Raw genomic sequence first — 120,836 nt, 5'->3', positions numbered from 1 at the left:
GGTCTCAGTGAGAGCCAGGAAGTCAAGCGACTGCTCCACAGCAAAGCCAGAGATGAAGTCGGCCTTTGGCTGACTGACTGTTCCAGAGGCCTCCTGTGACCAGGTGCTGGGTGTGAGTAGAACGGGGAAGGATAACAGAGGAGGGTTCCGGTACATGAATGAGCGAGTCCTATAGTAACTCTACGAGAGAGAGATACGTGGTATGGAAAAGACACATATTCAAAAAATGGAAATACTCAGCCACTATGTCTTTGTCGGAAGACTCCTATGAGTCTTGACCCAACGGAAGACTCCTATGTCTTTGTCCTCCGAGTCTTGACTCAACGGAAGACTCCTATGTCTTTGTCCTCCGTGTCTTGACTCCAACGGAAGACTCCTATTTCTTTGTCCTCCGAGTCTTCGTCCGATGAGTCACGCTGCCGCTACAGCTGACGCGAAAAACCCACCCGGTTATGAGCCCAAGTTAGTGCCAATTACCTCCAGCCGCTGACACCGCCCTTGGCTTTTGGTATTCAAATGACACTCAATAGAAACCAGGTGACGATCGTCGTCCAATCAGTGAAGATTCAGGTGTGGAACACAGGACACCTCTCTACCAAAACAACTCCTTAAAACAGGACAGACTAACAATCTAGCAGCTTTAATCAACAAATACAACAGTAACTTTAGCAGATAAAACTAGTTTAAAGAAGATACTTAGCAGGATCCAAGTAGTCAGTAGTCTCGCCTCACAGGTAGAAAATGCTCTCCAAAGAAGCACAGAGGGCCCTCATCAGCTGGGAGCCCATTAATTCCAGGCTTATTACAGCAAGATTCAAAACTACCCATAAAAGAATCAACCTACAACTCATACAGTGTTATGCACCCACCAACAACACAGAGGAGGAAACGAAAGACATTTTCTATAACCAACTACAACAGCTACTCCAGGCCAGGAAAGAAAAAGACATCACTATACTCATGGGCGACATGAACGCAAAGGTGGGAAACAACAACGGTGGACACCAACTGGTGATGGGGAAACATGGAATCGGCTGCATGAATGAAAACGGCGAGAGATTTGCAGACACCTGTGCTGACTACAATCTGGTCATAGGAGGGACAGTCTTTCCACATAAACCCTTCCACAAAGCCACCTGGATGTCACCTGATCACACCACCGAAAATCAAATCGACCACATATGCATAAACAGGAAGTTCAGGCACTCTCTCCTAGATGTCCGTGTGAAGAGGGGGGCAGACGCTGGGTCAGACCACCACCTACTGGCTGCAAAACTCCAGCTCAAGCTGAAGCGATGCAACAACCCCACCAACACAAGAACAAAGTTCAACACCCAGCTCTTCCAGGACATAGGAATAACTGAACTGTACCAAACCACCTTACAGAACAGGTTCCAAGCCCTGCAAGAAGAACAGCACAAATCAGTGGAAGAGCACTGGAGCAACCTGAAATACATATGGAAGGAGGCGTGCCTAGAAGTAGTGGTGAGAAAAGCAACAAACCATAAACCTTGGTTGTCAACAATCACACTGAAGAAAATTGAAGAAAGGAGGACAAAAAAAGACACACTAAACAAAAGCAAAACCCGAGCAAAAAAGGCAGCAGCTCACAAAGAATATGAAACAGCAAATAAAGAAGAGAAGAAAAGTGCAAAATGTGACAAGCGGAATTACATTGAGAATTTGGCACGGGAAGCAGAGGAAGCAGCTGGAAAAACAACATCAAAGAACTCTACATGACCACCAAGAAACTAGCTGGTAAGTTTAGACAGACAAACACCCAGATCAGGGACAAACAGGGACGACTCCTCACCACCAAAGAAGAACAACATCGAAGATGGACACAACACTTTAAGAGCTGCTCAACAGACAGCCCCTGCCCAAAGGTAGATCCCACCAGCCACACACACGCTGGACATCAACTGCGGCCCCCAACAAGATCTGAGGTGAGGAAGGCCATCAAGGAATTGCGACGTGGTAAAGCAGCAGGGCCAGATGACATCCCATCAGAGGCTCTACAAGCAGAGCTCGACGCCTCAACCACCATGCTCCACCAGCTAATAAAGACCATATGGTTGGAAGAAGGAAACATACCAACAGACTGGAAGGACGGGCTCATTGCTGTCATACCAAAGAAAGGAAACCTCAGGGATTGCAACAGCTACCGAGGGATCATGTTGCTATCAACACCAGGCAAAGTGTTCAGCCGCATAATCTTGGAGCGACTGCGTAAGGAGATTGATGATGAACTGAGAGAAAACCAAGCTGGTTTCAGAAATAAAAGATCGTGCACCGACCAAATTGCTAGCCTCAGGATCATCATTGAGCAGTCTATAGAATGGCGAACACCTGTTCATGTCAATTTCATAGACTTTGCAAAGGCATTGGACAGTGTAGACCGTGAAATGCTATGGAAACTCATGGCACACTATGGAATCCCCCCAAAGTATACCAACATCATGAAGAACATGTACTGGGACATGCAATGCAACGTACTCTTCCAGGGATGCGCACAAGAAAAATTCAAAGTGCTCACTGGCGTGAAACAGGGCTGCCTGCTTTCCCCTTTCCTCTTCCTTCTGTGCATTGACTGGATCATGGTACAATTCAATTCAATTCAGTTTATTTGTATAGCCCAATTTCACAAATTACAAATTTGTCTCGGAGTGCTTTACAATCTGTACACATAGACATCCCTGCCCCAAAACCTCACATCGGATCAGGAAAAACTCCCAAATAACCCTTCAGGGGGGAAAAGGAAGAACCTTCAGGAGAGCAACAGAGGAGGATCCCTCTCCAGGATGGACAGATGCAATAGATGTAATGTGTACAGAAGGACAGATTTAGAGTTAAAATACATTCAATGAATATGACAGAGTGTATGAATAGTTCATAGTAGGCATATTCCACGATGGAGACCTCCACGATCCATCAGGCAGATGGAGGTAGAGAGGAGGAGTGGGCGGAGTCTCAACAGTGGGCGGAGTCTCAACAGGACAGTGGCGTAGTCAGGAGCAGGAACTCCACGACCCAGACCTCGATGATCCATCAGCAGATAGGATCTATGTCGTCTCATAGGGTCCAATGACCCCATGAGACGTGAAGTCAAAAGGTCTCCGGGGAGAAAGCAGAGTTAGTAACGTGTGATTGAGAGATGAAAATTCATCCCTAAGGAGAGGGGGGGGGGGGAAATAAAAAATAAAAAATAAAAAGAGGAGATAAGTGCTCAGTGCATCCTAAAACGTCCCGCGGCAGCTATAAGCCTATCGCAGCATATCAAGGGGCTGGACCAGGTGAACCTGATTCAGCCCTAACTATAAGCTCTGTCAAAGAGGAAGGTCTTAAGTCTACTCTTAAACGAGGTGACTGTGTCTGCCTCCCGGTCTGAAGGTGGAAGCTGGTTCCATAAAAGAGGAGCTTGATAACTAAAGGCTCTGGCTCCCATTCTACTTTTTAAGACTCTAGGAACTACAAGTAGTCCCGCATTTAGTGAGCGTAGCTCTCTAGTGGGGCAATATGGTACTACAAGCTCCTTAAGATATGATGGGGCATCACCAATCAAGGCTTTGTACGTTAAGAGAAGAATTTTAAAAGTGATTCTTGATTTTACTGGGAGCCAGTGCAGAGCAGCTAGTGCAGGAGTGATGTGATCTCTTTTCTTAGTTTTAGTGAGAACACGAGCTGCAGCATTCTGGATCAACTGGAGGAACCTAAGAGACTTATTAGAGCAGCCTGATAATAAGGAGTTGCAGTAATCCAGTCTCGAAGTAACGAATGCGTGAACCAATTTGTCTGCATCTTTTTGAGACAAGATGTGCCTGATTTTTAAAATATTACGTAGATGAAAGAATGCAGTCCTTGAGATTTGCTTTACGTGGGAGTTAAAGGACAAGTCCCGATCAAAGATAACAGAGATTCTTTACAGTGGTGTTGGATGCCAGGGCAATGCCGTCTACAGAAACCACATCACCAGATAATTGATCTCTGAGGTGCTCAGGGCCGAGTAAAATTACTTCGGTTTTGTCTGAGTTTAACATCAAGAAGTTGCAGGTCATCCATGTTTTTATGTCTTTAAGACATGCTTGAATTTTACTTAGTTGGTTGGTTTCCTCTGGTTTTATCGATAAATATAGTTGAGTATCATCTGCATAGCAATGAAAGTTTATGGAGTGTTTCCTGATAATATTGCCCAAAGGAAGCATGTATAAGGTAAATAAAATTGGTCCAAGCACAGAACCTTGTGGAACTCCGTGATTAACGTTGGTGGTTATCGAGGCGTCATCGTTTACAAATACAAACTGAGATCGATCTGATAAATAGGATTTAAACCAACTTAGTGCCGTGCCTGAAATGCCAATCGACTGCTCCAGTCTCTGTAATAGGATGTCATGGTCAATGGTGTCGAATGCAGCACTAAGGTCTAACAAGACCAGGACAGAGAGGAGTCCTTTATCTGCTGCCATTAATTGGTCATTTGTAATTTTCATCAGTGCCGTCTCTGTGCTGTGGTGTTTTCTAAATCCTGACTGAAACTCCTCAAATAAACAATTATGATGTAGAAAGTCACACAACTGATTTGCGACCACTTTCTCAAGGATCTTGGAGAGGAAGGGGAGGTTAGAGATCGGTCTGTAGTTAGCCAACACCTCTGGATCCAGAGTGGGCTTCTTCAGGAAAGGTTTAATAACAGCCACTTTGAAGGAGTGTGGTACGTGGCCTGTTAGCAGAGACACATTGATAATATCTAATAGAGAGCTGCCAATTAAAGGCAAAACGTCTTTAAGCAGCCTCGTCGGGATGGGGTCCAAGAGATCAATCACAACAATCAACCCACAATAAAAAGACTGGCATCCAGTGGAGTCTAACAGAACATCTGGAGGACCTCGACTTTGCGGATGACATCGCACTACTCTCCCATAGCCACCAACAGATGCAGGACAAATCCGAACTGCTAGAAAAAACGGCAGCTGGACTTAGACTCAAAATAAATGGACCAAAAACCAAAGTAATGCGGATAAACACCAAGAACACGGACCCAATAACCATCGGGGACCAGACGCTGGAAGATGTCGACAAATTCACCTACCTGGGAAGTGTGATAGCTGTTGATGGTGGGACAGAGGATGACGTGAAGACGAGAATTGGGAAAGCAAGAACAGCATTTAATATCTTAAACAAAATTTGGAAAAGTAAAAACATCTCCCTCAAGACGAAGCTTCAAATCTTCAACTCCAACGTCAAAACCGTGCTGCTCTATGGCTCCGAAACCTGGAGAACTACCACTAACATCACCAACAAACTACAAACCTTCATAAACCACTGTCTAAGACGCATCCTTGGAGTCTTCTGGCCAAACACAATGAGCAACATCAACCTATGGGAATGCACAAAACAAGAAACAGTAGATATACAGCTGTTAAGGAGAAAATGGAGCTGGATTGGACACACACTACGAAGAAACACAACAGCAATAACAAAACAGGCACTGACATGGAACCCACAAGGCAAACGGGGTAGAGGACGACCCAAAAACACCTGGAGAAGGAGCACAGAGCAGGAATTCAAGAAGAAGGGGCTGACGTGGAAACAGCTGGAGAGGATGGCTCAGGGCCGACGAGGGTGGAAACAATGCATCAATGGCCTATGTTCCGAGAGGAATACAAAGGCCTAACTAACTGTTCACATTTGGCCTCCCTGACCCAGAGCCTGACCCCTGACCTTCAGACCGGGTACCAGTAGCAGAGGGGAACCTAGGAGGCGGAAAAAAAGATGTTGGCGTCACTGACAGAGCGATGAGCAAATTGCATCGCTTCTTCAAAGTGGTCCTTCCTGATCTCTGTGACTGGATCAATGTCTTCATCCTGCAGGCATAGACAAACATTATGAGGACCTCATGTGGCAACAGTCCACTGTGTGTGTGTGTGTGTGTGTGTGTGTGTGTGTGTGTGTGTGTGTGTGTGTGTGTGTGTGTTAATACATTAAAGCATGGTGTTAATAAGCAAGTATGCAGCGCTGTAACAGCCTGGTATTCTGACCATGAGGATGTCTGGTCTGTTTTGCCTCTGACGCTCAGCCTTGAGCTCGGCCTTGATGACCTCACGGATGGCCATCTTACAGGCCCGCTGGCAGATCTCGGTCAGGTCAGCTCCGGAGAACCCCTCTGTGATGCCGGACAGGTAGTCCAGGTTCACATAGAGAAGGTTCATCTCACAAGTTTGAAAAACCATTCTGCCTCACTCTGGGAGCTACTGTCAGTCTGTCGTCTGGTTTCCATCTACAGACTAATGGAGAGACGAGAGAGCGAATCAGGATCTGGAGTCCGCCATACGTTGTGTTGCCGATTCAAATACAACTTCTTGGAACGCTCACCCGACTCACTCTCTTCCTCTGCCACAGGTGTTTCTCCATTTGAAGGTTCATTGGGCTCTCTGCCCACAGATCTCCTGTAATTCCTGCGATACATCAGTCCTGCACTATCCTTCCCTCTGTCTGGCAGCAGCTGAGGGAAATATTCAGATCACAGTCTATCTGCTGTTCCTAAATGGTGCCTAGAATCCATACCATAGCATCCTGTGGTATTTTCTGTATTATAAGATGTTGAATACATATAATTCATGCAGAAGGTTCCTATCATTTGGTCATGGATAACATCTGTGTTTATAATATAACTATTGTGTGGCTTTTGCAGGTTCACAGGGGAGGTGTATATTGTGTTATATTCATTATAATGCATCGGAATAGTCCGTTGTGGAGATGAAATGAAAATAAAAATATCTTGAGTAAACCTGGAAATATTCTGGTGTCCATGTGATTGCTGTTTAATTTTAAGTTCGCAGACAGGAGGAAAGATGAACTCATTCATGTTTTCTCCAGTAACATAGGCCAACTTTTTTAGATTGACTATTTATGGATTTAGTTGTAGACACTGAAGGTCTATTTTGTTACCTTTTCTATTAATATATATACACAGTGCTGTGGTTGTGATTTACATGAATGAATGCTGCACTGTCATAGTTGCAATCCATACATAGCCTAATATTACAAACATCTAACAGTTACCCATTTCATAATGATAATATTAAACATATCTCATACTAATTACGTGCCGCCGTCAGGTGACTTCCGGCAAAAAAGAGGCGTGGCCTCGAGGCGTGTCCTCGCGACCGTTCAAGTCTACACGTTCCAATGGAACATTCTGAGAGCTCCTAAGAGATCATGGATGTTCCAAAAAGTGACACGTCTCACTCGCTTCTCCGGCTTTCAGCTGTGAACAACGATTTTTATCCTCGGAGAAAATCATCTCTACGAAGCGAGCTAGCAACCTGAAGACTCAGCGAACAATAAGGTAAGAAATCAAACTGCTGATTAGCGAGTTGCTCGCGTGTGTTTTCACCCAGAGTCCAAGTTAAACACTCACGAAGTCGCTAGCTAGCTTTCATTATCTTTTAAACTTGACTGAAACATATTTCCTCTAGTTTGTTCTCAAATTGTTCACCTCAAATAATTGTTTCATCAAGTAAAGAAACTCATGTTCAGACGTATTATCAGTACAATAACTATAAAATAACTTCTATATCATATTTTATACTGATGGTTTATGAATAAAACAAGTGAGCTGTATTTAAATGTAGCTTCCTGTGCAGGTAAAAACATGTACAACTTCCCATGTATTGTTGTCTATCTTTGTTCACTCTTTAAAAATGCTTCATGTTTTATACAAGAGTTAACTAAGTTGTGTAAAACGTTTCTCTGCAAAGTTAGTAGAAACTGTAGCTGTGAAGTGAAGTCAAGTGTACAGTACTTTCCTTAAACTGTAGTACAGTGGAAGTAGAGCAAACATAATTGTATTTTACATTGGGAACTTTCCCTCCAGAAATAGTGATTTATTTATGTATTTATATAATTATTATAGCAATAAGTAAATATTAGTCTTCTCAATATTTGCCACAGGATCAACAGTTTTAGGACAATACATTAAAAACGACTTCCGACATGGACTGTTTGAGACTGGCCAGACCCTCAATGTTTACCACCATTGAGCATGTGGTTAGTGACCCAACACGACCTCCACCTCCACAGTCAGTCGACCTAGACCCCCTGACCTATAGCCAGCCCTCTAGCCAGGGACAGGTAAGATACTGAGAAGAGGTTAGGGAGAGATATCATTTAGAGCTGAAAGCATTGCTCCGTAAATGAAATGTCGATCTAGAACTATTTGTATAATCAATGAATTGAATTGCAGAGTTTATCAACTCGGGACTACAATGATGACCTGGACGACCTTTTGGAGATCTTTCATGGTATGATCGGTGATCTATCACCACCTACATCTCCACCACCACCTTCACCTCCGTCGCATCCAGGGTCCGTCCAATCAGTCGACCTCGAACCCCTGACCGTCGTGCAGTCGGGTCCACTGTACAACCAGGCAGCGCTCGGTAGGCAGGGACAGGTAAGATACTCTGGAGGACCAGTAAGATCGTCCTTAGTGGCGTCTTCTGATCGACGGGTGACACTGTGGCAGCTTCTCTAACCAGCTACTCTGTTGTTTGTGTCTCTAGCATAACAGTTATCTGACAGCACAGCAGATCCAGACCCTGCCCTTTTGGGGATACCTGTAAGTAACACACATCGTGAATACACACACACACACACACATGTACACAGATATTGAGCTTGTGCTTATTTCTTTAAACACAATCTTTCGATGAACTAGGCCAGATGGACAGACGGTGCACATGCTTCATGCACCGACCGCCTCACTGACTGCACCGACCTCCATGACGACAAAGTAAGCGAGCTCTGCTGTTTTGGCCATGTTCACCTTTTATTTAATTTCTCTGCAGCTGTTGTTAGATTAAAGTGTCAGTTATTTGTCTACCAAGATTCCTGCATGAATAATACAATCCGTCTGTCTAAAGGAACAACGGCACATACAAAGATGCATTTCGCTCATGTCTTGTATCATTCTGCTCACTTTAGTGTCTCTTCCTAAAGTGCTTCTGCTTTTGTTCTGTATTCCCACAGAAAGAGGAAGCGTGTGGAGCTGCATGACGCTGGGCCCTATGTGAAGAAGCCACCCAACGCCTTCATGTTGTTTATGAGAGAGCAGAGGCCCAATTACGCGGGCCAAATGAAGACTAGCGGGAGTGCCGGCATCAACCGAATTCTCGGACAGAAGGTACGTGTGTTTGCTCTGTGAGACTCTCAATGCTACACGACCGTCATGACAGTTTGGTAAAAGACTCGGCAGATGTGCTTGAAAACTCTTTCCTCTGACTCTAAATCTTCACATCTTGACAGCAACTTTTGATCACTTAATGCAAACTGTTAGGACACAAATGCATCGTGGGAGTTTGTGGAGTTCGCTCTCATTAATGTTGTCCTCTCGCCACAGTGGAAGTCTCTGTCCAACGAGGAGCAGGCTAAATATTACGAACAGGCGGATGGTGAGAAGCGCCTCCACGCTCAGCGCCACCCTGGCTGGACCTCCTGCAACAATTACGTATGTACAACTCATGTTAACGCCAGAATACTAGAGCGTGTGAAGCTAAGTCACTGGAAGAGTCTTGTTCTGATCGGCACACGTCGGATGGAAAGTCTAACGTGTTTGTTTTTGTGTAGGGAGTAAAGCGAAAGAGAGACCGGAGCACGGCCGGCAAACTGTCCGCCAAACTGGCCAAAGTTTGTAGTGCAGCTTCTGCATCGGGAGAGGTCCCCCCGCCGGCCAGGACGCTGTGTCCTCTCTGTGTCGCTGTGTCCTTGTCACATGTCTCATTTTAAGAATATCATAGTTGTTGTGTTGCATCACTTTTGTCACCGCATGTTTGGCAGAAGTAGATTATCGTGTAAATAAAATAAATCATTCAAATGTTGTTGAAACGTGTGCACTTTTATTGAATATGTAGGTAATAGAATAGTCTTAGGTAAAACATCTTTTTACAAATATTGTTTACACCAATGACAAAGAAAACCATACATGTATTATTGATTTGAATAAATAAAATAATATATATTAACTAACTTTTTATAAATGTATCAACTTAGTTACAAGTTAGTTAATATTATTTAATGAGTGTTAGTTATGTAAGGAGAAATTCATTTCAGAAGATCTGTAAACTTAAAAATAAGGAATAAATATACACTAAAAAATATACTTCAGCAATATTGTAATGTATATGAGTTTTTGTTTTTTGTTTTGGGGAATTAAATGCAAAAGTAGCAGACTTCATTACCCTGTGTAAATACATGCTAAGACGTTGGTGAACCGAGTTATTCTACTATAACATACTATATTCCATATGATAATATACTGTTCCAATCAATTACAGTAGCTGCACAGTAAAATAACTACATTATTGGCGTCTGTTGCCAGTACTCTACCGTCATCTTACCGTGACATTGAGGGTCAGGTGACTCCTGGAGTTTGCTTCTGTGGCCTTCTTCCTGGCAGCCAAACAAATCCCCCGTTCCCCAATAAAACATCAGGTCATCACGATGTCCTCTCACTTTAAACTGAGCATTTATCCAACGACTGAGTACTTTGTGAACAAAGCAGATGTCTCTCATAGATCACAACTACATCCTCCACCTTCCGCCTAACTTATAAGGACGTTTCAAGGTGACACTCCTCATATTGGACGCATATGCATCATTTGGTAACGGGATGAATGGGCTATTTATGATCAAGCACTTCGATCCTTCAACAGTAAAAGTACCAATACAACAGCGTAGACTTATGCAAGTCCTGAATTACAAATGTTTGTAAAAGTACAAATGCAATCAAATCTAAATCTACTCATTGTATGAATAGTAAAAGTACTAATTAGGCAAAATGGCTCATTTCAGAAACATATTTATCATATCATTGGTTTATAAATATTGGTCATGATTGGTTCATTTAAAAATTGCAGCTGTCAAAGGTTGAGCTATTCTAACTAATGTGTATACTGCAATCTATACTAATATGTCATATTTATACATGTTTTTTTTGTATTAACAATCTCAATCTGCTAAGTAACGAATGACGAAAGCTTTAAAATCAATGTAGTACTGTACATTAAGTCACTATACTATAAGTCAAATAGCCCATTTTTAGGGAAGATCCAATGTAATGGCATATATTTAAACCATCGGACATGTACTTGTACATCTCCGTCCGTCCACTAGATTAAGACATCGATCTGTCTAAATATTTAGTTCCATAATACCTCAATGTGCCCATCTTGCCCCAAGTGTTCCTCTCTGCTATCCTCTGCTCTTTCCCCTGTTGCCTAGAACCACCATGTTTGTGGTAAACTGCAGTCCATCTATATTTATCAGTGGAGGTATAAATACAATGTATTTCTCACATCACGTGTACACACACACACAAACACCCACCCACACACACACACACACACACACACACACTCAAATCCCAACCTCACCTCTTACCTTGGAGGTCCCAGGACTGATATAATGTGATATTTCCTCCTCCCCCTGCTTCCGACCAGCAAATACAAGCACACGGAGAACACTTTCTGACTTACTGTGAAAGATGTATTGTCAAAATAAATATACAAATAAACGGTTGATAGAGCTTATTTTCCAAAAGAACACTTATAGTCTTTTCTTCTCTAAAACTCAGTCATTCCTCCTTCGACTGAGGGGAACCCGGCTCCCTCACACACATGTTATGCACATGTGTGTCATGGTACACACAGACACACACACACACACACACACACGTGCAGCCCCCACATGAACACGATCATACACACACACACACACACACATACACTGTTTGACAGGGCATGAAACGTGTTCACAAACAACTCGGAACAGACACATTGTTGGTGTTTTGATTCAAACTTTTATTACTAAAATTGTCTTTTCACATATAATCAGCGACCCAACGAGGGCGTAGACCTGCACTTTCCCCCTTGTGAGAATACGGACTCAAACACAGCCGTCCCCTCCAGACAGATTCAACGAATGACAATGACACAGAAACATGCAGCGTAGACGACGCGTAAAACTAAGAGGGTCATGGAGGTTTCTAAGAAAATGTGAAAAGCGAGGGGAGAGAGAGGTAGAGAAGGTTTGAATGCACAAAGAAACGTTGATGTGACCGTCAGTATTAAATTAAACCAATATGCTGAGTACAGGAATATAAACGTCATTTGATGACGCACACAAGAGATGTCAAGCCTGGAATGTATGCCGCGAGTGATGTTGTGTGATCATCTGTCGGCTTTTTGTTTTTTAAAAAAGTTTGACCGGTTCAAAACTTTTTAACATGTTTACACTTTCAACATAAATTGATTGTTCTGCTGATTTCAGACCAGTTGGCTGGCGTGTTTGATCAAAATATCTGTGTCCCAAAGATATGTCAGACTGGAGAGTGAGACTTTACTTGGATGCATAATGTAAGCCTAAAATCTTAGCCATGCTAACCCCGGGCTAACCGTGGACTAAAAGGTCATTTTTCCACGGTAACAATCAGTGACACCTGCTGACCAGTGGCACTAAACGACAGAAGAAAGAGGAAAGAATCTCGTGATTTATCCACAATTCATTGCAAGTTTGTCCCTACTTAAGCTTTGATGAACTCTGATGTCTTTCTGAAGTCTGACACTTGATGTGGGGATGCATAGGAAAACACACCATGCCACACACTCTGCTTAGAAACATTTACAAAAACTGAAATGTCATAATTTTTTCTCTGAAACATTAAGATATACACAAAAAGAACCTGTCCATCTCAAAGCTCACAAGATCCAACAAACTCTCAAACATCCAGGAGGAGCCATCAACGTATTGCTTTGACCAGCAACCGTTTGCAGGTCGTGACCCCTGCGCTGGATTTCATCCCCATACAGGACGGCTGTGACGGGTCCATCCAATATCTAATATGTTTCTGCTCCATCCAACATGCTCCGTGATGCCTTTAAAGTGAGAAACCATTGAATTAAAGCATCAAAAAAAGAGAAAATGTACTTTAACACAGAATAACTACGACCTCTTTTAAAATGTGCATAAAGGTCCGCACGAAACAAGTTGAAAAAAAAAAAGTATTTGCACAGTATAGTCAAGAAATGGCAAAGTGCTTGATCGTTGTAGAGAACAAAAAAGAAAAATTGCACTTTTTAATTTTTTGAAGCCTTTGCATCTTAAAATTGTACGAGTCTGCTCTCTCCCTCCGACAGGTGTGCTCTGCTTGGCAGGTAATCCTTGTTGTCCATTCGCTCTCATTTCATTGTGTCTTTTCTGGACCAGAACAGTGTGTGTGTGTGTGCGTGTGTGTGTGTGAGTATAACAAGTTAGAGAGACACAATTATCAGTCTCCTGTTAAGCAAGTAGGTAGCGCTGTAACAGCCTGGCAGTCTGACCATGTGTGTGTGTGTGTGTGTGTGTTTGTGTGCGCTGATTGACATGAGATGAAAAGTGAAGCGTATATTTCATGCATGCATTTTTATAGGATAACTCGAGCTACATGTAGACACAGACGTAACCGTCGTTAACAGTCGTCGTCCTCAAAGTGTGTTTTCTGCAGGACCTTCACGTGGCGCTCATAGATCTTGAGGGCGGGGCCGAGTCTGATTGACAGGCCCGTCAACACATCGCTGCGCTGCATGAGGAGAAGGGACTTGCCATCGATTTCCTAATGAAGAGAACAAAGCGATGTGGGAGGTAGACGAAGGTGACAGTGAAAGGTTTCAAGTACAACCAGCGGTGCTGCCTCTGGCGGCCTCTAGCGGTTGATAAAGGAATTACAGGCTCACCTGGGTCCTGAAGGCATCAGCCTGTTCAGGGAAACCTGCGGTTGTGAAATAGCTGACCACATCAGACACTGTCCAGTCCACGAGGCCCCCGCTGGCCCCCTCTGACTTCATGAACCTAGGGAGATGAGGAAGAGGGCGGTTTGCTCATTACAATACTCGCAGGGGATGTTGAAATCATAAACTCGTTAGCGTTATGTCGGAGCTGACGGTTTAATTAAGAAATGTAGTTTGGTTTTTATGTCGTGTTTAATGGCCGTTCATTCCCCTTTTATGGCATTCAGCTCAGTCCTATTGGAATGGGACATGTTTTTATTGATGGATAAATCTAACCATGAGGATCAGATATTAAGTTCTGATTAATATTCAACGGACAGTCTTTGTTTCACTTTATTTAATAGTGTCTGCAGTCAAAATATTCACATTAAAATGCACCAAACTGCAGACAGACACAGTTTGCTGAACATAGTGGAGCATTCCACAGCCAGAGTTGAATTTGTATTTGGATTCATCAGGTGGACACACACACACACACACACACACGACTGCAAAATAAATGATGACTTTGTAACTGAAGGGTGAGACAATAAGCAACTGTTTGCTGACAACGTTGCCGTATCGAATTTGAAGGTGATGAGACGTCCACGATCTGTTCCCAACTTGATTTACGATGCCCCAAAGCGGCCTCTTAAATCTGTTATTTAATTATTATTAGTTGAAGGTTATTCAGTCAGGGGAATGAGTCATCTTGGATTTCACGTGGCGGAAAAAACATGAAACGCCCGATGGTGATTTATCGGATGTCAAAGATGGAAATGAACCTCACAGAGCCGGAACCTCCGTGAAGAGAGAAGCTCTCTTTACTAGAAGATCCAGTGAGTCTGAGTCCTCATGTGTCTTCAGCATCTGTGTTGTACTCACCCTCCTCCTCCTCCTCCTCCGTTCATCCCTGGTTCCTCAGACATGCCGGAGTCTCTGGGAGACGCTGTGGGCGTGAGCAGGCAGGACGACACGCCGACCTCCGCTCTAGACTCAAAGTCTACGGCGGAGGCAACAAAGCAGTCCGATTAGTCTGATTACGCGTCACCATCAAAACACACAAATACACACAAATACACACACACATTGTGAGATCCGTAAAGCAGCACTCACTGTTAAAGTCTGAGGCGGAGTGGTTGATCCTGTCCTCCTGCATCTCGCTCTTGACGTGGAGAGAAGAGTGTGTGTGTGTGGGGAGAGGGGCAAACAAAGAAGCAAATAATTGAGCGTGACAATAAAAACAAAGATGATACCTGCACCCGAAGGAGTCAAAGTCATGTTGAAAGCATCAGAGCGATGCAGCCTCCACCCAATCTCAAGGATTAAAGGAGTCGACCGTCAAGACGCATGGAGACTAAACTGCAACTGCAACGTCGGCCACCGGCTCACGTGGTGATTATCAGTGTCTGAGTTCATGATGGAGAGGACCCAACAGAGGAGTATGCACGCTTTTCTTCACCCTTCACTTGGTCTGTTTGTTGTTGCGTCATGTGACTTGTTGTTGCCAGAAGACACGACGGTGTAAACGTGAATGAGAGTTGGAGAGAGAAGTGCTGGTTGTTGTGTTTGTTGTGTTGCGCTGCAGAAAGTTCAGTCTAGTGTGAACATAGAATGTGTGTAATGTCACGACTGAATCGTCACTTCAACCCAAAACATGGGGAACTAAGGACCATAAAAGGAGAAATCCCAAATGTTCCCTGAGTAAAAACCTTTAACTCCAGCATATCAACAAAAATGAAACCTGGCTTTATCCAATGCTCAGATGTCTATTCTGGATATGTCTGTAAATTATCACATATTTGAGAAGATAATGCCAAATTTGCATAAACCTGAGATTAAAAATAAAGAAATCCCTAATCTACGTAATCATGTTCCACTCTATTCACATGTGGCGTCTCTCGAGGTGACACAATGTCCCGGCCTCTGGCGCCGTCCCTGTGCTGTTAGTATCGTGCACACGTGGGAGACGATTCACAGTTTGGGTTTCACATAACGGATCAACAGCTGGTGGCAGTAATGCGCCAAGAAACAGTGAACCAAAACAACAAATGTTAGACGGGTGCTTTATGTGGAAGCAAATGCATTCAACGCTGTGGGAGGCCTCTGGAATACCCACAATGCATTGTGGTGGGAAACAGTTCAAGTAAGTAGAATTATGTTTGTTTAAATATGTCCGTCAATATCCCAAGATGCACTTTGCTCACGTACAATAATACATTTTATTCCACGAAACCGGGCACTAAATGCAACATGTACTTCACAGATAGAAGGCGTATACCTAACAAACGAAGGGCGGCTGATCTGGTTACTTATATTTTTCAATCGAAACTAATTTCACAAAAAAAGGTTTCTTCCCGTTTTTTCCCCGTGAAAGGGTTTTTTATATTTTTCGGGAGTTCTTCCTGATCCGATGTGAGGTCAAAGGTCAGGGATGTCGAATGTGTACAGATTGTAAAGAGGCAAATTTGTAATTTGTGACATTGAGCTATATAAAATAAACTGAATTTAATTGAATTTCCTTTACAGATGGAGCTTGTGTGTGTGTCGGGTGAATCGCGGCTGTATGTTAACATTTCACAGTATATGGAGGTAAAATGAACATTTGAGAGTGAAACAGGCAGATTACTGGCATCAAGAACACTGTCGACCGGTCATTACCTCATCGAAATGCATTTTTAACATTCCTCTCACAGTGCGGTTATAGATAAAGCAAGTGAGCAGAAAATCATAATTTAAAAAGTAACGATGTATTGAAAAGAGTCCTTGGAAAATCTTTCACACAGAATACATCTTCCAAGGCGGCTCACTTTTATATATTTATACATATTTATATATATATATATATATATATATATACACTACCGTTCAAAAGTTTGGAGTCACTTAGAAATGTCTTTATTTTTCAAAGAAAAGCACTGTTTTTTCAATAAAGATAACATTAATCAAAAATACACACTATACATTGTTAATGTGGTAAATGACTATTCTAGGTGGAAACGTCTGGTTTCTAATGAAATATCTCCAGAGGTGTATAGAGGCCCATTTCCATCAACTATCACTCCAGTGTTCTAATGGTACATTGTGTTTGCTAATCGCCTTAGAAGACTAATATCTGATTAGAAAACCATTGTGCAATTATGTTAGCACAGCTGAAAACAGTTATGCTGGTGATATAAGCTATACAACTGGCCTTCCTTTGAGCTCAAATATTAATCATTATTTCTAACCTTGTCAATGTCTTGACTATATTTTCTATTCAATTTTCAATTCATTTGATAAATAAAAGTGAGTTTTCATGGAAGACACAAAATTGTCTGGATGACCCCAAACTTTTGAACGGTAGTGTATATATGTGACTCTTGACGGTACATTTCATGCTGGCTTCTGAGTCATGTTGACCTGTTTTGATAATGTGCAGAACATTGTTCAACAATAAAAAAACAACCGGGCCGATGCTCATTCCCACGCTTACTTCTGCCTTCACGTGTTTCTGATGAGAGACGACGGTGGCGTCCTCCAGGTGGGCGCTGCTCCATTGTGACGGGGAAGCTCCCTGAACAGGTAGACGGGGCGTCTTGGTGCGGGAAACACACATCCAAGTGAGACCAGCAGCCCAACCTAGATGGAGAGGAGCAAAGATTAAAGGCTAGTTTTAACTTTTATTATTGTAATCATCATCATTATTATTGTTATAATGATTATTATTATAATCATCATTATTATTATCATCGTTATTATCATTGTTGGTAGCCGCAGTAGTGGTTGTCAATTTGTAATTTAGAATGAATGTCAAAATTATAACTGTAATTTATTTAGGTTTTCCATTCGAACAAAATATAATTTAAAAAACAGGGAATTTGAATAAAGCCAAAATAAAGTTTGTGTAAACTTATTATTGATATAAAATGTAATATATTAGTTAACGTTATGAATAATTTAATCTAAAAAGCACACTCAGCAAACTGAGCGCTCTGCATGCTATAGTAGTCAGATTACCAGTGTAACGTTACTCAATTAGGGCCTTAATCAGCCGCTCCAAACCGGGCGCACACACACCCACACACACCGTCCACACACACACCATCCACACACACACACACACACACACACACACACACACACACAAACACACACACACACACCGTCCAAAACACACATACACACACACCGTCACTCTGCTGCTCTGACGCGGTCTGGACCTCAACGTCTTCTGTGGGTTTCTCAATGAGCTCTGGTTCGGTTGTCATGACTACCGGGGATAGTCCTCCCGCCTCCTCATCAGAACTCCGGGGATCCTCCTCCTCCTCCTCTTCCTCCTCCTCCTCCTCCTCCTCCTCCTGAGCTGTTTCCATCGGCTCATCCTCCCCAAGAGAAGCGGGCGGCGACTGTAATGACAGATAAAGTTATGTGAAGGCAAGTGAGATCAATGTTGGGCTCTTCTCTTCTCTCGTTCTCTCTCTCTCCCCCCCGCCCCCCCTCTCTCTCGCTCTCTCCCCGACCCCCCTCCCCCCTCAAGTACGAAATGATACAAAGGATTTAATGGGGCTCGAAACGAGAGCTGCGGAAATAAAAGCGGGTGGAGAAATAAAAAGGGCTCGTGTCTCACAGGTTTATATATAATATATATAATAAATATATATATATGCAGCCTATAGAATAGATGCGACACGCGCACACATGGTGCTCAGCTGAGTCCTTCGTCGGCCCGCGCGACGGAGCTTCGCCCACATGAGAGCGACACGTCTCAAGTTGAGACGGACACCGCCTCCCACGCGCGCGCGCACGGCCCCCGCACCCCGCGGGCTTTAAAGTTCCTGAGTGTGACACGAAATGTAGTGTGAACAACCCAAATAGTGACGCGGCCGCAACAACGCAACCAGCTCGCGCTACGCAGAGAGCGCTCCTTATGTTGCGCGCGCGCGCCCATCCTGGGAGCCGCGGGGAAGCGTCTGCTCGCGTAACCCCGCAGCTTACGTGCAGCAAGCAGAGTCACGCGCGTGCACACATACACACGCGTGACATATGTTAAAACATCGTGGTTGACCAAGAAACTGAAACGTGTTGCCAAGGGGCGGCTCGGCGCTCGGTACCACCGGGACGTGTCGGAAATATTAAGTTCTCAGAGCCCACCTTCCCCCCGGTGTGCTCGTCCTGCAGTGCGCTCTTCGCAAGTCTGTCCGCAGACGCGTTCTTCCGCTCCTCCTCCTCCTCCGCCCCCCTCAGAGGAAGAGTAATGTTCCCGCTGCGGGTCCTGCGCAGTCTGCCCCTCGCCACCTCTCTCTCCATGACCACTTTAACTTTGCCTCGGGTCAGCTGCTGCTCCGACAGCCGGTCATGGCTGCTCATATAGCCCAAAATCTCCTTCAGCTCGAGCGGCTTAATGTGGCCTCGTGTCGCCGCGGCGGCGGCGGAGCCCCCTCGGATGCTTTTCTCCGACAGGCTGCGAACAGAAGCCACCAGCCTGTCGCCCAGGTCGGAGTTCGCGTGGCGCCCCGCCGTGCCGGTGCCCCCTCCTCCGACTCCAAGTTGGGGCTTGAGGGGAACCGCCTGCTGCTGTCGCTGCTGCTCTGGCGGGAGGCGGCTGACGCTCCCAGAGGAAGTTTTGTTCGGGGTGTCATCTCTCGACACACGCGGCTCTCTTTCTTCAGGAACCGCGTCGGCGACGCTCGGCGTTATCCCGCTCGCATCGCCGCCGCGGCCGCGCGCGTTTGTTGTGTGGCCGAGACCGGGCGACGGGCAGTCCCCCACCCCCCGCGGTCCTGATCCCTTATAGTCTCTCGGTGCACTTGCTTTCTCCTCTTCGCAGCCGCTCCCGACAGCGCAGCCCGTCGTTGCGCCACACATGAGGCGCCCGTTTCCGCTACTCGCGCCGCAGGCGGCAGGCTGCTCCGGCTTCGTGTCGCCGGTGCTGGCCGGTGTTGGAGTGCGGGGCTCCGGGCTGGGCTCCGAGTCCTCCTCCTGATCGGTGAAGCTGTGCGCACTGTCGCCGTTGTTGTTCGGATGGTCGCGTTTGGTTCGCTCCCTCGCTGCCGCCTCCGCGCCGCCGCCGCCAGCGGCCGTGAACTCACTCTTCTTTCTGCTTTTCCTCTGCACCTTCGCCGCATTCCGGTACGATATGGACCCCTTGTAGCTAACTTTGAGCACCGTCTGCTCTTGAATCAGCTTTTCCAGTTCGGTCCTGGTTCGGTCCGGGTCCGACCCGTGTCGTCTCCGGACCATTCGACAAATCCTCTCCAAATCCGGACGAGCTTTCCTCGAGCGGAGAGAGTCGATTGTTTCCAGGATCCACTCTCGGTACTTATTGGGCTCGGACATCTTTGCTCTTGCTGGTTGGGGTTTGGCCCGAGTGCGTCTCCCCCCCCCCCTCCCCTTTCTGCTGTTTCACAAGTGACGCTGTGGGAAAGCTGGGAAGCCGGAGTGCGATCCCCGGCTGGCGAAGAATAAAGACGGAAGCCCGGCCGGTACGTTTTCGTTCGTTGGCCACATTCTGCGCTTATCGGTGGACCGAAGATGGCGCCTCGGTCTCCACCAGAGACGCAAATGACATTTAAAAGTGGAATCGATTGGCTTTCAGTCCATCGGCTCTGCGCTCTTTGTTCGCAGTCGCGATCTGATCAGCCCGCAGATGACAACAACTGACGTTAACGCAAAGAAAAACACCCCCCAAAAAAACACCAGTACGCAGTCCGGACGGGGCGCGCGAGACGTCTCGAGTTATTGAGCGTGCTGGTGGATTGAGCCGGGCGGTCAACAGATGGTTTGGTGGCGGCTCCATTCCGCATCAGGCGGCAGTCATGGATGTTTGACCTCTAGGCAACACACGCACGCACATACACACGCTAATATGTCATCATCTACAATTCCCTCTTTACCAAACTTGCAGCCGCTGAACAGTCCAATAAACACACATCCGAGAGGCACACACACGCATACACACGCACATAAGTTCAGTCGAATTTTACAAGTAAAACTTTATTGGAATGATACTCATGTTGCAAAATATTACACTTCGTGTTTTTGTATGTCACTGTTCCCGTGACTTTAGACGCTTCCCCTTGCAGTGTGTCTGTACGTGTATATGTGTGTGTGTGTGTGTGTGTGTGTGTGTGTGTGTGTGTGTGTGTGGCGGGGGGGTTAACATGGTTTACGTCGGGGTCTCGTTTCCCTAAAAAGTGCGACAGTATGTACCAGCATTGTGCCTGCATCTAGAGGAAGTTGTATCACTGCAAAAAACATCGAGGAGATGGGGAATAATATTGTATCAGAACTTCAATTGTGTCCATGATGATATAGTCATCGACATGGAGAAAATACAGCGAATGTGAAGTCTCAACAAGTGGTTTACAACAATGTCATAATCATAATCATATTAATAATAATAATAAATAAATAAAAAGGGTCTGGAAAAATAGTCCATCATATCCAAAAAGCCATCTGATAACACGTGAGCACCTCGTCTTGCCACCAGATATCTGCCGTTATGATTTTGACTTGGGATTGATCAGTGAAATGTGTTTCCACCTCTCTCGATGAGAACGAAGAATCTGACGAGTCGGGGCACACAGGAGAGGGCTGAACCCTTTTGGTCACGAGTTGGTTGCCTTGTGTGTGTGTGTGTGTGTGTGTGTGTGACTGTTTTTACTGGACAACAGTGAGGCCGGATTACCAAAGAGGCAACTGCAGGGCGCCGGACCCCAAACGCCCAGAGTTCACCGCAGCAGTTATTTGTGGTAATTTAATTACTATCAACTCAGTTTGGGATTTATTAAGCACGATATCAACGGACACCGCAAAGGGACTTGAGATAGGTGCTACTTTTGGAGTTCAACTCGAGTCCCCCGTCTGAGAGCTGTCCTGGACCCAGTCGATCTGACATGCCACAGTCTGTTTACCACTCGTGTGGACGACTCCTCGGCCTGTGAAGTTGTCAAAAACATCCGTCTCATATGTCATGAACATGGCATAATCATTAGGATATCTAGGCCACTTAAATCTCTTGCTGGTTTTATGGAGGCGCTATATTGAATCACTGGCCCTTTAATGCCTCCATTGATTTAATGCTGCAAGTCCCTCAATTAATTTGTTTAAATCAAATTAGCACACAGTAAACCTGCGGCATACTGTACATGATGTACAGACAGAGGGAGGAATGGAGGGGCGATAGGGGTTTGGGCCCGCCAGCTGGTTGATCCGGCTCGTTGGGCTTCATAGATCTAAAAATGATCTGAAACAGGTCATTTAGCCCACTGTAAATATTCCTTGATGGTTGGTAATTTTTCATTTGATGAGACTATAAATGCAATGCGTGTATCGATTGATTTATACACACACACACACACACACAGTTGCACAATTCAAATGTGTAAGTTTGAGAAAAAGCTTGTTACATTTCTCAACATCTGAACTTTTTTTGTGGACAGGAAGGACTCGTTCAAATAATCTGGATTTCATAGCAAATCAGAGAAAAACCAGAGCGCCTGTTTGACCCACGATAGATTATCTTCATCACGATGGCACATTAAAACACAGCTATGAAGAAGGCATTTGAATGTTCGAAATAGACACTATTTATAAATTCTGAATGACCAAATCCTACAATGACCAACATTTTGGGCATTGCTTGAAGTACTTTGCCACCATAGCTCAGGTGCTAATTAGGCGTTGGACACCTGGAGTGCTGCTATGTGTCGCGCATCTTTAAAAACAGCTTGTATACCACTGAGCTCATTCTCGTCTCTTCTCAGCACGACCTCCGTTCAACTCTTCCGCCTGTTCCTAACTTCTTCAACGGAGTAGCGGTCCTCTTTTACATCATCACCACATGGAAAAAAACAGAATTAAAAAACAAAAACTGTGCATGTAAACACAGAGATGGGGAAACAGAGCTGCTGGCACGCGTATGTATGTAAGCCGGCCACGTGGAGGGAGAGTGCCGTGGAGATGAACACAGGCGTCTATAAAAAGACCATGAAGCGCACTACCCAGACCACCTGTGACTGCTCAGCGAGCTCCAGTGACCACTAGAAGCAGCTCGAGGTAGTCGGCCTCGCATGGTCTCTTCGAACCGGAGTAGGCGAGCGCCGATTGGTCGATTCAAAATGCTGCATCAGCTCGACTAGTCAACGAGCTCCGAGCAGAGACAGCGAGCGAGAGTTGTCGAGTTCGCAAAACTAAATCCTCTGGAAGGGAAAATTGTGGAATACCCGAACTAAAAAGTCAGAATATTCCCTTTTCGTTCCTCTTAGTGCTCACCGGAACTTTAAATTCCCAAATCTAGAACATAAGCGAGTGTCTCACGCATCTTCTTGACCTGCTAACCCCAGTGCTTAATGTTGATACAATGTCTTATTAAGTGATATGTTCAAACCTGAGATACCATTATGTTATGGTGTTCCTTCACAACACTATTGAAACTGAGATATTTACATTCCCGTATCCAAATTTCCTTGTTTGTTTTGCGTGACGTGAAATAATCGGAGCGACTAGAGTCTAGTGACGTTTGAAAATGGCGGCACAAAGCCTGGCTACGCTAACAATGAAAAGAAGTATCGATGGAGTTAAGACAGGAAACTGAACCGACTTCTTCCCCCTGAAGTGGCCTCCGTCTCGGACACTAACTTCTTCGAGTAGACGACGCATCATCTTCATGTTTTTCTTTTGGCCAATAATGCCGGTGACTCGAGGTACGACGTCTGCGATATGAACCGGCAAATGTTTAAATACTTCAAAGAATAAATGCCCAAAGTTATTTAAGTGCATACGAGTGTGATTCGTTCAAATGTTCCAATTAAATCCTCCTCCTCCTCCTCCTCCTCCTCCTCCTCACCAGAGACAGAGAGCAAGCTGGCCGGCTATCAGTTTAAATTGAAGGAACTTTTGTACAGACTGAGACCTCAACTTGATCGACTCTTTAGGCTTCATGGGACGAACGACCGGCCGCAGGAGACTACGACGGACGGACGGATTTCTCTGTGACGTGGCCTGAACGTGATGAAATGACGAATGAAACGATCAAAGAGGAGGGAGGATCTTGGGTGGAAAAATGTGTCGAGGCTACTCTCTAAAATAAGCGGGGTTCCCCAACACCCTTGAATCAGAAGCACGCCTTCGTTGTAAAAGGATCCATAAATAAGACGGAATCATAAATAAAATACAATGGAAACGCAACAGAAAAGGCAACACTGCTGGTTATCAGTCTCCTTGCTCTTTATCCCTTCTCTATCCACCCCTCCCCCTCTTGTTGTAGCTGGTGCTTGTGATTGGACAGGAGACAGTACTCTCTCCTTATGTCTCCCACTTGACCAGCCTACCTTTGACTCTCCCTACTTCCTTCTTCCTTCTCTCTCGCGCTCTCTCTCTTATGTCTAGAACTCCGCAAACTCCTTGGCACATTTCTCATTGAAGGAGACGCGGATGTCCTCCTCCTCGTAGTCGTCAAAGTTGCTGGTGTCGCCCGGTCCTTTGAACTTGGGAACGAAGGGAGCTTCCACCTGAAGACAATCGAGAAAAAAACACCAGTTGATAAGTGAACTTGGCAGAGGTCGAAGAAGTCATCGCATGGCAGGGTAGGACATTTACATATGTTTTTTGACTGAAATCCAGGGGCATTAAAAAATTAATTGGGGGCACTTTTTGAAACTAAATAACATTTAACCGTTGTTCAAAAATTATAAATGTACATATTTATCTACAGATTCAAAGTGTTTTCTTTGATAAAAACAAACAGAAAACATAAATCAGACAATCGTATTAAATTTTCTTCTTATTTATTCGTGTTTATTTATTGTTATAACGTTGTTTTTAACAACTATTTACAATTATAACTTATTCTTTTGTTTTTTTATAATTCAAATTATATTTATTGATTTTGTGTGTGTGTACCTACCTAGCACAGGCAATTCAGATAAGACACACAGAACAAAAACAAAACGCTATTAAACTATCAGAATTACTAGAGGGAATTCTGGGGGCATTTTTTGCCTCTCTCCTCGTGATATCGGGGGCAAAATTATATTTCTTAGGGGCAGTTTTTCCCTTTGCCCTCGTGTATTTCTGACACTGTCGCATAAACACAGGACGCACTCACGGACACGCGTACCTTTTTCTGGTAGATGGCAATCCAGTCAGTGGTCGCAAACCATTTGTGTCCCTTGATGTCGTTGACCCCGTTCTTGAGGTTCCCGTAGCGTTTTGTTAGATCCACCTGAGGATAACACCACATAACACATTTATCCTCACTTGTTCAGAACACACAGCGGAGAACAGATAGCCGGAAAACTTCAGAAGGAATCCACTTTTCACCTGTAGCAGGTTCCTCAAGAGGTCCTTCAGATCTGAACTGAAGTGAGATGGGAAACGCACCTGAGACAGAAGACAAGAAGAGGTTACCGACAAGTCCAAGTGCGCGTCTCTAACCTTCTCGTGGACGCCTGAAGGAGGTCACATCGTGTCTGACTCGCAGTCTCCAACAGGGCTCAACAGTAAACTCAAACTTTACCGCAGGAACTTCTAAAGGTGCGTTCACACCAAAAGCGAAGCGATTTTTCGCGTTGCCCAAAACGCGTGAGTTTACATTCACCGTGTTCTCGCCATAAGCGTCGAGACGCTCCGCGAGGGGCAGGGCTTATCTCCGTGTCTCGTCTCTGTAAAGACGGTTATCATCTCCTTCATCCACCAGAATAACTAACCACTAGTTCTGCTTTATATTTGTCATGGACGTCCCACACACTAACACCCTCGTGTTTGGGTTCATGACATCACCCGTAGGCTCACTCAACTCGGTCACTTTCACCGATGAAGTTACTGTAACGTCTGAAAGACTTCCGCTTCCAGCGCGACGAGAGCGGAACTCAAGAGCTGATTGGCCCGAGTTGCGAGATGACCGCCTCAAAGTTGAAATATTTCAACTCGGGGCGGAAAAAAATTATATATATTTTTTTAGCCAGCATTTACAGTTCGTTATACTGAAAGTCTTATTTTACAAAAAGAAAATACACAAATGTATAACCTTATAAAAACACCACACAAGGATGATGTTTTTTTTTAACATCATAAGATGAAAACAAGGAGAAAACAAAACAAGACAAAACAAAAATATTACACAAACTTTTCCCCATCCCACCCCATAAATTGTTGAGCTACAACTAAAGCGTGTTATATTATAATATCCAAAATACTACAAACAGACACTGAATGTGGCACAAAGTGGGAATCGGAGGGTCCGACTCACCTTCCCCGAAACGATCTTTTCATAGATCTGAATGGGCTGGTCAGCAAAGAAAGGCGGGTACCCTGCTGCCATCTCATAGACCAGCACGCCCAGCGCCCACCAGTCTACGGCCTTGTTATAACCCTGGTGGATAGAATATGGACGGAGGAGAGGAGAGATGAAAAGAGAGCATTATAAACAGTTACGCAAGAAAACATTCAATTTTTTAAAAAGTGCGTAGCTTCTTTTTTTAACTTTAATTCATCATTCATTCCTCCTTCCTCAGGTGCGTCTTATTGTTATGTTCAGAAGGAAGAGATGGATTGTTATAGACAGCGTGTCACGGGGGGTAATGAAGTAGTAGGAGATATTATCCTGAAGATGAGAACCATTTAAGGACATCTTACAGTGTTCCATCAATAAAGATGTCACACTGTTTTTCTATTTTTTTATAAATGTATATAATGTATATATGACCTTTGACCCGATTGATCCCAAAATCTAATCAAATGGTCCCCGGATAATAACCAATCATCCCACCAAATTTCATGCGATTCAAGAAGATTTTGACCTTTTCATGACCTTGACCTTGACCTTTGACCCGATCGATCCCAAAATCTAATCAAATGCTCCCCGGATAATAACCAATCATCCCAACAAATTTCATGCGATTCGGTTTAAAACTTTTTTTGTTATGCGAATAACACGCATACAAATAAATAAATAAATAAATACACGGCGATCAAAACATAACCTTCCGCATTTTCAATGCGAAGGTAATAAATAAATAAATGGCGATCAAAACATAACCTTCCGCATTTTCAATGCGAAGGTAATAAATAAATAAATACACGGCGATCAAAACATAACCTTCCGCATTTTCAATGCGAAGGTAATGAGGTGCACATGGTGGCTCACCTTGCTGAGAATAATCTCTGGGGCCAGATATTCTGGGGTGCCACACAGTGTCCAGGTCCGGCCCTTTACGCGTTTGGCAAAACCAAAATCTGTCACCTGAGAGGGGAAATAAAAGAACGTCGACAAACCATGAGCACAGTGGCCGGGCTGTGGAGGGAGAGCCACGTGATAGACGGAGGCAAAGAGATGGAGCAGGGCAAAGATCTCCGGGCAGCAATGGGATTTTTTTTTTAAACCAGTCTTAATGTGACTGTTCACCACTAGAGGGCAGCAGCATCTGTGTTTACGTGACGGACTCCTCAGTAAACACAGATCGTTGTGAAATACACTCTCCTCTCATGTTTCCAGATCCTCAAACGCTCCTCTTTGCCTTGTAACCTGAATTATCTGACTTTGGTCACACAAGACAGACGGTGTGATGACATCACGTTGGGTTTATCGGAAATTGTGATTGCCATTTATCCATAGAATTATGATAATTCAACCCCACCCCCACCCACCCCTCGCCACCTCGCCAATGCTGCACAGGTGTTCACTTAGGCTTTAGACTAGTGGTTCTCAAATGGGGGTGCGTGTACCCGTGGGGGTACGTGAATGCCCTCTAGGGGGTGCGTGACATTTGTTTGAAATATATTTTAAATGAGCATCCATAAAAAAAAAGCCTTTGAAAATAGTTATTTCACCATTATTCAATAAAATATATATCTAAGTTCATAAATTGTTTATATTATATGCAAAATGCTCCGTATTACATCTTTTTTTCAACCCCAAAATGCTTTGCATTGGTCAGGGGGTACTCGGCAAAAAAACCATATTTGGCAGAGGGTACATCACTGTAAATAGTTTGACAACCATTGATTTAGACAAACTAAATCATGAGTACAGTGCCCAGCCGGAAAGTCAGGGGGCATCGGGCTGGAGGCTGAACTTCTAAAGGGGTGAGGAGAACACACAGCTGGGCCGGTCTGCATGCTGAGAAAGGGGCCGGCTTTGTTTAGCATCAGTTGTCAACTCACTGAACTTTACTGATCAATAGAGGCAGAAAAATCATATGAATACATGCAGAAATTCACAAGCACGTTTTGATCATCTTTCATATATATATATACAAACACACACATGTGTGTATATATATATATATATTACACATACACTACCGTTCAAAAGTTTGGGGTCACCCAGACAATTTCGTGTCTTCCATGAAAACTCACACTTCTATTTATCAAATGAATTGAACATTTCATAGAACATAGTCAAGACATTGACAAGGTTAGAAATAATGATTAATATTTGAAGTATTAATTTTGTTCTTCAAGCTTAAAGGAAGGCCAGTTGTATAGCTTATATCACCAGCATAACTGTTTTCAGCTGTGCTAACATAATTGCACAAGGGTTTTCTAATCAGACATTAGTCTTCTAAGGCGATTAGCAAACACAATGTACCATTAGAACACTGGAGTGATCGTTGATGGAAATGGGCCTCTATACACCTATGGAGATATTTCATTAGAAACCAGACGTTTCCACCTAGAATATTAATTTACCACATTAACAATGTATAGAGTGTATTTTTGATTAATTTAATGTTATCTTTATTGAAAAAACAGTGCATTTCTTTGAAAAATAAAGACATTTCTAAGTGACCCCAAACTTTTGAACGGTCGTGTATATATACACGACCGTTCAAAAGTTTGGGATCACCCAGACAATTTTGTGTTTTCCATGAAAACTCACACTTTTATTTATCAAATGAGTTGCAAAATGTATAGAAAATATAGTCAAGACATTGACAAGGTTAGAAATAATGATTTGTATTTGAAGTATTAATTTTTTTCTTCAAACTTTGCTTTCGTCAAAGAATGCTCCTTTTGCAGCAATTACAGCATTGTAGACCTTTGGCATTCTAGCTGTTAATTTGTTGAGGTAATCTGTTGAAATGTCACCACACGCTTCCTGAAGCACCTGCCACAAGTTGGATTGGCTTGATGGGCACTTCTTGCGGACCATACGGTCAAGCTGCTCCCACAACAGCTCAATGGGGTTGAGATCTGGTGACTGTGCTGGCCACTCCATTACAGACAGCAGACCAGCTGCCTGCTTCTTCCTCAAATAGTTCTTGCACAATTTGGAGGTGTGCTTTGGGTCATTGTCCTGTTGGAGGAGGAAATTGGCTCCAATCAAGCGCTGCCCACAGGGTATGGCATGGCGTTGCAAAATGGAGTGATAGCCTTCCTTATTTAAAATCCCCTTACCTGGTACAAATCTCCCACTTTACCAGCACCAAAGCAGCCCCAGACCATCACATGACCTCCACCATGCTTGACAGATGGTGTCAGGCACTCTTCCAGCATCTTTTCACCTGTTCTGCATCTCACAAATGTTCTTCTGTGTGATCCAAACACCTCAAACTTGGATTCATCTGTCCATAACACCTTTTTCCAATCTTCCTCTGTCCAATGCCTGTGTTCTTTTGCCCATACCAATCTTTTCTTTTGATTGGCCAGTCTCAGATATGGCTTTTCTTTGCCACTCTGCCTAGAAGGCCAGCATCCCGAGTCGCCTCTTCACTGTCGGCGTTGACACTGGCGTTTTGGGTACCATTTACAGAAGCTGCCAGTTGAGGACCTGTGAGGCGTCTATTTCTCAAACTAGAGACTCTGATGTCCTTGTCTTCTTGCTGAGTTGTGCACCGGAGCCTCCACTTCTCTTTCTGCTCTGGTTAGAGCCCGTTTGTGCTGTTCTCTGAAGGAGTAGTACACACCGCTGTAGGAAATTTTCTGTTTCTTTGCAATTTCTCGCATGGAATAGCCTTCATTTCTAAGAACAAGAATAGACTGGCGAATTTCACATGAAAGTTCTTTTTCTGGCCATTTTGAGAGTCTTATCGAACCCACAAATGTGATGCTCCAGATAATCAACTAGCTCAAAGGAAGGCCAGTTTTATAGCTTCTCTCATCAGCAAAACAGTTTTCAGCTGTGCTAACATAATTGCACAAGGGTTTCCAAGGGTTTTCTAATCATCCATTAGTCTTCTAAGGCGATTAGCAAACACAATGTACCATTAGAACACTGGAGTGATAGTTGATGGAAATGGGCCTCTATACACCGATGGAGATATTTCATTAGAAACCAGACGTTTCCACCTAGAATAGTCATTTACCACATTAACAATGTATAGAGGGTATTTCTGATTGATTTAATGTTATCTTCATTGAAAAAAACAATGCTTTTCTTAGAAAAATAAGGACATTTCTAAATGATCCCAAACTTTTGAACGGTAGTGTATATATATATACACAGATATACATATATGTATACACACACATATAGATATACATATATATAAATATCAGCGCATCAGGTGTTGGTTACCTGTATGTAGCCCTGTTGGTCTATGAGCAGGTTCTCAGGTTTCAGGTCTCTGTAGATCAGGTCCAAAGCGTGAAGATACTCAAAGGTGAGAACGATCTGAGCGGCGTAGAACCGAGCGTGAGGCTCACTGCACACAAAACACCGGGCCGTTCAGAACAGAACAGCCGGGGGGGAACGTGGCCAAATAAAACAAAGTGGAGCTAAAAGAGACCTGACGAGAACAGAGCTGTAAAGAGTGGAATCAAATAGACGACAGGAGAATACAAGAGAAGAGGACAGAGTACACAACGCCACAATGTAACCTCTGTGTGTGCCTGTAAACACTGACCTAAATCTGCCAATTCTCCGTAGATGGGAGAACATCTCTCCACCGGGTACATACTCCATCACCATGTAGAGGTTAGTGTTGTCCTGGAGGAGAAGAGACTGTGAGTGACCCTCACAAACACAACATGGATACAGTATTTTGCGGGAGAATGGAAATAAATGAACCAACGTTTATTTCAGGTATTACCATAAAAAATGTGTGTGTCTATCATACTTTTACTTAAGTTTTGTCACACCCTCTAACAGAGATAAGTGTTGTAACACTATAGCTTTACATCATCAAGGAGGATTTCATTCTTCAAATACAACTTCCTGTCAAAATACCCAAACTAAGCCTGTTGACTCTTCCACGAGTGTGAAGGACGAGACACGTGGACGTGGAAAATTCTGTTAATAGGTTTATTCAAAGCGAAACCTGAATAAGGCTTCAATTGGAGTACGGCCATCAGCTGCGTTAGTCTGTACGAGCACAACCGGCCCCCGATGAAGCCGGGGTGTGAAAACGTTGAATAATTTGTGGCTCATTTCACTTTTTTTTTTGCAGATGGCAAACAACTAATGATGAATTGTCAATGACAATGGAAGTGATGGTCGGGATGAGATCGTAAACGAGCAGATCATAACGCATCGGGACGTTCACGCGACTTCAGAGAGCAATTTATTTTTGTATAAAAACTAGCACGAGGTACACATAGTTTTATGATCACACAGATCATTATATTCATTATTATTTATTTTCATTTTCATTATTATTTAAATTCATAATAGTATTATGCCCTGCTATTTTATTTTATTGTATATTTGTAACATTGTTCCTGCTGCTTCAAGAAATTTCCCCCTGGGGATAAATAAAGTCAAATCTAATCATTAGAAATACTTGGACGTGGTCTTCAACCAGAAGAATTTTAGATACATTCATACAATGTTGATTAAAACTGAAATGATTCATTGAGAGTGTTAACATTGCATTGTATGCCTGTTATATGCAGCACACAGAACGACTGTAAACTGGAATGAAGGGAGAAGGTCAATTCAATTTGTTGATATCATAAAGATGACAACATCATAATCCAGACATTTTTCTATTTTTTTCTCAGTCATGGTTATTTTTTCACAAACTACAAAAGAAAAGAAAAAAAGTATTTCATATGAAACAAAGACATAAGGCGTAAACTTCAAATGCAATGCGTTTGGCCCTTAGTTTAAATAATTAGTAACACACAACATAACCTAAAGATACGTGTAATGTAAAAATACACAAAAAGAGTCATCAGCAGTCCGTGTTTCCGCACACTCGTGATCACATGACAGAAGTCAACGAGGTGAGCTGGAGACAAATAGCAATTTAAAAGCTGGAATGAGGAATTGGGGCAAAGCCGATGGATGGAAAGAAGGAAAATCTATTCACGCAAACACACACACACACACACACACACACACACACACACAGCATCTGAAATGCTCCCCACCTTGAACGAGTACTCTAACCGCACCAGAAAAGGAAAGCTGACAGCCTGAAGAATCCTCTTCTCGTTCAGAGTGTGCTCTATTTGCTTGAGCTTCACCACCTGAAAGGATAAACAAAGAGGGAGAAGGCGGTTCATGTCGTATCGTGTGGCGACCGAGGCTCCCCCTTTCATGTTTTAATCCTGATGAAAAAATAAAATAAATAATACAATTAATTGATATGATATTAGTCTTATTATTATTACTACCTTGTATATACTTTTATTCGGTCTGTATTAATATTGCTCTCGTATTTTTCTTACTTTTTTATTTGTCTTTTTCTCACTGCTGTAATCCTACAATTTCCCCACTGAGGGACTAATAAAGGATTATCTTATTTTATCTTATTTTATAATGAGATTTGATTATTTTTGTTGGTCATTTTCTATAAATGTAGCTGCTAATAATGTTTTTTCCCGTAGTTATGACAGCAGCAGCTCTGAAACCGCCCGCCTCCTTCGGGCTCGACCGATATCGGAAAGTGTCTACGTTCAAACAGCATTTATCTATTTGGTTTGCTTTTGTTCTGCTTATATTCCCCTGGGAGAACTCATTCAACACACAACGGCTTCGGAGGTAACTTCAGAAGTCTAACCTATACCTACAGGTTCAATATTTTCAAAATGATTAAAACTTCATTCTTGTGAAGTTGGCACAAAAAAAAAGAAGTACAAACACAAGCTGAAACTTTGTAAACCAGTCAAGATGGATGTTGCACTTTCCACTTTTGGGAATAAGGCGCACAGACACACAGTAAATACGGTGCAAAGCGGCACAAACTGGAAACTGGGACTGAATAGGATGAATATATTATGCAGTAGGAGGTATATTGTCGAAGCAGATTGGCAAAATTACCATAGATGCTTTTATCCAAGAGACAATAGAGTCACGGTCTCTCCTTTCATATATTTGGCCATGTAGTTATTGCCAGGTTGCACATAGTGGATACACAGAGAACATGCATTTAAAATGTATTGACCGTTTGTTCTCACCTGCATGTGATAAAGAACCTTGCTTTTTTTCCCCTCAGGTGTTAAATCTACTGGATTAGCCAGTGAAATGTAAAAATATGTCTCTATGAATATTAGTCATAAGAGGTGATCAGTGTGAACAGAAACGCAGGCACTAATTCATTATAAATTGGTAAATAAAGTAACTTCTTGATATCTGCATTAAGAACTTCAGCAAAGAGGCTGAATTGGGGGAACAGGCCTGCATCTGTAGTTGGGTCTTTTCATCTTTGCACCAGCACATAAAAGGTGGAGGCACTTTTTAAATGTCCAGCAACGTTTGGAGCTTTGCGAGTACATTTCTTCCTCCATGAATGACATTTGTAATGACCATCCTGCAGGTTTCCTTAAATGACCACAGTGGTGACCCAGACTGACCTTCTGCTTGTTGAGGATCTTCATGGCGTAATGCTGTCCCGTTTCTTTCTGCATCACAAGCATCACACGGCCAAATGAGCCCGTGCCCAGGGTTTTCAACCTCTCAAACTGCTCCAGGCCGGCGGTGTTCTGGACAGACCAAACAAAGAGGGGAAGTCCATTGAGTGAAAATGGGATGGTGAGTTTTTTCGAATATGTCCTATGCTCATATTTACAATGTTCTTATACAATACCAGAGTATATATGTATATCAAACTGGTGGTTTATGATATCATGTTGTAATATAAAATATATATATACACATAACATAATATCCTAAACTATCATGTACAATACATCCAGTGATATATATATATATAAAAATTATAAAATATATATATTTTCTTTTTTAAATAAAAAAATAATATATATATATATTTTTAAATAAAACAATTATATATATATATATAAAATAATCTATATATATATACTAGATATATTGTACATACAATGAACAGAATATCTATATAGATCCCAGTCACATTTAAACCTATATTATGTGAACCTGTAAAATCTATCCTGATTGAGATCATCTACATGAAGTTTTTAATAAAACAGTCATACCGCCTCTTTTTTTTCTTCTTTTTTTTTTATGTTTGTAAAATATGTCTTAAAGCTTTGTTCTTTGCACAGAACTTATATATATATATATATATATATATATATATCAAGGGGCTGTATAATACGGTTCAAATAAAAGCCCTAATGCAAACAATAATAATAATATAATATTTTAAAGGTCTATACATAAAAATAATGCATGTCAAACAATCAATGTAATATTCCTCTTCACACCCGTAATAATCATAATAACTTGGACCACAGGAATTTAGGAAAAAAACAAGATGATTTTAACGTAAAATAAATAAATGATAAACCTCATCACGCTGCATATGTTTACAAGCTATTTGCTTTATTTCAGTCCAAATAGATATAAATGTACAGCGGTAGCTGGCAGCACAGAAGAAAAGAAGAAGAAAAACATACCAGAGGAATAGTCGAGAAAACACCACACATATATTTAATATATGTTTGGTCACGCAGCGTAGGAACGTACACACATTCCTCTGCATCCAAACACATGCAGAACATATTCACATTCTGTTGTGCTAGATGAGCATCACACATTCAAACACTAACCTGTGCAGGGCTCTCCCACTTCTTCAGAAAGTCCTCTTTGGCTTTAGTAAGGAACTCCTTGACTGTGGAAGACAAGAGCACCAGAAAGGCTTTAGTGGTTTGTGAGATTAAACTGGCATTCGAAGAACGGGAAAACCTGTGGGAGGAAATATGTAATGCAATGCCTCCACGTTAACCAGCGCTTTATTTCTCCCGTGAAGACGGGGGACTCACAAGAGAAAGATTTTATCCAAAGACAGATATATTTAGCCCCGATGAGTGAAGTTTCAAAAATAATAATAATTCATTCCGGTTAAATTCCTTGATCTTTCAAACTCCACAGTCTGAAAGGGGGGGGGGGGGGGTGGTTCCGTCGAGATGTTAAGTGTCAAGCTAAACCTGCAGACTTAATAAGAAAGCTCCTACCTACCGTCTCACATCGGCTCGTAGCGCTCTCCTGACAACACAAAAGTTGTGTCTAATCTCAGCGCAGAACCCGTTTAGGATTATTCTGGGTTCAGTACGTAAAGCATCAGCACAGTATGAGGTACTGAGGCTCATTTTCCTGCCTTCAGAAGTCTCTAGTGGACTTAGAATTTGACCAACTTAACCACACAACAAGGTTTGAACCTCACACAGTGCAGCTGAGTTAGTCAGAGTGAGTCTCACTCTCTGTCTGTGCACTTTTAATGGGTTGTAATAACCTGCGGGGGGGATATGGATGAGTTCGTTAAACTATACACTTCGGCTACGATGCTCACTGACCATGCATGTGTGATGCACGCACATAGAGCTTCTTAAAACGATATTTCATAAACTCATCATGTCATCCCATGTGAGCTTTTCGAAGCTGTTTGCTGAAAAGTGTATCTGGTTGATAAAAAACTGTTTGAATCCCAATGCATGGTAAAACAAAAGAAAAGGTAAATAGAAAAAAACAGAGGAAATAATTACCCCATAAATACTCTCACCCTTGTGCATAACAGCAACTTTACACGAGACGTACAGCACAGCAGACACACTGAGACCAGCTCAGCCAACAGTAGGGGCGAGATCCCCCTGGCGACGCTGGCACTCAGTGGCACTTGCCAGCAGGTGCCGCAGCTACTCAGTGGCACTTGCCGGCACTTGCCAGCAGATGCCACTACTAGTCAAAAAGTGCCACAGCTAGTCAAAAAAGTGCCAGCAGACGGAGGGTCGGCCAGGCGCGTCTGCTGCATGTCTGCGCAGTGACGAGTCTGCGACGACTCAGTGACAAGCTCCATTAAAGTGCCCGGACAGCGGAAGAAATCACTTTCATGATCACAGAATGGAGGAACTGCGGTTTAGCTAGATAGATAGATAGCTAAAATAGCTAGATACACAGATGGATGTGTGTGTATATATATATATATATATAATTAGTGTCTTTTTGTAGACACTTACTTACAATATGCAATAAGATAGTGCTGTTCGTTACTGCTGTACTATATTTAATATTGTTTTGCTTCGACTACGTTTTACTTCGTAATATATTGTAGCGACCCTGTGAAGTGGCTGTCGATCACAGGTGGCACCGTGCGTGCTGGTCGAGGGGGCGTGCCTGTGATTGGCGGAGTAGAGGGGAGGCGGGGTTAACCTGTCGGAAAACGGAAGTTAAGGGTTTGTTGACGGGAACCGTTGTTGTTGACGTTCAAGCTGCTAAACTGAGGAGCACGCTGTCTGTGTTGGTGGATGCCTAATAAAGGGAGGATTAATAACGTCGTCCCGTCTCCGTGTCATCAGTGCCATAACGTCCAAGACGTTACAATATCATGGTATATAAATGTAATAGATTACGAAGTGAAACGTAGTAGTAGCAAAACAATATTAAATACAATACAGCAGTAATGTACAGCACTATCTTATTGCATATTGTAAATAAGTGTCTACAAAAAGACAATATATATATATTAGTGCTGTGAAAAATAACGCGTTAACTCAGTTAATCCAATTACAGGTTTAACTAGTTTTTTTTATTTAACGCATTTAACGCATGCGCAGAATGAGCTTCCAATCCGTCTGTTGTTGGTCGTCGGGACGAAAAAAAAGTCACTTGCAAAATGAGCTTCCAATACACCACTTCAATCTGAACTCTGTCCGCTCTCATGCAGACGGTCTGTTCATCGGTAATGATCCTTCCGCAGGTTCACCTCCGGAAACCTTGTTACGACTTTTACTTCCTGTAGATCGATCGCGACCTGCCAGTCGATCGCGGCGTAGTGTTGGTAGATCAATGACATTAAAGAGATTGGCCCGCCCCCTGACATGTTCTCTATAGCACGTCTTTGTTCTTTTATTAAACTAAACGTCTGTTGTTGATCGTATCTCCACAGCAGCATGTCATTTCTGTCTCTTCGCGTTGCGTTAACACTTATCGATCTCCGTCTGGCGCGCCACAGAGCTCCGTGCGCGCGCATCGACCGAGCAAAAAAAGTCACTTGTCAATCTGTCCACCTTTAGATTGTATCATGGTGGAGTTAATGGTTGACAAACAAGAGAAAATGCTCTGTTTAACCCTCCTGTTACCTTTACATTTACGAACATATTTTACCCTCGGGGTCAATTTGACCCCAGCAATTAAAACCTCCAGAAAATTATTAGAATTAATATTGCTTCCCAAGTTTAAGTGTGAGGTACTTTATGTTTGTTTGTTGACTACCTAAATAGCCCTTTAAATAAATAAAAAAGTTGATATTTCTGATATGTTTGACACAGTGAAAAACAGCCTGGGGTCAAATTGACCCCAAAGAACACCGACATTAAACATTGAATGGGGTCAAATTGACCCGAAAGGTAACAGGAGGGTTAAACATTCTGTTTAGGATGAAGATGTATTAATGTTCCATATGGAAGAAAACTGCTAAATAACTGCTGAGTTGCAGCACCATTGTATAGAAGAATGTATAAATGTATATATCCGTCTTTTGTCATAAATCTCTATGTTCTCACAAAATATACCGAGAATATCGGTAATATGTGATTAATCATGATTAATCCACAAAAACCTGTGATTAATCCGATTAAAAATTTTAATCGTTTCACAGCCCTAATATATATATATATATATCCATCTGTGTATCTAGCTATTTTAGCTATCTATCTATCTATCTAGCTAAACCGCAGCTCCTCCATTCTGTGATCATGAAAGTGATTTCTTCCGCTGTCCGGGCACTTCAGTGAAGCTTGTCACTGAGTCGTCGCAGACTCGTCAATGCGCAGACATGCCGCAGACGCGCCTGGCCGACCCTCCGTCTGCTGGCACTTTTTGACTAGTAGTGGCACTTTTTGACTAGCTGTGGCACCTTTTAACTAGTAGTGGCACTTTTTGACTAGCTGCGGCATCTGCTGGCAAGTGTCACTGAGTGCCAGTGCTTAAACTTTAGACTAACAGTGGCATCTCCTCAAACTAGAATTTCATGGAGGTATAACAGTATGACATTGGTAAAAAATTTAATTATATATATTTTTATTATTAAAGAAAGGCGGGTACATTATACATATCATGGTATATAAGTGTTATATATTACGAAGTGAAACGTAGTAGTAGCAAAACAATATTCAATATAGTACAGCAGTATTGTACAGCAATATCGTATTAAATATTGTAAGTAAGTCTAAAAAAATACATTATCTATGCAAGTCTGTGGCACTTGCCAGTGAGTTGCCACTGAGTTGTCGGTGCCAGTGATTGCACTCGCCCTCTCTCAGCCAATGGGTTCACGTTAATTAGATTCAGCTCACCCACACACAGTTTAAAGCAGCATCTCTTTCCAAAGGAGTGGAGCAACAGACCTAGAGAGTTGAGGAAAAACCGGACACTTAGTGTATTTTGATATTGGCAATATTTCAGGACAGTGGATATTACAAAATGCTCGCAGTTTACAGTCGCTGGGGGACATTGAGCATCTCGTGCAGAGATGTGTGAACACCGCTCCACAGCCTGCTTCCCTCCACCTGAGCATCCACTGCAAATCAAAGAGTCCACAACATCTGAGGAGAGATAACACCCCCCCCCCTCCCTTTTTTTGTGTGTCATCTCCACGTCCACACACGATGCTCCTGAATTGAAAATATAACATTCGTGATCTTGGGAGCTTGCGTTGGTTTGTACCGAGGACTTGTCATGGACGTGCTCGTGGATCTTAATGAATGGGGAAGCGAGGATAGGCCTCTAATTAGCCGTGTGCGGCGTGTGATGTGAAGCTACCAGAGCCTGCTGTATCCCATCGTCTCTGATCATGTACATGGAGGCTGCGACCGAGCAGGTGTTGCTTGTTGAAAGACTGATGTGTAACATTACTGGCGATGGTACCCACCGCTTTCCATCTCGCTGCCTTTCCTGGCCGTGGGCGTGTTGCCCATGATGCCCAACTTGTCAACGGGCGATCCGCGGCTTTGTGGCCGCCCTGTAGCCTCGTCAAGCCGGTAACTCGATTAGGTCCGAGCGGTGTTTCCTAAATCCAGATGTAGCGGTTACCAAGCGAGGTCTCGGGTCGTTGATAGCCCGACAGCTGGCTGGTGCGCAAGACGGTCTCCCGGAGCGGGCTCACTCACTCCACCGGCGGACGGTACCGAGATTAAATCCACGGGGAGCTGTCGTTGTGGTGTCTCGGTCGCTGGGGCTTCACTGGACTGCCAGGCCGACCTCGGCGCAGTTGGCCTGAACACGGAGGATCCAGTCTTCTCCTGTCCCTCCTCGCAGCCCCCTCCGAGCGAGGCCCCCCTGGCTGCCCACCTCTCCCCCAACCCCCCCACCCCCTCCCCAAAAAAAACCCAGCTATACCTACGGCGGGGACGCAATATTCTCAATCAAAAGATTGCCGCTTTTCGCCACCGAACCCAGATTTTAAAAAATGAATCCTCGGCGGGGTCCGACAACGACGCGAATTTGACCAAATCAACATTGGCCCCCTGTAGACTCGGAGACGGGCGAGATGACGGAACTACAGCCGAGCGAACATCCCGCCCACTCGCCAGAACCGGGTTGATTGACAGCTGGAGCTCGGCTACGGATTGGCCACCTCTCGACGAGGCCGTCCCGCAGAGCGCTCTGATTGGCCGTTCAATCCGTCAACAACGGCAACGTATCGCCGCCCAACGAATAGCTAGCGACGTGAACGTCAACGATTATTTTCCCCTCGACGACGTCCGCGCCCACTTTCTCCGGTTGCTCTCCTCCATTGGCTTGTCGCGGCCGAACCGTGGGAATCTTGGTGAATGCGAGGATATCTATTGGCCGTAAGGAATGGCCCCCTCCCTCCAAAAAAGAAAAACCCTCTCTCCCCGCGCTCCATCCCCCCCCCCCCCCGCCGCTAAGCGACTGATACGCGCTTGGCTAAGTGACGTCAACCGCGAGCTATTTTTAGAAATGTTGGTCAGAAATTAAGGCACCCGCGGCGCGGTCTGGTTGGCAGGACTTCTAAACAGATCGCAGACGGCCGTGCATGGAGAGAAGAGTTTATCTCGTAAGAAATGAATCACGATAAATTAAATATATATTTGCATTACTATCGATGTCGAATGAAAACACGCAGAGCGTCAGACTATCTGTGGCCCAGCAACCTTTACAGTGAGCATCTGTCACCCCACATCTGGTGTACCTACAGGGGGAGTGGAGCACATGCCTAAGGGCCCTTATCAGGATCCTCAAAAGGCACAATTTCACATAGATTTGCATTTGTATACCTTATTTAAATAATGTGTTGGTGAACAAATCAGAACGTGAAAAAGGACTCAGGTCCACAAACAAATGGGAGATCTCTGCAGGGTCTGATACAATGAGGCCTGTAACCAGTTACTTTAATATTTTAATTGTGCCCAAAATACTTCAGCTGTACCACGTTAGAAATGTAACCCTACATTTGTGTGACATCGAAGGGCATTCTGATAATTTCTCTAGCACATCTGGTTTTCAAAACTAGTCTTTGGCTGCTAAGTTTTTTTATTGTCAATGTAATTTTTCGAAAGAGCTAAATATTTAAGACAGGAGGTAAAAGATACAGGTTTGCATCAAATTCACATATAACGTGAAGGTATACATTGTTCACACCAGCCAATTCCAGGAAGAAAAACCATTGGATTATGATTAATGATGAGCACTAATGTGTACATCACTTTAACATTGCAGCAGGTTAAGGTGCAATTAAAAAGTGTAGACGTGCACAAAGCAGACAGAGGTAACACTCAACCAAGAGATAAAATGGGTGAGCAGACAGTCCCCGCCCTTTGTGCTGCAGTTGCCAAGCAACATGAGGCTAGAGTGAAAATGGTGGCGTGAGGCTGCTGCATTTTATGAATGAAAATGGAAAAAAAGAAAGGAGCCAAGGGAGGGGAGGAGAAAGAGTGGGCCAACACACACAGTTTTGCTCGTGTGCTTCCTTCCTCACTGGTCAATGGGGAAGGCAGCTGCGTAATTAAGATGTGGCGATTACCAGAAAGTAGCACTAGGTCCACAAAACAAACTTTATTATTAAGCCCATCACAACCCCCATTGTTACAAATACTAGAGGCAGAGAATATATAGTAAGTACAAAAAGAAAATGTGCCTTCTCATCTTGAAGACAATATAAGCACTGAGAAAACATTATTTACAGAGAGCCTAAATCATCTTAACTTGACTGCAATCCAGAATCTTCATCTCCTTTTCCTCCATGTTTCGTGCATCATGAGAGACATACATTTTATGTCAATTTAACAATAACTGAACTGGGGCCCGGTTATCTGGATAACTCAAGTTTAAAACTTGCAAACACAAGGTTGTACTCTGCTATCTAGCAAACAGTAAATACAGCCAGTTCTTGCAACAGGGCCCTGAACATGACCCACATTTCAAACCCAAGACACATGTCCACTGGCACTCCTACTCCGGATGCTACACGTTTACATGACACACTTTCACAACAATTAAATGCTTTACTATAAACAGCAAGTGCTACATACAGAGCACTGCTCATATCTTTGATCCGTGCTCAAGAAGACCCAATGAACAGCACAGTATGGGTGCCAAACAGGTGACCATTAGTGGATGTGTATGACTTGCACATCTCAGGGCTGTGAGGATACGGCCGTCTTAAAAATCGCCCCACCCTGATGAAAACTTTATCTGGCTCAGCTTTGACATTGTCTAAGACAGAGATATATTAAAATAAGGCAAAGCTGGTTTTGCAGGCCTGTATGTGGCAAAAGAGAGCACAGGAGACAAAATCAGTTTGTAACAATGCCAGATACATCCCGTTTGCGTATGCTGTATAAAAATAATGTCCTTGATACATCCATGGCCTTCTTGTCCAAATGTGTGTTTGCAATGTGGATGAGTGTACGGATAAGAACAACCTCTTGTCCATTATCTTAATCTGATGATTTATTTTACAAGCAGTCCATGGAGTTGTCCGGCATCAGTCCAAGAGGTGGCATCTTTCCCGGTATACAGGACGGCGGGAGCATGCCGCTGATGTTGGGGGACGGGTCGACATTTTCGCAGTCCTCCATCTTGTCTGCCGAGCCCTCCCAGTTGATATGGAAGCGGGTGACGCGGGGGTTGGAAGCCAAAATATTCCTCAGGAGCTAAGAGAATAACAGTAACGTTGGTGAAATGTCAGAACTCCCGTCTGTGCTGGAGATGTTTTGACTTTTAGTTTCATCAAACATTTCCTGAATGGAACTAAACAGCATCTTTCGATTAGGCCCTCCAGTTCTGGTAAACACTCAACCGCCCAACTGTATGCCTCTGGTTCTGGATGCGGGCTCTCCAGAAAAGTGCAGTCTCTCAAACCGAGATAACCTCGATGGCATCCCATGGATTATTTTGCTCAGATTTATAAAAAGCTTCTGCACAGCTTCAGAAGACATTATACAACCGTTTTTTCAAAAGTTGAGTGGATCAATGTCAGGTGAATACAAGAAGGTATCGTTTTCATGTAGAGTATTGATCGTACAGAGAGCGTAGTGTGTGCGGCGTTATTGCTGGTTAGGTTTATATTTTGGCCGATTGTTGAATAACTAAGGATGAGTTAAATGCAGAGAACTAATTTCCCCTTGGGGATTAATAAAAGTATATATCTAAATCATCATCTAAATCATCTATTATGTTCAGCTAATTCAATGGACTGTTTCTGATAAAGAAGTAAGACGTGTTGCTCGGCGAGCAGAGAGATTACAACAGAGATGGTGATTACGAACAAGACGCTTTGTGTGAGTTCTATTTCGTGTTTTTAATGACTTGTGTTTTACGAAGAGCCAGAAAGAGAAACTTACGACACAATGTATTTTTCTGTGAATGGAAGTAAAATAGGTCGAAGATTTTACAATATTTCCACTCTTGACAATCTTAAGTTTATTTTGTTAATTGAACTAAGGAACTAGTCACTCGCACATGACTGTTGTTGGGCCGGCTGTGTCTGTTGGAAAAACGTAACGGAGTCGTCTTCAAATTGCTATTTTTTGGGACGCACCGAATAATCGGTCGAACATTGGTATTAGCCATCTACCAAATGGTTATTTTAAACATTGGTAGAGACACAGAATTTCACAACCGATGCATCTCTATTGTTTTGTCACAAACGGTACCAAAAATAAAAGATATTCAAGAACAGAAAAGTAGAATTATATATATATTATACTTTATACTTTCTAAATTATACTGTTACTTGTAACTTCAATTTTAGATCACCTGAGGGCAGTAGCAAACAGTGCATGTTTCAACAGACTTATCGTTTCTCGAGCAGGGCCCATGGATTGAACCATATCTTTTTTTTTGTAAACAGATTGGTTGCGATTCAATCCAGACACAAAAAGAAAAGAAACACAAGGCACTCTAGCAAGGCTGCTAGTTGATTAGTCAACTAAGAAATATTTAGGAAAAAAAAGACGCACCTCTTGTAAACACAATATTTAAAGTTGTTATTCTCTACAGACCTGTCAATAACATGAATTGATTAGTTGACAAAATTGTGTTAGTCGATTTAGGATTTCATCCGTCAAGGACACAGCCCTATGGCATCCATAAAAAATAAGAAAAATTCAGACACAAATAAAATGTATTATTATACTACGCAGAACAAAAATGAACGACGGCGTTCTCCGAGTGCGTTACCTGAGTGTAGTCTGGTTTGAGGGGTGGGTTTTCCCGTAGTTCAGGGTCTGTGTATTCATTGTTGACATAGTAACCAATGCGGATGAACTCCTGTCCACGGTAGGTGCAGGTTATAAGGACTACAGTCACTCCTACAGCGTCACTCTCTGGAATCAGTCCTGTGTTAGGAGCATCAGCCTGTGGGGGCAGACAGGAACCCAACGAGGAAGAAATCAGATCAAAGTAAACCACAGTAATCATGTTACTAATGCAGCATCGAAAAAAACAAAGGACCAAACGAGGGAAATCAAATACATTTACCCCGGTTTCTTTTTCAGTCCAAGTATTCAATGGCTTCTGTGGTCTAGCTGTATGAGATGAGAGGTAACGTGTGACCACAGCTTACTGACCTGAAACACAAACATGTGTCTGCCAGCCGGTACCGGGCCAACTAGAACAGAGTCCAGAATCTGGTCGTATTCCTCGCTCTCAGCTGAACCCACATAGATGATCTTCCACTCCAGATCTGATATCACACACAACAGAGAGAATGACCATGCATTTCTGTTTGTAAGGAATTTGAGTTACACATAGTATTGATGTTGATTACTTGACACAAGCTCTACATCTAGACACTACGCTTGGACATTTCCAAACAAGTAAGCAGCTTTTTATACATACGTGAAAAGCAGAACATGGAGACATTTTGAGTCACTCAGATTTGTTTTTAAATCATCCACAACAAAACAACATTGTCAACTGATATTTGTATCTTCTATTCCCCTAAGTGTACTGGCTGATGTGGTTGCCTCCGCCGCTGTTGACGAATATCGTAAAACAGAACTTGTCTATGAAATGATTTATTCTTGCAAGAGGCAGTTATACAGTCACAAGGAGTCTTAGATTTGAAATAAGGAATGCTAGGTCAGCGTGTTCACAATACATACAGATGTATACATCCTCCCCTTAACATATGGAACCTGTTCCCATAAGTATTTTATTACGTAACAAAAAAAGAGGATGTGAATACTATTTAGGCAGCTGCTGCATGACCCACGAGTCACCCTATGCAAGGCAGTGATAGTATGCTCAGTAACAGCTTGTATACAAGTTCACTTAGATAATAATATAAAATCCTCATCATATAAAATTGTCATTATACTGATTTAAATCAACAATATCGTGGCATATCAAGTGACATTCCAATGTCACTGGTGGCTAAATGTAAACCGTAAAAAAAAGTGTTACACGAGTCGACGCTGACAGTATGCACTGTCATTAGTGGATCCATACACAATTGATTTTATTTGGTCTTAAAACAGTAATGAATGCAAAAATAAGTGGTGTTCCCTTCATCAATGCCCTCAAATTAATTAAGTTACAAAGCACACTTTTACATATCTTATTAATTAAGTTAATACGGCACCATTACATATGTTATTGATGTAGTTACATAGGACACACTTGCATGTAATTAATTAAGTGACATAACGCGGGTACGATTACATGTTATTTATTTAATTAAATAGGAAACCATTGTATATCGTATTGGTATACAGCTATACAGTTAATGACACCAAAAGCTATTCTTGGCCGTCATTCCCAGTAGCCGATCCGTGCTACTGCTTTCCTGTTGTTTCAGCCCGCGGTTCGCGGCAACTCGTTAAGCTTGTCTGTTGCTACAGTAACATGTCGTGATCAACCAATCAGCTTGCCGGAAAAAAACTCTACAGAACGACCACGAACCAATCATTACAGGCAGGAGGCGGGGCGTTGACCATAAACGCGCCAGCGCCAATTTTCAACAACTTGTCAAATGAAAAATCTCTATCCAGCAACAAAGACGGCTAATATACTGGTACATCGTCGAGCAACACAGCACACTTGTCAAGCTGACGATGCACCTCATTTACCCTCCTCAAAGTATAAGTTAACATATAGGCAGAATGAAGAGAGGTAGCTATTACCCATAGCTAACATATAACAAAACATAATGTAGTTGGCATTACACGTTAACGTTAGCTGAAAACTGTACCAACCTTCCGGCAAATCCTCCATGCATTCAAACGTTATTTCAAACTGAAAGGGATTTCCAAACGGGCTCGGGTTGTCCAGCACAGCAACGTTTAACACTTGTACCTTGGCCATAGCGGTATCTTCTCAGGGCAGCTCGACCTAGAAAATGTATTTGCTCTTTTCTTACTTGAACAATGTTTAAAGAATAACTCGCTGCTTTAATGTCGCAGTGTTCCCACGTTGGCTGTCCTCAAGACTGTCAGTTGAAGTCTGATTCTATTCTTCTGTGAGAACACCAACATGACCTGGTGGCTGAGCTACCGGAAGTACGTCACTCTCTTCTTCTTCGATGACTATATTTCCGACATCTGACTACAGGCTGCTGCCCCTCAATGTTCATATGTTAAACAACAGATCAAAATCAATAGTTCGGATTATATTTTCTAACAGTTACTGAGGTTAGAAAATAGTATACGAATAGACTGGACGAGTACATTGTTATCCAGTTGTCTTAATTACATTTTTGACTGGTCAAACACAGTGATTAAGTAGGTATTCATTCATAAACACTGCTTTTTAATAAAGCATTGCACCCCTATGACACAGTGTGAGAAAGGTGGTTAGGACCTCATGAACTCAGGAACACCTGAAGTACTGAACCGTTTTGATAGCACTTTACGGCTCGCGAATGGCACTCACTCGCAGTTTTCTGAGATTTCACTCTCCCTGACTCAACACGCATTGTTTTTATTTGTTTTTTGTTTTATGTATGAAAACTATTTCAAAACTGCCAATCTCTCAGTGTGTATTTCCCCTCAGAATGGGTTGTCCTATTTCATAGTTGCTGGTTTGATAGCACTTTAGATGAACAATCTATGAGCACACACACTTAAAAGGGGAATTTTTCATTATACTGTATGTCTCCTTTGATTATTTCACAGAGATTTATTTGCTGTTGTTTTGTCATTGAATGTGGCAGTAAATGTATTATGTTTGAGGTTTTTATATATTATTTGGAGAAATACAGAAATTCAAAGATGTATGTACCGGATGTATTGAATTAAAGATATTTTGAAAAAGTTATGCTCTTTTCAACATTAAAAAGTAGGCAGAACAGGAAGGATAGAGCACACAATAAACACATTTTACTGCATTTGTGGTATCCAAGATTTATTAAAATGCCAAGTTACAGTTATGGGGTTGTTGCGAACAAAGAGTCAGAAACTGACTTCTCCACAGGTTGCACAGCAACATTACGGTAAATACAATAAAGCTATATTGTGCCGAGCAGCTGGTTGTTATATGCTGGTTGTTTCTATGCATCCCACCACTGACTCGTTCAAAATAATACAACTTTATAAAACTTCTACTTAAAGTTGAACTTATCATTATTTACCATAACCAACATAACAGTAATCACTTTAATCTGTAAAGAAGACACACGATAATGATTGACACCATTCGGTTTTAATCAATACAGTTCACGATTGTAGGCCCTTATATCCCATATCAGGGGAAGTTTTAGAGAATTAAAAACATTGTATTTCATTTAGTTTCACTAATTCTGACATCCAAAGGTTTCGTAATGCCGGACCATATCCTCAATTTCCGAATAAGGAACACTGTGTTCCTCCGTCTGACCCTCTGCATCTGTGGGCCAATACTCAATCCAGGTTCTCTCTCCAAGTATATACTGAAACCTGAGGAGAACCGAGGGGAAATGCATTGGTTCTTCAAGTGAACAGCTATCTGTAATATGCTGAAACCCAACATGAAAAAGCCTCCACCCTCTGTCTGTCCGTTAAATGACTGCCAATAGCCACAGCAACAAGAAACAATTACGGCTCACTTGATTTAGTAATAGAAAGCAGTAAAACAATTTAAATACACAAACCACACACATTCACACAAAGAACCAAACTTACGTTTTGTTGTCATCATCTCTGTCAATATCTTTGGATGCGCCCATGATAAGGTATTCTTTGCCCTTTATCAGGTCTAGCGACTCCCTGCAGTGCGGTGGGCTGAGGAATGTGCGCAGTTTATTCAGAGGATCCACATCATAGGTTCCTGTAATTCAAATATAGGAGAACATAAAAAAGGTAAGGATTAAATACATAGCTAAAGGTGCAATACAACACATTGAATGAATGAGTTTATTTATTTAGATCAACAAAATATACAACCACCAGGGATAATTTAAAAAAAGAAGAAAGATATATGTGGCTGACCGAAAGGCTGAAGCTATCTAGCTTATACGTGCCCTAACCTATAATTGCTTGAAAACTTGTTCCGAAGAGCCTTATGTATAAAACTAAAACAAAACAAACAAAAAAACAACAACCAGAAATTAAAGCATTTGTCCCCATAATCCCTTACTTCTTATGCTTTATCAATACCGTCAAGTCTATACTTCTCCAGAGTCATGTTTTTAAATATATATATATTTTTAATTGCACCAGATTTTTACTTTCTTTGATGTCATGAGTTAAATTATTCCACTGCTTGCACATTAGTGATGTATTCTCATATATTCCTAGTGCCACAGTGGAATCATGCTTCAGAAAATAGTTGAACATACTCTCATTTGATTTCTTGTAAAGACTTAGATTGATACAACTCTCATGTTGTTGCTAAGCATAAAGACGGGAAACTGTTAGTCTGGCTCTGTGCAAAGGTACCAAAATCCACCTACTACCACCTCAAATATACTCCATCTAATCAATACCAACACAAATTAATGGTTACAATTCTAATTCCAATGTGAATGAATTGGCAGAAATATCATGAAATATTATTGGTATATTTTCGTCAAAGTATAATCACCTGAAACTAAGAATCGTGTTTTGTTACCTTTGAATTACTGGTTTACAGTATATCTACAAAGAGAGCAGCTCCTCTTTATTGAGACTGCAATGTTGCACCGCCATGTTTCTACAGTAGTCCAGAACGGACAAACCAGAACCAGATGGAGCCATTTGTGTCGGCCACCGTAGTTCTCTTTCACACTTGATACATTTTCGGGTGGTTGCAATCTGCAACCTGTAGACTGGGATATGTCTTGGCTATAGGACCAACCAGAAACCTCCTGGCGTGTCCGCATGTTACCTGGCAATGTGAGCTAATTTTGTTGCTACCAGTCTTTACATCAAACTCTCTAACAAAAAGCAAATATGCACATGTCCCAAAATGATGAATACCCACCTTCTTTGATGACTTGCACGACCCGCATTTTGTAAACATCTGTGGACACCTCGTTATTAAACTCTTCCAGGAGCACTTTGTACACTGAGGACAGAAACATTGCAGACTGTTAGCGGAGTTGCTTACTTACTAATCTCTCACTCACATATAAATGTGTTGTATAAAAGTGCTATCTGAATGCAGTCACGCTCACTTACCAAAATCGATCTTATTGGTCACTTCAGTCTCGCAGACCTTATCTCTGCGCATATCATTGCTGACTTTGTCCTTCTTCTGCTTACTGCAGTTCTCTGGAAAAACACAAAGAACATGACTGACGACCCAATAAAATAAACACAAGTGAATGTGAGAGGAAAAGTTAATGGGTGAGTGAAGCTGGACCTAAACCCCGAGTAATTCTTCGGCTAGACCGCTTACAATTTACTGTAAACCAGCGTTCATTTTGGAAGCTATTTTACATTTAATCCTATGGGATTAGGCAAACCGTAGATGCATATGGACGGCACTGAAAAAACGAGTCACGATATGTGTCTCTATGGTGATGGAATATAATTTTTTTATCATTGGATGGCAATACCGTCGGCCGCCACCATTGACGGTATTCTCTGCCGGCCCCACCTAAATTTACTGTCCTGCTCTCGTCCACAAAAAGGATATCTACCATGTGCCTGATGGCATGTGAATGCAGCATCCGTCACATTTTTGCCAGTTTTATCCTTCATAGTTTTAGTCATTACATTTTAGTAAACTGTTATTCCCACAAAAAAATGTGCCCTAGATTTCGGCAGCTATTTATTGTTTATTTTTTTTTAAATTTAAATCAAACTCATTCCACAAAAGATTTTATGTGAGCATTATCCCATGAAAAACCCAGATTAAGGTGATTATGAATGCAGCTCAGTATGCCAGTGAGTGTGTGTGTGTGTGTGTGTGTGTGTGTGTGTGTAAGAGGAAGGAGTTGGGCATCATCCTGTTTACCTTCAGCACATCTGCATTCATCTTTTCTACAGATCCGCATCAGTTTTCCATCTACCCTCTCTGGATGGTAGTATTTCACACAATGTGTTTCTGCAATGGAGAAAAAAGATATTTAAAAAAGGAGTTTGTGGTAGCTGCAGTACATCAGCACATTTACAATAAATACTTTTGAAAAAGTAATATTGGCTGCTTCGCCACAGTGCTGTCTCCTCTGAGACTCACGGTCGTAGTATTCATAGACGGACACAGCAGCTGGTTGAAGGACGCCCACATTCAGATCCTGTTTGATCCTAAAAGTGATCTCTTCTGGTTCTGTGTGAGAAACCTGTGGACAAAGGTAAGATGGAGATTAACACACACACACACACACACACACACACACACAAAACAAGGTAGAGATATGATCAAGGAAGGAAAGAGTGAAGTTGTACCTTGTCCAGGTAGATGATGAGGGAGCCTTTTTCTGACAGGACTGTGTCCCTCTGATATTTCGCAATGACGGGAGCATGTCCGTTGGACAACTACACACACACCCACACACACACACACACACACACACACACACAGACACACACATATTGTCAGACAACTTTCTAAACACTAAAGAACTATTTTTTTTCTCATAATAAACACAGCTTGTGAATTGTGTGTGGGTAAACGTGTATATGTGCCAGTTCTTACGAGGCCCAGGTCCTTTTCTACAATCGTGAAGCCAGTTAGCAAGCCAATATCCAAGATTGACATGGACGCATCCCTGTCTTTGTTCTTATACCTGCACAAAGAATACAACATAATTACGTAATTATTATATTTAATAATTACGTAATTATTATATTTAATAATAACGGCATAAAGGAGATGGAGAGAAATAGTCATGTTAATTATGTTTGTAAAAGTTCTGTCTCTAGCCAATGGTCAGTATGACATCTTATTGTACTCACAAAACCTTTATTTTCAGTTTGTACATCTTCTCATCCTCATCCGATTCCTCTGCAGGAGCAAAAGACTTTGAGTATTTTGTTTATTCGTTTCTCATAAGGTAAGGAACGTGGCAGAAACACGCTGGTAAAATGACAACAAATGAGCAGAAAGAGAGGGAGTGCACCACATTACCTTCGGTGAGCTTCACAGTCAAGTTAAACATCGTACAGTCACTCTCAAGTTCTTTAGGCAGAGCGTAATACAGCGACACCATCTGTCACATAGATTAAAGTGTATTGTAGAATGTGATAAACTAATAGACATGTGTCTTCAAAAGTCCACACAAGGTTAAAACAAATTATTTGGTCACATTTGACTCTAAAAGGACAAATCAACAATCAACAGATGATACAACTCAGAATTTGTGTCGCGTTTACTTTCAACGTTGCTTCTCCGGAGCCGCTCGCAATCACTTTCACATCCTGATTTATGTCATTGAGCTGTGGGAATTTAAATATGCACACAAACACACAGAGAGTCAGGAATCAGCAGAATAAACCTACAGGAAAACCACATGAGTGATGATATTAATGAGCCACAGAGAGTCTGTCTGTGCGTCTTCTCACTTTAGTTGTTCTGGTGGCGTAGTGGTTCTCCCTGTTGAAGTTGTACTTGTCAGGCCTCGTCCTGCCCGGGAACATGATGTCCACATTCAGATCGTACTCTGGTTCTTTAGCACTGGCCCTGTACTCTGCTACTGCCTGGTACACTATCATGGTAGCCTAGACAGAGAGAAAAAAGAGTGAGAAAACAAGACTTAGAAAAAAAATCAAGTTCCAAGTGAACACCGGATGGAGGTTTCAAGATGCAGAGAGAGGTCAGTGTTACCTGAGTTGATCCATAGCCTCCGCCCACCTTCTTCTGCTTGTTGAACCATCTCACAACAGGTCTGGCTTTTTCAAATTCCTTTATTAACAGAAGGAACTTAAATGGTTGACATTTCTTGGGGCCTGCGGTTGCATATAGACTTAAAAGAAAAAAACCTCTATTGAAAACAAAGCGATGACTGTTATATTTTAGACCTGCCAGTTTTTAAATGTTCAAGTCTACCCATAGAGCTTCTAGATCAGTGTTTCCTATTATGGCACAACATTTGAAACCAATATTCCAATGCATTTGCATTACCAAGACACACATTTCATTCACGGTGTGTGAGTGGTTGGTTTTTTTGAAGCATGACTTCCTGGTGAAACAAGTGGGACAGGCTCACCTTGGCCTTGACCAGAGCAAGAAGAGCATACGCTGTGGCCTCCAGAGTGTACACATGTCCCTTAGGCGTCGGCCAGTGGGAGAAGTCTGAGGAAGGTGCACACAAATAACCTTTTATTACAATACTGTAGCTGGAACCAGCTTAATTCACTGATAATTCCCCAATTCCTATAGTTTAAGAATTTTTATGTAAATGCAATAAAAATGAGGAAAGTAAAATTCCCGTAATCAAAAGATTTTTAACTAATATTTCTATCTTTCTACAAAAGAGTCACTATATGGCTGAAAAATAACGTCACATCTGAATGACAATCTATGTACATTTCAAAATCACCCAACGCATACACACAGAAAAATTATGGTGTCATCAGTGATGCCATAGAAGGAACATGTTTGTTATTTGTTATAAAGTTATTCAGGAGGTGATGGTTCTTCACAGAACCACAAATAAAGAACCATTTATGAACCATTCTTTTTTTTGTGTGTGACTGACATTTGGGTACCATTGTGTTGGTCGTGCTCTAAAAGTATTATAGTAATTATTAGTAGATGTGTAATATCTAAACACTACAACATAGAATCTGTTTCTGAACATTAGTTTAAGAATATTTGCTTTGTGTCGACACCTGGGGAAGCAAACTTGTTGAGCATCTCCAGGTCCAGTTTTCCCTCGTTGGCCAGGGCGTATGACGTCATGGCAACAGCATACGGGTTGAGGAGGTGGGGCAGACGCCTTTCCAGATAGGTCACTGCTTTGGCTACACTGCCTGGCAGACTCTGGATGAAAAGACAAGAAGTGGAAGGAGAAAGAAGAATGAGGAGAGAACAGTCGGATGACCGTAATGCGTCCAGTTTAAATATCTCACTCTGTTCAGGATTGTTGTCACATTTGATACCTGGACATTGACGCCGCTCTCCTGTCTTATTAGCTGGCCCTCAGTTAGTTAGTATTTGAGTGTGGATCTAATGCTCCATGGAAATGCCAAACCGAGGGTTGGCAGCCATTTTGAATGTGTCACGTGCTTCAAAAATAATTATGTGACCACAATTGAGCGTGAGATGAACCCCTCCCCTGGAACAGCAACTGCTATTTTGCCTCAGCCACTGCAACTGGACTCGACAGGCCTGTCCACTCGCTGAGGCAGAATTCAAACAGGTATTTAGTCGTCATTTTAAAACTAAAAACACAAGAGCAAAGATATAAGGAATGGATTACATTATTCTATTTGTATGTGTAATCGAACAAAACTAATCTGATTGAAAATGTTTCCTTTCCATACTTAATAATGCACGGACTCTACATCGCAATACAATATCCTCCTCAACCGACTCACAGAGCTATAGTTAAAATGGGTATTAAATTACAGTTGACCGAATACAAACTGGATTCGTCAACCTCTGTGAGAAACGAAGAGCCCGAGTATTTCGAATAGTAAACTTGCCCCGGTCGTGATTGTAAACCACATGTGCTGTGCAAGAAGGGAAAAGCGTGATCGGAGTCTCGACAGTAACTGAGGGAGGCGGGACTTTGCAAATGGTGCGTTGATTTCTCATCAGAAAGCGTTGCGTTTCGTTCATCACCGGAATCGGAAATTGAAGAAATAAAAAAGCAGTGAAAGGAAAAAGCATCGTACTCACATTGACAGTGGCGGAACAGAGCGAGCGTGACTCCTGCAAGGCGATGAGGCAGAAGGCCGTCATGGAGGCGTCTGAATCGGCGCCAAGCACATCGCCCTGCGCATGTAGGGACACACAAACGTGTTGATTCATACAAAGGGATTAGCCAGCCACGTGGAATAGTTTCCATCTTGTTACTTTTTGCACTTGGATGAAGAATTGATGATATTTAAACCAGCTCACGCACAATCATCTCTCCGTGGAGAATCTTTCCAACTTCTACAAACACGCCGTCGGGTTGCTGCGCGTTGAGATTCAGAAACTTAACAGAGTCACAGATGTGTTCGCTCTTCACTGCCACCAGACTGTTGGCCATGGCGAACACCTTGGTCACGTAGGCCGTCAGCCTGAGAGAGGAGAGGGGACGTTTAGTTTCCTTCAGTTGCGCGTGAAATACGCTCTCATCACATTGTCAGAATTTAGGTTAAAGGAGGATGCGGAAACATTTGTATGCATTCGTGCTTGAATATTTGAAAGCCTCACCAGGTGCTACTTTTGTGATTGGGAAACACAGAATAAGAACCATCACCTTTACGGTAGACAAGCTCATTCTGGTAGCCTGGACACAAACAAGAACACACAACCAGTTTGAGAAGCCCTGTTACATTGTTCTTCTGTTATAGTTGCATCTTTTAAATAATTCTACTGGCTTTTATTGGTATTTCAACTTCTATGTCATTGCATTCAGACCATCACTACTCAATGTCTCTTGGGTCTGTGGGGCAGTGGTAACTGCCGAAGGAAAAATGTTCTTAGCTGTTTCTCTCTCCTGAAATACTTAGAAGAGGAACCGGACTCTGTGGGGTCATTGGAAAGGGTCACGGACAATGACCTAGGGTCTGATTCCTGGACAGGTCAAACACAATCGATTACACAGTGGAGGGGGTTTAGACTTAAAGGAGCCTTTGAGGGTCTTCAACGCCCTCTGGAAAGGAAACAGATGGTTCTAGGGAACCTCGGGGCGTCTCTGAAAACATATAAAGGATGCAGTCTTGCACTGAGAAGGCAGCAGTTATTTCTAATGGTCTTGAGAGAAGGCTCGGGGATTCTGCTCCATTCAGTTGAATGTTTTCATGACTTGTTTGTATTTAGCGCTTGGTTGATAACTTGTAAACATGTTACTATAATAGAGTGTTATGGGGCAACCATGCTTAAACTACTTTCGATTTCTCACAAGGTAAAGGAACACTCATTTCCACCACAGTAACATGTATTGCTGTCATACTTTTTCTTCAATGCCAGAAACTTTAAAACAATCCCACACAGAGAGGCATCAACAAGGTTCCTACCGGTCTTGATGTGTTGGAGTGCGGCATCACGTTTCTCAAAGCCCACACTTTCCCACTGGTTGGTCTTGTCCAAATAGATTGTGGCAATGACAGGTAGAGTCATGCGGTACATGTTCTGCTCTCCACAGCCTGCGGGTTGGGCGATCAGAGTACCCATAGCGCTTCCACTAATGGCGCTCTCCACCAGTTCAGAAACTCCTTCTCTCCCTGCACACACACACACACACACACACACACACACACACACACACACACACACACACACACACACACACACACACACACACACACACACACACACACACACACACACACACACACACACACACACACACACACACACACACACACACACACACACACACACACACACACACACACACACACACACACACATCAATAAGAAGAAACATGCCACAGTGCCATCAGGCCATTTTTTAAACCAATTTTCAACAGTTCATTTTGTCATTAGGCATTATATTACATAACATGCCCAAATATGACATTACAGCTCACCTGTCACAGAGATCTGTGTGATAGACGGTGTGTTTGGAACTACATCTTTCCTAGGAATTGCACTGTTGAGAGTTTCTACTTGTACCCCATCTGAAAGGATGTACAGTGGGAATCAATTCTGAAGTGATAAAAAACCTAATATTACCAAATGACTATGTAGTTATTTATGGGTAAACTCACCAACACCGTCAACAGAAGGGTTTAGAAGTATAGTCAAAGGAGATTTAACCAGTACACCTTCAGGCTGGAAAAACAACAGTTAGGACAAACATTACAACTCACAATTAATTTGTAGTATAGTCTGCTGGTGTGGACAAAAAGACGTTATGGCTCGCTCGTTGAAATCTTCTCTTCAATTTGAAAAGGCTGGTCCACATATGCATCAAGGTTAAACCCTAGAAGGATGTGTGTTTCCCGATATGTTAACAGTGAGATCGCTGTTGCTCTTACCACCACCCGCAGTATCTTTATGATGCCATCATTGAGCGCCGAATCTTTCACAGCTGCTTTGACCTCGATCTTGAAATGCCCTTCTTTCATGGGAATGACAACGAATGGCACAGATCGAGTACTTTCGGCCCTGATGTTGACCTCCTGGCGATACTTCTTACGTTTAGAGGCTGCGCTGCACACATGCTCCTCCTCAATCAGATCCACACGCACCTTGAAAACAGGACAACGATGGAGAAAGAAAGTGAAGTATGTGCAGCTGATCAAAGATGAAGACCTCTATTGAGTGGGAAATCAACTTGGGATCAATCTGAACTTGAGAATAGTCATTAAAGACTAGAGTAAGGAGTTAACTGGTTCTCTGTTTTTGCCACTCACACCAATGTTTACTGTCATTTTTTGTGTGAACACAGACTTACGGTGAGATCATCGGGGCTAAGGTTGTGGAGGATTGCCTTGATTTCCACCTGTTCTCCTCGGACAGCAGAGTACGGCACCCGAAGATCAATGAAGAATTCCTTCTGGACAACTACCTCTAACGGATCGCCCACACAGATTCCTTTAAAATGAGAGGGATAAAAAAAAAAGTGTTTTTAAAGCGATGAATGAGAAAAAATGGAGAGAGGGTTCCACTGATTGTGGCCCCTGAATCCTCACCGTGAGTTTTTGACAGACTAATGCCAGTGAACTGCCAGGTTGTGATTGAGTCCGGCAAAGCATGATTTTTCTCCACTGATGTGGTTTCACTGAAGCAAAGAAAAAAAAGGTTTAACACTTCGAGAGGTAAAGGGTAGCTTTAAGTCCAAGTGGTGCCAGTGTGAAGTTATCAGTACATTTGGTGTGTGCACATTCCCTTGACTCACCAGTTAGGTGTTTTTTCTGAACAAGCAGGCAGGATGAAGTCCGTCCACAGCCAACTTTCAGGGAACTTGGTGCGAGAAACAATTTCATCGCTGTCCATGTAAGTTTCGTCATCCGCCTCACCTAAAGAATCATTCACAAGGTTACTATTTTTATTAAGTAAGACCCTAAATAGAAACTCAGAGCTTCACAACATCCCGTGTCCCCGTCTCTTACTGCGAGCCAGTTGGAGGCTTTCTTCCTTCCTGTCCGCTCGCTGGGTTTCCATCTCCTTGCAGCAGTGCAGGAAGGCCGTGACACAATCGTCGCCATCATTTATGTACTCGCTGCGCCTCTCACATGTGTACGTGAGGAGGGATTCCCTCATGCCGTCCAAACAACACTCACGCTTCAGCTTGTTATCTTTATATTTACTCACTGGGAACATAGAGGGTTGTAGAGGAGACAGAGGTAAGAAGATACATACCACCAAATGAACTGGAAAGGCAAATTAGAAACATAAATTGTGCTACTTTACTTTCGACACACGGTAAAGCAAATAAACTTAAAACCAAATGAGCCATGGAGGTGGAAAACTGGCGAGAAAGGACGGCTTCAGTGCGGAGAAGTAGGAGCGTGAACAAAGAGGTTGACAGGTGCAGCTCACTTTTATCTGTCTGCTAATACAAATGACGCGGCAAAGACGAGATCTGTGAAAGTCCACGGGACAAGCGGTCCAACGGCTGACATTGTGAGAAATGAGTGCCTGGAGATGACCGGTGATGTGTTTATTGGGTGGTTCTGTTTATATTTATCTGAATTATTGAATTGGACTGCCCTGTCCAGGTCCCGTCAAACCTCAGAATAAACAGCACGTAGCAGCTGAAGTATGTGCCGATAAGTATTATGTCTGCCTCTCGAAGGTTAGCTGCTCCGCCTCACCCAAAGCAACACACACACACACACATCATGTTGTTACAATGAGAGAGGGGGACGTGGGCCCCCCTCCTGTGAGAAAGGAGCAGACGAGCAGATCCGAGGTCAGGACGACGTCACGGAACGTGGGTGCTTGAAGAGCCGGACTTGTTTAGGGAAAGGCAGTCGTTTGGGGTTTTGACCTGTGCTGACCGAAAAGGACCCCCGCTGTGATTGCAATCGCATCGAGCTTGTATTTTACGTGTGATCAGAGAATAAATCCTCCCGTTGGCAAGGAGAGAACGAGAGAAGGTCGTTGGCTGAATTATTACCTTACCAGACATCCAATTTTGAAAAACGCTAACAATTCGCAGCTGTGGTTCTTACGTAAGCTGGTTGTGACTTCCATGATCGTCGTGGCTCGTCTCTTCCTGCTGGGGGACGGACATTTTGATTCTGGAAACACAGACACAATTTCAAAACTTTTAACTTGATTTGCACTTGGTATAATTTATGTGAAACTCTATAAATCAGAGCGAGGTCATTAATCTGTTTGGGTGTCAAAATACAGAAAAAAAGGTGAGCAAGAAATGTAATGCAGTTTGGTTTAAGATGCTGTTCTTCTATTGTCCACTAGATGCTCACTCTGGAAGAAAAGAAAAAACACTTGACTTCTGGCGATGAATAAAGGTCTATCTGCCCATTTCTCCGAAACAAAGATATTTCATTGATACAATGTTAAAAGCTGAAGACGGGTGTGTTCAGGGAAGAGGAGAGTAAAGTAGTGTCACCTCTTCTGTAGGGTGTCCCAGTCGTCGTGTTGGACTTAAATATCAGCCCAGCATCGAAAAACACACTCATACTGTCCTTCCCTCCACCGGAGGTGCAGCCTGTGTCGTACTTCTCTACCATGTCCCACACCTGAGCAGGTCGGAAGTCACACACACACACACACACACACACACGCACGCACACACACACACGCACACACAACAGATCTGATATGTGCACATGAACTCACGTATTTATTGTGTGAAGCCAAAAGCTGTCAGACGTGAGTGAAAGTTAACATGCGTCTAATTTTCTGTTATACGTTAAGCTTTTTAAAATGAAAGCCTAAGCAAAAAAACATTTCTGAGATAAATACGAAATGAAGTAATTGCCTTTTTTTGGGTGAGACGGTGCTTGTTGTTTAGGACGTAGACGCCTTTGTCCACCGCCACCAGCCCCACCATGGCCCCTGGGTCTCCTGTGACCTTCAGACCGAACGCCAGGCGGGGCTCATAGGATGTTTTGGCTCTTCTAGGTTCAAGCTTGAGCTGAATTTGAAGGCGAGGTCAGTAAATGAGACATTCGCTAAAGCAGTTTCATACAGAAAAGATGTGCAAATAACCTCATCAGCTTCTATGTGGGTGTTTTGGTTGCCCACTTAAACTCTACTACACATCAGTGGTGCGTGTCTCACCGAGCCCATGCAGGAGTCCTTGACATCCACCCAAACCGAGTCTGATACCACCTCATTGCTGGTTGTATGGTAGTAGGCTACAATACGAAATGATGGCAGCATGTCTTTGGTAATAGGATCTATCAAGGAAATGAGCACTTGATCTCTGATCCTGTAACGGCCATTTCTCACGAGCTGACCTCTGCTCAAGATCTATGGAGGCAGATTTGAACATCAGCAATTATCAGACATGAGTATCTTTGACGCATGACAAAAGAGTAATTTGCGTGCACACATAAACAGGTGTCGAACTGTTTTCACCAGATATGTGATGTCAGTCTCATGTTTTTCCTGTCGTTTGAGGTTGAGGTTAATTTTCATGGCGTTTCCAATTTTCAGCTCAGCCGTATCCACACCTGCAAACGTGACATGTTGTGATAAAACACCCAACATATGTAGTGCATGGGCCACATTTTTCCACAGCTATCTCCTTTTTTTGCCCGATATTATTTTAGGAAGCCCCTCACCTATGTGGATGTAGTTATTGCTCTTTGTCGTATATGGGAAAGCCACCATGGTGACTGATGCTTGTCTCTCAAGGCTAATATCGGGATTATTGGTCTTTGCCTGCAATTAAAGACACACACACAGGTAAATACACACACACACAGGTAAACACACACACACACACCAGAGTACCATGTCTATCCTATCTCAAGTTATCGTGGCTGTTAAATTACACTGACTAAATGAATTTCACCATTCACACACTGTATTTTTATGAAATTCAAAAGAAGAGACTTACAGTGATCGTCACAGATGGGTCTTTTGCGTCTGTATTGATGGTGAACCTTGTCATGCCATTGGCTGCGGTTATGCCCAGCACCTTGCCGGGATCCACCACCACTGTCACGCCCTTTGCTGGACTTTTGTCAGGATTCAAAACTTCAACCTGCCGTCAGAAACACAAACAACTGAACACCCAGAACACTGCCTTCTTCTATTTGACCTTGATATTAGATTTGTTTTAGGTCCAAGTATCATGACTTAGTTTCTGGTGACCCAAACTGTTGATGGACACATTGCTTCCTTCTGTTTGTCAAAATCTTTCTTAACATCCCAATAAAAAGCGTAGGGCAACATATTGATCTAATCAATAACAGTTATGAAGAGAGCATTAAGCAGCATGCAACTTTCACATTTACGATATACTGCCAACTGCCATCTGTGTTTTCTGAGCCACTTTCAGTAGTTTAATGTTTTATGTATTGTGTTTTTATTTAGGTAGAAATATAGCCATTTAATAAAATGGATTCATTCCGAACATGCGACAAATAGGAAAAAAACACCTACAAAATAACAATATTTATATACAGTTCATTATATATAAACACATATTATATGTCCTTAAAGAACTTATATGGTCCTACCCCTTTCTATAACCTAAATAATGAACTTGGTATTTAACACAGACACATAAATAATATTCTTAATGTAAACAACAACAACGATTAATGTATCTCTGTAATTTGCTTAATTTCTTCATCTAAACCACAGGTGTCAAACACAAGGCCCGCGAGCCGAATTCGGCCCAGCACGTTATTTTATGTGGCCCCTGACGGCTTGAAAGACATACGATCACCTTTTCTTAAAAATGTAAGAAAAATATGCTGTGCTTTTATTTTGAAGGTTTCAAATTAATTGGATTTCTGTTATAATTTTAGAGAAATGTTGTTTTGTACAATATTTCTACACTCAAATAAACAATAATCAAATGCTTAGAGAGTTATTTAACTATATGTTCGAGAGGAGTTTTTATGTTTATATGTTTCCGTAACAACCCTTTGAGGGCAGCCATGATGCTGATGTTGTGAAAATGAGATGGACCCCCATGATCTAAACCATTCCATACATCCAGCCCACATATTAAAATACAAATGCTCTCCCTAGTACGGACACAATGTGTTTTTTAAAATAAAATCTTCCTCTTATAATCCCTCTCTCTGTCTGAGAACATTGTTTATTGCCTGGAAGTGCAAAAAAGATGCTGTCAATACATGTAAATGTAAATAAATACTTTACCGCAAAGTCAAAGGACATTCCTGGTTTGAAATATTTGGGTGTTCTCTTGAAGGTGATGGTGTAAGGCGATGAGACGATCTGGATGTTTCTCAGCTCCGCCTCCACCATTTCACTACCTGTGTGTTGATACACAAACACAAACACTTTACACAACAACTGACTACAAGAGTATTTGAGAACATTTATTCATCTCCTGATATAAAGCCAATACAACAATTGCTTTTCTTGGTCTCTTTATTTTCTATTCTCCTCTCGTTCCTTTTTGGGGATTTTTCAGAAACAAATAACGGTGTTAGCTAGTTGGTAGTTTGCTTTGATCAAACACTGAAACGGCACGAACAAACGGTCTCTATATCTCACCGCTCTCCGTCAGCACACTGACGGCCACGAATATGGAAGTCCCCACCAGGTCGGCGATGTTTGGGAAAGTACTTAAGATGTGGTCTCTCGTCAGCGTGGCCTCTCCACTACCTGCCTGGATCTAATGTGACAGAATACAAAAATGCATCTTGAAATCCAATATGGTGGCACAGTCGGTGAACGGCCTGGTTATATCTGAACATCCAAAATAAATAATATATGTCGATAGAAATGTAACAATTTAGATGAAGTTACTGTATGAATGACAGAAAGTTACCGTAAAACATTTTTTACATTTTAAATACAGCAAAAGTGTAAGAACGAGCTCACCTGCACTCTCTGAAGAGAACTCGGGATGCTTTTCTTTCGACCGTTTTCCATAACTCCAAACACCACGTACGCGTTCCCTTCCACCTCTTTACCAAACAGATACCTAAAAAGCCACAAGACGGTGACATCTTCAAGCGGTTAGCGCGGCCTCTGGACGACACACTTTCATGTTTCTTCTCTGCAATCAATGTGCCAATCAAACCTCTCGTCTCTCAAGCCACAAAACAAAAACCTTCACATACGCAGCTTTGATGCTGACGGTGAAGTCTCTACTTTCCACGTAGAAGAAGGAAGTCACAGGTGTCAGTTTAACCTCAAAACTGGGCAGCACTGCAACGTGGAAAACATTTTGTTGTTTGTCCAACTAGGAGCAACAATTAGTGAATGTTGTACGTTTGTTTGGGTTTTAACTAGAAATGCAGGTGGACTCACCGTATTCTTTCACCTCAAACTCTGCAGAAAAGCTCTGCTGTGGGTTGCTCTGGAAGCGTGTCACCACCTTCCACAGTCCAGGACTACACACACACACACACACACAATAAATGAAAGTTATACATCCATATTTATATCTTAAACACATTGAGATGTAGGTCTACACAAAAGAGCTGCTTGGCTTTCATAGTTCTGCCCTACAACACTGACGTTTACCAGAAAAGGTTTTAAGATTTCAGGATTCAATGTATTGAACTGTCCATTAACAATGAACATTTAAAGCCGAAAAAGATGAAGTGATCTGCAATTTTAAAGGATTAGTTTAACATTAGTTAAGAGGGAAGGGTTAAATATGATTATCACCACTCTTGTGTCTAACGGCATCTCCTCTAAAAATCGTCTCCTCTAAATAACACTGTGCCACAGAAGACAAGCGTTTCCCAAAATGTTAAACTCTTGTTTTATGGCATTGAAATGTGTCATTTAAAAAGGCGGTTTTACTGTACCCGGATTTTTAGAGTAACCCTACATTTTATATTTAAAAGCAAACATGGCAGCTGCTGCTACTCTGCCAGATAAGTTGACCTTTAAATAGAAGGTCCAGTTCATCTGAGATGTTTCACTGCTGTCTCATTTAATTTGGTTGTGTAATACATTTGAGAAACCAAAATAATATTTTTTTATGATATATCACAGATACAGAATGGGTCAAAAAGTATCTAGATCTTGTTTTAGTAAAGACGAGCTTTGAAAATCTTCCCAACAACCTTTAAAGAGCTAAAGTGCAGTAACGACTAAACGATAAATCATATTAGTCATATTAATATCACAGCTATGCAGACATGTGCACAGACATGTTGGGGGGCAGGGGCTCAGACCAAAAAAAAGGGCAAACCATCGCCAAAATTATTTACCTATTGATCACTGTAACTTGAAGTTAGCGAGTAACTGGTTGCTATACGCAACACCTGAATCACATTGTGTCGTGAGAAGACATGAGAGCTAAACAAAATGACATGTTTTCTATTAACAATTACAATGTATTTTCATTTACACAATGATAGTAGTGAAAAATGCCATATAATAAACGTGCAAGGAGGAGGAGGAGGAGGAGGAGGAGGAGGAGGGAGCATGTCTGGGTGGAATTTTCACTCAAATAACAACTCAAATAAATGCCCCGTCAGATATCAAAATACATTTGGGGGGAATTGATGACAGAGAGAGTCATTTTTATACTTCAATACTTATTCATGAAGGAAAAATGTGGCTCCAGCAGAAGGGGCACTTTTCTCATCCAGGGCAAAAGGGGCGGTGCTTAAGCACCAGTAGGGCTCTATCTGTGCACGTGCCTGCGAGCTATGACTAATGCAACATAGACATGCTATCGTGTTATCTTCTATCCATGTGTATCCAAAGTGTAAATACCCAACTTAATAACAAACTATATAAAATGACAACGTGGAAAATGTCATTTAAATATAATAAACTACTAACCTGACAATTTCAGCAAGTTGGTAATCTCCAGTGTGAATCCCTGATTGCAAAGAGACTGGAAGAAGTGGTAACATGATGCCTTCAGGTGTCTAGAAATGAAAAATATTCCATAACCATTAACAGAGAATGGTAAATTACCAATTATTTTAGTAAATTCATGCCCTATTTTATGTATGTATTTTTGACTAAAATCCAACGTCCTGGTTAACGTCTATATTGACCAAAGACTCTTTGGTAGTTACACTTTTTCCAGCTATTTCTAAAATAGCTGAAAATTGTGTCTCCCGCTGACGGAAAGTCTTTAATGTGAAAATCCACCACTAGAGGGAGACATGCATTCATTTTTTAAAGATGTAATATTATATTTCTATATTCATTCTATAATATCACATTCAAATCTGTGCTTATTATGGATAAATCACAATACCTCAATATCGATGGAAATAGAAGCATCAGCTAGGTTTCTCTCTACTGGCTCCATGGCGGGCGTCACTCCAAACATCCTGTAAAGAACTGACGGAGAGAGAGAAGGAGGTTCATTTTGCTGTTGAAGTCTGGAAGGACGGTGACTCTATTTTGGGGTCGTGTGACTGTTTCAAAAATGTTTTCACTTCACTATCAATTACAGTCAAATCGATCAATATGGACAATGTCACCTTTGCTGTTGGGGGTGTAGAGGGTCTTATCAGTCTGTATGAAGATGTACCCGGACTGAAAGGAGACCAAGATGATTTGCTCCAGCAGTCGGTCAGGAAACTGAGCTTGCAGGTGCACATGCTGCTTCACGTTAGCATCCTTACTGAAGTCTGCACCGGGGATCTGAATCCAGCGTGGAGAGACACCAGGAGTGAATCACGTGCATTTCTGGATTCATTTATAGATCATTTTGTGTGGCCGAGTTATTGAATGAAGCCAAGTAACGGTGACAGATAATGTGCATATACAGTGACAGTGTTTCATTCACCGTTATCTGTCCCAGCTGCTGGAAATTATTTTCAGCGTTAAGTGTCACGGATGTGGTTGCCAGAAGTGTTTTTTTGGATGGATGGTTCATCACACTGATACGGACGATGATGTCATTTCCATTGCAGTCTTGACACTCCACAAAGATGTTTTCTACTGCGCCTACACGCAACATGTTGGGGGCAGACATCAACGCCCTGCAGAGAGGAAGATATGGAGTAATAATATTAATATGTGCTGATAAAATATTGTATTTTGTCAGGCGCCATAAAACACACACACATGAAGTAGAAAGGCGCCTCCACTGTGCTTGACAAAGGGGAATGTTTTTGATTATTTCACAAGAAAAAAAGTCAGGAAAGAAAGACATATTTCTCCTTTTCTGACACCTCAGGTTTATTTTGGTACCAAAGCCTTAGGTTGAGAACCACCGTCTTAATGAGTAAACGTTTCAATTTGCCCAAATTGCAGATAAACAAACCTATTGGGCTGATGAGGATCCTGACTGGACTTCACCCACAATGAGTCATCTATTGATTACTTTGATGAAAAGCCAGCAACTGGACAAACAGAGCGTTTCGTCATGACTCTGACTGGCATGAGGTATTGAACCACATTTAGGGTCAACTGACTTGGCCTCATCTGAAAGTCCACCTTACCTTGTGACACCAATGACAAACAGGACCACAGCCCCTCATCAAGTCCACAAAGGCTGCGGTCCACCAGGACCAAGACCTCGACCACACAGGAACAGTTTATTTCCAGCTGCAGTCGGGTTCAACAACAAAGACCATGGGACCCCCACTGACTCTGACTCTCACATCCACAGGACTATAAAGACCAGGACCCCCCTCTGACTCTGACTCTCACATCCACAGGACTATAAAGACCAGGACCCCCCTCTGACTCTGACTCTCACATCCACAGGACTATAACGACCAGGACCCCCACTGACTAACTCTGACTCTCACATCGGACAACTTTGCTCATCTTTTCTTCTCTTAGAAATATACACCTGCCACTTTTAGAAAAAAAAAACTTATTCTAAAGTACTGTTATCTATTGGTTATTTACCATATTTATCTATAATTGCACAATATTAACTGTGTTTAGAATGTGTTGTATTCTATGTTCATCGTTATGCACCTTTCACTGAGTCAAATTCCTCGTATATTCAACGTAAAAACGCTAAACAACACTTCTGACTCTGATTCAAGGGGGGGGGGGGGGGGTCAGGTCTCTACTTACATTGGAGCTCCATCAGCCAGAGAAGTGAGGGCCACAGAGGCCAGCAGCCACAGCAGAGTCCTGCTCATCCTGAACGATGTGCATTCAATGGAGACTGACACTGCCCTGCACACTCCTTTTATTCTCCCTCCACCTCCAATTCCGGTAAACCAAGGGTTTATTCACCCATGTATGAACACATGCTTCGTATCAACTTTATCTCTGCTCTGAAGAAAAAGATAAACAGTAAAAAAAAAAAAAAATCAATGAGGGTGTATGTTATGCAGTTAAAGTTCACTGCAACATTACAGCAACAAAAAATAGTTTTATTTTGTGTTTTCTTCTTTGGGACATGTCGAGTTCCTTCAAGTAATATAATAATAATAATCATACTTCTACAAAAACAAACAAACATATCGAACATGCACACAGACAACCACGCAGCTGAGTCGTATTGAGTAATTTTAAGGTAAAATATCTGGCACGGTTTTTTAGGAGTTTCAACAGAAGGGAAACTCCAGTGACAATCTGATCCAAATAACTGCTGTAATTTAAATACTTTTTATTTTATTAATTTAAGTTTTTCTAAAAAAGGGGGGTCCCATTGTTTCATGATTATATCAACATATTTTTTACGTTGTTTTGTTTCATTTATTGGGCCTATTTATTTATTTGTTGAATTTATTGGGATGCTGAAGAAGGAAAATGACGTTTTTGGTCCCCCAGGTAACCAGGATGCCCGAATTATTCTGTGTGGCGATGCCTTCGTCCGTCAAGCCCACGGTGACAATAAGACACTCGGCTCATAACCACAAATAAAACTACATTGTAACGTTTTTTGCTTCCGTTTTTTTCTTTCTTTTACCAATTCAACAAACCAAATAGAAAATGTTATAGTGAGCGTCTGAAAGATGAATTCTTTTTAGACAGAGCCAGGCTGATTCCACATGTTTCTGCCTTTTGCTAAAATAAGCTAACCCTATATCTTTATATTTAACAGGCAAACATATAGTATCAATCTTCTCATCAAATTCAAAAATAAATCAAATCACAGTAAGCCTAACTAATAACTATTTCTTCAAACAAAATGCCTTCTAAATGGTAAAGGCATGTATTCTTTTTGCAAGTATTTTTAAGTTTGTAGGCCTAATAAAGCGTCTACTTCACTTTTTTGCAGTGCATGGCAGTGTTTTAAATCCCATCCATTGCATCTTACACATGATGTGGACTATCAATTGGAAACAGAAGGTGGATTGACACTGAACATTCAGTTGGTAAAGTTTAAGGTCCACATTTTGTTGTTGCACTTTCAAAGGTTATTTCTTTTGATCGAAGGTTTGATCTCAGATCTCTCACGTACATTTTAATACTCATTCCACACCTGCCACAAAAGGATATACTTGTAAAACAAAATGAAGCGACTTGGACATTACTTTGCTTAACTTTTATTCTGGATGACTCATTTTTATTTTCATTTCTGATAAGGCCCAATCCCGCAAAGAGCAGCCACACACAGGTGTCTTTGTTCCGGCAGGGGCTCTACTATTTGGACATGACCGAAGTTTGTTTGAATAGTCATAATGAAAGTAGGCCACTCCAGAAAGCCGACAAACAACAGTCTCCTATACTTACACAAGGCCCTTTGTCTATAATTATTAAACCTTATTGATATCAGGAGTGATTGATGATACAGCAAACACTGCCAGTCCAGAAATAAGTGGTTACAAGAAAAAAAGGCAAATTCAAACTTAGACAAGAACTCATTTAATCGTACACATTTTTTTGATGGTAAAAAAAAAAAGAACAGAGAGAAAGAGCGAGAGAAATATGCATTTAAAAAAAAAACTTTATTGGAACTCTGGTTTCAAAGAACACACACAGATACTTTCTGTTATTAAAAAAAAAGCGTTATTTTTTTATATTGTCTGTCACTGTTTTATGTTGTATTGTCTGAAACTTTGTGTAATGTGCTACTGCTGCTGTCTTGGCCAGGACATGAAGGAGATTGTTATTCTCAATGAGGCTGTTCCTGGTTAAATACATTTAAAATAAATGTTAAAAAATATATTATCCATATGATTAGCATATTTTTTGTGATGCTGTGTCTTGATGCTTTGGCAATATTGTTGTTGCAACATTCATGCAAATAAAGCCTATTGGAGAGAGAGAGAGAGAGAGAGAGAAATACGGATCTCTTTTCTGATTGGCGCAGACGGGACACGTGTCCGGGCTCATTTACATATGGACAGGTAGGCGACAAAATAGTTGCAGCTATGCCGCGAACACACCGACCGCCGGCTGGATTAACAGTGTTGTCGCTTTGAACCGAGAGTCACGTCGGGGTCACGTCGTCGGTCATCTCACCTGGACGCTCAACAACAGCCAGGTAACCCGAGCTGAGTTTATCAAATCTCCTTTTAAATGCGGATAGCGCGTCTCGCCTCCGGGTTGAGCGCTTGAACCGAAACATTCCCCATGAGTCACGGAGCTTAAGGAGCTGCTTCGTGTGTGTTTTGCCTCTCAGCGGTTTCACCTGTTATTTCACAGCGGCGGCAGCTGCGGGCTCACCTGCGCTGACGCGGCACCGGCTGAACAGGTGCAGCAGGACCTGCTGCATTCCGCCGTGTGCGTTCGCGCCCGCGGTTCCTCCCGTGGCCGCTTTTAAAGTGTTTTGTCGGTGTGAATATTTACCTGGGATGAAGGAGGACATTTAGCCTTTTCTGAGTCCGATTGAAGAAAACAGCATTTATTTACAGGGGGGGGGAAGGAAGGATATTTTCTTCCTCTTTCTTCTTCTGCAATGTTCTTCTACATCGATACATATATATATATTAGGGCTGTCAATCGATTAAAAAAAATTAACTAATTAATCGCACATTTTGAAATTGCGATTAATTAATCGCAATTAAAAGTTAAAAGTTAATTCTTTTTAAAGACAAAACTTCACACAGAGCTGTGTTTTCAAAGAGGCTCCTACATATACAGTGCCAGTGAGGTATTTAATATCGTGGATGATAAATTGTTTCTTCAGTGAAACATCAGATTAGTAAAAAAAATATATATATTGAGACCCCATTGGTCCTGTCATCTTTAACATTGAACACAGCAGAACCAGAGGCCTTGATAACTGACTGACATTCAAATATGTCACGTTAACCCTCTGGAGGCTGGGGGCATTTTATACATTTTACAAAAAAAATTAAATTCACCGTTTAACCCTTGTGTTGCCTTCGGGTCATTTTGACCGAATCAATTACACCCTCCTGCCGCCTTCGGGTTAATTTGACCCCATTCAATGTTTAATGTCGGTGTTCTTTCGGTAGTCAACAAACAAACATAAAGTGCCTTACACTTAAACTTGGAAAACAATATTAATTCTAATAATTTTCTGGAGGTTTTAATTGCTGGCGTCAAATTGAACCCAAAGGGTAAAATATGTTAGCAAATATAAAGGTAACAGGAGGGTGAAACATTGAATCGGGTCAAAATGACCCAAAGGCGGGGGGAGGGTTAAATATTTAATCGGGTCAAAATGACCCGAAGGCAACACAAGGGTTAAAAGTGTTTCCCTTCTTTTTAAAGACAAAACTTCACACAGACCTGTGTTTTCAAACAGGCTCCTACATATACAGTGCCAGCGAGGTATTTAATATCGTTGATGATAAATTGTTTCTTCAGTGAAACATCAGATTAGTAAAAAAAAAGAAGTATATTGAGACCCCATTGGTCCTGTCATCTTTAACATTGAACAGCAGCAGAACCAGTGGCCTTGGTAACTGACTGACATTCAAATATGTCACGTTAACCCTCTGGAGGCTGGGGGCATTTTATACATTTTACAAAATAAATTAAATTCACCGTTTAAAGTCTTTTGCATGTGACACCCCCACGTGTTATACATCAAACATTCCAGAACAATCTCAGCTCTGAAATGAGCCTCATTGTCCTCGCGCCGTGTCCTCTGGTTGTCTGACTGATAGGCTGCTAAATGAGCCTAACCTGTGAGGTGGGAGGTCCTTTGTGATTTACTGAGTGTTCATTGGTTTGACCAATCACGTTGAAGGTTTCGTGTGTCACGTTCTCTCCGCGCCGCGTCACCCGGCACGTCGCCCCTTCGTTCCTCTGAGTATCAGAGGGGGAGACGGGAGGAAGGAGGAGCAGGAGGAAACCCGACTGATTCATCCACGAGTTTAACTGATTTCTGCTCCTTATTTTCGCGGAGAAATGATTGTTTTAAAAACGGAAACAGTGTCAAACTGTACTGCCGCGGTTTAAAAAAAAAAAAAAAAAAGTGCGTTAAAATATTTTAGTGCGTTAACGCGGCCAAATTAATCGCATAGATTAACGCGTTAACGCTGACAGCCCTAATATATATATATCTCAGTGGCGGGCCGTCAGGGCCAGCAAGGCCTTCTCTGCTGGCCTAAACATCATCAGAATATATTCAAGATTCAAGATTCAAGATGTTTTATTTGTCACATACACACACAGGGTGTGCAGTGAAATGAAAGTGGCAATGCTCAGCAGGAATGTGCAAGGGCAACAAGTACACACTATTTACAATAAAAAACAACACAATATTTACAGTGTGTGTGTGTGTGTGTGTGTGTGTGTGCCTAAGAGGGGCAGTTGTGTGGGTCTATGTGGGGGTCCTGGTGAGGTCGGAGTTCACAGTCCTGATGGCCTGAGGAAAGAAACTCCGTCTCAGTCTCTCTGTTCTTGCAGCGTGACTACGAGGCGCCTGCCTGACCGCAGCAGCTGAAACAGTCTGTTGTTGGGGTGGTGAGGATCCTTCATGATCCTGCCGGCTCTGGTTCTGCACCTCCTGGTGTACAAGTCCTGCAGGGTGGGAGTGTAGTTCCAATAGTGCGCTCAGCCGAACGCACTACTCTCTGCAGAGCCTTCCTGTCCTGAGCGGAGCAGTTGCCAAACCAGGCTGTGATGCTTCCTGTCAGGACGCCTCTACAGCTCCAGAGTAGAAGGACTGAAGGATCCTCTGGGAAACTTTAAATTTCCTCAGCTGCCTGAGGTGGTAGAGGCGCTGCCTTGCCTTTCTCACCAGAGTGTCTGTGTTCGTTGACCATGTCAGATCCTCGGTGATGTGGACTCCCAGGTATTTATACCGCTCACCCTCTCCACAGTAGTCCCGTTAATCCCCAGTGGTGAGTACGTCCTCTGTTGTTGTACCCTCCTAAAGTCCACAATCAGCTCCTTAGTTTTGGTGACATTCATGATGAGGCTGTTGTCCTGGCACCAGAGTGACAGATCAGCAACTTCCTCCAGGTAGGCCTTCTCGCCGTTGTCGGAGATCAGGCCCACCACCACTGTGTCATCCGCAAACTTGATGATGGTGTTGAGCTGAACCTGGCCACACAGTCATGTGTGTACAGGGAGTACAGTAGGGGCTGAGGATGCAACCCTGGGGATCCTGTGTTCAGGGTGAGGGATTTGGAGGTGTGTCTGCCCACCCTGACCACCTGTGGCCTGGCGGTCAGGAAGTCCAGGATCCAAGCACACAGGGGTGTTCAGTCCCAGCTCAATCAGCTTGCCGGCCAGTCTGGAGGGACTATGGTGTTGAAAGCTGAACTATAATCAATGAACAGCAGTCTCACATAGCCCCCCTTCTGGCTGTCCAGATGAGAGAGTGTGGTGTGCAGTACCTGGGAGACAGCATCATCCGTGGATCTGTTTGGGCGATAAGCAAACTGCAGCGGGTCCATGGAGGAAGGGAGGAAGGCGCAGATGTAGTCCTTTATCAGCCTCTCAAGCATTTCATGACCACCGAGGTGAGGGCCACGGTCGGTAGTCATTCATACATGCTGGAGAAGCATTCTTGGGCACAGGGACAATAGTGGATCTCTTGAAGCAGGCGGGGACCACGGACTCAGCCAGGGAGAGGTTGAATATTGTGGTGAACACTGGAGCTAGCTGGTTAGCACAGGTCTTCAGTACTCGCCCAGATATGCCATCTGGACCTGCAGCTTTCCTGGTGTTCACCCTCAACAGAGCCCTCCTCACACTGTGCTCGGTCACAGAGAGTGTGTGTTCATCCCCAGCGGTAGAACTATATATATTTGTCTAAATATATTTCCCCACAAATATGTATTCAATTATTTCCCAGAGTAAGAGTTATTCTCTTAATTTCATAGCGTTCCTCTTGGTTGCGCTGCTGCCAGCGCCAGGTTGAGATTTGGAGGGCTGGTCTTTATGTTAGATCTTTTATCCAATCATATTCAGCCATCGTGTGTTGCCAGGGGGCTAAAATCTGCCCTTAGGCCTTCAGAATAAACATTGCGGGCGCTGGTAGCTTCAAGTGAATGGGAATGACGATGTTGTGTCAACCAATCAGCTTTAGAGTTGGCTCCTCTAGGCCTTCTAGCTGGCCCCGGAACCGGCACAGGTTCACGTCTTTTGATTGGATTACTAATATTGAGAGGCGGGGTCTATGGGCAGGTAGATGCAGAACCTCAGAACTAGGAAACTGAATTTGATAAAGGAATTAATTCGCGGACTACAAAGCTGTTTTTTCAACCCACAATGGCGGAAGGAGGAGAAGATGTCGATTTGGTCGAGCATATACTTGAAATCTGCTTTGGGTGCGACAATGCCCTGTTGAGTGAACAAACTAGTGCAAGTGACTTTCTTCTTCTTCTTTTTCGCCGTCCCGATGCGCGCGAGACGGAGAGCCGAGAGAAATGACATGCTGTTGTGTAGATACGATCAACATCAGACGGCTGTTTAGTTTAATAAATGAACAAAGACGTGCTATAGAGAAAATGACGGGGGCGGGCCAATTTTTTTTAATGTCATGTGATCTACCAATACTACGCCGCGATCGACGTATTGAGCCCTGGTCAAGAGCCATGGCATCATAATGATAGTAATAAGAGGTGGATTAATTCGGGTGGGACTGTGTAGGACCTCACTGAAGGCCCAGGCCCCAGGCCCACGGCCCGCCACTGATATATCTGTGTTCTTACGTAGTCTTGGTAAACATGTGACGTTAAGTTCTAGACTCATGTTCACGCCCCAGTCACACATGTTGTCAAATGTGAAGAGTATAGTGATGCAGGTACAGTAAAGGTGTATTTCATTTATTTATTTATTTGACTAACGTTGGACAATCAATAATCATTTTCCATTATTCAACTTTATTGTTTGTCCTATAAAATGCCAGCTGCAGCTTCCCCAGAGCCCCACATGGTAAATTCCCATCTGGAAATGTCTAAAACCAAGCAATGAATTCACAAAAAAATGAATATGCATGCATAAAAACAATAATAAGAATAATTCAAACTTGTATAGCACTTTTCTGAATACACAAAGAAGCTTAAAGACTCACATTTGAGATGCTGGAAGAACTACAATGTTGTTGAAGAAATTAACCAAATTGTAAGTCCATATACATCAATATTCCAATTAATTTCCTGTTTAGTTAATCAACGATTGGTTTTATAATGTGTTTCATGCACTTGTCATATGCTCACACAGTATTTTATAACTCATTACGACTTATTTCTACCTCCTCTGCCCTAAGGTCCTAACATTCTGTCCAGTGCCCCCAAAGAATGTAACCCAATCCAATACAACCGCCCTCCTGCATGTGAATACCTGTGTGAAACCAACTCAACAGAAACTCTGTTGTGTGTTAGACGAGTGTTGATTGACCTTTTAGACTTTAATGAGTTGTTAGATTGGACTACGTTGTTCTGAAGGATGATGTGTCCTAATGTTTTACATAAATGATGCAAGAACAATTATGTGGCGCTCTTCTCTCAAGAATTGTAGAGCAGCTCGTCTTCAAACAATTCAGCAAAAAGCTGCAGTTCTGGTCTTGACTGAGTCGTGGGATGCGAGATGATAATTACTCCTCCTAAACATTTTAACTGTCCATAAGTGTTGATAAGATCTCACTCAAAGCTCTCAACGGGTGGGAGAAGCGTATTTCCTTGACCGTTAAGTTGCTTTCAGATCACTGAGGTCACCCAGTTGTGAGGTTCTTAGTCACTCATTAACTGGCTGCATCAGACACAAAGACACTGTGTATACCTGAGCTGATGACCCCCCCCCCCCCCCCCTTCTGAAATCCATGCATTATTATGGAGGCTGCTATCTTTCCCACACTTTGGTTTGACATATCTCTCTTAGTTTATTTTCACTAACCTAGATGATCTTAATTGCACCTCCTTGGACTGTGACCTTTTGACCTGTCTGTTTCAGTCTAACCGGTGCTGTGATGATCCAGATGTAAGAACAAAGGCTTCACAGACTTGACCACTACTCTCTATTCCTCAGGGAGGTGAGTTCACACTAAACACGGCCGCATCATCTCCTCATCGTTGCTATTAAGGAGACTTATTGGTTTTATGGGTCTGTTATTTCCTAGGATGTTTCCTGGAAAGTAGTATTTTATTTTGGTACTTTATTATAGGGAAGAAAATATATATATATATATATTTTTCTTTTCTTTTGTGTGTATATATATATACACAAAAGAAAAGCTCAGTTTAAGGAATATATTCATACCTGCCTGGAGACAAATATATATTTCTTTCGCATATTCAGTTGACCTGCTATGCATTGACTCGAAGACTGTAGGGCGCTTTTATATATATATATATATTATAGATGAATATCATATTTTTATGTATAATATATATATGTAATATATTTATTATATATGATTATATTTTTCATATATAATAATATATATATGTTATTATATATTTCATATATAATAATATATTATAATTGATTTTATATATATTGGATGTTGCATACTAAATCATTACATGGACTTTTTAATTGACATGCTGCATGCCATCAATGAATAGTTTTACCTGGAGTTATACATTGACTGAAGTCTCTGCCTTACCTGTGTGTGTGACCTCCCTTTGCCAGCTGCCCGTCACCATGGCGACACAGGTGTTAATCCCACCCACCGTGTCGGTGTTTGTGTCCACCGTGCTGTCCCTACTCAGTCTGGCTCTGCTGCTGCTGCTGTGTGTCATCCGGAAGAAAAGAAGGCTGGAGGGAACCTACAGGCCCAGTGCGGAGGAGAAGAAACAGGTGGGATCGGCGGGATCTGAAAAACCTGGCCTGCAGCTCCCGTTGCCCAAAGAAGAACGCCTCATATGACCAACACGCTGCAGCGGACTCGCCAGCCCGCCACCGCTGTGGAAACCCGTAGGTTTCGATCCGTGTTTGCACCCCGACATCTTGAGACGCAACACCGTCTGTGCCTTTTCGTTCTTGGTGACAACGGACACGCCGATAATTCAATTCTATCGCTGCAGGAAAAAGAGGAAGTGTGTGTCATTTGAGTTTTTGTGGTATTCGTTTCTCAAAAACACTCCTTTCATCCTGCCACATAAGGAACATGAGCTGAATTTATTTTGTATTTGTACAGATGTTGGTATATTTTTACTCTACTGTATTTATATATATATATAACATAAATTGTTTTACACTATGTGCACTAATTAAGAATATTGATTAAAACACTGTTGACTGTGATGCACTTTTATGTCAAGAAGTTAAATTTAAAAAGGAAAAAAAGTATGTATTGTCCACAAGGTGTTCCGTTAATAAATCTGTAATGTGCACATTCCTTTGCCGCCTTCATCCTGGATCATTGAAATCATTGAATGGATTTTAGACGTCGAACATTTTTACTTTATGTTTTAAGTTATTCAGATTGTGTGACGACTTACCACAAATGCAATAATTAGCTTAATTTGTCAGTTTTTTTGCTGATGGAGCATTTCTCTCACACAAGCAGACACATGTTCACGTATTAGTGACTGATGGGGTCATTACACGGTACAGCTGATATGCAAAACGTGACTTATCCTCGCTGTTGAACTCTTATTTTCAACTGTGCTGCATAATCACTTTAAATTGAACTGCAGGTTACTTCATTAAGTATACAATATTCATACACATTTGCTTAAAGCTGCATATGTGTGACCCACTTTACATTATCTGAGACAGTGGTTCTCTAATGGGGGGGGGGAGTGTACCCCTGGGGGTGTGTGAAGGCACTCCAGGGGGTATGTGAGATTTGTAAACAAATATTTAAAATTCGCAACCATTAAATAAGTCATTTCAAAAATAGTGCAAGTTCATAAACAGAATTGTATATCTACTCAATATTAAATCGGACACTGACGGCACAGCGCTGTGTGTTTACCCACAAATGGGTACTTGGCTGCAAAAATATATCACTGAAAAAAGTGATATAGAACAGACCATATAGCTCTATTCTGGTGCTTTTGTGGGATTTGTTGAAAGCAAGAACTCAAACTTCTTCAAAGTCTTATCTTCTAAGCTTCAAATCGCTTCTTCAGTTCAGACACTTTGCTCGGAGGCAGGTCCTCGTCCTCGTGGCCCTCTGAGCGTCTCCTCTCCTCGGGTGTATCTGAGTCACACGGCGAGCTGCAGGGTCTCCCCGGTCCGGCCGGCTCGGCGGTCCCGGACGCCGGAGACTGGAAGCGTGCGACAGCAGGGAGCTCTTTCGGAGGAGAGGGGCTCTGCCTCTTCTCCTGCTCCTCTTTCGCTCCTGCTCCTTCCCTCCTTTTCCTCTGAGCTGGAGGGTCCACAGTGAGACTCCGAGGCCCAGGAGGAGCTGTGGGTTTCAGATTGTCCTCCTCGGGGTTGAGGGGAAAGGGAATCGTTTTTATAAATGTGTTTGAAGTCACCTCTTTACCTTTCTCCTCCTGCGTTTCTTTCTCCTCTTCTTCTCTTGCTTTGTTTTTCTGCATTTCCCTCATTTCGTTTTCTACCTCCTTATTTGGATTTTGCACGTCCTCCATTTCTCTCAATCGTTCATCAGCCACTTCTTTTCCGGGGTCCTCTCCTAAACTCGCTCTCTTTTCTTCTCGACCCTCCGTCTTCACCTCTAACCTCACTTCCTCACAGTTATTCCACCCGTCGTCTATTTCTTCCTCTTGTTTCCCATTTGTTGCTACCTTGACTTCTTCCTGTTCCTCTCTGACCTCCCTTTCTCTGATTTCTTGCTCCCCCACTTCACACACTGCCAGCAGACTGTCTGTCCCCTCCTCCTCTGGTGCCAGGCACAGCCAATCAGAGTCCTCCGTCAGGTCTGACAGCTCCTCGGTGGTTTCCTGATTCCAGCTGTGGAGGCTGCCGCTGATGGACAGAGACAGGCTCTCCTGGCTCGGGTTGGCTGGAAAACGGCCCTGAGGAACACACAACCACCAGAGAAATGACAAGTTCCTTACCTTATGAGAAACCGATGAACTAAATACTCAAAGACTTTTCGCAGAGAAATTTGATGAGAAGATATACAAACTGAAAATAAAGGTTTTGTGAGCACAATAAGATGTCATACTGACCAATGGCTCGATGCGGATCTTTTAAAGACATACTTAACATGACTATTCCTCTCCATCTCCTTTATGCCGTTATTATTAAATATAATAGTTACATCATTATTTTTTATTCTTTTTGCAGTTATGAGAAGGACAGGAATGTGTGTGTATGTGTGTGTTTTTGTATGTGTGTTTGTGCGCGTTTGTTTTTGTGTGTGTTTTTGCTTGTGTGTGCGTTTGTGTGTCTGTGCATGTGTGTGTATGTGGGGTTCTGTCTGTGTGTGTGCATGTGTGTGTGCGTGTGCATGTGTGTGCGTTCTGTGTGTCTGTGCGTGTGTGTGTGCGTGTGTGTGCATGCGTATGTGGGCTTTTGTCTGTGTGTGCGTTTGTTTGCATTTGTGTCTGTGTGTGTGTGTGCGTTTGTGTGTGTGCGTGTGCGTGCATGCGTGTGTGTGTATGTGGGGTTCTGTCTGTGTGTGCATGTGTGTGTGCGTGTGTGCATGTATGTGGGGTTTTGTCTGTGTGTGTGTGTGTTTGCGTTTGTGTCTGTGTGTGTGCGTGTGTGTGCATGCATGTGTGTGTATGTGGGGTTCTGTCTGTGTGTGCATGTGTGTGTGCGTGTGTGCATGTGTGTGTGTGTGTATGTGGGGTTTTGTCTGTGTGTGTGTGTGTGCGTTTGTGTCTGTGTGTGTGCGTGTGTGTGCATGCGTGTGTGTGTATATGGGCTTCTGTCTGTGTGTGTGTGTGTTTGCATTTGTGTCTGTGTGTCTGTGTGCATGTGTGTGTGTGTGCGAGTGTGTGTGCATGCGTGTGTGTGTGTGTGTGTGTATGACAGAGCTCCTCAGTTCCTCACCTTTGTGATATAGTCATGGCTGTCCGGTGCGAACAGATCCAGGCTGCGTGTCCCGTACAGCAGGCCTCGTTCGTGGGAGCTCCGCGAGCCGAGCGTGTCAAAGATCTCGCCCAGCAGATCCATCTCCTCCGGGTCACACAGCGGTGAATCGTCCTCCTCTTCATCCTCCTGGCGCTCAGAGTCAGGATGGACCGCGGGCTCAGACACAGCTCTGAAGCGCACAAACAAGAACATAGATGCTGCTTTGTCTCATTTCTTTTAGCCGCACGGGGATTTCCACATTTCTCCACCTGTCAGCTCGTCTCTGACTCTCACCCGGCCCACGGGTCTCCAGTGTCCTGCATGTCTTCCTCATCTCTGGGAGCCCTCAGGTTGTTACCGGGCCGACGGGGGCGAGACTGACATGCCGAATAAGCAAAGGGATAGGAAAGGAGAGCAATGCAAGAAGCAGGACAGTACAATAAGAAGATTAGTGACGTGTGGATGGCATCTGTTCCAGCGTCATAGAATATTAATGCAAATAGATGTGTGGGTTGTTTTGGGACATATCTCACCCTCCCGAAGTGTGGCGTGATTGGCAGGCGGTTCTGCAAGCAGTCAGATTGGGCACGGCGGTGCGACACAGACCCTCCTCTCTGAAGGGTGTGTTCTTCATTGTGAGCCTGAATCTCACACACACACACACACACACAAACACACACACACACATGGATATGGATTATTATAGTCAAACCACAGAAGAATGACATGACATTGTAGCATCCTGAACGCTGACCCACCTTGTGCATCAGCAGGTTTTTCAAACCAGACTTGGTGAGACCTTTGGCCTGCAGAGATTGAAGTCGTTATGAGTTATTTTGGTAACGCAGACCAACCAACCTTGGCTTGCACTCACCCTCATGTTTGCTTTGGACTTCATGTTCAGGATCAGCGCTCCTCCCCCTTTCTGTCAAAAGTAGTACAAGCGCCTCTGTGTTGGCACTTCTCAACAAGACGGGAACCAGCTTCAAACTGTCTCATTAAAGATGAAATGAACTTACCTTTAAGTTACCAACTAACTGTTGATAGGATTTGCTTCTTCCTATTACGAGACGGACACACATGCGTAAATAATGTGAAATCACACACACACACAGGCGCCCTCACACATACACGCACCTGCAGCTGCTTCACACTTTAATATCTCCTCCTCAAAGAGATCATCTGGTTCCTTCTCTTCGTTCAGAATATCCAGGCGGCCGTCAATGAACTTCAAAACAAAACAAACGATCATTTCTGAAATATTATTTGATGAAAATATAATTACATTTAACATGAGGATGAACTAATCTATCAGTAATGTTTTGCATCTGCATCAAAGGATGTCCACAGGCATTTATTAGCAACAGTTGCAATGTGTTTACTTGACTGTAAAACTCTTTGTTCACCAGGCCCCCTCGCCAGTGTTGTAATTGCACTATCTGTCCAGCAGGGGGCGGTAAACAACACCACGCACAGCCCGTACCTGTTTGAAGGACTGCAAATGAATGGCACTCTGTAGGAACTGCCTCATGCTGGCAGACTTGTGATCTACAAACAGCTCCTCGCTGAACCACACCTCACCCTCCTGCAAACAGAGATGTGGAGAGAGGCGCAACACGAGAGAAGAATGAGTCCCACAAATACACATCGGCAGGAAGAGGCGTCCATTGAAATGGAGGGAACATATGCATATAAATGAGATAACAAAAGCAATAACAAACTCTTTATTATTTACTCAACTGTTTTATCATAATAAATACTTATAAGCCTTTTTCCAATGGTTGACCTTTTGACCCTGCAGCGCATCCCTGTAGCCTCCGAACAGCAGAGCCTGAGCTTTCAGGAAGGCCCTTGAGACCCCGCAGCCAGGAGACACGGCCTGGCGCTTCAAACACGCCTTCAACCCGGACACCTGGAGACATGTGCACGTTTATATCTGTGATGTAATCCAAGAGCAGCTGCTACTCCAGCTCGGCAACAACGATGAAGACGACATCATTTGAGGAGGACATGATGGAGCGACAGGAAACATGTGAAGAGGAGGAGAGGGGGACTGACATCTAAAGCCTGTGACGGTGTTCATATCACTGAAACACAAACAGGAGTATTAGTTTTAATTTCTATTACAACAGTTGATGTATTACCACGTCTGAAGGAATCCTTTTCAGGTCTTCAAAGGGAGTTTCCAGAGTGTTTGTGTCCACATTCAGAATGACGACTTCCTCCAACCCACGACTCCTCACCCTCTGTTGGACAGACACAGACACTGGGGTGTGTTGGTCCGTCGGGTTGTGGGGACACACCTGATTCACACGTTTAGAGCATCCGAGTATGTAGACGGTTTTATTTAGAGGTTTACCTCCGATAGGCTGGCGTGGACCCCGATGAGGTACGGCATCGGTGCACTGGAGACAAATCAAAAAGGGTGAATATGTTGTTGACATACAGACAAACAGGCAGACAGGCAGACAGACAGGTAAGGCATAGGTGCACTGTAAACAAATAAAAAAGAGTGAATCTGTCATTGACAGATAGACAGACAGACATGATTGTAGATACAAACAGACAGACAGACAGTTAGATACAGACAGAGAGACAGATAGGTAGACAGACAGACATGATAGTTAGATACAAACAGACAGACACACAGTTCGATACAAATAGACAGACAGACAGACAGACAGTCAGATATAGATAGACAGACTAAGGTAGACAGACATGACAGTTAGATACAAACAGACAGACAGTCCGATACAAATAGACAGTCAGATAGGTAGACAGACAGACAGACAGACAGACTTCTTACCAGCAGTAGTCCAGCAGGTGGGGTGGCAGGACAGGGATGAAGATGTGTTGCCAGTACATCGGGTACAACACCGCACTGAGTGCATGCACGCAAGACGTCAGCTACACACAACACACACACACGGACGACTGTTTCAGACGACAACACACACCCTCACGAGTTTCCGTGTGGTCGGCCACACACACGGTTGCCAATTTGTGACTTCAGGATAGAATAACGGTTTTGGTTTCCCAGTATTTGCATTCAGCAGAATCCGGTTACAGGTTAAGGTTAGTGTCCAGAAGGTGGACATACATCGTATTTAACAGAATGAAGTCTCAAGTCGGAGAACTCAAATGTGTTTCTTACAGTGCTGAGTTTGCTGGCAAAGATGAGGATGCGTCTCTCAAACAGCGTGCTGGCATAGAGCTGCAGCAGGTTGCCCACATCGACTGCCACGATCAGCTCCGTCAGGTTCCTCTGGGGAAGCCACAGACACACGCGTACCGGTCTGACTGGGCAAGGTGGACAGAACTAAACCCTGGATCCAGTCTAGTCCTCCATACTCACATTTTCAGGGATGGAAGGGAGACTTCTGGGGTCTGGAGCAATGAAGTATGGAACCTGGTCGACACGAGAGAAAAAAGAAGAAACGACACAATAATAAGAAACTGGGGGAGTTTATTGGATGTTTTAGCTTTCTGTTGGCTGCAACATACAGACATACGCATTACAGGGTACAGGATCAGACTGATGGTTTCATTCTAAAATGCTGCCTCCATTAAATAATGCTTTTGTTAGATGCAAACTATTGTAAGCAAATGTCTTACTGTGACACGACCTAACGCTATAATCCTTAAGATGTACATGCAATCTAACCAAATGTAAAGTATTTACCTCTCTCTTTATTCGTTTTCATTGTTAGTGGTGGAGAGTTCCCACTGTATCAGAGCTGTATCAAGTTACGGATAATAAGAATACAAATAATTTCCTGTATTGCCGTTACCAAATCAAGCAACGCTAAAACTATATTGCTAACAATTTTCGTCAAAATGATCTATTCTCAATAGAAATGTGGCGTGAGAAACTTGAATTCATGTTTTTTTCAAGCGGAGGATTTCTTACTTGAGAATGAAACTCTTAAAAATTAAAAAAATCCACAAGACACGACCAGCTGCAGCGTTAATTTGATTTTTCTCGTGAGACAAAACATGTTGCTGTGCGGTCAGTACAACCGAGGGTTATTTGTTACGGATGGGTTACGTACATTCAACAGTCACAACACATGGCATGACGTTAGTGCACATCGTGTTGCGTTTGGCCGACACATTTTTATTAGAGGGGTGCGTGACGAGTTTTTAGTCTGCACATCAAGCACAGACAGGTAAAGTCTTCCAGCAGGAGTTAGTCTGAGTCCACTCAGCAGATATTCAGACCACATGAACCCCCTGTGGGACTCACCCCCTCTTGTCCCTTTGGGTGTCCAACAGGAGGGGACCCCTCTGTGCTGACCAATAGCTGCTCTCCCTCAGAAAAAAACACACACAACCGGCTAACCACTGACAAAACGACCTCAAAGTGAAACTGTGACGTCTTCTCACTGGACAATTAAAGATTTACCATCTGCAGAGTGACAGATCCAGCTGCCGGGGGTAAGGGCTGCTTGTAGAGGGCCGCCAGCAGCGCTTTCATCTCATTGGTCTGTCGAGGACATCATGTTTCGTGAGCAATGAGACTCGGACAGTAGTGTGTGTGTGTGTGTGTGTGTGGAGAGGACACACACTGGAAACCTCACCTGTCCTTTTGTGAGGTAATCCGCCAAGTTGTTGAGAAGTTTGTAAAACACTTCAAACCACGGAAGATAACTGTAATTCAAATTGATTAAAAAGAGGGTTTTCATCACGATGTTTGAAGGCATGGGTCGAACCCCCCCCCCCCCCCTCACACAAACGTACCTCAGGATGCAAAGGCAGGTGTTTGTGTTGTTGGTGAGACGGCAAAAGCCAAACCGCTGGCATCCCTCGAGGTCGGTCAAAACAAAAGTGAATTGCTGCACGGCCGCTCCCTCCCTCACTCTGTGGAGAGGAATGAAGTGAGAGGTGGAAATGTATCTATAAAAATACAGACTGGAGTTTAGAGCAGACTCACCTTTGGATGTCATATGGGAAGCAGAACCTGGGTAACATTTGACAAGACTCCTGGAGTGAGAACAAATTGTGTGTAAAATAAAATGTGAAAAATGTCATAACAAACATATAAAAGTCTACAGCACTGATAACACTGTGACAATGTCAATGCTGCTATAATCATATCTCAATAGCATTAACCACAATATACATGTGAGGTTGATGGGGAGCTCAGTTGTGTTTGCAGGTTGTTAGTCCGGGTCCAAGCCCACAGGTAAAAACGCTGGGATGTGAATTCAAAATTTGGGAGAAAAAAAGTGAAATGACAACTTCCGGGTCACGTGATGCAAATGACGTGCCCAGAAAGACTCGACACTCGACATTGGGAATAAGACGTCTGTCACAAGGGCCTAAAAGTAGCTAATTCCCTAATAGTGGATCTGTGTTGATATTTAAATACTTGCACCTTCATTCATATTTCATATTTGACCTCTATATATTTTTACTTCAACTTTCTGCAACTGCAAAACAATTTCCCCTCAGGATGAACAGCGTTGCATCTCATCTTGTCTGAGTAGTAGCTGTGGTGGTTGAGTGGAGGCCTGGCTGGCTCCAGCCAACATGGCTACACCTCTCGCTAAAAAGCCTCCGAAAGGAAGCCATTTCAATCATTACAGCGTGACAATACATCAGCATGTATATTACAACACATTAAAAGTGGCTACCTCATCACTGAAGTCCTCTGGAAACTGAAACAGTACACCAGGATCTATAGCAATGAGAAGAATGAATGAATGGACATCATGATGAGAGCCGCTCCGTCCAACAGGGAAACCACAACACTTTGCGCTCTGGTTCAAGTGTGACACGCTGTGTGGGTTTTTATGATCACATGACAGGAAGTATGAGCAACTCAGCTCCAGCAGAAACACCTTCAGATACAGAGTCATATCATCTTATCATTTCATAACGAGAAATTAATGTGTGTTATGAATTTCATTTTCGGATTTCGGTTGATACTAAAATTGGTAGAGTGTGTCGTGTAGGAAGATGACAGGAAGAAGGTGAATAAAAGTGACGGGAAGAATTTGAGGAACAATTTTAATCAACTTCTCTGCTGCTGACAAATCCCTCTGCACATGTACACAGTTCCATAATAGACGACAGAAGCTTCTCAGGAAATATTATATTCTACTTGCTTCATTGGCCCACTCACCTTTGTCTCGGGCTACGGGGCACGCTGCTTCAAAGAACCAGTAGAAGGTTCGCTCAGGGTTTTCTCTGACAGGAAGAGACAGAGCACGGCACTCGTTTGAGATTCTACCACCAAAATTGACCAAAACATGCCCAAAAGTGGCCAAAAGTGACAAAAAAAGGAGGAAAATATGCTCAAAACTGACCAAAACATGCCAAAAGTGAACAAAATATGCCCAAAAGGGACCAAAAACTGACCAAAATATGCCCAAAAGAGACCAAAACATGCCCACATTAATGCTGAGACATTCCATGGAATCTGCCCAACATGTATCATATCACTCAAACCATCATTTCACAAAACCAGGAGGTTTAGGAAACAACAGGTGTACCAATACATGGTATGTCTAAGGGGAGATACATGCAGTGATGGAATGTAACTTTTATTTATTTATGATACTTTTACTCCACGATACCTCGCAGAGGTCAATAATGCATGTTTTACTCCACGTAACATATATTTGCAGATTGAGATTATTATGACAAATTATCAATCAACCAATAAATTAGCTTTTTTAAAGTAGTTCAAATCAGGTACATTTTTACCAGCTCAATACAATTTTAGATTACATGTTATCTATTGATGATAAAAAAAACATTTTAAATGAAGGCCGTTTATTTGTAAAAGAGTATTTCTACACTATAGCATTGCTACTTTTACTTAAGTATGTATTCCACCTGGTTACGTGTGATTACATTAAAACATTATGAGCTTAGTCATATGCAACAAATAAAGATGGAACACAAATGGCAACAGAGTTGCTGCAGGAAACTTCCTGTGCAGCTGTGAGAGGAAGTTATAAAAACCACACGAACAGACCGAGGGGCCGAGAAATGAAGGGAATTGAGCATAAATGTTAAAGATGAACTCACTTCAGTCTGGAGCCCATGCTGTCCGGATGCGTCTGTGTCCATGTGCTGGTCCAGGAGGGCAGAGATCTTCAGCAGGTGTCTGAGATGAGAGTCACACCTCAGATCTGATGTGTAAATGGAGGCAGACAGCAGCGGCAGCAGCAGTCTGCGAAATCAGCGCAATCAGAGTGACAGAACACTTCCTGATCTGTCAATATGTGCACTGTGTGTGTGTGTGTGTGTGTGTGTGTGTGTGTGTACATGTGACATCTGATATAGGACCACCTCTCCAAGCTCTCAACATTCACATTTACTTCTTAGATTTCCATCATTTTCCCCTCAGTTTCCTTTTTTATGACCTATAGATTTTCTCAGCTACTTAATTTATTTCGCAGCCATCAGGTCAAAAGGAAACTTTGATTTATAGGAACACAAGTATTATATATCTCAGCAGTTTCAGGAATAATCAAGTTAAGGAAATAGCATTTTTGTCACGAATTCCCCACCTTCCTAGTTAAATTCGTCCTGCTTACATGTTTCATTAACTCTCCTGTCATTCCAGATCCTGTCATCCTCACCTGATTGTCCCTCATTCCCTTCACCTGGTCCTCACGCCCTTCTCACCTGCAGCCCATCACCTCATTAGTCCCTCACTATTTAGCTCCCTCACTTCCACTTGTCCTCTGCCAGATTGTCTTGTGTGTCACCGCCAAACCTTCCAGCGTTATTAGAGTTTCTCCCTGACCTGCCTGTTACGACCCGATTTGCCTGTTTACCCGACTCAAGATTTTGCCTGCCCCTTTTTGGATTTGTTGGACTGATTACCTGGTTTTGACCCTGCCTGAAATACACAGTAAACTGCCTCCTCCTGCATTCCGTTGTTAGTCGTGCTTTTGGGTTCCAGTACCTATAACCCTTACAATTTTTGCACAGTGAGAATTGCATTTAAGAAAAACTCCTTCCTTCGTCCACCTTCAATTTAATTTTTCATTCAACTTCATAACTCCTGATGCCTGTTCAAGCAATATAGACAGGGGCGTCTATTTACACTCACAGCCACGAGGCAAATGGTATCCAAAACAGCAGATACTTAATGTATTGTATCAAGACCCTTAAGATGATGTTGAGGCTTATTTCATTGCTTTATTTAAGCAGTAAGATATGCATCTTTATGTCATAGTCTACATTAAAAACTGAGGAAGTATTTCTGATGTGCCATGACAGCATTTGGTTATTTGAAGCGTTAGTCATAAGAGGCCGAAAGGCACTAGTCATGTAGCAGTACTGCCCCCTAGTGGCGTTGGAGCATTACTGCCTAATCTGTAGGTATCCATTTTCTGTTGCCTTCATGATGCGACGTCTTAAAACTGAAGGCTTCAGATTCATTTTACTCAATCTATTTTTAGAAAGGTGTCAGCAACACTTTATACACACACATCCTACCGTTGTAAGGCTTAATTTGTATCTATGGTGAATGCATTCCATTTTAAAATGTCTTAAAATTCTAAATATATTACATAGAACAAAAACAAAAAAAAATGGGGTTTTTTCCCCCAACAAATTTATTTCCATCAATGCCGAATCAGACAAGTGATCAAATTTGTGTCGAACGGTTTCATTGAATACTTGGCCCAGGTACCGTTTGACTGGCGGTGATGACTTGATGTAAAGAGAAAGCTACCGACAAAAGACCACAAGCACAGTTGTGTTAGCTACTTCTATAGGAGCACTGCGAGTTGATAAGAGTGTAGTGAGTCCGACTGTGGCTGGAGGAAAGGGGGCCGACAGTGGCAGAGAGAGGAGAGGCAAACGGAAACATTCGGGTCAGAGGAGTCAGAGAAAGAGAACAGAGCAGGAGAGAAATAAGTGGAATGATGGTTGGATGGATTTAAGACGAGTGCAGTTGAGAAATGACGTGCGACTTCGGCCTTAGGCCGCTTCCTCCTCTCCCTCCTCCTCGAACTCGCCCTCCTCCGCCGTGGCGTCCTGGTACTGCTGGTACTCGGACACCAAGTCGTTCATGTTGCTCTCCGCCTCCGTGAACTCCATCTCGTCCATGCCCTCGCCGGTGTACCAGTGGAGGAAGGCCTTGCGGCGGAACATGGCGGTGAACTGCTCAGAGATGCGCTTGAACAGCTCCTGGATGGCCGTGCTGTTGCCGATGAAGGTGGCGGCCATCTTGAGGCCGCGGGGCGGGATGTCGCACACGGCCGTCTTCACGTTGTTCGGGATCCATTCCACGAAGTAGCTGCTGTTCTTGTTCTGCACGTTGAGCATCTGCTCGTCCACCTCTTTCATGGACATGCGGCCGCGGAACACGGCGGCCACCGTCAGGTAGCGGCCGTGGCGCGGGTCGCAGGCCGCCATCATGTTCTTGGCGTCAAACATCTGCTGCGTGAGTTCGGGCACCGACAGGGCGCGGTACTGCTGGCTGCCTCGGCTGGTGAGCGGGGCGAAGCCCGGCATGAAGAAGTGCAGACGAGGGAAGGGCACCATGTTGACGGCCAGCTTGCGGAGGTCGGCGTTGAGCTGCCCGGGGAAACGCAGGCACGTCGTCACGCCGCTCATGGTGGCGGAGACCAGGTGGTTGAGGTCGCCGTACGTGGGCGTGGTGAGCTTTAGGGTGCGGAAGCAGATGTCGTATAGGGCCTCGTTGTCGATGCAGTAGGTCTCGTCGGTGTTCTCGACCAGCTGGTGGATGGACAGTGTGGCGTTGTAGGGCTCCACCACCGTGTCTGACACCTGGGGAGGTAGAACAGGTGAGGAAGGAGTCAGAAAAGGTATATTTAAAATAAAAAAAACCCCAGCAGTGATAAATGTACCTTAGGAGAGGGCACCACGCTGAAGGTGTTCATGATACGGTCGGGGTACTCTTCACGGATCTTGCTGATGAGCAGGGTTCCCATACCGGAGCCGGTACCACCGCCCAGCGAGTGTGTGAGCTGGAAACCCTGCAGGCAGTCGCAGCTCTCAGCCTCCTTCCTCACAACGTCCATGACCGAGTCCACCAGCTCGGCTCCCTCTGTGTAGTGGCCCTTCGCCCAGTTGTTACCAGCTCCACTCTGGCCTGGATGGAAAGGGTTAATTACCGTTAATTAGAGTTACACCATCACTTTAAATATTTAGACTTATTTGTCCCCCCCTATGGGTTCATTTAAAAATAAAATAAAAGATAGTTTCTAAATGGAATACAACAACTTGCCCGAATATGCTAATTATTAAAATGGCTCATTATGACCATCATATGTGTGTGTGTGTGTGGCACATACCAAAGACAAAGTTGTCGGGTCTGAAGATCTGTCCGAAGGGGCCAGAGCGAACAGAGTCCATCGTGCCTGGCTCCAGATCCACTAAGATGGCTCTGGGCACGTACTTCCCACCTGCAACACAAATGCATGGGTCAGAACGTTTTTATTGGAAAATAACCAGATGGAAGATGAGAACACCTAGAAGTAGTGTTTTACAGTCCTGACCTGAAGCCTCATTGTAGTAGACATTGATCCTGTCCAGCTGCAGGTCGCTGTCTCCATGGTAGCTTCCTGTTGGATCGATGCCGTGCTCGTCACTGATCACCTCCCAGAACTGCAGACGGATTAGAGAGAAAACACACGCACTTGCATTTTAATACCTCAGAACAGGGTTATGGAAATTGGCTTTTTATGGGGGGGTGAGGAGGAGGATTTCACAGAGCTGGATGAAACATGTTTTTCATAAAACGTCATCCTAAAAAAACTGAAAATACGATTAAAATGACGCAGTAGTTCTTGTGGTGAGAAACTGAGCGGGGGTGATTGAAAGGAAATTTTACTCAAAAATATTCATTTAGGTAATTTTCAAGCAAACTGGATGGATTTATCGGAAGTAAAATATAATAAATCTTTTGTTTTGTTGCAGCCCCAGAATAATATTGCAATATCATTCAAATACCACACCCTGAAAACACATATCACGGTTCACAGATATCTGGGGAGGATGGGTCGAGCTATATTGAAATGCAGATATTTTATGCAAAGCAGCACATTGGGCTTTATTATAATACCAATAAAAAATGTGACTGTTGTAAAACTGCGCGCGTGCCCGCCGACGATCCGCTATGTTCGGCGTCTGAGCCACACCCATCTCTGTCTCTCTGTCTCTCTGTCTGTCTGACCAGACACGCGCAGGGAGCAGCCGTCGTGCATATAAAGGGAATCAGCTGCGTAGCGGGGGATGTCTCGGCTTGCCACCGCCCATCCTCAAGGATGCTATTGTGCGCTGCCTTGCTCAACATTTTGCAATCCGCCGGGTTGACCTATTTAGTATTTCCTGTGGCCAACATGGCCTCTGCGCCGCCGACACGTCGCCAATAAAACACGGTTCGACTTCATTTCAGTCATTAAAAACACAAAAAGGGGGGGAGGGGGAAGCAAATAAACGTGACTCTATTTAGATTAAAACGTGGACGAGTGTTGCGTGCTCTCTCATACCTTTGCTCCAATCTGGTTCCCGCACTGCCCGGCCTGCAGGTGCACGATTTCACGCATGTTGTCGGTGTGGTGTGTGTGCTTGGAGTCTCAGTCAGAGAAAGAGGCGAAGCTGACGACGGGGCTCTGGTTCTTCGGGGGAGTTGACTGTCTGACTGAATGGCCGAGGAGCTGTGGCTCCGTAGTAAGCTCTCTCTCTCTGGCCCTGCCCATCGGTCCGCGGCTGCGCAGCACATCCCTATGTTGCAGCATGATGTCATCTCCATAGCAACGGGAACAGGGTACGACCGGAATATGGGCCTGTTGTCGTAGGATTGAAATGGGTGTGAGATGGCACAAGAGAGGATGAACAGCCGGGATTAGGTTCTCCTTACGGCCTGATTCACGGGGTTAAAGGCATGCAGACTTCAGCCTGTGAAGGAGTTAAAGCGTACGGAGTGTGATGGCCAAGGAATCCTAATAAATCAGTCGGAAAATAATGATACAATAATCACATCATGACTATGCACAATATCTTTATATCTGCAATGGCTTCTGTATATGTGAATTGGGGTGTTGGCTTTCTTTGGTCATTTCCTGGATAGGAATAGTGTTGGCATGAAATTAATTTGCTTATGTCATGCAGAGACTTGTAGTTTTAGGGCCTATTGTGAGCTTGCAAAGAAATGTGCTGTTGGGGGTGGGGTCCGTTTTCAACCCCACCCCCCATTGCCTCTCTTTGAATTGCACATGTCCAGGTTCATTATTCGTCAAACAAACGTGGTGCTCTGGCTCGACATCTGTTCTAAAGGCCAACGCGACGACGCCTCTCTGAGATGCTAAAGCTGCTGAATTCCCAAAAGACAAACAGAAGAAAGGACCTCAGTGTGCTCAGTGATTGTCTTGCATGTATAGACACAATTGCATGTTGTCCATCATTAGCTCTTATAAGCAGCCTGGTCAGCTTGTAACTGCTTTTAATGAGATTTAAACAACATGGTGTGTTTTAGCAGGAGGGCCTGAACGCCTCAAAGGATTCGACTCCCGACATCATTCGCGTTTTTCTTATTGTGCTGTCTTATGCTGGTTACCCGGCGCTATGACTTCACCTCGCTGTTAAAAGCAGGTGGCAAATTAGTATATCCTTGAGATTTGTGCAGGTTTTTTTCATCCGTTTAAATTGTATTATCAGCTATTGTCGTCCAATTTATGCTTTGTGATAAATCATAAACAACAATTTATTGATTACGATTGCCGAGCAACACAATTTAAAAACTCTTTGTCTGAAGGTCCAACAGTGTGGTTCCGCGATATACCAATAAAATAAAATAAATAAATAAATCTGTGTCTGATCAGGGCCATATAAAGCAACTTGTTGTTTTGTTTATGCTGCTGCCAATATCTGGCAGGAAGTTTGAAAACAGCACTGAAAGGAAGCGACGAAGGAAGACGAATGTCATCAAACAATAAGTCACGCCTCACTTCTTCTTGCAGGCGTCCAAGAAAACAATCAAAATGGAATAAAGTGTCGCAATTCAATCAAATCCTGAAACAATCTATTTATACAGTTGAACTAAAAATAATTAAACCCGTATTGCAAATTAGGTTTACTGACAAAATATACAAACTTTCAGCTGTTTTCAATCAACAACTCACCAAATGACACATTTAAAAAGCTAAAAACAACTGGTGTACTTGTTTCTCCTAATTCAACACAAAATGCCACTTTGGTTGACAACCGGAGTCTCAAAATGATTGCACCCCTTATTAGAATCCCTCATAAAAAGAGCAGCACGGTGGCTCAGTGGTTAGCACTGTCGCCTCACAGCAAGAAGGCTCTGGGTTCGAATCCCGGTCGTCCCGGTGGTTCCAGGTCCCTTCTGTGTGGAGTTTGCATGTTCTCCTCGTGTCTGCGTGGGTTTACTCCGGGTACTCCGGTTTCCCCCACCATCATAAAGACACGCACCGCAGCCTCACCCCGGTTCGTATGGATGTGAATGAATGTTGGTGGTGGGGGAGGGGCCGTAGGCGCTGATTGGCTGCCACGCTTCCGTCAGTCTGCCCCAGGGCAGCTGTGGCTACTGATGTAGCTTACCACCACCGGGATGACTGTGTATGTGTATGACTACTGGACTCTGTAAAGTGACTTTGGGTGCCTTGAGAAGCGCTATATATAAAATAAATGATTAATATAATAAGATATTTTCTAATGTGTTGTCTCAAGCACACCTAATACAACTAATCAAGGGCCTCATTCGTTGTATCAGGTGTGCTTGAGATAGAACATATTTATAAATACCTGGACTGTCGAAGAAATTTGATAGCATTTTAGAAATATGGTTCAGACAAGAGAATTATCCCCAAACTTAAGAGAAGAGATCATTTCCCAGGTGGCCAAACACCCTTGAGTGAATGCAAAAGACCTGCAGCAAGACATGGTGGCAGCAGGGATGCTGAAGTTTCAGTTTCCACAGTAAGGGCCACACTTAAAAGCTGAAGATCTCCAAGCCCCAACTCCAAGACGAACACCACTACTGACCCAAAAGCACAAGAAAAGTTTCCTCCAATATGCTCAAAAAACCATAAGCCACAGATGTTTTTCCTATTCTGTTCTGTGGAGCGATGTAACTGGAACTTGTCGGGCCCATGGATCAGCGGTGAGTCTGGAGTAGCAAGAAACAAGCATACGCTGAGAAGAACACTGCCTACATTGATGGCGGTGGCTCGTGATGCTCTGGGGCTGCGTTGCTTCTTCTGGCTCTGGAACCTTGTTGCGTTTGGAGGGCACGATGGATTCCATCAAGTATCAGGAAATCCTAGGAGAAAACATCACGCCGTCTGTGAAGAAGCTGAAGCTCGGGCGTCATTGGACCTTCCAACAAGACAACGATCCCAAGCTTACCTCAAAGTCCACCAAGGCTTGGTTTCAGAGAAAACTCCTGGAAGGTCCTAGAGTGGCCGTCGCAGTCGCCTGACTTGAACCCCATAGAAAATCTCTGGTGAGATGTGAAGAAGGTGATTGGAGAATGCAAACCCAAGTATATTAGAGAGTTGGAGGCCATTGCCAATGAGGAATGAGCTAAGATTCCTCAGGGATGCTGTCAGAACCTGGTACTGACTATCGAGTCATAACAGCAAAAGGGTATAAGATGCTTGTCATGGAGGGGAATGATGAGTTGAGGTAACTGGTGGGCGACTGTGGGTCAGTGGTTAGCAGCTCCGTCTTTCAATCAGGTCGATGTGTCCTTGAGCAAGACACTGAACCCTAAATTGTTCCGTGGAGGTGGAGTTATGCGTAACGGCAACATGAAGGTAGAGAGAGTCATATTGAAAAGAGGCAGCATTAAGATGGTAGGCTAATGCAGTGAAAGAGTCTTGGCAGTGCGGGAGGTCTGGCAGGCAAACTGTGGTGGTCTGACTCCTAGCGAACAAGACCTGTTGTGGCAGCTGCTTCTTGAGTTCAAGGACTGTTTTTCAATGTCGGAGGACGATGTGGGCCGCACAGATCTCATCCAGCATGACATCGAAACAGGAGATGCACGGCCGATTAGGATGAGACCTCGACGCCTCCCACTGGCCAGGCAGGCTGCGGCAGACAAAGCCCTGCAAGAGATGCAGCGGGAATCATCGAGCCTTCCACCAGCCCCTGGGCCTCGGCGATCGTCATGGTCCCCAAAAAGCAGAAGGAGGCGTGGCGTTTCTGTGTGGACTTCAGGCCCCTCAACAAAGTGACAAAAAAGGACTCCTACCCCCTTCCACGCATCGACGAGGCCCTCGACACGGTGGCAGGGTCAGCCTGGTACTCCTCTTTGGACCTGCGGAGCGGGTATTGGCAGGTCCCTCTCAGCCCTGAAGCTCGGGCCAAAACTGCCTTCATCACTAATGGGGGCTTGTGGCAGTTTAAAGTCCTTCCGTTTGGCCTCTGCAATGCTCCTGCCACGTTCGAGAGGCTCATGGACAGGGTACTCGCTGGTATCCCTCGGCAGGAGTGTGTGGTGTACCTGGACGACGTACTGGTGCATGGTGACTCCTTCCAGGCGGCTCTCGAGGCCCTGAGGCGGGTGCTGGAGAGAGTGGCAGCAGCAGGTCTAAAGCTGCACCCACAGAAATGCTCCTTCATGCAACGGGAGGTCACATTTCTGGGGCACAAGCTTGGGGGCGGCGGTGTCGGCACCATGGATGATAAAGTGCAGACGGTGAAGGATTGGCCTACCCCCAACACTGTGCAGGACCTGAAAGGCTTCCTGGGCCTGGCCTCCTACTATAGGAAGTTTGTGAGGGTTTTTTCCTGCATAGCTTTACCACTGTTCCGCCTGCTGCAAAAAGGGGCGGTGTTTGATTGGACAGAGGAGTGCCATGCAGCTTTCACTTCACTGCAGAGAGCCCTTGTGGAGGCCCCAGTCCTCTCACCGCCTGACCCCACCCTGCCTTTTGTCCTCCACACGGACGCCAGTAATGCAGGCGCAGGTGCTGTGCTGGCCCAAGAGACTCCTGAAGGAGAGAGAGTGGTGGCGTATCACAGCAGACAGTTTAACAAGGCTGAACGCCGCTACTGGGTCACGAGACGGGAGCTGCTTGCTATGGTTTGTGCCATCCGACATTTCAGATATTACCTTGGGGGCCTCCACTTCACAGTCCGGACCGACCACTCTGCCTTACAGTGGCTCATGTCTTTTAAGGAGCCAGAAGGCCAGCTGGCACGCTGGATTGAGGAGCTACAGGCGTATGATTTCACTGTGGTCCACAGACCGGGGGCACGCCACGGAAATGCTGACGCGCTTTCACGCCGGCCTTGCAGCGCTGATGGCTGCAACTACTGTGAGAAAAGAGAGGCGCAGGAAGAAGAGCGGCTGCAACCTGATGTGAAATGTGCTGCCGTGGGACCGGTGGGCACGCCAGCGGGCCATGGACTGACAGCTGTGGACGCAGCAGAGTGGGGGTGCAAACAGGAAGAGGATGTCGACATAAGGCCAGTGCTCGCTTGGGTGGGATCCCAACAGCGACCACCTTGGGGAGAGGTTACCATGTGTTCTCGAGCCACAAAGGGACTCTGGTCAATTGTTCAAGCCCTGCGACTGCGTGATGGTGTCCTGCAGAGGGGGTGGAAGGAGCCGGCGACTGGAGAGACACAGTGGCAAGTGGTGGTGCCCAGGGCTCTGAGAGAGACAGTGCTCCGGGCAATGCATGGAGCTCCGGGATCTGGTCACTTCGGCGTTACGAAGACCCTCCGTCGCCTCCGCCAGGGGTTCTACTGGGGCCAACATAGGCGGGATGTGGAGGACTACTGCCGCCGCGGCGACAGCTGCACAGCGAAGAAAGGCCCTGCAGACAGATATCATGCCCAGCTCCAGCAGTTTCCGGCTGGGTGTCCCATGGAGAGGGTGGGGATTGATGTTCTTGGACCGTTTCCTCACTCAGAGAGGGGCAACCGTTACATCCTCACTGCCATGGACTATTTTACTAAGTGGCCCGAAGCTTACTGCATGCCGAACCAGGAGGCGGAGACGATTGTGGATGCTCTGGTGGGGGGAATGTTCAGCAGATTTGGGGCCCCTGAAGTCATCCACACAGATCAGGGCAGAAACTTTGAGTGCCGTGTCTTCGCCGCCATGTGTGACAAACTGGGATCCCACAAGACCCGCACGACACCCCTCCATCCACAGAGCGATGGGCTGGTCGAGAGATTCAACCGCACGCTGGCACAACAGCTGGCCATAGTGGCAGTGTTGAGTTTTCTGAAACTGGGCACTTCGCAGATGGTGGAAAAACAGGCTTCCGGACGCGCATGGATTAAGTTATCAACATTTAATGGCAGGAAGTGTAAAACAATCATTCGAGGCGCTCTCCTCGTGTCCCTGCTCTCGGCTCCTCCGGGAGCTCACGGAAGCACACCCTCCTGCGTCCAGCTTACCTGAGAAAGAGAAAGATCCCTCTACAACCACGCAGTCATATACTCTTCCTGTTTCCGGTCAAACAGTCACTTCCGGTTCCAATCGCTTTCACAATAAGATTCCCGTCTTGTTATTTGTCCGCATTAGTCACCTTCACAATAAAAGTCTCTTGTTATTGTGAGTCACTTCACGGATTTCAACCGGCTTCGTCAATCTATAATACGAACATACAGTCACTCTCATGCAATATACATTAATTCTTGCCATTTACATTTGCATAGAGTAAATATTACCCCTATGCTTCATAATACATTAATAACAATATCAATATTCTCCTTAATATTGTCTATTATAATATCTTTCTATATGTATTAATTTAAAACATAAGACCTCTGCAGATGTTATCAAAATAAACTAATACAACTTAACAGCAGCTAAACATCAGCGCGACTGGGACGACCACGTGCCTCTGGTGCTGATGGCTTACAGGTCTGCGGTGCAGGACTCCACTTCCTGCTCTCCTGCCCTTCTCATGCTCGGCAGAGAAATCCGGACGCCAGGGGAGATGATGATGGGGAAACCTCCTGACGCCCCTGCGGGTCCCCCGAGGCTCGACTATGCTCGGAAACTCCAGGACCGCTTGGAGTCGGCCCACGAGTTTGCCAGGAACCAGATGCGCAGTGCGGGCGTAAGGCAGAAGAGGAACTACGATGTGCACGTCAGAGGACGACATTTTGAAGTCGGAGAGCTGGTCTGGGTGGATAGCCCTCAGAGGAAGAAGGGCAGGTGCCCAAAGCTCGATAGTGAGTGGGTGGGGCCCTGCCGAGTCCTGGAGAGACTTGGAGAGGTGGTGTACAGGGTCCAACTGCCACCACGAGGAAGGAAAGTCGCTCTGCATCGAGACAGGCTGGCCCCCTACCGGGGCACATTCACCCCACCAGGACAAGAGCCTGGGGCACGGGGAACCCTGGACTCAGCCCAGACTACCCCCCAAACCATTCCCAATGGGCCCAGCCTTTCGCCCGGCCCTTCACAGACTCTTAGTGTCCCTGGCCCCGCCCCTCCCTTCCCATCCCCTGCCCTTGGTCCCAGCGTCCCCTCAACCCCTTTTCCTTCTCCCCAGCGCCGACGGCAGCCTCAAAGGAACCGCAGGCCCCCTGGCCACCTGAGAGACTTTGTTTGCCCCCTCGGGGGCGAGGGACTTTGTGGGGGGAGGGTAGTGTAATGGACTGAGGGAAATGTTATGTTATAAATGTTATGTTCGGGATGTAAGTGAACGTCTCATGAGCTGGTAGCTGTGAGGCGTGTCTGTGATTGGAGAGCGAGTGATGTTGTTGTGTGGTGTTGTGTTACGACTCGTTCGGAGCAGAGCTATGACCCGGAGCAGACGTGAAGCTGGTTGGGAGGCTTTCACAGCGTTTTGCTGTCGTTTTGGCGTAGGCTACGGCCAACAGTAGCCTGTTCTATGTTCCCTGAATAAACACCCTATCAACCAGTGGCGGCTGGTGAAATTTTTTGGGGGGGGGAGCGCAGTTGGGCGACGTGGTTTAAATATCACTCAACAATGAGAAGAAGAGAGGTTTTGAGTCGAATATTGTAAAAAACAAAGCTTTATTTCAAGAACACAGCGTGCTCAACACTGTCCAACAACAACTATCAACACACTGTGACTTTGGGCATGAGAGGTTCAGAGCAGCTTTAAGGAACATTGGGTTGGGTTTCAGAGGCTTGCTAAATAAAAGAGTTTCACCCTCACATGAAAGAGGTTCAGAGCAGATGTAACTGATGTGGAACGGGCATGGAAGAAGTCGGCTCAGATGGTGGATTTTCCCAGAACTTATTTATTCTGCAGAAGACAACAGAACACACACATTTGCCTTCCGATTTGTCTCTGCACTTCCACTTCCCTCAGCAATAAAAAACCATTGTCCATGGAAGACAGGACCACATTAAATCTAAATAATAACAATTCTCATCAAAAACCATGACATGTAACATACAAGGGAAAACAGAGACCCCTAATGGACAAAATAAATAACTACATGAGCTAGAAAGTGGCCCAATGAAACCGCCACCAAACGTATATTTTGACAGTCTAAATGACACGACAGCTGGACGTCAGCGGAGTATTAACATTCCATTACTGTATGTAACATAAACGGTTAATTTTATTGAAGAATATAGCCAAAATAGTGCAAAATCGTTTTCACTCAACTCACCCTCGCAATATAAAACCATTGTGACGGAAAGACGGACTCAGGAGCAGGAAGCGCAACAGATGGAAAGCAATTTCCGCAGGAAATACACTTTTAAAAATAACGCTAAATAAAAATAGCTCATTAAAATAAAATTCACAAACACTCAATAATATCGTTGAACAACAAACAAAAATAAAATACAATACATTGAAAACAAGAAATGACAGAGTGCATTTCTAACTGTTTGACAGAGTAGACCCACTATATGTAAAGAAAAGTAGCCTCCTCTCTTTAAAGTGGTCAAACTTCTCAATAACTCTGGTTAAAGTCAATCATGTCTGTAACCAGCCTGTTTCCATTATTCTGGAGGAATGTGTTTTTCAGAACTTCTTCGTTGTGTTTTCGATGCCAGTTCGGTCTGCAAACAGGGTTAGCTTCATGCTGTTAGCGAGTTAGCTCCATGTTCTTAGCTAGATAACTGCGGCAAGATTCGTGCTTTACACTTGTCTGAAGCTCTGTAGATCCCTCACCCCGTTGTAGTCCAGAGAGTTTCCGTCCCAGGACTTTGGAAAACAGACAGGGGAAACAAAAAACGAATTACTCATGGAGCATTCAGCTAACCAGCTCCGGTTAGCATATAGGCTTGAGGAGCACCTCCGGGTGTACGTCCTCCTGCGGTCAGCGCTTTGCTGCAGAATTTTTAAATCCGGATGTTCCGGTCCCAACTCTTTCAGCCTCTTCTTGTCAATATCTGACCGTCGATTGAAAGGTGTTTGGTGTAGAGATACCAGAGTTTTCAGTCACCGACGCCATGCTAACAACAAGCTTCTGCTAGCTATGTTGCTCGCGTACCTCCGTGGAGCTCTCTGGCAGCAGGGTTGCCAGGTCTGTGTGACACAACCAACCCAAAAACCAGCCCAATATCAGAACTCAAAATATGCCCGTGCCAAACCATATACACTGCTTTTAAAGTCCAACAGCATTGCTATCATTGCCAAATGTATTGTAATATCTACAAAGTAACAACTTATGTTTAGTTTGCCAGCATTAAAAGCAGTTTTCCCTCAAGTTATTTCACCTAGGTCCTAAAATGGCCTTGTGTAATTAGATACAGTATATTATCATAAATAAAATGTGTACGTGCTGATCTGGAGTCAGTTTGGTAGGATTTGGGTATGAATACATTATTTCATTTAAAATATGGATTTTTATTTAAAGATATTCATGTAATTTGCATGCAAAATAGGTCTACCCGAACCAAGGACAAAAAATTCAACCCGCGCAACACTTCAAAAGTGGCCCGATTCCGCAGGAAAACCGCAGACCTGGCAACACTGCTCTATGGGCTGAGGGAACATACGGGTCTCTGATCTGCCGAATAATCCAATCGCGGTGCGCATTTGTGCGCCCCAAGATTCCCGGTTTCATCCGCCAATGTGAAGCCGGTCATTGCCAAAACGACTGAAATGTTGTATCGATGCCGTACACACACGTTAGACCGCCTCGGGATATGGCGCCGTACGTGATGGCTGCTGTGTTGCGAGCTCCTGGATTTTGTAGTAGTTTTTTGTTATTTATTCTTCTTATTGCGACTATTTTTGCACAAAACGTTAGCAGCCAGTTAACGTACGACAGATGCACACTTCTGGAGATTGGATCGGCAGTTGCTCGCCACCTACCTGAGTTTTTCAACTCTTACTCGGACGTCCCGCCAGGAACAGTAGCGGAACTATCTCCGTCCATTTTAGGCGCGATCTCACGCAAACGTCGCCGACGGAAGCGAGCTGGCGTGCTGGTTAGGCTGAGACGCCGAGCCAATCGACCCCACTACCCACCATTTTACTGGCAAATGTACAGTCTTTGGACAATAAGCTATGCGAGCTACAGGCTCGTATTCAATTCCACCGGGAAACTAAGGACAACTGCATCATCTGCCTTACGGAGACATGGATGTCGGAGGAGGTTACCGACTCAGCCATCGAGCCGGCAGGATTTTCCGTCCACCGCGGACAGAACAAAGACTCTCTCTGGTAAAGATCGTGGAGGGGGTATGTCTCATGATAAACAGATCTTGGTGCAACCAAAGTCATGTACATACTCTCAAGTCGTTCTGTTCCCCGGACCTGGAGTACCTAATGCTCATGTGTCGACCATTCTGGCTACTGGGAGTTTACAGCAGTCACCGTAACTGCTGTGTACATTCCGCCTCAAGCTAACACGGACATAGCGCTGAAGGAACTCTACAGGCGATCAGCGAGCAGGAGTCGGCACACCCGAGGCTGCTTTCATTGTGGCGGGGGACTTCAACAAAGCGAACCTGAAGAAAGTTCTCCAAGTTCTACCAACACATAAAAGGCAACACGGGGGAGCGGATTCGACCACTGCTACACTCCTTCCGGGATGGATACAAAGCCCTCCTCCGCCCACCGCTCGCAAATCGGACCACCGCCCATCCAACTACTCCCGCCTACAGGCAGAGGCTTAAGCAGCAACCAATCGCTGTGAAGGAAGTGCAACGTTGGTCGGACCAATCGGAGTCTATGCTACAGGACTGTTTTGAACGTGCTGACTGGGATATGTTCAGGGTCGCGCGGACAACAACGCCAGTGAGTACGCCCTCAGTCACCGGGTTCATCAAGAAATGCATAGATGACGTTGTTCCTACCAAGTCGGTTCGGATTTATCCCAACCAGAAACCGTGGATAAATGGCGATGTTCGCGCTGCACTCGAGCGTAACACCGCCTTTGACTCGGGAATATGGCGGAATACAAAGAGCCCGCCACGACCTCCAGAAGACCATCGGCTCTGCCAAGCGGGAGTTCAGGAACAAGGTGGAGGAAAAGCTCAAGAGCCATGACGTGAGAGGTGTGTGGAAGGGCTACAGACAATCACGGACTTCAGAGGGAGAACCAGCGGTGAAGAGAACTCCTCTACCTCCCTCCCAGGCGAGCTAAATACATTATTTGCTCGGTTCGACGTGAACGGCAGCCCGCAAGGCAGCGCTGCCGAGGAGACCAGCCTGCTGATCATCTCAGAGGCTGACGTGCGCAGAGCCTTCAAGCGGGTGGACATCCGGAAGGCGGCAGGTCCCGACCACATCCGGGCGCTACCAGAGCATGTGCAGACCAGTTGGCAGGAGTCTTCGCAGACATCTTCAACCTCTCCCTGTCCCAGGCTGTTGTTCCTGAGAGCTTCAAGATGTCCACCATTGTGCCTGTCCCCAAACACCCCAAGGTAACCTGCCTGAATGACTGGAGACCCCTAGCCCTCACCTCGATTGTCAGTAAATGCTTGAGAGGTTGGTCAAGGACTTCATTTGTTCCATGTTGCCTGCCACGCTGGACCCATGGCAATTTGCATATCGTCAAAACAGATCCACCGACGACGCAATTGCCATGGCACTTCACACCGCCCTTTCCCACCTGGAGGAGGAACTGTTGTGCGAATGCTGGTTGTGGACTACAGCTCAGCGTTCAACACTATTGTTCCCGCCAAGCTCGACACCAAGCTCAGAGGTCTAGGCCTGCACTCTACCATGTGCAGCTGGATACTGGACTTCCTGTCGGGCCGCCGCCAGGTGGTGAGGATGGGCAGTACCACCTCAGAGCCGCTGACCCTCAACACGGGAGCCCCTCAGGGATGCGTGTTGAGCCCTCCTCTACTCCCTGTACACCCACGACTGCACGGCCATGCACAGCTCCAACGTCATCATCAAGTTTGCTGACGACACAACAGTGTTGGGGCTGATCACCGATACGACGACGAGACAGCCTACAGGGAGGAGGTTGGATCACTGGTACAGTGGTGCCAGGAGAACAGCCTCGTCCTCAACGTCAAGAAGACCAAGGAGCTGATCGTGGACTACAGGAAGCGGAGAGGAGAGCACACCCCATCTCCATAGACGGAGTTGCAGTAGAGAGGTCAGCAGCTTCAAGTTCCTCGGCGTGCACATCTCCGAGGACCTCACATGGACCACGCACACCACTCACGTGGTGAAAAGGGCCCAACAACGCCTGTATTTCCTTAGGCGACTGAGGAAATTCAACATGGCCCCCGCATCCTCAGAACATTCTACACCAGTACCATCGAGAGTGTTCTGACAGGTTGCATCACCGTCTGGTACGGGAACTGCACCGCCCTGGAGCGTAGGGCACTACAGAGGGTGGTGCGGTCGGCACAGTACATCGTTGGAGGTGAGCTTCCGTGCATCCTGGACATATACACCAAGCGGTGCGTGGCCAGGGCCAAACGGATGATGAAAGACAATAACCACCCCGGCCACAAACTGTTCACCCTTCTACCGTCAGGCAGGCGATACCGCAGTATCAAGTGCCGCACAAACAGACTGAGGGACAGCTTCTTCAGGCAGGCCATCAGGCTGCTGAACAAGGACTGAGACCCTCATTAACACTATACACCAGAACATATTCTGTGAATATCTATGGCCATGGTGTATATTTTCTTACATTGTTTTATATATATATATATTGTATATATATATTGTATATATATACATATATATATATATATTGTATATATATATATTGTATGTATATACATATATATATATATATTGTCTCAAAAAAGTGTATATTTTATTACATTGTTTTATATATATATATTGTCATGATGTATATTCTATTACATTGTTTTATATATATATTGTTAATACGTTCTTCTTTTTTTTTTTTTTTGTGTGTGTGGATATTGTATAGTTTATTCTCATTCTTATTCTTTTTTTAGTCTGCTACTGCTGTCGGGTGTTTTGCACATAAGAATTTCACAAACCGATTATACTTGTATAAAAGGGGATGTGACAATAAAAACTTGAAACTTGAAACTTGAAACTTGAAAAGGGGAGGGGCTTCTCTCCGTGATAATGGCGATATATTATATTTTTTCACATTAACTTAAGTGGTTGTTGACAGGGGCTTACGGTCTCCCACACACATTTAGCGCGTCAACACGGTATATTTACTATTTAAATGATTTGGCATATAATGTTTTTTGACAGGATTTTTTTTCTTTTTTCTTCTTCTTTTTTGTTCATCTCCAAATTTTAAGAGGGGCGGCGCCCTAGCGCCCCCTATGGACGAACCGCCACTGCTATCAACCATCTACGCCTCGTAGCGTTCCTGACCCAGGGTCGCTACATTATATTACAATTCTAGGAATTTTATTCCTACAAAAAAATTATAATCAAAAAGAAAATGTATTTGGAAGTACACATACATATACAACACTGGTTTGTTTGTAAGTAGGGCCACGCCCATTTAATTGGAGCGTGGCCCGCAGAGCATTATGTGGCAGAGGGTAGCCTCACTCTCTGGGCGTCAGCACACCTAATTCGGGGGAGCCAATCATGGTGCGCGGGGCCCGGTAAAAGTGATCGGGAAGCGTTTGGTTCCCCCTTGACATCAAGCACGGCTTCCGCCACGTTTGCGGACGCGTTGGGCTCCTCTCCTCCTGTACGGAGGTTCATCTCTGGTGCGCGCTGGTGAGTTCAGTTCCACTGTGTGTCCTCCCAGTCTGAGGACTGGGTTCACTACTACTGTCACCACAATTACATCAGCAGGTCGTCTGCCAGCATGTTATTAAATCGTATTAAATATAAACTCAGCTCGGATAGTGAAGACGGCCTGAGAGTCTGACATGCGGAGGATGAAGAGAACTAAGAGGAAGATTATTTTTTGGAGAGAAATCTTTTCTCGTCATAGGGAACATTTCTGTTGTTGTTCAATACAAATTGAATACAATGTTGAATTAGTCAACTTGTTTAGTTAAATGTTCAGCTCAACGACAATATTTTAATTTTGTAATTCTATTACAAAGGTTTACTTTTATACTAAATGCATTCACGCCAAAAACACCTATATTTCTAAATGTATAGGCATAGGCAGAGCCGGAAGGATCCATATATTTCTGCTTACGCAGAGCAGGTTGAGAGGGAACTCTGTATGAAACATTCCTCCCACGATGCTGCTGCCGCCATAAATGCAATTCCACTAACAGATACCCAATGCTGCAACATGTGGCAAAACAATGACCTGCTGAACGAGTCTTTGGTGATGGAGAGTACTCTGCATTGAATATAGGTAAAATAATGTAATTATTATCAGGCAAATGTAAAATATACAATTGTGAAATTAGTTATATTATTTATTATTACGTTACATTTTTAGTCAGTTATATTATTTACTATTACGTTAGATTATTAGTTGTGCACTAATGTAAAACAGGGTTTTACAGTTCTATTTTCAATATGTATTTATCTGTCGATTATTTTCTACATTAATTGATTGTTTGGTTTTAACGAGCAGTAAGTGAGTAATGCTGTCACAATTACCCAGAGTCCAAAGTGACAGAAAGGCAGGTGATGTGGAACTCTCCCGCCCCCTAGTGGCCACACGTGATTAAATATAGTTTTTACAGAATCACTGTTTTTAACAAGGAATAGAGCCAACGTGTAGCTATTTCTTAGCACATGGTTTTTTATTATTATAGCTGTATCTGAAAACAGCTTCTGTGGCTGGAAATAAGGTTGATGAGACATTGAAGTGTGTGTGTGTGTGTGTGTGTGTGTGTGTGTGTGTGTGTGTGTGTGTGTGTGTGTGTGTGTGTGTGTGTGTGTGTGTGTGTGTGTGTGTGTGTGTGTGTGTGTGTGTGTGTGTGTGTGTGTGTGTGTGTGTCAACAGGGGCCCTTGAATTCAGCCACGATCGTTGTAGTAACTCCTGATGTCCACACGGGGGCGATAGAGATCTTCTGTTGTTCAGCGTATCACACACTGCTCGCTGTCCGTTATCTCTGTCCTGTCTCTCCACCTTAAAAATAAGTCAATGGTCACGTGCCTCAGTAAAGGGAAACCCGGAGAGCGCACTACTTCTTGAATCTCGAATGCATAAAATACACATTATATACTTATTATATATGTCAGTGACATTTATTCAACTTGCCCTGTGGATTATTTATAGTTCTAATAATGAAGTAGATTTACTTGCAGAAATACATTCTGATGTCCTTACATGTGATGGTGAAAACAGTAGCCTCTGGTTAACAAGTCAAATCTAATTTTCCATTTTTTAAACATTAATATTCCTGTTTCTTGCAGGAACACATTATGTTATTGCAGAGTTCTGCATGCCTGAGGAGGACAGGGTGCATGTTAGTCTGCCACACACACACACACACACACACACACGCACACACATTTAATTATTCTGCTGTTATTGCCTCACCCTTTCCTTGTGAGGATATGAAGTGTGAAAAGCACATTATCATTTTTTTAAACATATCACATATGTATTCAAAAACGCTCCATCAAACCCGCGACGCCTCGAGGTCACATGAACCCTTTAGTGTCACAATCGTCTTTCTCTCAGCCTCACCATCGTCTCAGCATCTCCTGCTCTACATCCGTCCAACGCATTTCCTCCCGGCGTGCTTTGTTTAAACACCTCTATTGAAACACGATCACACACACACACACACACACACACTTCCTTATGCTTCTTCACTGCTCATAAATGTCCTGATTATTTCAATATGTTACACTGAGGTGAAAATTTGACCGGCCAGTTAGTCATTTCTCGCAAGAGTTGGCAGATACAGTCCCTCTCATTAGCGAGAGCATAAAATCACCCGGCCTGTCGGAAACACTAGATCACCGGAGGGTGCCAAGCACTTCGAAAGGACACACACAAGTGAAAGTGGGTGCAAACATACAGATATAAACACACACACACTGAGGAAAAAGTCAAACTGGGATCAAGGAAGGACAGAACTGAAGACCGGCGGAGCGCAGGGAGAAGGACCACTTGATTGTAATTAAACATTTAATTTATCGTGTTATCCACAGTATCGAAACTATCAAACCTTAATGCGACTATGTGTTATTAAAGTGATTCAGTGTTTATTTAGAGTGCATCTTCACACCCACCTGTCTGCTGTTGAAGGTGAGTTCAAGTTAAGTGATTTATGAATTACTGGAGTAGAAACCTGCAGAATCCTCTATTCACTTGTTTAACTTTGACCGAGAAGGATTATAGATATACTGCTGACTATATTGTTGCTTATCTATATGGCAGTTCATGCAAAGATAATAATCTGCTGAGGAAGTTGGGGGAGAACTGAAGTTAACTGGTGTGCAGTGTGTTTGCATGGCTATTGTCATGACTCTGAGTTTCTGTCTTGTTTAGTGTCTTGTTTTGAAGTCCTTGTGTCGTCTGTCTCCCTGTGATTGTCTGCCCTGGTCCTGATTGCTTCCTTCTGTGTGATTGCTGGCCCCGCCCTCATTGTGTTCACCTGTGTCTCGTTCCCGTATAGTAGCCTATAGGATTAATCAGCCTCTCGCTAATTTATCTCAATGTATAAGTATATAGGAGTATATCATATAGAAGAGAAAAGTAAAAAGGATTTGAACAACAACAATGAACAATGAAAATAACCCACAAAAGAAATGCATCGGTCGCATGATGATAAATATGTTAGTCATCAGAAATGTAGTTTATGCCAAATCAAATATTCATTACCAGGAGCTCAAAGTCTTCGAGGCCACTGCGGTCCATGTCGACACAGAGAGGTGTGTGTGTGTGTGTGTGTGTGTGTGTGTGTGTGTGTGTGTGTGTGTGTGTGTGTGTGTGTGTGTGTGTGTGTGTGTGTGTGTGTGTGTGTGTGTGTGTGTGTGTGTGTGTGTGTGTGTGTGTGTGTGTGTGTGTGTGACCAGAGGGCCGGAAGGGGTTCCAAGATACTATCAATCATGAGAAGAAATTGATACAACATATCTCACACACACACTGTGGCTCAGTGGTGTGCAGGCTCAATCAGAGGATCGGTGGCCCCCGGCTCCTCTAGCCCATGTTGATGTGTCCTCGGGCAAGACACTTCACCCCAACTTGCTCCCGTAGCTTATGAATGTGTGTGTGAATATTAGTTACTCCTGATGGGCAGCTGGCACCTTAGCCCCTCCCATCAGTGAGTGAATGGGTGAATGATGACAAGTAGTGTGAAAGAGCTTTGAGTGGTCGGAAGACACACATGCGCACACACACACACACACACACACACACACACACGCGTGTCAAACCCTTATCTGTCGGTTGGGTTTCTGCCACTCAACATTATTACTTACTCCCTATTACCATAGCAACAAAGGGTTTGAGATTATGCAGATATGAATGAATTTTAATGAGAGTAAATACTCTTTGTCCGCCATATAACCTAATTTGAGGAAAAGATTAACATAATGAAGCCTACTGTGTTGGGAACAGCCACCATCACAAACCTCTCTTTCAGTTCTCACTGCCAAGATTAATTGATTCCTGTTATGTAATAGAAGAAAAAAATCCATGTGTCATTGGATTTAAAGAAAAGTGGAGCAGCCGAGTGAAACATGTCAAATCCCTCATAGAATCAATCTCACAGCTGACAGGCCAATAAAACAAACCACTGTGACATTATTACCTTGATTGTTTTTTTCTTTATCTACTAACCACCTGTTTTATATTCTGGAAGTTATTTGAGCTTTCGGGAAGCCACTCCCGCGTGTGTGGCTTTATCAACGACAAGTACCAAGAGAATTAATGCTCCAGTCGTTTTGTAATTAGTTTGGTTTAATGCCGTTCTACGTTGTTTACAGATCTCATTACACACTCGTTTGTATCTCTCTTTCAGCGTTTCACAGACAATGGACACAGGCACTCTGCGAAGCTTCTCATTACACGCCGTACGCTTTGAGATAAAATGCTTCTCATGTCGAGAGTTACTTAAAAAAAAAAACTCACGTATTCGAACTCATATTTACAACCCACAGCCAATATCACTTATCTTAGCCCATTAGTATAATTAGCGCCATGAGGAAGAAAAAAACCAACAAATTTATCATCCATATAATCAATAAGCCCAAAGCACTGAGATGGAATTCATTCAATCATGAACTATATATATCTTAAGGGAGCAGTTTATACATACAGATGTCACCATTGGCTCTCATGTGTCTCCCCCCCCCCCCACGGCTAATCACTGAGAGAAACCTGTGACTTCAGTCAGCGTGACGATGCGTGCTGTGTGTGCGCACGATCACGGCAGGAAAAACACACAAACATGTTCAGATAAGAAACCCATACGTACAGATATCACATTTCCAAAGACTTGAGAACAAACAGCATTTCTCTATTATTTATACACATTTATTATTCAGTGGGTGATCAATAGCCTGTAGCCTTAAAGCTGGTGACCCACAGAAACAACAACAACAACAGCTATCCATATAATATGTGCATTCAGGTTGTTTTTAAAGGGTAAATGGGTTGATTTCATTTCCTTTAAAAATGTGTTGACACGTCAGTGATCTTTTCAGATATAGCTTCCAGCAAGAAAGCAAAATATGCTTCATTCCCAAAATGTCAAACTTTTTTCTCAAAGAAATACAATGAATAATAATAGTTTTAAAAATATTTAGTTACTTTTAGAACATGTGACAAATAAATACATGCATAGAAGCAAAAACAGCCGGTTCCTTAAAACAACGTAAAGTGTCTATGCATTGCTAATCTTTTTCTTTCAACCATGTAACCGTTTCTTTTTCCAACACACACCTTGTTTCCCCACAAAGCGAGGGCAGTTAGTTTGATTTCACACACAGATTTTAGGATTTCTCTTTTTAAATTATTCACAACTGGCTCAAAATAAGATTTAAAAAAAACAAGAACAGAAGGACTACTTTGCATCGAAAGGAGTCAGCTGAGGTGGTTCGGGCATCTGATTCGGATGCCTCCTGGACGCCTCCCGTTAGAGGTTTTCCAGGCACGTCCTACTGGGAGGAGACCCCGGGGAAGACCCAGGACACGCTGGAGAGACTACATCTCCCGGCTGGCCTGGGAACGCCTCGGGATCCCCCAGAATGAGCTGGAAAGTGTTGCGGGCGAGAGGGAAGTCTGGGTCAACCTGCTGGGTCTGCTGCCCCCGCGACCCGACCCCGGAATAAGCGGATGAGAATGGATGGATGGATGGAAGAACAGAAGGATGGACAACAAACAAAGGAGCCATGAAAGGAGCCATGTAGTTTCATATTATGAATATCAGCTCCAACCGCTGCCACACGAACATCTGGCCATTTCAATCTGCCGTCTCTACGCGGGCACATCCACACACACTAATGGAGAAAACAGAATTTGGCTTTGACACAGTTGTTGTTGTCAAAAATCTAAAGAATAATAATAAGCTGCCACAATGAACCCCAAAAGTGAGTTGACAGTGCGGCTGCAAAAAAAATAAAAAATATATACAATATTAGTTAACACACTTAAACTGATGCAATTAATAGCCAGGGGCTTTTAATTAATTTACTTAACTCCACTGGCCTAGTTGGCAGCTATATGGGATGGGCCTTTAATTCCTTTCACACACAAATTGTTGAATGAAACCAGTATGAATATTACTATAATATAATATAATATTACATATAAAAATGACAGTAGGATATCGAATAACATCAACTACAAATGTTTAATTTCATCTAGAAGGTAGAGTGGTAAAAACTGAAAAGAAAATGGTGAGGCCACTTTTATGTTGTAGCCAGCAAGCTACAACAAATAGGCATATCCAAAAACAATTTAGAGGAAGCGAAAATATTGTTAATGTCAGTTCAGGAACGATTTTCGTACGACAAACAAAGTAAGCCGAACCATTGAATTGGGAGATTCTAAAACTACAAAAAAACTAACTTTTGACACTCACATAAGATGATCGCGATACATTTCCATCCTCGGGGATAATCGTGAAGATCATCTCTAGTGAATTAAAAAAGCCATCGAACTTACTTTCATGCGAAAAGAAAAAATATACTTTTTTTTCTCAATGAAACGGACTCACGCATTGTCTTTTTTACGTGCATTATATGTTTAGTTTAATTAAGATAAGTCTGTTTTTCACTAAAAAGGATGTTCATTGAAAAAAAGATACCTCTAAGATTCTTCACAAAATGTAAGGTAAAGTGCATGTTTTGGTTCCATTTAATAAGAAACGTAAGCATATTTTGATGACGATCTGGAATAATATCGTAAATCACAAATTTGTTCAGAACAATCGTGACATTAAATGTTCCTGCATTAAATGTTCCTGCATCGATCAAACGACGTGTAACATGCCCACGATGACCATATAGTCACTCGCCGTCTCTCCTGTGGCTCAGCTTTTAATGGGCGTTGTACGATCTCGATTATGTAGAAATTAAATCTGTCCCTTAAAATCAAGTCATGATTTTGCTGTAATGAACATGATTTCAGTGCATCTCTAGCACTTGCAGCGACGTCTCACTACCAACGGGATCAAGGACGTCCACACAGAGCGTAGGCGTTGAAACCTACGCCAGAAAAGTCTAACATTGGCTTTAAACCTCATGCGTCAGCAGTTCTCCGCTGACATCGAGACATTAAAGGCGTTAATAGAGACGTACATGATTGATACTGAGTAACCGAGGAGTGAGGAAGGAGAGAGTGAGGATGAAAAGCAACAGAAGGAAGGACAGTTGTTGTCACTGGCTGAAGGCATGTGCACTGCAGCAACATGGGGAAGAGCCCATGGGGACACGAAGAAGACTACTTCAGAGATGTGCACACTGCAATCAGACGTACTCAGAGTTGACAGATTATAGTGACTGTTAATTAGTGTATACACATGATGATGAGCCTCATCATTCTTCCTCCCACACACACACACACACAGCAGGTCTCCAACTCATACTCATACAGCATACACAATGAAGACGCGAGTTGCTCTCGATAGCACAGATACTTAAACACAGTTTTCAATCTTAGATTGATCACAATTAAAAACATTTTTCTCATGAAATTGTGCAATTATGGTCGCTGAGTGCAGGCGTCTTTTGGTTATTCACGCTTTAGCTCAGTGGGGTAAGAGGGCCGTCCTGCAACCGCAGGGTTGTGGGTTCGATCCCCGCTCTCCCCATTAGTTGCAAGTCGAAGTGTCCTTGAGCAAGGCACTGAACCCCCAGTTGCTTCGGCGACTTCACGCAGCCCACTGCTCCTTAATAACTAAGGATGGGTTAAATGCAGAGAACTAATTTCCCCTTGGGGATAAATAAAAGTGTATATTCTATTCTTATTCTTTCTCATCCGCTTCAGATTCCGTATTTTCTGCAGATTTGCAAATCCATTAAAGTGCCTATAATCAACAGAAGAAACCACTCTGGTGTCTGTAAATGTGAAGCAAGCAGCTGATTAGCCTAGCGTAGCAGGAAGACTTTAAACACAGCTCATTAGCCTAGCATAGCAGGAATACTTTAAACACAGCTCATTAGCCTAGCATAGCAGGAATACTTTAAACACAGCTGATTAGCCTAGCATAGCAGGAAGACTGTAAACACAGCTCATTAGCCTAGCATAGCAGGAATACTTTAAACACAGCTGATTAGCCTAGCATAGCAGGAAGACTGTAAACACAGCTCATTAGCCTAGCGTAGCAGGAATACTGTAAACACAGCTCATTAGCCTAGCATAGCAGGAAGACTGTCCACAAGGCTTCTTGATTTAGCCTCAATTCGAGTGGTTCTCCCCAGATGTCGAACTGTTGCTTTCAAAGTGAAATGAACATTCTTGCATGCACACGCAGCACCTCTCTCTTCTTTCACTTTACACATTGTCCTCCAACAGAATAAGATAAGATATATACTTTTATTAATCCCCAAGGGGAAATTAGTTCTCTGCATTTAACCCATCCTTAGTTATTAAGGAGCAGTGGGCTGCAGTGATGCACCCGGGAAGCAACTGGGGGTTCAGTGCCTTGCTCAAGGACACTTCGACTTGCAACAACTAATGGGGAGAGCCGAGTATTCTTTCAAAGTTTTGGTCTCTGCTGCTTCTTCACTGTCTTTAATAAGACGGGGGAAGGTCAAAGGGCCCCCCGGCAGCTTTGATGCGTCGCATGGTCCCTGTGGGAATCTCAGCTCCGCCCGCTGCTCTTGGAAATTCAGATCCCATCCATGCAAAATGTTGCTTTGCATTCCAAAGTGTGGAAGGCTAGTTCCTATATCCACATATGGAGGAACGTGTGATGATGATAAGCTCCACCAAACAAACACACATACTGCACGTATGCAGTTTACTATGGACTGTCAGTGCTTACGTGCACTCAGCTGACCTCTGAACACTGTCTTAGCTTAGCCCAGGCCCGCAACACACACACACACACACACACACTCTGTATACAGCCTAATGGGATCATTAAAGAGGTGGGTGACCGCTAACTGACCAAATCGGTTTGTCATTCATGAAACCTTGAACAAACACTGTGGAGTCCCTTTGGAAAAATTTCCTTCAAAATGTGCTACTGTTTACAGGCCGCAGCATGAGAGGGGAGATAAGAGTCATGATTTAACAGAGCGGCGGCCCTCGAGGGACCCGATTACTGCCAATCCAGTACATCTAGTTTAATGTATACGTAATCGGATGAGGTCTGTTCTCCGCTGGGAGGTTGCTGCTTTGACAGATTGAACCCCGTGGCCAGGCATTATATATATTTTTAAAGATTGATCAATGTGTTCCTCCTACATTCATGGCAACTGAATAAAGATGAGGTGTGTGCACTATTAAAAAAGACATACCCTTTGTTTGGGTGCAAACCCCTGGACACCACTCTTCAAATAGAGCAACACCATAGCGTCTCTGATTTAGACTGGCCTTAAATACCCACGTCTTTAAAACTGCCAGCTGAAATGAGGCTTTCTATACTTGAGGTCCCTGAACTCAATCAAGAGACGACCTTCATTTCATCCTCTCCTCCAGAGGACGTTATGAACCCGTGTTTAGAGGACGAGTAGTCTAGAAAACAGATTACTTTTTTTTTGTTTACAGAATTTAATGCAAGATAAAGTTGAGGATATTCTGTGTTGAGCATAAGTCTGTTACTCAGTGACACATTTGATGTGGATTTTGTTATTAATAAGTAGAGCAAGGTTTTATAATTTGGAGTTCTAGTTCCCTCTTCTCCAAGTCAATGTACTTTTGTTACATGCCTGAAATATGGTCTGTGGTTAACATAAGCCTCAGAGATTTTAAGGATCTTAAGAGATTTTAAGGTTTTTTTTCTACAATAACATATGTCTTACATATGAATTTCAAGTCGTTTACACATAAAATTGGAAGCTTTGATAAAAGGCGGTAGCTAACAAGGGACGAAATGAACTACAAAACGTCATCACGCAGATGAGCCCCAGCCTCATGTGACCATGGTGTAGTTTGTTCATAGCCTATATCGTTAGCTTTTTGCCTCAAATCATAAAAGTGTTCATTTGTAAAGATTAACTTGCTGAATAAAACCTGTAAATATCATAAATGTGTGTCTCAGAGAGCTTATTTTATGCAATGATCTAAAAGAAAAATCCTATTGAGGGAACCAGTGTCACACTATCTGCAGGGATTTAACTGTGTTCAATAAAGCTGCTAAAGATACATCTGCCGTCATGGAAAAACAGATGTTAGGAAAGTCTTTTCCTAAATCCTTATAAATTCTCCTTATTTTTCTTGACCTAATGCCATTTTCCATCGAGGTCAAGGAAAAGTGGTGAGGGAATAGACGCTAGGAGGTAATCTTTTGACTTTTTGACCTCAGCCATTTGCACTTTCGGTTTTACTCTAAATGTAAAAGTTTAGCGGGGTACAATATTTGTGGAGTATTTTTTTTAATTTACAGACTTTTCGTTCACAAAGAAACCAGAAGACAGATTACACTAACGACAGTAATTGTAATCTGTAATTTCCACCCCTGGCTGTGAGTCGTATATCGATATCATTACTTTTGTATCGAAGGAATTTGTTACCTGCTTCATGTCAGGAGTGAGTATATTGATTATATGTCAAGCATATCTTCCCTTCTCCTCCACAAGCTGTCACTTGGGTAATCAATTCTAATGTCAATCAATGTCTGACATGTTATGGTCCTGATAGCCAATCTCTTCACTAATTGAAATTCAGATGACGTGTGCGAGATAAAGAAAGCGGTGCAGCTCATTTAAAGAGACACGGGTGTTCAAGACCCTGAGTATACATAGTTAGCTTGACTCGGGCCGAAGGAGAAATCATTTCACCGGCGAGACGTGCCGCAGCGTCGCTCCAATGGCAGATGAGCTGACAAGTCATTAGCAGTTATGGAAGTCTGAGCCAAGTGTTGAAGAACCCCCCATCTACACTACCGTTCAAAAGTTTGTGGTCACTTAGAAATGTCTTAGAAAAGCACTGTTTTTAAAATAAAGATAACATTAATCAAAAATACACACTATACATTGTTAATGTGGTAAATGACTATTCTAGGTGGAAACGTCTGGTTTCTAATGAAATATCTCCATAGGTGTATAGAGGCCCATTTCCATCAACGATCACTCCAGTGTTCTAATGGTACATTGTGTTTGTTAATCGCCTTAGAACAGGGGTCCCCAACCTTGGCTTGGTTGGAACCGGGCCGCAGAAAAAAAGTGAATAAATAAAGTTTTAATTTTTTTATTTTTAATCAGTCTGAAAAATATATTATTTTGAAAAAGGACCGGATACACCCGTGTGTACGTCTGAGCCGCGTTCAGGAGTCTTAAAGTTCGGGTTTATCGCTGCAGGCGAGTCTCACGCGCCGAACCCTCTGCTAGGCAAATGACAACTGTTTTCAAGTTGGCCGATAAAGTCGCTGCTGTGTGGGCGAGTGAACAGCGGAATATTCTACATGTTTCAGACGTTGACCGGGTGGAAGAGGCTTTTCAAAGAGTTTCAGCGGTACTCCAACCACAAAAGACCCGACTGCAAAAGAATAGACCTGCAACCCATTTGTAAACAAACCCACCCGGTGAATCGAGCCCGTCCGAGCTAGAAAAAAATGTGTTCGAGATGCAAATGACGGTGGCCTGAAGGGACATTTCACACAACAACTCTGCCGGTGTTCTAATGACAGCGACCAGAACTCGGTTAGGAGCAGCGGACCAAACACACGTCTGTGTCGCCGTCTCCATTAGCGGCTCGTTGCAGGTAAACAAGCGCACGGCTCACACTAAGTCGGCGTCATGATGAGTTGTAGTTTTGGCACTTTATGCCCTTCGTATAATTGTATGACGTCATATTTATTACGTCATTTATATTACCGGTCCGTGAAAATAATTCCTGACACGGAACCGGTCCGTGGCTCAAAAAAGGTTGGGGACCTCTGCCTTAGAAGACTAATGTCTGATTAGAAAACCCTTGTGCAATTATGTTAGCACAGCTGAAAACAGTTATGCTGGTGATATAAGCTATACAACTGGCCTTCCTTTGAGCTTGAAGTTTGAAGAACAAAATTAATACTTCAAATATTAATCATTATTTCTAACCTTGTCAATGTCTTGACTATATGTTCTATTCAATTTTCAATTCATTTGATAAATAAAAGTGAGTTTTCATGGAAGACACAAAATTGTCTGGATGACCCCAAACTTTTGAACGGTAGTGTACCTCTGTCTGCTTCCACTGATGTTACATATGAAAAGGAGCTAATGAGACATCAGTCATCTGCACTCTGTATCAGCTGCTCGGCCTGCAGGACCGAGTGTCATCGAGGTGTGTGTGTGTGTGTGTGTGTGTGTGTGTGTGTGTGTGTGACGGCTCTTCAGGGACCTCCAAACGCAGGAAAACACAGACGATGGGGGAAAATGATGAGAGGAACCAAAACACAGTCCAAGTGTTAGAAAAGAGCACAGACCTGCGATTCTGGGTCCAGTTCTAACTACTTCACATCCATTCAGACGGCAGAGAGCAGATGTGTTCTTGGTCCTTTTCAACATCTACTGGGGCGCAAACAAACTGTAAAAACTCAATTTAATTTGTGTGTTTTAGCTTAAATAAGGATTACAAGTAAAGGATGTACTTAAAACATATATTGGCATATAGAGAAAATAAAGAGGCCGTACCAAAAAACTAAGTCTGTTGTTTCATCACCCGTCACCGGCTGTGATTCAATACCATCGTGAGACATTTCTGTGAACTTATGTCTTTAATTGTGGCAACAAAAACAAAAAAACATCTTTAGAGTTCCTCTGCATGTGTTTACTTGAGATCAAACTCATCTACAATCTCACAATTGATTATGTTACACAATCGGCTCTTTTTTTAATTTTTACATTTGTGAGTGGATTTGGACATTTGGAACACTCCCTGATGAGGGAAAAAGGTTGACCTTTAGCTCCGCCCACCACTTTATACCTCAAACCAATGCAGTGCCGATACGGCTTCAAACGGCTGTTACGACTCATCGTCCAGATTTTCAGTCTTATGAAAGAGGAGTTAACTAACAAACTCATCTTATTAAATGAAGTTGTAAAAACACCCGACACAGTGTACTTCCCAGCATGCATTGTCGTTGGGTACACATTTTATAACAATATCAGTAAATTTAAGTTTCAGCATCCTGATGTAGCGACAACATTTGATTGGTATCGCTGGCCGTGTTGCATCGTGCTCATGAAAACACCGACGCCCCATAGGATCCACACACATGTGGCGCGTGTGTGTTTTCCTCTTCACTTGTGTGCGTCTGTTAAAACTCTCCCGGTCTCGGCCTGTTGTTGGACTTAAGTACTTTCCACAATCGACCTGCCACAGCTGACTGATGTCCACATCGCACGGCTCCTTTGTCATCGACATGTCTTTGTTCTGTTTTTGTCCTGATCCCAAAATAACTTCTCGCTTCATGTGGCGCGTGTACACGACTTCCTGTCTACTTAGAATTCACAGGAAGTCGTCGTGAGTCACAGCGACAGAAAGAGATGAGAGAGTTTACACAGACACGGGCATTGCAATACAGACACACACACACTCACACGCACACACACACACACTCACACACACTCACACACACACACACACACACACACACACACACACACACACACACACACACACACACACACACACACACACACACACACACACTCACACACAGACACACACACACATACACACGCACAAACACAGACTCACACACACAGAAACACACACACACAGCCATACACACACACTCACACAACACACTCACACACACATACACACACACAGACTCACACACACACACACACACACACACTCACACACACACAGACACACACACACACACACACACACACACACACACACACACACACACACACAGACACACACACACACACACACACACAGACATACACACACACACACACAGACTTACACACACATGAACCGACACACAGACACACACACAGACTCCCAAACACACGCACACAGACACACACACAGACTCACACACACACACAAAGACACACACACACCTACACTCAGACACACACACTCACACACAGACAGACTCACACAAACATGAACCGACACACACACACAGACACACACAAAGACTCCCATACACATGCACACACACACACACACACACACACACACACAACAGGTGTTGATAAAGCCCGAGATTTCAAACCAAATCCAAGTCACTAAAGGTCAGGGCAAAATTAGATTAAGCCTTTAAATATTTATTCATTTGACATTAAAAAATATATAAAATCAGTCGTTATGGCGGGAGCCTTCACTCTGAAGACTGTCTGGAAATTTCTTGGAAGTCTCAGAACTGAAAGCTCATCCTGGATTGACTCATTCAGGTGCTTATCTTTCGTGGTAGAGATTAAATAAACATCTGTGCTCATCACATCGCTGTGATATGTTTTCTCAATTAGCCGATTCTCGTCCTCGGATGGTTTTAGCAGAGTGATCCGTAGGGGCCGTTTTACAGAGGATGTGTGGAAGGTTTCTGACCACTGTGATGTGTTTCCAGGGACCCTCTGATTACATAATGTAATCCTCCCTGCAGACCTGGAGCATCACGACCAATCAGAAGCCTTCGCTGGTCCCTTATAATACAGTTTTTTTCGATTGCTAAACGACAGTGGGCACAACTGGAGTCACATGTGCAAAACTCTAGTCTGCACTACCAACAGTTACCTGAGCTAAACAGTTCACATCACCTGCAAAACTCATTCCAAGCAACACAACTCTTAACACATGGCTCAAAACACGCTCAGTGCAGCCAAACACTCTGCACAGCCCTCACTGAGGTAACACACACTGAGGGAACACACACTGAGGTAACACACACTGAGGTAACACACACTGAGGTAACACACACTGTCACCCAGAACACACTGAGGGAACACACACTGAGGTAACACACACTGTCACTCAGAACACACTGAGGTAACACACACTGAGGTAACACACACTGAGGTAACACACACTGTCACCCAGAACACACTGAGAGTAAAAACACGAGCATCAAACACCAATACAGAAAATACTAACTTTTCATCTTTACAGTTTGAACAATTTCAGTGACTTCAAACAAAGTAATATTTTCTTCAAAGAAAAGAGTGACATTCTTTCACATGATTCTTTACTTTTTTTAGAACATAACAATTCTTTAAGGTAAACGAAAATTAGCAGTTTGCTTCAATAATCTGTAGTAATTTACGGAATTACAGTAATGAGAAAAAAAAGGTAGAAACTAAAAGTACATACTGTAATTCGAACAAATAATTGAGGGGCTAATCCTGCCTCTCTCTAGCATCAGGCCACATGTTGTCATCAACATCACATCTCATGTTCTCTCTTGTCACCTGGGAAGAACCTTCTGGAGGGCCTGATCCATCCCTGGCAGTCCTCTGGACTCGTGTCCTCACATCCGGCATGCATGGCTTCCAAAAGAGACATTTGGTCATGTGGGTGGTGACCAAACACTTGGTTCACGACATTCCATTCCATGCTCTACAAGTGGAGCCCTTATTTCATCTGGAATAACAGCTCTTTGTCTTCCTCCACGCATCCCCCTCTCCCTCCACGACCCGTCTTCCTTGTTCCATTTCCAAAATGAGTCTTTCTGAGCTCTACCTATATATATATATATATATGTGTGTGTGTTCACTAACAAGTCTAAAACAAGACACCTGCTTAGCCTTTCAGCTGAAATTGCAATCCTCAGTGTTTGAAAGGCACCAGGCTGAACTCTATTCCGTTTTGAATGTGTGGTTCACAGTTTTGACAGCAGTGTGTTAGCATTTGAACAAAGTGCTGTAAATCCACAGTGTTGTGCCGGTTGTGGTTAAAGTCATGGGATAAGCGTGTAGAGTTTTGAAAACTGTGTTCAAGCAATGAAAAACAAACTAGAGTTTGGTCCACATGAACTGCTGCAGTGCAGACTGTAGTTAGAGTTTTGCACATGTGACTCCAGTTGTGCCCGCTGTCGTTTAGCAAACGAAAAAAACTGTAATTACCAGCTGTGACAGCGACGCATGGTGTTGTTTTCCCCTTGTGTGTGTGTGTGTGTGAGTCATCATGGCGTAACGTGGTCCCAGAGACAGATGACAATGCAGGCTGAGTTTGAAGCTGGCTGAGGTGCAGCCGAACAAGGAACTCCATAAATCCACCACTATAAATCTCAGCATTATGAATCATGTGTCATGAATCTTGAATTTATTTATTCATATCAAACACGTCTTTTATTTCTAAATGGCAATAACTATTCTGGGAATAAAGAAAAAAGTGCAATACATCCACATAAGAGAGGGGAAAAACCTGTCCAAACCATTTCATTAAAACTGCTCCCATGCATATCATTCTTTGCTCTTGACATATAGATATAAGATGCCGATTCCCCCGAGAGATCGAGAGGCGTCTTTAACTAATAATTTTCTGCCGCCCAGAGAGCTGCCACCGTATGATATGTGCTCCTTTATATGTAAATATGGTCATGAGGAGGGAGAGAGAAGGATGTGTTTCCAGATAGATTTCTACATCAATCACACACAATATTACGTGCAAGCGATACATAATTCATGAGCTGAAAACTTATTACGCTCTGTGTGCAACAACACACAGAGGAGTCATTATTATTTCACGTTGCGCTCGTTTCAATGGGAACATGCGTTTTGATTGATAATAACTTCACTGATGGGCTCTGCGATCCACCGTGGTGTGAGATGACTGCACACACACACACACACACACACATAGGGATGTTTTTGGTTTATTGGTCTATCTGTTCAGCCCATGTTGAAACATGATATTTACAGTCGGGAACATTTATGCCATGAGAGTCGCCAATTTGTACCGATGTCTGACATTGACTTGACACGGTATACTTTAAAAGAGACGTATGACGTAAGACAAACAGTTTGGATTTTATATAAAGCTTTTTCGTTTTTTTTGACAATTGCAAAACATGTTAAATAAAAGGACAGGTAGAGTCAAGTTCGGCGTCTTTTCTCAAGATAATTTGTCATGTTTATTGTGTGTCACCTGGACTGCAAGCAAAAAACACAGGACAACAACCCCCCCCCCACCTTCATAACACCGTCATTCACTTTGATCAATATCAGCGCGTTCTCTTACACTTCAAACTGAATGCTTCTTTACAATCTTTGTTCAAGAAGTTCATCAGTAATTAATACCTTTTGTGAAAACCCATGTTTGACTAAAATCAGTACAATTTGTAAAACTATACAAACATTTTTTCTTCTTCTTTTTTTCTTATTCCAAGATTAGAAAAGTGGTTGTGTGTGGCACATTTTGTGTTTTAGACTCACTAAAACAATGAGCCCTGATCCCCGATGCGCTGGAGTAAAAACTAAAGCTAAAATAAATACTCAGGGGTCTCCTCTGTGCAACAGATCATAATCAGTCATCATATCATGAAACTGTAAAACCTTGCTGGCACATAAAAGGACTTCTTCTCGTTCTGTGTCCGCCTCCAGAATATTCTGCAAGACTGAAACGACGTGAGGCTGTAGGGAGCCGGTTGGAGCTGGAGGAACTTTTCTTTATGGGGGTCGGCCCGTAACCCCGAGGT

The 120,836-nt window shown here is 43.4% G+C and overlaps 7 protein-coding genes and 1 long non-coding RNA gene across 11 annotated transcripts; 2 read left to right on the top strand and 6 right to left on the bottom strand.

Moving 5' to 3' along the window:
* The first annotated feature begins 7,992 nt into the window (after positions 1 to 7,992).
* LOC130190270 (transcription factor 7-like 2) lies at positions 7,993 to 9,875 on the top strand. Its single transcript, XM_056409589.1, has 7 exons — positions 7,993 to 8,130; positions 8,243 to 8,452; positions 8,562 to 8,617; positions 8,717 to 8,791; positions 9,028 to 9,181; positions 9,398 to 9,505; positions 9,625 to 9,875. Exons 1-7 carry the CDS (start codon positions 7,993 to 7,995, stop codon positions 9,781 to 9,783), a joined length of 900 nt encoding a protein of 299 aa, XP_056265564.1. The 3' UTR covers positions 9,784 to 9,875.
* A 1,956-nt stretch (positions 9,876 to 11,831) lies between these two features.
* samd1b (sterile alpha motif domain containing 1b) lies at positions 11,832 to 20,191 on the bottom strand. Its single transcript, XM_056410267.1, has 7 exons — positions 18,933 to 20,191; positions 17,971 to 18,187; positions 17,275 to 17,420; positions 14,916 to 14,964; positions 14,685 to 14,802; positions 13,767 to 13,881; positions 11,832 to 13,645 (listed from the first exon to the last, which is right to left on the bottom strand). The coding sequence occupies exons 1-7, from the start codon at positions 20,115 to 20,117 to the stop codon at positions 13,502 to 13,504; spliced, it is 1,974 nt and encodes a 657-aa protein (XP_056266242.1). The 5' UTR covers positions 20,118 to 20,191; the 3' UTR covers positions 11,832 to 13,501.
* Positions 20,192 to 20,755: 564 nt separating this feature from the next.
* On the bottom strand, positions 20,756 to 39,396 carry LOC130190218 (cAMP-dependent protein kinase catalytic subunit alpha-like). Its single transcript, XM_056409522.1, has 11 exons — positions 39,017 to 39,396; positions 34,701 to 34,762; positions 33,522 to 33,650; positions 32,097 to 32,195; positions 30,629 to 30,711; positions 30,301 to 30,427; positions 26,929 to 27,024; positions 26,032 to 26,154; positions 25,104 to 25,163; positions 24,901 to 25,005; positions 20,756 to 24,292 (listed from the first exon to the last, which is right to left on the bottom strand). The coding sequence occupies exons 1-11, from the start codon at positions 39,060 to 39,062 to the stop codon at positions 24,167 to 24,169; spliced, it is 1,056 nt and encodes a 351-aa protein (XP_056265497.1). The 5' UTR covers positions 39,063 to 39,396; the 3' UTR covers positions 20,756 to 24,166.
* A 1,752-nt stretch (positions 39,397 to 41,148) lies between these two features.
* Positions 41,149 to 46,852, bottom strand: asf1bb (anti-silencing function 1Bb histone chaperone). Its single transcript, XM_056408610.1, has 4 exons — positions 45,810 to 46,852; positions 44,181 to 44,296; positions 43,792 to 43,968; positions 41,149 to 42,263 (listed from the first exon to the last, which is right to left on the bottom strand). The coding sequence occupies exons 1-4, from the start codon at positions 45,916 to 45,918 to the stop codon at positions 42,066 to 42,068; spliced, it is 600 nt and encodes a 199-aa protein (XP_056264585.1). The 5' UTR covers positions 45,919 to 46,852; the 3' UTR covers positions 41,149 to 42,065.
* A 379-nt stretch (positions 46,853 to 47,231) lies between these two features.
* Positions 47,232 to 66,306, bottom strand: LOC130189682 (complement C3-like). 2 transcript variants are annotated; one of them, XM_056408608.1, is made up of 43 exons: positions 66,199 to 66,304; positions 64,952 to 65,147; positions 64,644 to 64,806; positions 64,415 to 64,500; positions 63,988 to 64,076; positions 62,494 to 62,576; positions 62,304 to 62,391; positions 62,062 to 62,164; positions 61,732 to 61,852; positions 61,372 to 61,487; positions 60,095 to 60,241; positions 59,817 to 59,916; positions 59,611 to 59,705; positions 59,311 to 59,502; positions 59,009 to 59,164; positions 58,637 to 58,766; positions 58,233 to 58,301; positions 57,168 to 57,368; positions 56,954 to 57,074; positions 56,748 to 56,836; positions 56,510 to 56,649; positions 56,091 to 56,303; positions 55,821 to 55,884; positions 55,641 to 55,730; positions 55,125 to 55,331; positions 54,319 to 54,394; positions 54,023 to 54,182; positions 53,797 to 53,892; positions 52,785 to 52,935; positions 52,160 to 52,245; positions 51,778 to 51,855; positions 51,516 to 51,671; positions 51,327 to 51,389; positions 51,082 to 51,163; positions 50,910 to 50,958; positions 50,650 to 50,740; positions 50,400 to 50,489; positions 50,191 to 50,293; positions 49,969 to 50,058; positions 49,188 to 49,280; positions 48,991 to 49,074; positions 47,712 to 47,856; positions 47,232 to 47,486 (listed from the first exon to the last, which is right to left on the bottom strand). In XM_056408608.1, the coding sequence occupies exons 1-43, from the start codon at positions 66,264 to 66,266 to the stop codon at positions 47,345 to 47,347; spliced, it is 4,962 nt and encodes a 1,653-aa protein (XP_056264583.1). In that variant the 5' UTR covers positions 66,267 to 66,304; the 3' UTR covers positions 47,232 to 47,344. The 2 variants fall into 2 exon arrangements, with proteins under 2 accessions (XP_056264583.1, XP_056264584.1); XM_056408609.1 differs by lacking the exons at positions 47,232 to 47,486; positions 47,712 to 47,856; positions 48,991 to 49,074; ... (4 more) ...; positions 50,650 to 50,740; positions 51,082 to 51,163 and having other exon boundaries at positions 50,908 to 51,030; positions 66,199 to 66,306.
* Positions 66,307 to 68,460: 2,154 nt separating this feature from the next.
* On the top strand, positions 68,461 to 75,246 carry LOC130189741 (uncharacterized). 2 transcript variants are annotated; one of them, XR_008830863.1, is made up of 3 exons: positions 68,461 to 68,563; positions 74,398 to 74,476; positions 75,159 to 75,246. It is a non-coding gene; the product is annotated as an uncharacterized LOC130189741 (long non-coding RNA). The 2 variants fall into 2 exon arrangements; XR_008830862.1 differs by lacking the exon at positions 75,159 to 75,246 and adding an exon at positions 75,079 to 75,098.
* A 302-nt stretch (positions 75,247 to 75,548) lies between these two features.
* Positions 75,549 to 86,436, bottom strand: dennd1c (DENN domain containing 1C). Of its 2 annotated transcripts, XM_056408667.1 has the most exons (23): positions 85,423 to 86,436; positions 84,512 to 84,576; positions 84,021 to 84,064; positions 83,318 to 83,367; positions 83,125 to 83,244; positions 82,965 to 83,034; positions 82,790 to 82,870; positions 82,631 to 82,696; positions 81,740 to 81,793; positions 81,539 to 81,649; positions 81,191 to 81,291; positions 80,744 to 80,789; positions 80,529 to 80,630; positions 80,171 to 80,296; positions 79,868 to 79,969; positions 79,522 to 79,612; positions 79,404 to 79,444; positions 79,259 to 79,309; positions 79,143 to 79,190; positions 78,918 to 79,025; positions 78,679 to 78,761; positions 78,364 to 78,574; positions 75,549 to 77,378 (listed from the first exon to the last, which is right to left on the bottom strand). In XM_056408667.1, exons 1-23 carry the CDS (start codon positions 85,437 to 85,439, stop codon positions 76,503 to 76,505), a joined length of 2,664 nt encoding a protein of 887 aa, XP_056264642.1. In that variant the 5' UTR covers positions 85,440 to 86,436; the 3' UTR covers positions 75,549 to 76,502. The 2 variants fall into 2 exon arrangements, with proteins under 2 accessions (XP_056264642.1, XP_056264643.1); XM_056408668.1 differs by lacking the exon at positions 82,631 to 82,696.
* A 506-nt stretch (positions 86,437 to 86,942) lies between these two features.
* LOC130189740 (tubulin beta-4B chain-like) lies at positions 86,943 to 90,040 on the bottom strand. The gene is made up of 5 exons (XM_056408670.1): positions 89,868 to 90,040; positions 88,875 to 88,983; positions 88,671 to 88,781; positions 88,224 to 88,468; positions 86,943 to 88,143 (listed from the first exon to the last, which is right to left on the bottom strand). The coding sequence occupies exons 1-5, from the start codon at positions 89,922 to 89,924 to the stop codon at positions 87,331 to 87,333; spliced, it is 1,335 nt and encodes a 444-aa protein (XP_056264645.1). The 5' UTR covers positions 89,925 to 90,040; the 3' UTR covers positions 86,943 to 87,330.
* Positions 90,041 to 120,836: the final 30,796 nt, after the last annotated feature.

Source organism: Pseudoliparis swirei, chromosome 24 (genome assembly GCF_029220125.1).
Source record: "Pseudoliparis swirei isolate HS2019 ecotype Mariana Trench chromosome 24, NWPU_hadal_v1, whole genome shotgun sequence".
Lineage (NCBI taxonomy): Eukaryota > Metazoa > Chordata > Actinopteri > Perciformes > Liparidae > Pseudoliparis > Pseudoliparis swirei.
Note: the sequence above shows the minus strand (reverse complement) of the source record. Positions and strands in the feature narration are given on the sequence as shown.

Bases quoted from the DNA above. Each gene is read 5' to 3' on its own strand.
- samd1b (XM_056410267.1), bottom strand. From the start codon at position 20,117: ATGTCCGAGCCCAATAAGTACCGAGAGTGGATCCTGGAAACAATCGAC. The intron at 17,421-17,970 runs GTGTGTGTGTAT...CTCTCCATCTAG, and splicing joins GTCAGAGCAGCAGAGTGACG to GTTGGGCTGCTGGTCTCACT. The intron at 14,803-14,915 runs GTGAGTGCTGCT...CCTCCGCCGTAG, and splicing joins CTCCGCCTCAGACTTTAACA to ACTTTGAGTCTAGAGCGGAG.
- LOC130190270 (XM_056409589.1), top strand. From the start codon at position 7,993: ATGGACTGTTTGAGACTGGCCAGACCCTCAATGTTTACCACCATTGAG. The intron at 8,453-8,561 runs GTAAGATACTCT...TTGTGTCTCTAG, and splicing joins CGCTCGGTAGGCAGGGACAG to CATAACAGTTATCTGACAGC. The intron at 9,506-9,624 runs GTATGTACAACT...GTTTTTGTGTAG, and splicing joins GGACCTCCTGCAACAATTAC to GGAGTAAAGCGAAAGAGAGA.
- dennd1c (XM_056408667.1), bottom strand. The intron at 82,697-82,789 runs GTAAATCTTTAA...TTTTTTTCTGAG, and splicing joins GATCTGTCACTCTGCAGATG to GGAGAGCAGCTATTGGTCAG. The intron at 80,790-81,190 runs GTAAGAAGTCTG...ATTTGTCTCCAG, and splicing joins CACCTGCTGGACTACTGCTG to TGCACCGATGCCGTACCTCA.
- LOC130190218 (XM_056409522.1), bottom strand. From the start codon at position 39,062: ATGGGCAACACGCCCACGGCCAGGAAAGGCAGCGAGATGGAAAGCG. The intron at 30,428-30,628 runs GTCAGTGTTTAC...TTTTGTGTGCAG, and splicing joins CGGAGAATTGGCAGATTTAG to TGAGCCTCACGCTCGGTTCT. The intron at 26,155-26,928 runs GTGAGCCACCAT...TCTATCCACCAG, and splicing joins CAGAGATTATTCTCAGCAAG to GGTTATAACAAGGCCGTAGA.
- LOC130189740 (XM_056408670.1), bottom strand. From the start codon at position 89,924: ATGCGTGAAATCGTGCACCTGCAGGCCGGGCAGTGCGGGAACCAGATT. The intron at 88,984-89,867 runs GTATGAGAGAGC...ATCCGTCTGCAG, and splicing joins GGAACCAGATTGGAGCAAAG to TTCTGGGAGGTGATCAGTGA. The intron at 88,469-88,670 runs GTATGTGCCACA...CTTTCCATCCAG, and splicing joins ACCCGACAACTTTGTCTTTG to GCCAGAGTGGAGCTGGTAAC.
- LOC130189682 (XM_056408608.1), bottom strand. From the start codon at position 66,266: ATGAGCAGGACTCTGCTGTGGCTGCTGGCCTCTGTGGCCCTCACTTCT. The intron at 62,577-63,987 runs GTTAGTAGTTTA...GTGTGTGTGTAG, and splicing joins CAACTTGCTGAAATTGTCAG to TCCTGGACTGTGGAAGGTGG. The intron at 56,304-56,509 runs GTAAGTCTGTGT...CCTGTTTTCAAG, and splicing joins TTAGCCCCGATGATCTCACC to GTGCGTGTGGATCTGATTGA.
- asf1bb (XM_056408610.1), bottom strand. From the start codon at position 45,918: ATGGCCAAGGTACAAGTGTTAAACGTTGCTGTGCTGGACAACCCGAGC. The intron at 44,297-45,809 runs GTTGGTACAGTT...GTGTGATATCAG, and splicing joins CATGGAGGATTTGCCGGAAG to ATCTGGAGTGGAAGATCATC. The intron at 43,969-44,180 runs GTCAGTAAGCTG...CTGCCCCCACAG, and splicing joins GACACATGTTTGTGTTTCAG to GCTGATGCTCCTAACACAGG.